Here is a 144,179-nt window from a genome sequence, read left to right as displayed (position 1 = left end):
TATGAAAATGTCTCCCAATTCTTCATAGTTGTCCTCTCTGTCTTCCTTATTTTGTGGTAGCAGGCAAGAGGGATTTATTACCATGCCCTGTTCCCTAAGCCTGAAATGTTTGAGACCCACAGTAACCAAGCATCTAGTAAAAGTTCTCCCCAAACATCCCAACCTCCTGGAACAGGAAGCAAGAAGTTCCACGATCGTTAAAAAGATAGCATTGGGAATGGCGTGGAGCGTAGGCACCACACAGAGCACAGAGCCAGGCTGTAAAGGTAAAGGGAGCCAGCCTTGATTTATTGAGCTGTAATTCCACTGAGGGTTTCTAGTGACTCCAGCTTCACACTTGTGGTTATAGTATTCCCAGAACCCCTCAGTGGAGTGATTTCCTGAAGTGCACAGCTGCCTCTTATTTATTTTATTAACTTTACATAAGAACCATGGGAGTGCAGCTTTTACACGAGTTGATGATGATCAGTCGTGTCTTTTCAGTTAGAGATAGAAGGCAGAGGGGGAAAAAAACATGTGAACAGTGAACAGTGTATAAAAACTTGCTGCTTGGGGTTATAGTTTTGCAATGAAATTTAATTGGACTCAATGTATCATAACTTATTCTATTTCAGAACATACCGAAATTAAAATCGTGGACCTCAGAGGACAGCTGTATAAAGTGCAAACACTGTATGTAAAAGATGGATCTGGCTAGGCTTCTTAGCTATAACATTCTAATTATTCAAGAAATGAAGATAAGGTAATTTGTTGTAAAATCTCCTATGGTTCCTTCTAAATTTTTCTTTCAAGCGTCCAGATGACATGAGAAAATATCCTATAGTGTAGAGCAAAAACATAACAGTAGCAGGAGGGAAGAGGCATGCTGCAAACAAAAAATTTCACATTAGAAATATATAATTATTTGCTAAATTAACAATGCTTTGTGGTTTGGGGATAAATCTGCATGCTTTAACAATTCCTCAAGAAATTCTCTTGCATAATTGTTTTGACCATTCAGTACTATTATAAAATACTTAGTGCGCAAATAAGCCAAGATTTAGTGTTAATGTCACCACAATTTCTTACTCTACTGAGCAAGGGAATGACCAGAAATTCCTCAGAAAGCCCAACATAAAGGCATTTATAGCTCTTCAATTATGTCAACATTTATTAGTTAAATAGAAATCACAAATCTTCCTTAAGGAAGTGATCCCAGATGCCTGCAATTAATATTTCTCAACCCCTCAGAAGATACTCTAACTTAATTTCTAATGTCTCTACTTTCAAGGGCTAAAAACTCACAAATTATGTCATTAGAAACAGCAATGGCTAACCAGGGTTTTGTTGTAATGTATTTTTGTTAGCTGAGACTAATTGGAACCAAGTGAGTAGAACGATACGGTAAGGGTACAGAGAGCGACCCTGGGTCTTTAAGAACTGAAATAAATGAAGGCAATCAGCAGTGTATACAGAACGTACTGCATTCAATTAATATAAATAGCATAGCAGTCAGCTGCAAAGTCCCACGGAGGATGATGGGTTCTGAGGGACAGCAGATGTCTCTAGTGCCGGGGAAATGCAAACAACATGCTAGAGCGAAGCAGATCAAATGACAGAGCAGAGAATCAGAAGTGCAGATAGGGGCGTGGGGAGTTTGCAGATTTTTCTGGTACAGTTTTATAGACCGTGGTCTGGTCTAGGTTATCAACTCGTGTGTTGGCTGGTAGGAGATGGGCAACACAGATTCTCCTTGTAGGCAATAATGGCAGCCAGATGAGATAAGCTGCACTGTGTCTTAGCCAAAACAATTATTTTGACCCAGACAGCCAAACATACAGCATAAGTTATTTCAACCATCTATTGGTTTTTATAATACATGTTGGCCTGAAATCCAACAATGCTGAGGCAGATCCCATGGTGTGTTGACACTGAGTACTTAAGGGATAAAATTTGCATCCTAAAACTTCTGTTTGCATGGTGACTTCATGAAGATGTTCTCTTAAGAGACAGTTTTAATAAAACATTCCTCTTTCCAAAGTGAAATGGCATCAAACTCATAATTTGGAGCTGTTTCAGGCACAGCAAGTCTAAGCTAGACACCCTTATTGGGAATTATAATTCTTTCTTCAACATCATTCTAATATAGAGATTCCAACCTTGTTGTCATTATTAAACATATAAGTATTAAGTTTTATAATAGCCACTGAAACAAAATGATGCAGTTTCAAAAAGCTTCATGTTTTACACACACACAAAAAATACATTGTATAGTAATAATCTTCTATTGATGTTCAGCTCTGACTTCTTGCTCTGCTATGATGAAATATCAGCCTCTCTGGGTTTTGGTTTACTCCCCTTAAGATGTGGGACTAGCTCGGATAACCTTAAGGTTTTTCCATATCTCTGAGTCTGTGTAAACTGAGAAGCAGTCAAACTGTATGAAACCACTAATAATTCAAGCAGAGTGGCCTTTTATTGTAACCCTGATACCTAAGAATATTTCTGTGGTTCAAACCATGAGTCATTACAGGAAGTCGAGGAGGATTCATTAAGCAAACCAAATGGTACACAATTATTGCAAAGAAACAAAGACAAAATACAGGCAAGAAGAAAACATAAACCATCCATAATCTTGAGGCTAAGATACTATATTCTCATTCCTAAGATTTTAGTGGACAGAAGAGAAAACATAGACGTAGAAGAGAGATGGGAAATGGTGGACAGAGACAAATGGTGTGGGTGATAAAGGTGGCACAGATGTAGATGTAGATATAGTACATGCAAGCAAAATGATGCAAAGCGATACACATTTGGCATATCATTCTCATTTTTAAACTTAATATTTTTAGATGATCATATTTTGAAAGGCATCACTATTACATAGACATACTCCATCTATGTGTGTGGATATATACTGATTTTCTAAATGTCATAAAATCCAATAGCTACTTTGTAAGTTGCTACTTATGCATGTGTGTATGTGTGTTGAGGTGGGGGGGAGCATGCAAATAGGCAGTGGGCACTCAGAGGTCAGACGACAACTTTCAAGAGTCAGTTCTCTCTTCCCATCTTCTAGAAGCAGGGTCTCTAACTGTCTCTGCCACTGGGCTGCGTACTCAGCCTGTAAGTTTCTGGGCAATTCTGGCGTCTCACCATAGAAGTGCTAGGATTATAGATACATACCCCAAAATCAACTTTCTTCCATGGGTTCTGGAGATTGGGCTCAGATTATAAGGCTTGTAGAAACACAGCAAGGGCTTTTACCCACTGAGTCATCTTAATGGCCCCTGTAACTACATTTTTACACATCTACAGTCTTTAGGTGAGATTAAGAGAACTGAAGAGTAAAACAGAAATCCTATGCAAAATTTTAAGACTTTTTTTCAGTAGGGTCTCGGTGTATAGTCCTGGCTGGCCCGGACTCACTATATAGACCATGCAGGCCTCAAGCCCAGAGATCTGCATGCCTTTGCCTTTCCAGTCCTGAAATGAAAAGTCTGCACCTCCATATCGGGCCTAATTTTAAGACTCTTAACAACCAAAGGTCAAGCATTCCTTAACGAATGTTTTCTTAAGGCCCTAAAGCATAATGAGAGTAATGTGGACCCCGGTGAGAAGAAAAGGGGGATTCGGGAAGAATCTTGCTCTGCCTTAGCCTTTACAGATGTAAAATTAGGTGTGTGTACTGAGCAGAGACACAGATGGGCTGGCCGGACTGAGAAGTGAGAAATCAAGAGCACTTGGGAAGGGTCTTGATACAGGTTAACAGCGGCTGCCCTCACCGAAATCACCGATGTACATTCTAGCTGGATGACAGGCAAGGCAAACCAAACACAGCAATGAAGACCAACCCCCAGCTTTTTAGACTTCTCCATTTCCCTCCCAAACCATAAGCACCAGTGACATCAGGAGCAAGCACTCTGCAAGGATGAAGACAGGTCTTTGGATGCATTTACGAAGGATGTCACAGTCTTGATTTTTCAGGTTCAATTCCTGCTGCATAATGCATAGCTTCTCAGCTCTGAGTTTAGTGTTTCAGTTTGGTGGTTTCTGTGACTTTGTATTTACTGGCCTTTCTATTTCTAATTGTTGGAAATCAAACATGGAGACATGTTCAGAACAGCAGGTGATTGATAATGACAACGTGGCAAGCAGGGGGTTTTAAAGTACAGGCCCTGCTCCCTCTGTGCTGTTAGCAGGTTTCTCATCCCTCCAAGCAGAAAGCATCTCATCCTCATTCTCTGACACTACCAGGTATTCTTAAGCATTACCAGGTCATTGAAGGTGGGAAATAAGAGGAATCCCTGTTGTTCTCTCTCTCTCTCTCTTTTTTTTCTGCTCTGCAAAGGTTGCCTAAGTCCTAGATCCTATTTCTTTTGAGGCAAACCCCAAACAGCTAATTCTCCCTATTAAAACATCTGAGCCTGGAGTAAAGCCCTGTCCTGTGAGTAAAGCAGCACGAACTTTGCAGTCGACAAACTGGCCAAGCAGCTGCAGGGAAACATGCCTATCATTATTCACAAGAAGATGTATGTAATTTGGAAGTATATTCATGCAGGCCACCAGATCTGTCTGGGAAAGGATTCAAGGATGCCTATTCCCTGAAATCCTAGAATAGAAGCTGTGTTTTCTAGGAGCAAGTCACTCTGTGAAGAAGATAAAAAAGGAAATAGATGGAAGGCCAGCTCACATACAGTGTACTGCTGAGAGACCGTGGACCAATCATGGCACATGCTACCCATGGCAGGGAAGGGATACCGAGGTGGACTAGCTGTGATGGGATGGGCAGATTATTTTAAGAACTTTGCTTTTCCAGCACAGAAATCACTGGCTCCAGGAGGAGAAACTGGTGACCCTGTGGCCTGGAAGCCTGTGGGAAGTCATGGTGAGCAGAGGAAATTGCAACCACCACAAAGCAGAAGCAAAATGGCAGTGCAACAGTGGGATCCCAGGCCACACCTGCAAAGGCCAGGTAGCAGATTCCTGCCCATAGTTTAACCAACTATGGAAAGATGTCCCATTAACCAGGGGTGAAAACTGCAGGTCCTCGTAATAGGGCACCAGGAGTAGACTTCAGATCTGCCCTTCATTTTTTTTTTTAATCCTCCTGAGAATGTATCGCATTAACTCTATATACAGACTTACACTGAAGTGTGGTACCCAATTAAATGAAAATAAAGAAGCTGAAATGGGCTGATAGGACCACTTCACAGAAAAGAGGCTGTTCTGGATTTCTGAGGAATCATTAAGATGTGTTCTAACTAAGAACTAATCCAGAGGTCTTTAATGTCACTTAGAATTTTTTTTGCTATAAAAACTAACAGAAATTCAGTATGCCTCAGAGAAATCTGCAGGTAGGCTCACACCAGGATGGGTAGATTTCTGACACTAGCGAAATACAAGGCTGAGCTGAGGAGATGGTCCAGTTGATCAGTTGGTGAAGTGCTAGCCTGGGTTTGATCCCCAGCATCCACGTAAGAAGAAAGCTATGGGAACTTGTGATTCTAGCACTGAAGAGATGGAAGTGAGCAAGTTAAGAGCTAGCCCTCCTAACTAATTCCAGGACAGCAAGAGACTCTGACTCCAAAGAAAAGTGGATGGCACTTAAGGAACAGGTTGTCCTCAGTTGTCCTCTACCATACGTGCATGCACACACACACACATACACACACACACACACGGACACGACACACACGAACAGACACGAATGACACATAAAAAAAAAAAAAAAAAAAAAAAAAAAAAAAAAAAAAAAAAAAAAAAAAAAAAAAAAAAAAAAAAAAAAAAAAAAAAAAAAAAAAAAAAAAAAAAAAAAAAAAACACACACACACACACACACGAACACATAAAACCCGAAGGTCCTTCCACATCTCTTCCCACTGGCCAAAAACAACTGCTGGGGTTCCAAGGGGTGTCATATCCCAGCATTCAAAGACAGAAAAGGTCAGAGTTCACTCTTCTTGCTTTTAATGACTAATGTGACCACCTCCTAAAAACTGGGTAGACCAGTTTAGAGCTACAAAAATCATGCAGTAGGTTCAATATAGGACATTTAACATGGAAGATACTAACTATAATAAAAATAGTCATAAGATATAGATAAGCTAAAGAATCCAGATGCTGTTAAAAAGTTTTGTTTTTTTTTTTCACCTAGGTACTGGACAGCAAAACTTTGTAAAGTTTAAGCTGACCTGTGCTGATTTGGAGTTTATGGGAAACACTAGCCCAACCCCTGCTGATCCAGTGCCAGGCAAAGGCCTTCAGGTGTATGGGTGGTCAGGAGACACTACTGCCAGAGCCACTCTGTGCAGTCCCACCACCACCACCACCACCACCACCACACAGGCAGCTGTGCCAGATCAGTCGGATCACCACCAGACCAAGGCTGCAGAGTCAAAGGCAGATCACATTCTGGGCTTGTGGCTCAGAACGGTTCCACCCCCTGTCCCCAAAGTCACAAAACAGATCCTCAGTTCTGGCTGCCAAGGCAAGAAGCCTCCTCCTCCTCCTCCAGCAACGACTTTCTAGTGCCCTCTGCTGAGGAACTTTAACATAGGCTACTCTGTCAAGAACTGCTTAAAGAAACCACTCACTGGGTTGATCTTAGCACCTTTAATGAGCCAACACAGATCTAGATGAATGTCTCTCATTTATCATTGGCTCAAAGTGCACGATATACACATGCTTACAACAATAACAAGTGTATCCGAGGCATACACCCAAAGGAATATGTCAGCATACTGCAGAGATGCCAGCACACCCATGATTACAGCTGCACTATTTACAATAGCCAAGGTGCAACCCAGCCTAGATTTCTATGCATCAGCAAATAATGAAACCATGGTGTATATACACAGTGGAGTATTGTCCAGCCAGAAAAAGGAATGAGGTGTCATCTGCAGGAAAATGGGTGGAAAGGGAGATCTTTGTGTTAACTGACATAAACCACTCACAAATACATTTTTCGGCCATGAAGACATATACCTACATGCCTGCCTTGGATAAACTCATCTTCATCTCCTTATCTCTGCTTTCTTCACAGGATAAATTCACATTTCACACACACACACACACACACACACACACACACACACACACACACACAAAGACACTCGAAAATAATACCTTATTCCCTATTCAAAGTGTGTTCCAACAATAATATATTTGATAATAAGGATGTTCAGGATCACAAATATTATTGTGGAAACCATGCCTGTTTAATATGAGACATTTGAAGGCATTCTTTGGTGAATAGAGTTTTCTTGCTTATATAAAAAGTTAAAGTTTATAAATTAGATATTGTGTTCTTTCCATAATTTCATTTTAAAGATACTTTAATTTCATGTAAGGTATCATTCACTTAGACAAAGTCAACCTTATGTTTTAAAAAATCCAAGTTACTTTTCCTGCTAAAGACTTATCTCCTGCCAATTTATTCAGTAGTCACCCCTAATTCATAATGCTTCTCCTGCTGGGAGTCATTCATTCCGAGGATGCCGCAAGAGTGCACCACTGAGAGTCATATTTCTAGGTAACACGTAACAAAGCTTTGGTAGCAGTCCAGTATTCTTTCTTGGAGGAGTGATGTGGAATAATATTGCTGAGGAATATTTGAAAACTGCCAACACCTTCCTGAACCATAGAGCACCTACAGTGTACAGGGCTTTTAAGGATTCTGCCCACCTTGAAGAGAGAGGGTTGCATTTGTAGTAAGATTTGATTGTGAATACTGGGCTGGCCATATGTGAGACTGCAAAGATCAATGATAAAGTTGTATTTGGATGTGAGATGTAATCCTCAGACCCCATTTAGCACAACCAAAATGTATAGGAATGAAACTCAGAGACTTTATATTGGAACAGATGTGAGATGTTCAACACACCCTAAAACTGAATCAGGCTCCGTATATCAATTACCCTGCAATGGGAGAAGGTGAGGGTTAAACTTAGGGTAGGTATAAAAAGAGAAGTTTGGTGTTTAATCCCTCTCAGCAACCACATCCTTTGTCTCAAGTGTGCACATTTTCTCTACTGTCCCTAGCCTGGAAAATGCCTCAAGTCCATTCTTTCTTTTTCCTTTCACTTAAAGACTCCACTCAATATATCCATGCTCCACCAGATGCTGAAAAGACTCTAAAATCGTGTGTGTGTGTGTGTGTGTGTGTGTGTGTGTGTGTGTGTGAGAGAGAGAGAGAGAGAGAGAGAGAGAGAGAGAGAGAGAGAGAGAGAGAGAGAGAGAGGCTAAAAACATAGGGCAGCATGGAGCCCAAGTGCTTTGAGGGGGCATTCACTGTGTTAGCTGTACAACCTTGACAATGTTATTTAATTTCATTACACTTCAATTTTCTTTCCTGGAAAATCAGATAAAATAATCGTACCAACCTGTTCTGGTTAAACTTCACAAAATGCTTGAAGCCTTTATAGTATAATGACTGGAACATAATAAGTGTACATGTCAAAATACAACAGGTTTCAATGTTGGGATAAAAAACAATATTGTTATAATGATATAAACTACTTTGAAAAACCCATGAATTTGAAGGAGCGCTGGGAGGGGTATATTGGAGGATTTGTTAGGAAGGAAAGAGAAGGGAGATATGTTTACACTCTTGAAAATAAAATTTTAAAAACTTTTAATAATTTGTGTGTAAATAATTGATGAATATAAAATCTTTACTAATTTTGACTGGTAAGTAAAACAGACAACTAAGTAATTGGAATGCTGAATTGTATATTAAGCAAATTTTATTTTGTATAGTCATGCACTGAATAGCAACATTTTCTTGACCAATATATGCAATTGGTCCTATATAATTATACTGGAGTTGCAAACTGTTGAAATGTGTGTAGACCCCTGCATCATGACACATTGCATTCCTTAAATGCTGGTGGTAATGCTGTTGTAGGTTGCATAAAAGTGTTGCGTTACAGATGTGTAAAGTACATATAAAACTTGCTGTAACTATGTTATTAATTCATGTGTCTACTGTACCATGCTTCTGTCAATATTTAAGGAAATATCCCTTTTACTTATGAACAACTTTTCTGTAAAAACACTACATCGTGTCATACCACAACTTCAAACATTTCATGTTTCCTTTTTCTCAATGGCATCATTTTTGCAATGCTGGGTTTGATCTTGTGCTATTTTGCTTGTGATAGCTGTAAGAGCAATAGGAGATACTACACATGTACACTCTATGTATGGCCTCAGTGTGTAGACATTGTGACATCTGAGTCTGTGCAACTACACTGTTATGGCTTGAATATGAAATGTCTCCCAGAGTCTCATATGCTGAAAATGGGCCTCAGCTGGTGATATTATTTGGGGAAATCTTGGGAATATCAAGAAGTAAGGCCTCTTAGCCCAACTGTCCTTAGAAGGGCTTTATCCACATGTAGCTTAGTGATAGGAACACCTTCTGAAAATTCACAATGGGCTATTTTATTACTGTGTGACCATCATATTGGTCAGGATGTAAAAATAAAAAATAAAACAAACAGCAAAAAAAAGAAGTAAGGTCTAGTGGGAGGAAGTATGTCACCGAGAGAATCACTTTAAAGAATATGCAGGATCCCAAGTCTATTCATCACACTCTCCCTCTTTCCCACCATACAATGAGGAGTCTCTGCCACACCTTGCTCACCACCAAAAGTTTCTGCTTGCCACAGCCCCAGACTCAATAGAATTGGGGATGACTGAATGAAACCTCTGAACTGTAGCATGAATCTTAAAAGTTCTTATTAATAAAATCAAACCTGAGGCGAGTTATTGGGGTCCATGCTGGTAGATCAGAGAGACAGAGCAAGCCACAGCTATCTCACCTTGCCGGATCCTCAGCTGGTCTTGTCTCCTCAGACTGGAGGCCTCTGAGTCCTCATCCGGAATGGGTCTCAGCTGAATTGTGTTGCTCCAAAGCCTGAATGCTTAACCAGCCAAAATCTTAACCAGCCAAATGCCTAACCAGCCAAAAACCTTCTAGTTTCTGGTTCTCACGCCTTATATATCTTTCTACTTTCTACCACCACTCCCTGGATTAAAGGCTGGCTTTCTGGGATTAAAGGCGTGTCACCATGCTTTGCTGTTTCCAATGTGGCCTTGAACTCACAGAGATCCAGAGGGATTTCTATCTCTGGAATGCTAGGATTAAAGGTGTGAGTGCCACCATTTTCTAGCCTTTGTATCTAGTGGCTGTCTGTTCTCTGACCCCAGATAAATTTATTAGAATACACAATATTTTGGGGGACACAATACCCCCACATCTCCTCTCTTTTTGTCTAAAATTAAAAAAGCTTATAACTAATACAAGAAAAACTATCTTCAATAAGTATATGCAATATACATTCAAGATTACATTAACAATGTCTAGTCCATTAACATCTGACAGATCCAGACAAAAAAAACTCCATTATATATATTAACAATGTCCGGTCCAGTAACATCTGATAAACTCAGACCAAAAATTTTCATTACTTATCTTATTTAAAACAAGTAGTTCCTTTTTAAAAGTAAATTCCATAATCTCCCTTTTTATCTTATCATATCCATATTCTCTCTTTTTTCTTTTCATAATACATTCAGTAGTTTACCTTTTGTCATTTTTATATCTTCCCCTTTTTCTTCAGTGTAGATTCAATGATCTACCTATTTATCCTATTATTTATCTTCTTTCTCAGAGTAGATTCAATGATCTATCTCACTGAACCATGAGCAGAGACAATTAACTTCTCCCCATAAGTTGTTTCCTTTGGTATTTGTAACAGCTATTCAAAGTAACTGATATACTCTATGATGGCCACACAGTGATAAAATGGCCCATTGTGAATTTTCAGAAGGTGTCCCTATCGCTGAGCTACATGTGGCATAGTTGTGTGCCTGGTTTTAAACATGCATATTTGACATTTCTAAGGTCAAATTGCTGAATTTTGTGAATCTTAAAAGAATAGCTACTATGCGTGAGGTTCTTCTTATCTGCTATTGTGAAAAATCCTTGACAATGAATGAGTTTGTAAAACAGCTATCTGTTCTGTTCATCATAATGTGGATCAGGAACCACAGCAGAGCACTTTGAGCTGGAGGGACTGAGGCTTCAGCAGGTTCAAGATGGCTGTGCAGCTCAAAGGAGCTGTATATTCTAACTACATCTTGACCGCTCAGCTGTATGTCTCAGTTCTTCCCCACACTGCACCTCCTGGGGCTTCAGTGCTCACAACAAACTTAATACAACCTGTCTCCTGCATGGGGGGCAGATGTTCAGGTGTACCTCTCCATATGGCTAGCCTAGAGCATGACCTTCTCCTTTCTCAGATGTTTTGCCCAAGGATTCAGACTCCAGGAGGCAATTCCAAGCAGACCAGGTGGAAGCCAAAGGACTTTGATGATTCATGCTCAGAAATGCCAAGCATCACTTCTGCCACTTTCTATTGACTGGCAAGTCACTAAGTCCATCTCAGAATCAATGGGAGGACAACATAAAGCCACATCACAATGGAAGAAGTGGAAAACAATTTGGGTCCTTTAATCTACCTCCAAAATCAGCAAGGTGACCTTAAATACCTTCCAAGCTACTGCCCTTGACAGTCAAACTTTTAAGAACGGTCTACCCGGACTTTCTCTACTTGTTCCTTAATGATATTTCACTTGATTTAGAGCTCATTAGTGCACTGAAGTTCTTCCTGCAAATAACGATGATGATGATGATGATGATGGTGGTGGTGGTGGTGGTGGTGGTGGTGGTGGTGGTGGTGGTGATAATTATTATAATAGTAATTAAATACTTACATGCTGGAAAATATAATGGGAAAGGCAGCATCTTTTTCCTCCTCCCTAAGGGTTATTTGAAGAAGTTGAATATCTCTATAAGACCCCTTTTTCTTAAGCCTTGCACCAGATTTCCTGTCTCCCCGGAAGTTTCTTCATGGTCTTCTTTATATCCTTCTTCTACCCATGTCATTCCTTTTTGCAATTATGACCATTCCCCATCTCACAACCACACCAGCTTTACTTCTGCCTTAACATGTCCACACATGCAGTATCTTCATTTCTATGGCTTCTCAGCTGGTCAAAGCCAAAAAGGTACCTGATTTCCTGAAGGGACATCCTACTTGTTCACTAATGCATATGGCCCTTCAAATCTATCCTTTAAAGTATACCCTTGTGGTTTCAATGAGAAATGTCCTACACAGGCTCATAAATTTTAACACTTGGGTCCCCAGTGGTGGTACTGTTCAGAGAGTTTATGGAACCTTCAGGAAATACAGCCTTGATGGAGGAAAAGTGTCCCTAAAGGGTGGGCTGAGAGTTTAGAGTCTCTCTCTCTCCCTCCTGTCTTCACTCCTCTCTCCCTCCCTCCCTCCTTCCTCCCTCTCCCTTCTCCCTCCTCCCCATATCTCCCATCCCACTTCTTATGTGTGAATGAAAATGTAACCAGTCAGTTTTCTATTTCTGCTGCCATTCCAAGTTATCCATGACATAAAGGACTCTATTTTTCTGGAAGCATAAACCAAAACCAACTGTTTCTTCCTTAGAGGGCTTCTGGTCATGGTATTGCAACACACTAATAAAAAAGTGGCTCTGAATAATAATTGACAATTTTAAAAGAGTAAATGCTAAGAGAGTGATTTCCCCTTGTTCTTAAAATAACATTAAGTCCTACAAAGCTGCACTCCACCGCACACCCCTCTCCCCTTCACTGTTTTACTTTAGTTTCCTCCACTTACCCTGCTTGCTCCACTTTAGAACATCCACCCTACTTAGCTCTCTGAACACAAAATCCCGAGCTGTCTCCTTACAATCCACTCTCCATCCCTTACTCAAACTCTCCTCTGAAAGGCTGACATATATATTTAAACCTAATAGTTGCTCTAATAGCTGTCATATAAAATTCTTTTTCCTCCTAAAATGTAAGACTAGTTCCAATCGTAAACATGTTTATTCATAATTTAAATGCTGTCTCCAGTGCAATGTAAGTTGGATGAGGACAAGGGCAGGGAAGGAAGGAAGGAAGGGAGGGAGGGAGGGAGGGAGGGAGGGAGGGAGGAGAGAGAAAGAGAGAGAGAAAGAAAGAAAGAAAGAAAGAAAGAAAGAAAGAAAGAAAGGAAGGAAGGAAGGAAGGAAGGAAGGAAGGAAGGAAGGAAGGAAGGAAGGAAGAAAGAAAGAAAGGAGAGGGAATTGATGCTTATATAATACTCCTTAGCAGTAATAAATTTAATATCATTAAAATTTTGTTATATAATGCAGTTATAATGTAATGAGCACTATTATTATTTAAAATAATACTAACCTAATAATCCATAATTTTCTGTCTCTTTTAGGTACTTTTGCCTTGTTGTTGCAACAACAAATTTCTTGTGAGAAAATAGAAATGGAAATTTACTGTTTCAGCCCAATAACTTCAGGTCAATTATTTAATCATTGTTAACCAGAGGCAAAAAGAGCATCATGGTTAGGGCTAAATCCAGAAAAAGATTTGTGCATTTTTTTAAATAATTCAATTTTGCATTTTCTCTCAGAATGGAGCAGCCATTAAATTTCCAAAGACATATTCATGGAATCAAATCATTATTTGTTCATTTGAATGTTTCTTATATGGAATTCCACTAAATTACAGTGGTTTTTTTTTAATATAACAAAACATAGTATTCTCCAATTCTTTTGTGACAACAAAAAGATACTATAAGAGATTTTTAATAACATTCATCAGAACATGATGCACACTGGGAAAGTGATATATAAATAAAATGTTGCTAATGAAATCTTATAAAGTGCCCAGTACTTTTATTAAAAGATGTTTTATTAAGAAATCAATGTGTTCTAGTTCACTATTTTCCTCTTAAACCGTACATCATAGCAACCCAGAATTTTATCATTCTATTTCTCACTGAAAATACCTCAGAATAAAAAATAATTTTATCTCACTACAATGTTATCCAAAATCTGTGCAATTTATCAACGTCATGAGAATAGTTGTATAAAATATTGGTAAGTTCATTGTCTTCACACTTATCAAAAGTGTTTTCCTGCTCATTTTTCAAATGATGATCTTGCATTCTGAAGGTTCATGCACAAAAGGCTCTTGAGTTCAATGCCAGTGTGAACTACATAACGAGAGGCTGTCAAAAAGCAATCAGAACAAAACTATCATAGTGAAATTTATTCTAGATCACTAAAGAGTATTAGATGCCATTATTAACTTTTATTTAATCAGGGCATTATGGTTTCACAGATAGAGTTTATATGAGTTGGGGAATGAGGAGACAGCTTACTGGATGAGGCACACGAGTTCAGATTCCCAGAACCCACAGAACTCTGGATGAGGTAGCAGACCCATGAATGAGATGTGAGGGAGGCAGAGAGAAAAACCCCCAAGGTTGGATGATGTATTCAGTGATGAATAGGAGATCCTGACTCAAACACGGGGACAAGGACCTATACCTGGGTTATCCTCTGACCTCCATCCCTGGGGTACACATGCCCACACCCATGCACAGGCACATACAAAACATACACACACACATATTTTAAAAGTTTGTGTGTTTTTATGCTGCCGTTTGTATTTTAAAATCAAATCTCAATGCCATAACAGTATGCACACAGTCTCAGTAGAAAGAGCAATTCCTTTCTGACTTTATTGCCACATGACACTGTACTCAACAGCCACACTGTCCTGTTACTGATGTTACACACTGAAGACACAAATTCTAAACCTTTAGCCCCAAAGCTCTCTGTTCCACCCCTGGAGACTGTGAATATGATACCATTGCTGCAGTGATGCTATGCCATATGGACCAGTTTACTTGATGATTGGGACATTGTCCAGGTTAAACTCGACTACCCAGAGAGTCTTGAGAGGCAGACAGTAGATGGCAGAAGATGTCTGAGCTCCGCAGCCTGAGAAAGACTCGATGACTGTTACTGCTTTGGGGGTGAAGCGCCAATGCAGAACACAGACGAGCTTCTGGCTATAACGCCAACTACTAATGACCAGAAGCAAAATGGCTGCCTCTCCATGACAAGTGTGAAGAACGACATTCTACCCAAACTGGCCGTCATTGAGAGTAGTCCAGCTGTCAATGGGAACAGTCAGCCAAGATCTTGCAACCTAGTTTTTGGAGATCCTGAGCAGACAGCCCAGCTATGCCATCCCAGACCTCTGACTTTTAGAAATATGAGACTTCTAAAAATGGATTTTAAGTGCTAATTTGTGATGATTTATGAGCCAGAAATAGAAATCTAAGACAGCAGAGAACATTCCTAGCACCCAGGAAGTTAGTGAACTGACAGATCTCTAACAAGTTACTGATGACCAGGCACTGTAAACCAAACAACTGGCCAACATGTCTGTGAACAAAACTATGGATGCTGTAATTCATCTTCTAAACTTCATTATTTCTAACAAACACTTTTACAATATGTGAAAAACTGTATCTTTTTTTTTTTAAGATTTGTGTTTTTGTTGTTGTTTGTTGCTGGTGTGTGTGTGTGTGTGTGTGTGTGTGTGTGTGTGTGTGTGTGTGTGTGTGATGTGCATGGACACCTGAGGAGGCCAGTTTTTTTGAGACAGGTTCCCAGAAGCCTAGACTGACCTCCAACTTACTGTGTACTGGAAGATGACCTTGAACTTTTGATGCTCAGAAGTGAGTGCTGGGACACAGCTTATGTAGAGTCAAGAACTAAACCCAGGTTAGAGCATCCTAGGTAAGCAATCTACCACCTGAGAGGGAGTGGGAGACATAGAAAGAGACTTTTTTTAAAAAATCATTGTTTTCTAATAAGTAAGCAATTTACTAATAGTATGTCTGAAAGTTGAAGCAATATTGATTGGAGTTCCTAGGTTTTGAAAGAGATTAATTTCCACCCCAGACTCATACTTAGAATCATCGTTAAAATCTGATAACACTGCTTGTCAGTAACAGCATACATTCTTCTTCTAAAATGCATCATTATCATCCAAATTATTATTTGTGACTGCCTACATATGCCCACCACTCATCTGCTTCAGGTTTCCCTCACTCCTCCTGGATTCCACTGTAACTCGTAAAGGCACTGATTTCTCAAAATTCCATCAACCACAAATTAACCAGGCATTTTCGCATTTCCTAGCGATTAGCCACACCTAAAGGCTTCTCTAACTTTCTTAGCACTTCTTTTAAACCTTTTGCCAGCAAACTTGTATATTTAAGAGGGATAATAAATAATTCTTGATACAAATGATTTATTCACATAATAGATAGAAATTAAAGCTAGGCCTGGTGGCCCAGTGCTGTCCTCCTAGCACCTGGCAAGCAGAGCGAGAAGATTGTAATTTTGAGGTCAGTCTTGGATACTGAGGGAGTTCCAGGCTAGCCTGAGCTACATGGAAGAGACCCTGTCTCAAAGACAGACAAGCAAGCAAATGCTTTAATATGGAAGATGAATAGAGGAATAATTATTTTACTTAAAAACTTTTGTTATCAGGTGGTGGTGGTGTATGCCTTTAATCCCAGCACTCAGAAAGCAGAGGCTGGCAGATCTCTGTGAGTTCAAAGCCAGCCTAGTCTACAGAGATAGTTACAGAACAGCCAGGGATGCACAAAGAAACCCTAACTACAAAAACAAAAACCAAAAAAAAAAATCATACAATTTATTTTCACCATGCTTTTTCACCCCCGACCCCAACTCCTCCCAGATCCCCCACACCTCTCCACCCATACAACTTTATATTCTTTCTCTCAGAGGGAGATGTTTTTCAAGAAGTTTTAAGTTAGATGGCTTAATAGAAGAAAAGGCCAATAAGCAATAATAACCAAAAATAACATAAAAATGAATATGGAAGAAATGAGTTTATTTTTACTATATTGAGGTGTTTATTTAAACACAAAAAGGAAGGACATGAAAGGCTTTGGAAGGTAACCTTATATCACAACTTCATACAGTCCTCATCTCTCCAGTACCATGGATTCCTTAACCCTTTATTGGGAAATAAATTTGGTTTTCTTTGCACCTTAAAACTTGTTTTCATTTGTATATAATATGGCTCTTCCTAACGTGGGCATAAGCCCACACTCCTCTTTATGAAACCCTCCATTATGTTTCTTTTAGTAATTCAGGGAGTAAAAACTACTTTAGGGAATATTCTTCCAAGCTTTATAGCTGGTTTACTATTATGACCAAGCAAGGAAATTTCACTTCCAAGAGTAACCACAAAGCCAGCTACTTTCCTCTGTAAGCTATTGTTCCAACATATTTCAGCCTGAAATTTTCCAGCTGTGCTGAGGGCTTCTCCCAGACACATGGAAACTATTTCTTGGGGCTTATTTTTAATTATAGCCTTTTACTCTCCTTTGGTTCTTCAGATATTTCTTCTCCCAAGGTTACGCGATGCTCTAGAGACATAACATTTGTGACACTACCACTGCATGATCGTCTACAGCGATGAACATCACAGGACCCATGGAAGCCTTACCGCAGAATGTGGGTTTGTTTTTTGTAGTTTATTCGGAAGGATGTCCACGCCGCCATCAGTGCGTGTGCTTTGAACTCATCGCATGGTATTCATCCGGCTAGATGTCTACAATACCACACAACTAGGATCCCACAAAATGTCATGCTAAGAAAGATCTACACACTTACTAGCGGAGTGGAAAGAGGCATCACACATCTTGTAGCAGGAAGCCCAACTAAAGAATATTGTGTAACTTGCCCGTCTTGAGACGTGACCTTCTAATGACCAAGGCATCTTACTGGCAAATGCTTTTGCCAGTAAACTTTCCAACAAAAGTCATGTTCATTTCTCAGAAATGGACCAAAAAATAAAGCAGAGTGCCCAGTGAGGGTAGATATAAATGCTCTAAACTGAGTTTTGAGACAGTCATGCTGGATATATTCATAATTCTGCCTCAAATTATTAGAATCTCAAAAGTCTGCGTTAGTGAAAAGCAAATTCAGAATGTGTGTATTCAAAAGGAGGTTTAAAAGACCCAAGACATAATCTATGCAACCAGTACACAGGGCCTACCACACTTCTTAGAGATGATTCTCAAGCTGACCAAGAAGAGCAGAATGGCTGTTATGCTTCAGACACCACCGGGAAGGGTCCTCACGTGACTTTTGCCTAATCTGCTTAGAGACTTTTTAGTAAAAAAGAATCCATACTCTACTATCAGCATAATTTTTCCTTTGAATTATATGGAAAAAGACGGAGGTCTGGGAAGATGGCTCAGTATGTAAAGTACTTCCATGCAAATGTGAGGACTGGCCTTCAAATCCCCAGAACCTATACAAAGCCAGGTGAAGTAGCCTGCACCTAAAATCCCAGTGCTCCTATGATGAGACGGAGGAGGGCAGAGACTGGATAATGTCCGGAATTTCAGAGGCCACCTAGCCTGGCACATGAATCTGCAAACAACAACGGGAGACCTGTCTAAGATGAGGATTGACACCTGAAAGGACCCTCTGACCACCATTGGACAGGAGCAACCACACTCACACACAAATGCACTCACACGTACACACACACAAAGGAAGAAGGGCACAGTGGAGATAGTAGATAGAAGTTAATTGACTTAAATGTTACATAAAATAGCTAACATAACTACTGTTCTATAGACATGACTCTGAGCTCAGCGGTGGGAAATGATTTTTAGGTGAGGGTTGGGTATAGCATGAACAAAGATGTTTTGCTTTATTGAGCTTGCATTTTAATTCTGGGGCTCACACATCTTTGACTAGGTCAAAAGGTCATTATAAATTTCTCACATTATTACCATAGCCTTTTGCCTTAAAAATTATTCTGACCAGAGCTACAGATCATAAACAGAGACTCTCAAGGAGTCCTTCCAGAAGAAATGGCAGACACATCACTGTGGAAGCCTCAGCAACACACTGTCTTAAACCCCTGCCTGTCCAATGACTCACAGTCTCAGGGGTGGGCCCTGGCAATCTGTTTTAACAAAGCCCCAGGCAATTCTAATGCACAGTGAAGTGTGAGGTCCAGTACAGTCCTTCTGAGTATGTGTGCCACCTGTACAACACTTTAAACTTGCTTATACTTTGCCCACACACATCTGTGTGATTATCACTTGCAAAAAAAAGCCACAAGTGACATTATTATGGAATTAGTGCACTGGTTACTCTTTGTCAACTTGACACAAACTAGAGCCACTAAGATAGAAGGAACCTCAACTGTTAGATTGCCTCCACTGACTGACTTTTAAGCATGTCTGTGAGACATTTTCTTAATTGCTTGTTAATTGGAGAGGTGCTAGCCCACTGTGGATGCAACCATTCCTGGGCAGGGTGGCCTGGACTGTATAAGAAAGGTGGTTGAGCAAGCTGATAATCCTTGTTCTTCTGTGGCCTCTACCACAGTTCCTGCCTCCAGGTTTCTCCCTTGAGTTCCTGCCCTTGCTTCCCTCAGTGATGGATTGTGACCTGGGAGTTGTAAGATGAAATAAACCCATTCCTCCTTGGGCGACTTTTGGCCAATGTTTTTCACAGCCTCAGAGAGGCAAACTAAGACAATTGGTGAATTCAGTTGTTCATCAAGGAACTTCATTTGTTTCATGTTTGCTCAACTTAAAGATTGATTGTGCTGGTCTTTCTCATCTGGGGATGATTTTATCCCCCAGAGGACATTTGAAAATGTCTAGAACATGTCTTAATTAGCACAAGTGGAAAGTCAAAAGCTAGGAAAACTTATAAACACTATACAGTGTCCAGAACTCAACCTCCTAAACACCCCCATAACAAATAATCATTCAGATTCATTCACCAAGAAATATAGAATGAAGAATTCAAAACTGCAATAAATACTTTTTAAAATAATGATTCCTGGATGGTCTAACTTCTCACTAAAACACATTGCAATCTGACTCAGTTGGGTAAACTTCCTCTGTGAAGAATAATGCAATTGATATTTAAAACTTTGTGAACTGTATGGTCTCCATATACTGGGCATGGTAGCTAAAGCCTGTAATCCCAATGCTCATGAGGCTGAGGCTGGAGGGCAGCCAGAGATTTAAGCCAACTTGGGCTACCTAGTGAGTTCCATGAAGGCCTGGGCTATGGGGGTGAAACTGTGTCTCAAATGACAAGGAAACAAAACAAATGGCCTCTGTGCCACATTCAACTCTGGACTGTTGAATCACAAGAGTAGCACAATCCATGAGTGAGCATCCATGAATTCCAATAAAATGTTATTTACAAAAATTGACCGCCAGTGGAATTTAGCTTGTGGATCACAGCTTGAATATCTCTGGAAAAGAAGTTTAAATGCTGGGTAAGCAGACTGGCAAGAAGGCTCAGTGGGTAAAGGCACTTGCAGCCACACATGGTGACCTGGGCTTGATCCCTTGGAGACACACACACACACACACACACACACACACACACACACACAGAGCTGGAGTTTTCTCCAGTTCTGCCTGGCCCATGGTCAGGCAAATCTCTCTCACCCGCCAGTCCCAGTCCCACAGCCTCTCAGACCCAGCCGAGTAAATACACAGAGACTTATATTGCTTACAAACTGTATGGCCATTATTGGTGAAATTATTAAGGCCACTCCATATAGTTAAAAGGGAGGTTTATTTTGTGGGGTAATTTACAAGTAAAGGGATAGATAGGTAGGTTGCAGGGTCTGGGAAAGGTGTGGCACAGTCCTGCGTGTTCTCTGGAGAACTCTGCTCAGTCTAACTTCAGTGTCCAGGGTCCAGGAACCAAGAGAGACAGTGCATCTGGATCTCTGGTCTTCAGGGTCCTCTCTCGGCCCTGCCTTGTAGGTGTGACAGTTACCGAAGCCTCAATGGGGGTTGGAACTTCCAGATCAAAGCTGGAATGGCTACCCACTACAGGCTGTGGCAGGCTTCTTGTTATCTAATTCTTATATCTTAAATTAACCCATTTCTATAAATCTATACCTTGCAACATGGCTCATGGCTTACCAGTATCTTACATGTTGGTACTGGCAGTGTCTCTCCGAACACAGCCTTCCTGTTCCCAGAATTCTCTTCTCTGCTTGTCCCGCCTATACTTCCTGACTGGCTACTGGCCAATCAGCATTTTATTTATACAAAGCGATATCCACAATGTGTACGGATACACACACAAAACACACACACACACACACACACACACACACACTAAATGAATGAATGTATTAATTAATTAATTAATTAATTAATGAAAATTTGAACTACTATATAAGAATATATCATTAGGAAGCTATGATGGCCAGAGGTGTCACCATGGAAGAAGCTTTTAAGCTAAGGCTTAAGTGATGTAGAAGGAGAACACAAACTCCAGTAGAGAACTTTCCCTCATTTCACTTATGACTTGATTCTTATATAGCAGCCCTGTGACACTGATAGCACAATAGCAAAATCCATTTGGAAGATAAAACTGGATTAAAGAGACTGGACAGAAATTCAAGTGCCATAAAGTTACTAGAAAACACACTTTAGGGCATGAAATTTAAGCTCACAAATACTCTGAAACCTTCAAAAGATTTTAGATAAGGAAATGTCCTATTGCATGTTATAATTCATAATCTAACAAGAAGAATTCAAAAGCAATCGTAGGATGTGGAGCATAGCAAACATTCTAGTAGTGTTCTGTCTACATGAGCAGTTTGTAGAATATATTCACTCTTAGCCTAATCCCAAAGAGACCAGGACTGATGTGTGCCTTGCCAGGTCTTTATCCAAATTCCCAATATCCAGAGGAATTGTAGACATTGAAATGTATACTTCTGAAAGTCTTGATCTCTTACTAGTATTGATCAGCAGCTAAAGCCATTTCCTGTCCAGCCTAGCAGCCATGTCCATCCCAGATTCTATAGTGGAAGGAGATAACCAATTCCCACAAGTTGCTCTCCGACTCTCACATGCCTGCTGTAGCTCAGGCATTTGTTTACGCAGGAACAGTTTTTGAAAGAAGAGCAAGAATCATCAAAGAGAATCAGCCCCTCTCTAGATAGATAGATGATAAATGGATGGATGGATGGGTGGGTAAGTGGGTGGGTGGATGGATGGATGGATGGATAAATAGATAGATAGATATTGATATAAATATATCCCTCCCTCCTACTTCTTTACTTCCCTCTCTTCGAGCATGCAGAGATAAAGGGTCAAATGAGGACACAATGTGGTGAACTATCCATCTGAAAGCTAGAATGTAAGTTTTCTCAGAGCCAGCCCTGTCAGCTCTGTGATCTTGGGATTCCAGGCTCCAGAGATGCAGAAAAGTAAGCCCATTGTTTAATACACTCCATCTGTGGGATTTTATTGTGGTATCCCAAGTAAACCAGTGCTTTGAGCATTCTATAGACTCCACTGGTGAGACTGTCCTTTCTCTTGGGGATACAGCAGTCCTAGAAAATGTCTTCATATACCCATCAGCTTTAAAGTGATTAGAAAAAAGGATCACAATTATTTCCAGTGACAACAGCCTGCCTGAAAAAGTACAGAATTTGTTAAAGGAATATAACAAAAATCCATCACTCAACAATAAGAAATTTGCAATGTTTAACATGTAATAATTAATGAACATGTCAGAAGAGAAAAATATAAATTTTAACCCCAAATCCATCAATCAATATAGAGCATTGAATGACAAAGATGGTTTAATAGACAAAGACTTTAAAAGAGCTATGAAAATATAGATGTAGAATATAAAATAAAATATAAACACAATGAGGAGATGAATATATAAAAACACAAATAAGATCTTTGGAAATAGAAAATACATTATCTGTAAACTAAAATTCACTGGGTGAGTAGACTGAAGTCTTGATAAGGAAGAATAAAAAGTAGACTGGAAGATAAAGCAACAAAACCACCAAAATAAACCACAAAGGAAACAATGATGAAAAAATACAGTCTCAGTGTCAAGCAGACTAAAGTATGTGTTATAGGTTATGTCTTGGATAAAGTAAAAGCTGAAGGTGGAGTGTGGAATGAAACTAATTATATAAATAACAGCAGACATTTTTTCCAAATTTGATTTAAAAAAAGCAATAAATTCAAGCTACTTGACAAAGGAAAGAAAGGAGGAAACAAGGAAAGGGAAGGAGGGAAGGAGGGAGGGAGGGAAAGAGGGAAGAAGGGAGGGAAGGAAGAGAAATTAAGCCCTGTTAACCTGTTTATCTTTTAAACAATCAGCAATGCACTTATTTATCTAAAGTCTTTATTTTATGTTTTAAATAAGTGTTTATGTGTGGGGTGAAGAATGTCTGTGCCACTGCCTGTGAGGCTGGAAGAAGACAGCATCAGCACCTGCTGGAGTTGGACTTGCTCATAGTTGCAATGCCTGACATAAGTGCTGGGAACTGAACTCAGGTCCTCTGCAAGAATGATACATGTTCTTAATCACTGAGCCATCTCTCCAATCACTTATTTCTACAACCGTTTTACCATCTCTTCTGAGAGGTGATTATAAATGGTCGATATGAAGGAACACCAATCTCCATTCCATATCTATCAGAACCCACTCTGCATCATTCCGTCTTTCCTCCTTAGGATGCAGGTCTGTTACTGATGAATATGAGTGTGGTTAGTTAATTTTTAAAACATAGGCAGTTTTGCTCATCTGCAGTCACACCGCCATGAAACAGTCCCTTTCCAGGCCATATTGTGGGGTGCGGAAGGTGCTGTCACTGCCAGAGCATATACAGAACAGCAGTCTACAGAGTGCAGAAAAAATTCACTAGGTTGAGAAAGCCCTAGAATACTCCACTGTGAGATATTAGGTTTGGCTTATAGAGCCTACATTGCTTCCAACTGTATATTAAATATAATATTTGTGACTTTTCCTCTTGATCTAAAGAGTATTAGATAAATATAATTCAATAGTTTAATTTCTTAACAAATAAAAGGTTACTTTCAACTATTACTTACATAAATCTATTTTTCAATAATTATGTTGTAGCCAGGTATGGTGGCACAAGCCTTAAATTCCAGCTCTCAGGAGGTAGAGGAAGGTGGATCTCTGTGAGTTTGAGATCAGTCTGGTCTACAGAGTTCCAGGACAGTCAGGACTGTTACACAAAGAAACTCTGTCTCAAAAAGACAAGTGTGTGTGTGTGTGTGTGTGTGTGTGTGTGTGTGTGTGTGTGTGTGTGTGTGTTGAGATACACAGATTTGCTTTTGTTTGTTTGTGTATGTTGGTGAGTGGCTGTAAATGCCCTGAGAGGTTGTCCAATCACCTATAGCTGAAGTTACAGATGGTTGTGAACTGCCTGATTTAGGTGCTGGCACCCAATCCCAGACCCTCCACAAGACCAGCAAGCACTCTAACTACTGAGCCACCTCTTCAGCCCTAGCTTCCTTTGATAAAATATAATGTCTTCACTAATTCTTTGAGAATTTCATACATGAAGTCAATACATTCTGAGCATATTCAACCCCCGTTTCTCCTCTTAGCTCCTCCCAGTTCTAATCCCCATCTCCCAACCCTCCTAACTTCCTGTCCTCTTTTTCTTGGAACCCTCCAAGTCCAAATTTTAGTACCCATATACTCATGGATGTGGGGCCATCCACTGAAGCATAGTCAAATCCACAAGAGTCCACAACACTGAAGCAAACTGACTCTCTCTTCCCCAGAAGCCATCAACTATTAATTGCTGCCGGCCATTGGTAGAAGCTCATGAGCCCAACCCCACTCTATGGTGGAATATTAACTGGGTCGATCTTGTGCAGATATTATGCAGGCCACCACAGCTGCCATGAGTTCATGAGTGGAGCAATCTTGTTATGTCCAGAAGATATTCTTTCACTGTGTTCCTCCCTTACAATCCAACCCTGTTGCTCAGTGGTCCCTGGGCCTTGGTGACAGGTGTCAGATAGATGCAACATCTGTGGTATCTGTTGAATGCTCCACAGACACATCGTCTCTGCAATTTAAGCAGTTGTGAGTTTCTGCATTAACCACCATACATTGCGCACGCACACACACACACACACACACACACACACACACACAAAACTTCTTTGTTGGGCTCTGAGGCTACAATAATCTATGGGTAGAGAGATACAAATTAGAAGGCAATTTGATACTACATCTATTTAGCAAAATCAAAGTAGTAAGTTCCCCCCAGGGCCTATGCACTACACAACCATGGGTTCTTGGCCAGATTTATAGTACCAGACATGTGTTTCCTCCTGTGGACTAATCAGAAAACAGTTGACTACCCCCATAACATTCATGCTTCTATTGAAGCCATGGGCATATCTGACATTATTGTAGCTCCCAAGGTTCCCTACTAGGTAAGACTGTTAGGATGTTTTCTCCCAATAACCTGCACAGCGCCTTCTGATGCTAAGACAACTAATGGGGAAGCTTCCTTGTCATCTTTCTGGACCTAGGTTAGCTCATTTGGTATAAAGCTGTCCAGTTCCATCCATTTGCCTGAAAATTCCATAATTTCATTTTTCTTTACAGATGAATAAACCACCATCGTGCATGAGTACCATGCTTTCATTATCCATTCTAGGTCATTTCCAAGTCCCAGGTGCTAGCATTCCTTCCTGTTTTTGGCTTAACCATCTTCCCTTACTACTCAGAATGTCTGAAGTGCTCTTTTCCCTGTGTGGGAAACTCTTCACCTGCCTCGCTGTCTCTCCTCCTCCTCCTTCCCATCCCATCCTCTGAATCAGCTTATACTATTTCATATCTTTGTGTAATTGTGTATTTCTGAAGTGGGCAGCACGTCTGCATGCATGTATAAGCATGATATGTGTGCAGTGCCTACAGAGGAAAGAAGGAATCAGGTCTCCTAGAGCTGGAGTTACAGATGTTGTGCGCCACCATGTGGGTTCTGGGAATCAAACCCAGGTCTTCTGCAAGAGCAGCCAGTGCTCTTAACCACTGAGCCATCTCTCCAACCCCTCATAATGTACGTTTAATGCCACACAGGCAGACACCAAGTCTGTTTGTCTCTGCATATCCAGCTGCAGGAACTGGAGCAGAGCACTAGTCCCCTCCTGTCTGTGGGGCTGGAGGCAGGATTTGTACATTTACTCATGAGTATTATTTACAAGGAGTGCCGTTTTATTCTTCAGCGAAAGCCTAGGCACTGGGCTGGTATTTTTCCTTATTTTAAATGCTACAAGGCTCTTCACAGAGTGCTATATATTGAAATTTGCTTATTTAGCATTACTTGGAATCCTAATTGCTATCCAAACAGTTAAAAAGCATTATGTTAGTTTTACAGTTAGAGGTAACATATGCAATAAAAATCTAATGACCCCCACCAAAAAGTGCTGAACTTATACCAGGAAATGGAAATACTAGTTTATGATAAGATATTATAAAATGAGAAGGAAAATGAGTGCAGGCCCAAAAAATATAAGTTCACCATGTGAACTCAGGAGTCTTTCCTTGACAATATGAATCTGTGTCACAACATCACCACCCTGTGGCCAGATTCAGAATCGATTCAGCTCTCATGTTTACACAAGTTTTTCAGGTCAGTAAGAGCAATGCTTCAAAGCATTTACTTAATTCAGAAGAGAAATAATGCAAATATTATTTTATTAGAAACCTTTAATTATCATAGCTCAATACAGCATTGGCACAGTTTGTTGTTTTCCTGTCTGATGGTTCTCAACTCTTTCATTTCACACATACCCAAAATGCTATTTTAAAAAATCACATAATTATTAACAAAAATAACAAAAAAGGGGGGCGACTGTATTATCTCTCTCTTCTACGATTCTAACTGTAATTTCTTTTATTAATCATTATCCACTTCCTTGGAAGTTTATCTTCCCTTCTATAATCTGAAATGCACACCCAAGTTGTGTTTAAATGTAAGGGAGTGTGTGTATGTGTACATGCACATGCACATGCACGTGCATCTGTTTGTGTGTGTGTGTGTGTGTGTGTGTGTGTGTGTGGCAGAGGTATGTATGCTTATGTGTGATGTTGAGGGTCAAGCCTAGGACCTTATTAAGCAAACATTCTATGGCTGTTATTACCTCAACCCCTACAAATTTTTAATAGTCACCTTGGACTGCTGGCAGTGGTCCGGAGGGTGCCTGGACTGGTCTACTCTGGTGACCGGTCTACCGCATACCCTAACTGTCATCATAGAGCCTTTGCCCAGTGACTGATGGAGGCAGATGCAGAGATCCACGGCCATGCGCCAGGCTGAGTTCTGGGATTCCAATCTATGAGAAAGAGGAGGGATTCTGCAGTCGGAGAGCATCGAGATCATGATGGGAAGAAGTGCAGAGACAACCGGCCACACTAGTGGAAGCCCATGAACTGTGGACTGGTGGCTGTGGAGTCCCCATGGGACTGGACTAGGCCCTCTGGATACGGAAGACGGTTGTTTGGCTCGAACTGTTTGGGGAGCACCCAGGCAGGGGGATCGGGATCTGTCCCTAGTCTATGGGCAGGCTTTTGGGAATCCAGTGCCTGTGGTGTGACGCCTTGCGCAGCCTTGGTACAGTGGGAAGGGGCTTGGACCTGCCCAGGCTCAGTGTGCCGGGCTCTGTCTGCTGACTCCCCATGGGAGACTCTGATTTGGGGGATGTGGGGATGTGGGGTGGTTTGGGAGGAAGGGCTGGGAAATGGGAGGAGGGAGGAAGTGGGATCTTTGGGTAGTATGTAGAGTGAGTAGAAAATTTCTTAATAAAGAAAAATAGAAAAAAATTAAAAATTATTAATATTAAAAACTCCTCAGTGAATATGTCAATTAGTTATTTTTACCATGCAAGGGAGAAAGAGCATTTTGTTAGACAAAATCTCTCGACACTGTAACTTTCTTTTTTTTTTTTTTCCCGAGACAGGGTTTCTCTGTGTAGCTTTGTGCCTTTCCTGGAACTCGCTTTGGAGACCAGGCTGGCCTTGAACTCACAGAGATTTGCCTGCCTCTGCCTCCCAAGTGCTGGGATTAAAGGCATGGGCCACCACCGCCCAGCAACACTGTAACTTTCTATGTTACATTTTGAAGCTAGCACTGTGGTGTCCCAGGCATGAGCCTCCAGGAGGGTGAGGACAGTGCAGTCCCCTGATGATTCTTCCTGTCACTTCCTAATGTAGCTTCATGTCTGTACTGACAATCCAAAAGTATGTAGAATGGATTAAATGGGTAAGTGATCAATATGTCATCTATTTACATTTATTATTCTATAACACAAAGTCATATGCTATGTGTTAATACATCATATGAAGTTTACAGTCTTTTAATTTTTTCTGGCTTTCTAATCCACAGGGTTCAAATGACATAGAATATTTTTCTCTAAAGCCTATTCAAGATTTGAGATTGTAGGGGCTGATGCAGTCTCTATTTTTATAGGGTGGTGATGTATATCTTATTGGATGGTAGTATAACCCTAATAGGGAGGTATACACACTTATATGGTGGTAGTAATATGTAAGGTTCTCGGAGGGATTCTCAAATCTGAATAAAATATAAAACTGGAAAACCAACACATTGCTTACCAGTATGGCAGATACATAATCCACACATTTAGGAGGCAGAGGCAGGACTATCTGGAATTCTAGCACAGCTTGAGCTACAGTGAGATGAGTGGGGAGGGAAAATTGGTTTTCTATTATTCTATATGTGAAAAAAGTTTTAAAGCAGTTGCTACACATGGAATTTGTGGACTTTCTTTTTACAAAAGTGCTTTAATGGGACAGCAGCTATGGGTTTTGAGAAAGAGAAATGGCACCATACAAACGTTCTTGATAAAGATCTGGGAGGAGGGGACTGGATCTGCCTGGACTGAGTCTACCAGGTTGACCTCAGTCCTCAGGGGAGGCTTTGCCCTGGAGGAGATGGGGATGGGGAGTGGGCTGGGGGAAGGGGAGGGGGCAGGAGGGGGGAGAACAAGGGAATCCATGGCTGATATGTAGAACTGAATGATATTGTAAAATAAAAAAAAAGATCTTCAGTGCACCGAACACCCAAATAATCTAGTTATCTGAGGGACAGGCTTTGTCATGTGCTTGACAGACTGGTAACTCCAGTTAGAGAGAAAGATGTAAATTAATTCCGTAAGTTCAAAGGAAGCAGCTGTCAGTAAACAGAACAGTCATTTCTACCACTAAACTCACTGGAGCAAGTCACTTTGGAAACCTTAGGGATTGTGAAGATGCTTCTGTCGATGAAGAGGAAATGAAGCTAAACTGTTCCACTATGCTTCGTTTCTTCCGTAACTATTTCTAGAAACTTTTGGTTGGCAAATACCCAGGAGGTGAGAACAACCCTCAAAGAATGGCAAATAGGAAGGGAAGTTTAAAACGATCAGCAGACTGTAACGAGATGTCACAATTAATTAAAATAGCATTTAAACATGCATTTGCTTCAAAACTAACTTATAAGCCTACATCATTATGGGTTTAACTAAAGTACTGCATGCTTGGACATTCTATTAAAACATTTTCAGTAGTCACGGTGGTCCATGAATCATCAAAGTCAGTTCTAAAGCCTCATATTGCTTCAGAGTGAGCAGTGGAGACCTACTTAGTAACTTTCTTAGAACTGGCTGTGCAACATTCTCTTTCAGCACTCCAAAAATAGCCAGTCCAGAAGACTCATTGCTCACTAATATCTTCTATACCTGTGGGGTTGTTGTTATTGTTTGTTTTGGATGCAGTCATAACTACATGGTTTTAGGCATCATCAATGGGAAGGTTCATGGATCTTGGGAGACTGGTATCTCTGTAGGAAGTCTATCAAATTCAGTGTGGCTCCAACGATACTCCTTATGTTCCTTGACAAGCATTTTGCACTGACATTGATTTCTGTTAATGCCATAGAACCTTAAACCTTGGAATTGCCTGCCCCTCTTAGGTATCTGCCCTCTACTCTGCTCAGTCACACTCTGACCCGTCTCATTCTTACCTCAACACCGTTTTTCCTGCCTAAATTTCCTTCCCCACTTCTCACTCCACTGTCCCAGTAATGGGTACTGTGGCATCATCTCTTGTCCAAAATACTGAAGTTGTTTCCTAAGAATACCTCACATATGAGAGTTGTCAGCTCTCTATCAAGACTCCACATGTTTTGTGCCATTATTATCTCTTTTTCAATGAAAAACTTTGAGAGTAAATCCATTGTAAAGATGATGTTTCATGAAGCTATTTCCTATGTGTTTATGTCTGTAAACGGTCATGCGTATGCAGGTGCACATGTATGCCCAGGTGTGTTCTTGTGTTGGGACACTAAGGTCAACATTAGGTGTCCTTACCATATTGTTTGAGAAAGGATCTCTCACTAAAAATGGGGCTTAGAATTCACCTAGACAGGTGCTGTATAGCAGTTTGCCCTAAGACTGGAACATTCCACTCTGCTTACTAAGACAGTTTGCAACTCTTTCTGTTCAAGTGTTTCTGGATGAGATTAGAAACTAAGCCAGTGGACCTCAGGTGATGGACAGCCCTCCTGAGAGCAGGTGGGCACTTTTGGAACTTCTGAGGATCTGAATAGAATGAAAGACAGAAGGAGGAGGGACCCCCTCTTGTCTACTCCTCCCCATTAGAGCTGAGGCTGCCTCACCTTATTCTGCCCTCAGGCTGAGCTACAGAACTTGCTCTCCTAGGTCTTGCAAGTGACAGACCAGGAAGATCTCTGCACAGTGGTATGATCCAATTTCTCCTAAGAAATTGTCCATCAGTTCTGTTTCTCTGGAGAACTTTGACTCAAATCATGACCACAGTCAAAGAGCAACTTCTGCTTTATTTTTTAGAGAGGCTTAATAATCAGTAAGAGCACTCCAAATTCAATGCTATATAATTACAAGATAAAATGCATTACTTATATTAAATATTTTAATTAAAAACATTTAATTGCAAAGGTAAATTTTCACTGAAATCACAAGTAGACTATAAACAAATACCTATTCATACATACAGGTAAAGTATAAGTAGCATCAGTAACCTACAAAATCTACTTATATATTATAATTATATTAGAAATACAGCTTTAAGTTCTGAAGCCAAGTCTGTATGCAATCACTATAATCACATGAAGGAATCTCTACACTACTAATCATCTCCCATTAAAAAAATGCATTAAGTATTCCTACATTACAAAGCATTGAAAGGTCTACCCCATACTGATGCAGCATAATAAAATCCATAACTGGAATAATTGGCCATATTACCAAATTATAACCTTGCCACTCAAGCACATGGTCCCTTTGTAGCTGACACTAGCCTTGAACTCCCGATCCTTCCCACTGGTGGCCCCTTTGAAGTATAGAACAGAGGATTTTCCATGAAGCACAGAAGACTTCTTGACCTGGGTGTTCTGGCTCCTTCTAACACCAACTGATTAGGAATGGTACCCAGAAAACAATGTATTTAGTAATGTGTGTGCTCCCTCTCTCTCTCTCTCTCTCTCTCTCTCTCTCTCTCTCTCTCTCTCTCTCTCTCTCCCTCCTCTCTCCTCCCTCTCTCTCTCTCTCTCTCTCTCTCCCTCCTCCCTCCTCCCTCCTCTCTCTCTCCTCTCCTCTCCTCCCCCCCTCACCTCTCAACAGATAACATTGTGAAGATATCTGAGTCATTACACAGAAAAAAGTCAGAATAGGTATTTGCCAACCATAAACTTTTATATTTCCTAAAAATTCCCTGCCTCGTGCATATCTTGTCCAGCTATAAAGTTATTCATATTTAAATTGTTAAGTGGCAAAGTTATTTTTTGATGTGCAAAATCCTGGTTTTTCTTTTTTTCAGATTTGCATAACATAAACTGGCATTCCAGAACTCCATGTCAACACCGTCTTCCTTCGTCACCAGGATGACATTAATGGGGAGGGACTGGAACAAGCCCAGGGAACAGCAATCTGCAAAGGAATAGGATGCTGCAGGAGAGGCTTGCTTGCCTGATTGCCTGAGAGTTCAGCTTGAATCCTTAACAGGAGAAAGGGCACATGGGGTGGGGAGGGGAGGGGAAGACAGGTCACATGGACAGAAAATGAATAGCAATTCAATGTCCCTTCCCCTGTGCAGCCCTGTGCAGCCCACAGGAATCCTTTGACTTCTCCTTAGTGGTGATTAAAATACCCTTTCTAAGTCACAAGATCAGCTATTAACTTTCACTGTGGGAATCTCATGGGGACTCCTCCCCAGTCGTCTTCTTGTAGCGACCCCACTACCCCCTCCCTCTTCGGCCCCAGAATGGAAGATTCATCACAGCCATAGTTAATCCTTGTCATGGACCTATCATTCAAAACTGACGGGGGTGGGGGAGTTGTGGGGGAGTGGCGAGAGGCCTTAGCAGGCCAAGACTCTGCTGCCAGAATGGAGGACGTGAGTTTGATCCCAGACACCACATAGGAAGGAGAGAACTCACTTCCTAAAGTTGTTCTCTGGAATCTACACATGCACGTGTGTACACACATGCTAATTATTAATAAAAAAAAAAAAACTATTTAATAACATAGACCATGAGGTGTCTTGTATCTTGTTTGGTGGTGCGAAGCTGGGGTTGAACCATGGGTCTACCCCAGCAAGTTCTCTGCACCTAAGGGGCAACCCCTTGAAAAAGGACTTCAGAAACCATTAGTCTCAGGAACTTTCAGGAGGATGTATTTCCCATTGGATGACCACTAGGAAGCCAATCCTATGACGTGGACATAAAGCACTCAGAGAACTATCTTGGCCACAAGATGTCAGTAAATTTCCACATTCTACTGTAAAATGTTGTGAGACGGGCCTTCCGTCCAAAAGATCCTGAAAGGCATTAGGTTCTGAGCAACGAAAGGAGAAAGATCTTTGGTTCTTCTTAATATTAAATGAAAAAAATGTGACCAGCCAAAAATGGACGCAAACACAAAGGAGATACCATCTGCAATATCATTTTGTGCTATCTGGACCTTTACAAATTTGTTTCTAGTAAAATGGAATATAGTTGACATGTTTAAATGATATTAAAATTAATAATTTAAAGTTTATACTCAAAAGTGGAGAAACCAGAATTTTTATCAAAATCCTCAGAAAACTAATAATATATCAGTATGGACAAATCCATTAATTGGAGCTAATTTACTTTAAAAAAATAAAATATATCTGCTCATTCAAAAGTGACTATGAAAACCCTATTTTTTTAAGTCAGGCTTTAAAATTTACCTTAGTATTTAGTCTTTGATTTTACTTATTGCTTAGTTAATTGATATTCACATTAAATATCCATTATATATATATATTCTGATGAGCTATTTACTGACATGAGGAACTTCTAGGTGAAATTTAAATGTTTACAAGTTAATATGGATAAAAATAACTGGAGTTTCTCCAAGTTTGAGATTTATAACATATGCTCTATCATTTCAGTTAGATCTCATTGTGTTAACAGTACTTCTTGCTTCAATTTTCAGTGTGTTTGTTTTGTTATTTTATTTTAAAGAACATTAGTATGTATCTTAGCATCTACAAAACCATTAATAACTCTGGCACCAGGAAATATAAATTAATGGTAAACATAAGTAATGTTTTGGCAATTCTCACCAGGAAAGTATTGTTTTACTTGAAACAAAATAGTGTTTGTTCTGTTTCTACGTTTTTTTTCTTTAACATTTTACTATTAAATTTCTTTTAAAGGACAAGGTTGAAATAATGTGAGTGGCTATACATTTACCACAAAAGCCTTGCTGTGAACTATTTCAGGACACTTGCTTTATGATGCGTCTCCCATAGATCATTCCCAACACCAATAATCAAGTCAATTACAGATACTGGTAGATTCCTCTGCATGAATACTTCTGCATGAAATTATCAAAATAATTTACTGTGGACAGTAGCCATATGTAGCTCTTGCCCTAAGTTCTTACAGAAGCAAAACAAATTCAACTCAACATAAGTGAATCTATGAGGAAAAAATAATTAGTCTAAACAAATCAGAGACTGCCAAATAACTACTAACTGGGGAATGGGTGATTGGAAACTGCCAACTAGCCTGTAATTAGGAAATTTACCAACCAGAAAGTCCCAACTAATTTCTCTAATGGCTTTAAAGTTCCTAATATACTTTAGCCAACCAAATACTTTTATCATATTTCATGAATACTTCCATTTTCCCTTTGCACCCCTTCAGTGGTGTTCTCATTGACTTTATAGTTTCAGCATTGCTCAAAAGGCTACGGTCTTCAGAAAGCTGGGCAAACTTCCTCTCCTTTATTATTTTTTTTTTTTAGTTAAAAAGCAATGAATTTCATTATAGCATCTTCATACATATATGCAATTTTCCTATGTTCTGATTAACCCTTCTCCAATGCCTCCCAGTCTGTTATCCACTAAGTAGTTCTGCTCTCCTGTCATTTGCAGCCCATTACTCTCTTTTATCTCCCTTGGTCTTTCCCTCAAACCTTGAGATCTCTCCCCCCATCTCATGGTCCCGTTTCTGCTTTTATGACATACACACACACACACACACACACACACACACACACACACACACACACAGTGAGAAAGGTGGAGAAAGATTAATTGTATTAATTAATGTAAATTGTGTGTATGAGAGAAAACTTGGTATTTGTCTTTCTGAACCTGGCTTATTTCACTTTATGTAATGACGTCCAGTTGCATCCATTTTTCTGCAAATGTCATTAATGGTTTTGTTTTTCTTTATGGCTGCATAAGACTCCATTGTGTATATGTAGACATGCTTTCTTTATCCATTTATCTGTTGGTCAATGTCTAAGCCTATTCCATTTCTTTGCAACTGTGAATAATGCGGAAATAAACATGGATAGGCAGTATCTCTGTGGTGTGATGACTTAGAATTTTTTGGTATTTATACCTAGGAGTAGAATAGCTTGGTCATGTAGTAGTTATATTTTTAGCATTTTGAGGAACCAACACACTGACTTCCCTAGTGGCTACTACAGTTTCCATTACCATAGTAAAGGATAAGAGTTCCTCTTTCCTAATATAGTTGTGAATGCAAAGTCTTAACTGTGGAAATGTATAAAATAAAATGAAATGTTGTCAGGATATAATTGCACTGGGTAAACATCTCCATTCCCAAAGGATAAATATGAGAATAGAAAGTAAAGATTAGACCCAAACCCAGGAGAGCAAATATTGAATCCTGTCCCATGTGCTGCCTTCAGGTCACACCAGAGTTAGAAGATTCAGAGAAACATCACCCTTTACTATAGCCACAAATAACATAAAATATCTTGGGGTAACTCTAACCAAACAAGTGAAAGACCTGTATGACAAGAACTTAAAAGTCTTTGAAGAAAGAAATTAACTAAGATGTCAGAAAATGGAAAGATTTCCCATGCTCTTGGATAGGTAGAATTAACATAGTAAAAGTGGCAATCTTACTAAAAGCAATCTACAGATTCAATGAAATCCCCATCAAAATTCCAACACAATTCTTCACAGACCTCCAAGAACAATACTCAATTTAATATGGAAAACAAAAAACCCAGGATAGCTAAAATAATCCTGTATAATAAGGGAACTTCCAGAGGCATCACTATCCCTGACTCCAAGCTCTGCTATAGAGCTATAGTAATAAAAACAGGTATTGGTATTGGCATAGAAACAGACACGTGAATCAATGGGATCGAACTGAAGACCCTAACATTAATCCACACACCTATAAACATCTGATTTTTGACCAAAAAAAAAAAGCCAAAACTGTACAATGGAAAAAAGAAAGCAACTTCAACAAATGGTGCTGACATAACTGGATGTTGACATATAGAAGAATACAAATAGATCCATATCTATTGCCAAGCACAAAACTCAAGTCCAAATGGATCAAGGACCTCAACATAAATCCAATTACACTGAGCCTGAGAGAAGAGAAAGTGGGAAGTAGCCTTCAACGCATTGACACAGTAGACCATTCCTAAATATAACATCAGTAGCACAGACACTGAGAGCAACAATAGTAAATGGGACTTCCTGAAACTGAGAAGCTTCTGTAAGGCATAGAACATGGTCCATAAGAGAAAATGGTAGCCTACAGAACAGAAAAAGATCTTCATCAACTCCACATTTGACAGAGGGCTGATCTCCAAAATATATGAAGAATTCAAGAAACTAGACATCAAAATACCAAATAATCTCATTAAAAAATGGGTACAGATCTAAACAGAGAATTCTCAACAGAAGAATCTCAAATTGCCAAAAGATATTTAAGGAATTGCTCAATATCCTTAGCCATCAGGGAACAGCAAATTAATAAGACTCTGAGATACCATCTTACACCTGTCAGAATGGTTAAGATCAAATACACTGAAGACAGCTTATGTTGGAGAAGATGTAGAGTAAAGGAACACTCCTCCACTGCTGGTGGGAGTACAAACTTGTACAACTACTCTGGAAATCAGTATGGCAGTTTCTTAAAAAATTAGGAACCAACCTACCTCAAGACCCAGCTATACCACTCTTGGGCATATATTCAAAAGATGCTCAACCACACCACAAGGACACTTGCTCAACTATGTACATAACAGCATTATCTGTAATAACCAGAACCTGGAAACAGCCTAGATGCCTCTCAACTGAAGAATGGATAAAGTAAATGTGGTACATATACACAATGGAGTACTACTCAGCAGTAAAAAAAAAAAAAAAAAAATGACATCATGAAATTTGCAGGCAAATGGGTGAAACTAGAAAAAAAAATCATCCTGAGTGAGGTAACCCAGACCCAGAAAGACAAACATGGTGTGTACTCACTCATTAGTGGATATTAGATGCAAAGCAAGAGATATCCAGACTACAATCCACAACCCCAGAGAAGCTAGGTAAAAAGGAGAACCCTAAGAGGGACATTCATGGAAGACCCCAGAAAGAGGAAATAGTCAAGATCTCCTGGGTAAACTGGGAGTGGAAGTGGAAGGGAGGGGGTAGGGGATGAGAACATGAGGGATCAAGATGGCAAGTTGGGGGAGGAATGGAGAGGGAGAGCAATAAAAGAGATATCTTGATAGAGGAAGCTATTATGGGGTTAGGGAGGAACCTGGTGCTATGGAAATTTCCAGGAATCCGTAAGTTTGACTCCCAGCTAAGACTCCTAGCAATAGTGGAGAGGGTGCCTGAACTGGCCTTCTCTTGTACTCAGATTGGTGACTGCCCTAATTGTCATCATAAAACCTACATCCAAGCCGGGCGGTGGTGGCGCACGCCTTTAATCCCAGCACTCGGGAGGCAGAGGCAGGTGGATCTCTGTGAGTTCGAGGCCAGCCTGGTCTATAGTGTGAGATCCAGGAAAGGCACAAAGATACACGGAGAAATCCTGTCTCGAAAAACCTAAAAAAACAAAAAACAAAAAAAAAAAACAAAAAACCTACATCCAATAACTAATGGAAGCAGATGCAGAGATCCACAGCAGCACTGGGCTGAGCTCCTAGACTTCAATTGAAGAGAGGGAGGAGGGATCACAGGAGCAAGTGAGGTCTGAGGAAAACTGTAGCTAGAGAGTTTTCTCTCCGGGTCCGCCAAGCCCTGGCAGTCCGACAGCCCACTTATAAAATAAACACACAGACACTTATATAATTTAAACTGTTTGGCCTAATAGCTCAGACTTCTTGTTATCTAGTTCTTATACCTTAAATTAACCCATTTCTATTAATCTATAAGTTGCCACATGGCTTGTGGCTTACTGGTATCTTTTACATGTTGCTTGTCATGGCAGCAGAGGGCAGCGTCCCTCTGCCTCAGTCTTCCACTCCCAGAATTCTCCTCTCCTTGTCCTGCCTATACTTCCTGCCTGGCTACTGACCAATCAGTGTTTTATTTATTAACCAATCAGAGCAACACATTTAACATACAGAACATCCCACAGAAAACCACCCAGACAACTGACCCAAGCTAGTATGAGCTCACAGACTCCAGAATGATAGCTAGAGAACCTGCATGTGACCCGACTAGGCACTCTGAATGTGGGTGTCAGTTGTGTGGCTTGATCTGTTTGTTGGGCCCCTGGCAATGGTACCAGAACTTATCCCAGGTCCATGAACTGGCTTTTTGGAGCCTATTCCCTATGGTAAGAAACACTGCTCAGCCTTGATGCAGGGGGGAGGGGCTTGATCCTATCTCAATTTGGTATGTCAGACTTGTCAACTTCCCAAGGGAGGCTTTATTCCCTCTGAGGAGTAAAAGGTGGGTCAGATGGGGGAGGTGGGTCGGGGGCAGGAGAATGGGAGGGAGGAGGAACTAGGGTTGGTATGCAAAATGAAAAAATAAATAAGAAAAAAGGATTCAAGCAGCATTTTGAGGGTACAACATCCTTGCTCCTGAGTCTTAATTTGTACCTGGCCTTTATGGATCAGGTAGGGCTTGAATCCAGCTATAGATTTGGAAGACAATAAAAGTGGTAGACGTAGGCCTTGAGAGAATCATAGTTTCTGTTCGGTAACTGACTCAGTGGAGGCTGCTGGCATTTCTTAGGCAACGTGGCATGAATCTCTCAGACAACAGTAGAAAGGCCTATGCACAACAAGAGGGGGAAGGGTGGTGCGCTGAGAACATGGATGCTAATGCCACGAGCAGCAGAGCAAGTACTTACACTAACATAAGAGATTTCTCAGGTGTGCTGGGGTAAGATAGTGGTGTGTAAGTTTCCTCCATACCCATGAATAACAAAAATCATGATAATAAAATATAAATTCTAAAGAGAGAAATGAGATCAATAATCAAGAAAGGAATGAATGATAGCCAAAATGCGGGGGGGGGTCGAGCAGGAAAATGACACACAGACAAGTAGGGAGTGGCCATTGGTAGGTTACCAATGTCTCAGCGGATGGCCACACAACCATGAACTTTGCTAGCTGGACACAGGGGGTTATTAATAACAATGACAAGAAAAAAGGGGACATGAAGCTGGGAGACAGATGGGGTGGGAGTTCTAGGGAGGGAGGCAGTGGTGGGTGGATACGATCCCATACATTGTAGAAATATGTGAGAACTCCATGTGGAGGGTCAAGAACTGCTCAGCCCCCAGAGCTTCCTCACTCCATGCGTGGTTTACCTAGAATTCTGAGATGTGGGCCACTTGGGTGTCCAAAGCCTCCTTTCTGTATGGAGTAGCTTACTGATGGACAGGTTCTGAAAACACTGGCACTGGCTGGCAGAGTTCTGGTTCGCTCAGTTTGCATGCTCAGCTGTAGAACTGAAGGCTGGGTTTGCTTTTCCAACTCGGATGCACTCAGAGACAGCCCTCTGCTGGATGTGCCACACCTGGGTGCACACACAGGGGTCTGTGGAACAAGTGGAAACACGCCTAGCCCTAGGTCCCAGAAGCCTGTAGAGTTGGCAGTTATTCCTGGGATGCAAAGAAGCCTCTAAGGTGAATGCAATCCTGTGTCTAACAACATACTTTAAAAAAAACAAAAACAAAATATTATTGTGTATTATGGTGTGTGTGTGTGTGTGTGTGTGTGTGTGTGTGTGTGTGTGTGTGTGTGTTTGCTCTTGGAGGCCAGAAGTGGACATTAGATTCCCTGGAAGTAGAGTTCTGGGAAGTTCTGAAGTGCCCAATGTGAATGGTGGAAACCAAACTCTGGATCTTCTCAAGAGCCTCTAGTGTTCTTAACCACTGAGCCTCCTCTCTGGTCTCTTTCTTGTTTTTTTTACTCAGTCCTACTACTACTACATGATAGGTAGTCCAATTATTAGCTAAATAGCAGACCATCAAGTTTATTTTTAAAAAAGAAAAAGGAGCACTAAAAGCTGCTGCAACACAGATAACTTCAGTCAATTGCTTTGTGAAAAAGTGATTACTGATTTGTGATAGCACACAAGAAGAGTTCTGGAAACAGGTTTTTCATTCCTGATTTGTGACAGCACACAGTCTGTCCAGCACAGCCTCTGATGTCTTTCAGCAGAGTTCTGGAAGCAGGCTTTTAAGGGAGCTCTATGTACCAATCAACCTATATAAATATTTTTGACCATAAACTTTCTCTTTTAATAACCTTGCCACCTACATACAGGAAAAGAAACAAATCTGTCCACAGATGATCTCAGATGGGTTCACAGTCTACCTTTTCGTCGGCTCCAGAAAGAAGTGCTCTTTCATAGCGGTCACAGTATTCGGATGTGGTTTGAACTAAGCCCCAACAGTTTCTGCAGTATGCAAAACACCAAGATGTTGGTGAAGAGATAAGCAGCTCTGCAGTATTGAACCATTTGTACAGTCACATGACTTCATAATCTTAAAATAACCAACTCTTTCAAGGCAATGCTTTGTTCATATGCCATTTTTGCAAGGTTCCTAATAGTACAGGAAAGTCCATCACTAAACAGAGTATCTCAAAGAAATGTTTTTAGTTTCCGCCTTGTGTGATCCCTTCCCGCTATACACAGGTAGTGTGGGAAGGGGAAGAAGTGTGACTTCCTGCCCACTGTTTCCTCCAGCATTATACCATAATTCAAGAAATCCAAATTTACTTCTACTCCCTTCAACAATGAACCACCATGCTGACCTCATATATCCAGTTAACCACTCTTAAGAAAGGGAAGTGTCGTTGGCTTTTCTCTTGTGTCTTCATTTACCTGTCACCTTCGGGGTTGCCAAAGCTTACACTGCATCATCACAGAAATGACATGGTACTAAGGATGATGGGCTCCTTTAGTCCATACCAAAGCTTATTTTCTAGCATAGTCATTTTCTGTATTTCTGGGTTTTCAGAGAAAAGCAGAACAGGAAATTAAGGCCATTTTGTTTAATATGTAATACACTATATCAAATGTTTCATATCATGGATTTTGTTTGAAAATTAAGTAACTTCAAGAACACAAGTCAGGACTGCTTTTCCACACTGCCACTCAGTTATGCTATTGTTTAAGCTTATTTTTATGTGTATGAATATTTGTCTGTATGTATGTCTGTGTACCACAGGCATGCTTTGTGCCCACAGAGGCCACCAGATCCCCTGAAATGTTAGAGTTACAGATGGTTGTGAACTGCCACATGAGTGCTGAGACTTAAACCCGAGTCCCCAGTTAAAGCAGCAGGAGCTCTGCTGTTGAACCTCATCTTCAGCCTCAGCTACTTTCTTGCTGATAAACTTTTCCAAAGGTTTCTGCTTTCCCTCATATTTGAAGTATATAAGCTTCTAGGAACTACCTTGTGGCTTACTAAAATTCTACAGTATCATCAAATACCAAACAACTAGATTAAAAAATGGGCAACAGAACTAAACAGAGAATTCTCAACAGAAGAATCTCAAACGACAGAAAGACATTTAAGGAATTGCTCAACATCCTTAGTCATCAGGGAAATGCAAATCAATAAGACTCTGAGATACCATCTTACTCCTGTCAGAATGGCTAAGATAAAAAACAGAAATGACAGCTTATGTTGGAGAGAATGTGGAGCAAGGGGAACACTCCTCCACTGTTGGAGGAAGTGCAAACTTGTACAGCCACTTTGGAAATCAGTATGGCAGTTTCGCAGAAAATTGGGAATCAATCTTCTTCAAGACCCAGCTATACCACTCTTGGGCACATACCCAAAAGATGCTCAACCATACCACAAGGACACATGCTCAACTATGTTCACAGCAGCATTATCCGTAATAACCAGAACCTGGAAACAGCCTAGATGCCCCTCAACCAAAGAATGGATAAAGAAAATGTGGTACATATACACAATGGAGTACTACTCAGCAGTTTTAAAAAAAAAAAAAAAAGAAAGAAAAAACCACAATGACATCATGAAACTTGTAGGCAAATGAATAGGACTAGAAAATATCATTCTGAGTGAGGTAATACAGACTCAGAAGGACAAACATGGTATGTACTCACTCATAAGTGGATATTAGATGCAAAGCAATGAATAAACAGTCTACAACCCACAGCTCCAGAGATGCTAGGTAACAAGGAGGACCCAAAGAGGGACGAACGGATCGCCCTGGGAAGGGGAAATAGATGAGATCTCCATTAGTAAACTGGAGATGTGGGGAGGGGTGTGGAGAGTAGGGGATGAGGGATGAGAAAGGATTGTCAAGCTGGAACAGGGATGGAGTGAGAGATCAATGAAAGAGATACCATGATAGAGGGAGACATGAGAATAGGGAGAAACTGGGTGCTAGGGAAGTTCCCAGGAATCCACAAAGATGACCCTAGCTTAGACTACTAGCAATAGTGGAGAGGGTGCCTGAACTGGCTTACCCCAGTAATCAGATTGGTGAATATCCTAACTGTCATCATAGAACTTTTATCCAGTAACTGGTGGAAGCAGATGCAGAGATCCACAGCTAAGCACCAGGCAGAGCTCCAGGAGTCCAATCGAAGAGAGAGAGAAGAGGGATTTTATGAGCAAAGGGCATCAAGATCATGATGTGGATACCTACAGAGACAACTGAATCAAACTAGTAGAAACTCATGAACTTTAGACCAACAGCTGTGGAGACTCCATGGGACTGGACTAGGCCCTCTGTATAAGCGAGATAGTTGTGTAGCTTGATCTGCTTAAGGGGTCCCCTAACAGTAGGATCAGGATCCATCCCTGGTACATGAGCTGGCTTTTTGGAGTCCACTGCCTATGGTGGGACACCTTGCACAGCCTTGATGCAGGAGGAGGGGGGAGGGGGATGTTTTTGGACCTGCCTCAACTTAATGTACCAGGCTCTGCTGACTCCCCATGGGAGGCCTTACCTTGTCAGAGGAGGGAATGGGGGGTGGTGAAGGGTTGGAGGGGAAGACTGGGGAGCAAGAGGGGGAAGACAGAAGGATCTGTGGTTGGTATGTAAAATGAATAAAGAATTTCTTAATGAAAACATTAAAAAAAAAAAAAAAAAAAAAAAAGAACTTCCCAAGCTGGGCAGTGGTGGCGCACGCCTTTAATCCTAGCACTCAGGAGGCAGAGGCAGGTGGATCTCTGTGAGTTCAAGGCCAGCCTGGTCTACACAGTGAGTTCCAGGAAAGGCTCCAACAGAGAAACCCTGTCTCAAAAAAAAAAAAAAAAAAAAAAAAAAAAAAACTTTCCACTCTAAAAAAAAATTCTATAAATGCTTCTAATTTTTGTTTCATCTACCTGGCAAGGTGAACCAAGTATTATCTAACATAGGAAATAATTACCTAATGAAATTACCTTACCAGAGAAGTCAATGTGCTTTAGAAATAATGTAGCTGAAGGACTGGGGCGAATGATGTGAAACACTGTCATCTGGGCAGGACATGGCCAATGTGCTCATGAACTCACTGCAGCTATGGCTGCCTGCACAAGGTCAAGCCAACAAGATAGTCGGCATTCCCACAAACATCCCCAACTGGACTGTGAGCTACAAAAAGGGGTGGGGGACACGGAGAGGGGAGGATATATACTGGAATTGCCTGGGGGAAGTAAGGGAGATTAGGGAGGGGAGTTGGGATGAATACAGCCAAGAATCTTTGTTTACATGTATGAAATCGCTAAAAAAGAAAAGCTTCTATTAAAGAAAACAAAATAATAGTATGAAATTTTGGTGGCATCAAATAGCCATTTGACATGCATTATACTTGTGATCAATAATAAAAGAATTTCAGGTTCAAATCCCTTCAGATGGTCATCAATGTCCTTCTTTGTGTGTTTCAGATGATTGAAAACAGGATTTCTTGCATGGCACACACACAGTTTCTCTGAATTCACACAAATCTTTCTACCATTTACAGTATGGCATTTACAGGAATGGTTACAAAATACAATCCTCCCTGTGTGAGTATGGATCTACAGCAGATGAAACTGAAAGACACTTCTGTGTGCTGCTTTTACACATCACAAGATCCCAGGTCAAACCATCAGACACAGAGAATTTCCTTGCATTTGGTTTGTCAAACCACTTTGTACGTTTCTTGATTAAAAACACAGAAATATACTATAAACATACGTAAAAGCACAACAAACAGCTTAGCAAAACACTTTAGAGTTTATGGCTAGAAAACTATATAGCCGGGCGGTGGTGGTGGCGGTGGTGGTGGTGGTGGTGGTGGTGGTGGTGGTGGTGCACGCCTTTAATCCCAGCACTCGGGAGGCAGAGGCAGGCGGATCTCTGTGAGTTCGAGGCCAGCCTGGGCTACCAAGTGAGTTCAAGGAAAGGCGCAAAGCTACACAGAGAAACCCTGTCTTAAAAAAAAAAAAAAAAAAAAAAAAAAAAAAAAACTATATATATTGTTTATAGACTTAATACATTTTTGTTAAAAGTTAAAGACTTAACACAGTTTTCCCTTTTTGGTTCTAATAAAATATAAAATTTTTCATATCATTTTTCTGGGTATTAGCTCACTGCAAATAAAAATTCAAATATTAGCTTGGGAGGCAGAGGCAGGCAGATTTTTGTGAGTTCTGGCCAGCCTGGTTTACATAAGTGAGTTCCAGGATAGCCACAGCTACACAGGAAAACCCTGTCTCAACAAAATACAGAAAAAAAATTCAAATACTAATCACACTTAAAAGTATACATGATTTTTTTAAATCTATTTTTATTTTTTACCTGTATGAGTTTTGCCTACTTGTATGTATACCATGTATATAGGCCAGAAGATGGTACTAGATCTCCTGGAACTAGTTACAGATGGTTGTGAGCTGCCATGTGGGTTTTTAAATACAGTTGGAAATTGAATATAGTTCCTCTGCAAGAGTAGGAGATGCTCTTATCCACTGAGCCATCTCCAGCCTCTTGCTCTGACAACATGATTGCCTGACTTGAAGAAAAAAGAAATGCACAATTCTGTTTGCAAGTAAGTATAATTCATGAGGAAGCAAGATGAGTATTATGTTGTATAACTTATTTTTTTAAATCTTTTTTATTTTGAGACAGAATTTCACTATGTAGTTCTGGCTGTCCTGAAACTCACTATGTAGATCAGGCTAGCCTCGAACTCACAAAGATCCATCCACCTGCCTCTATGTCCCCAGTAAAGGTGTGTGCCAGAACACCCAGTTCAGTTATTAAAATAATTGAAGTTCTAAACGATATCATTTTCATTTAAAATCTGAAAAATATTAATTATAAGCAAAATCTGTACAATACAAGTACATGAGATGGGACGCATTCTGGCATTTGTTCCTATGTACAGAACTGCCAGAGTAACAGAGCAGAGGATCACCATCCCTTCAGCAGCACTGATACAGTCCACTATGATTCAACCTGGTTCTAGGGAAGTATAAAATATAAAAATAGTTCAGGTAGTAGAGCATCAAGGAGACATCACAACAAAATACTCGATAAAATAAACTTTTAAAACTGTAAAAATTACTTTGTACAAGTAATGGGAGAACACCATAAGAAAATCGGTGAAAGCTCACATCCACCAAGTGCTCAATAAATGCTTACCAAATCAAAACGTTAGGAGCAAACACTGATGTATTCCAGAAGATCAATGTTTTCCTTTTCTCCTTTCTTCTTCTTTTTTTTTTCTTTTTTCTTCTTTTCTTTTTTTTTTTTTTTTTTTTTTTTTTTTTTTTTTTTTTTTTTTTTTTTTTTTTTTTTTTTTTTTTCTTTTTCTTTTCTCTCTTCTTCTCCTCCTCCTCCTCCTTCTTCTTCTTCTTCTTTTCTTCTTCTTCATTTTGGTTTGGTTTGGTTTTTTGAGACAGGGTTTCTCTGTGTAGTTTTGGTGCCTGTCCTGGATCTCGCTCTGTAGACCAGGCTGGCCTCAAACTCACAGAGATCCACCTGGCTCTGCCTCCCAAGTGCTGGGATTAAAGGCAGGTGCCACCGCCACCTGGCTTCTTTTCTTCTTTCTTTAAGTTTATTTATTGAAACAGTCTCCTTAAGAAGCCCTGGCTGGCCTGGAATTCACTAAAGAAATGAGGCTGGGCTGAAACTCAGAGAGATCCCAACTGCCTGTGCTGGGATTAAAGGTGTGCACCGTCACACCTGGCTGCCAAGATTTTTTTTTTTTCCTTGTGTCACGAACTTCTTTAAAAGTATAGTATATGCTGCAATAAAACTCCAAATTCCTAGTATCAAATACTTCCAGGCTTTTTCCATCTAAGAATAGAAATATAATTACTACCTAGTTTTTGTTTGAAGAATTGTGACTTTCAATGAGCATTATTTGTGAGAAAGTAAGATAATAGAAAATTTCCACACCAATAAAATTACAAATTCTTTTAAAAGTAAATCAATGTTTGAAAAACTATGCAATCACAGGAGCATGCAATTTCAAAAGCACAGGACACAGAAGCTATTCACTTAGCTTACTTTTCATGAGAAGTTACAGATTAGATCTTAAAGAACTTCAAAATAAGGGTCCAGTGAGATGGCTATGAAGCTGTAGAGACTTATTGTGCAGCCCTGATAACCTGCTTTCAAACCCTGGAAGCCAAGGCAGCAGGAGAGAACCAAGGACTCTCAATTCTCAACTCTCACAAGTTGTCCTCTGACACCACATATCCTGTGTCAGGCCTATGCATGTGCACGCGCACACAACACACACACACACACACACACAACACACACACACACACACACACCATACACTAATAATAACAAAAATACAAATAAAATATTTCAAAAAAAAGTAGTAGACTGAACACAAAAAAAAATGCAAGAATGAACACTGGTTTTATAGTTTTAAACAAAAACACAAAAAAAAAAGCCAAATACACAACCTCCATATCAATAAAATGAACTAAAAATGTGATAAATATTGGAGCTTCGATTTCCTTGTCATTTACAAAAATACCTGGTGACCTTCACTATTCTACCAATCAGAGTATTGTTACATGGCTCCAGTGGCATGTATGTGCAATGTCATCACTGGGAAGAAACAGACGGGAAGACAAGGAGTTGAGGACAACCTAGAACACGTAGAGACGTCTCAAAATGCTTAAAATATGAGATTAAATATTGAATAAATATATAGCACTGGACAACTTTGCCTTTATCCATTTAGCAAATACTGAGCACCTAATATAAATACATGTGCACACCTACACCTGGCCCTGTCATGAACACACAGGCAAAGTCTGGAAATGCCTTAGGCTCTGAATAAACCATAGTATTAAGTTGCTTACTTCTAACAAGTATCTGATGTAACAGGCACTATGATACAAGCCATGTAAAACCAGCTTCCCAAGAGGATGAAGCAAGGTGGCCACCCTCCAACCCTGTCTCAAAATAAACTTGGAAAGGGACGAAGGGACAAAGGTGTAGCTCAGTGATGATGTGTTTACCTAGTGTTCCTGAGGCCCTGGGTTCAATCACACTTCCAGTTCAAAAAACAAACAAAAACAGAAACAAAAGAAAAACAAAAACACTAAACACTAGTAATAGTCCAAGTAATAGAAACAGAATGTAAAAGAAACAACTATAATCCCAACTTAACATCCAGCAGGAAGGATACTTGGGAAACTTACAACAAAGGAATTGCTCACACTAAAGTAAAAAGATGTGCAGGGGATCTCCAGGGAAGAGAGAAAACACATCTATGCCAAGTCCTCAAAGACTAAAAAGAAGCAGCCATTCAAAACACACGACAATGTTTCAACGTACCTGAAACTCCTAGAAAACGCTTAAGAAACAGTTAACATCAAAAAACAGGGGCAGCTGGGAAGATGGTTCAGCAGGTAAAGGCACTTTCCCAAGCCTGACGACCTCTTCTTTCCCACATGGTACAAACAGAGAACATACTTCCGCAAGCTGCCTGGTTTCTCTGTGGGCCAATCATGGTGCACATACACCCACACATATACATATATAAAATACTCAAATACGATGGAAAAAATTCTTTAAAATATAAAGACATCTTCGTTTCCAAAGGATGAAGATAAACAAATGGCAATGTTCATTCTGAGTGTGATTAGTCAGAAAGAGTTAAACATTAACCTTTTATATGCAATATAAGGATTCAAGAGTTACCTTATAGCTCTTATCTTTGAATGTCTGGGTTTATATTCAGTTCTAGCCAGGTGCAGTGGTGCATACCTTTAATCCCAGTACTGAGGAGGCAGAGGCGGGCAGATCTCTGTGAGTTGAGGCTAGCCTAGTCTACACAAATTTCAGGACAGCCAAGGCCAAACTGAGACTATAACTTAAAAAATAAATGAATGAATGAATGAATGAATGAATAAATAAATAAATAAATAAATAAATAATAAATAAATAAATAAATGAAAACCTAGGTTGTAACATCAGCTATTGCTACTACAGTAATGAGGGTCAGCCAAAGTAAATGAATCAATACATTCAGTGTACACAGGAAGGTAAGCTGTCATATAATTAGTACTCTGAAGTTACCTAACGTTCATCCTGTGCAAGTAACTATGGGAAGAGGATTGACTGCAAAGTAAAAAAACAACAGCCCCAGCAACATACAACTTAGGAAGAAAAAAACAACTTAATATAAGAATAAGAATTATGTAATCATTAACAGAGCTGAAGAGAAGAGCTGGAGGAGAGTGTACAAATTTTATGAACTAAAGGCTTCAATAATTTTTCCTCAGTAAATTTTTGGGGGGCTGGGGCGTCTCACGTATCCCAGGCTGGCGTCCAACTCCTATACAGACACAGATGACCATAAGCAGTCTGAACTTAGCACTGTCTCCCGGTGCATGCACTACAGGTGTACACAGCAATACAAGGTTTACGCAGTGGTGAGGATCACTCAAGGGCTTCCTGCATATGAGGCAAGACTCATTCAACTGAGCTACACACCCAGCCCTCCTCAGTACATTGTTAGAAAAATCATCAGACAGGTGGACTTGGTAGTGGGTCATTTGTCTTTTGGTCTTTAGGCTTAATGAGTCAAATATAAGTCATTTCAACTTTGTTTAGTGTGTACAAACTGAAGATGAAAATTACCACAGAGGCTCACTGAATGACTAAAAGAACAAAAAGGAGATACAATATCAATGGAAAACTGAATTTAGAAGATATGAAATTCTAGGCCAGTAATTTCATGATGTAATATATATGGAGTTGGAGTTCTGGCCTCACAGATCACAAGAAACTCAAGATAAATACAGCAATTTTAACACATAACTGAAGTACTATTTAAAGACTACCAAAAAGATTCACTAACAAAATGAAGCTAAGACATTTAACACATTCTGATAATCTGGAAGTTTTTCTTAAAAATCTAAACTACACGCTGTCAAATTGGCTTATGTTCTATATTTATATCTAATCTATATTGCGTACATCTTCATGACTATTTAAAATTCCAATTAATTTTTTCTGTATGATTATATAAAGGGATCTATCAAAATCTTTCAACCTAAATAAATTCACTCTAAGGCAATCTAAACTTCAATGAGACTTAAAACTCAACATCTTTACCCAAACAACCTATTGATATTTTACACTTGACCCAGTAACTTATAATAGTAATTAATATATGTCAAATAAACTTGATCCAATTTTCCAACTACGCTATCTACTTCCAAGCTGAGGAGAAACAAAGGTTATAGTAAGGCTTGTAGGGGGGGTGCAGTCCCACCAATAGACTCTACAGAAAGAAATGCTAGTGGTCCTGGAAACCACCCATCAGAATTACCCAAATATATTCGCTAATAATCAACATCATCTCAGGATGAGGCTAACAGCTTGACACTCTTATTCCAAAGCATTTTACCCACGTTATAACTTGTAAACCCTTATGACCCACTTCACAGTATTTCACTAATCCTAACATCTTTTGAAAGTTTGTCAGTTAAAATATATTTTCTAGAGACTACACTTTCATTCATTAGGTTTAGTCTATTGCCTTAACGACTTAGACAATGTCTGAAATTTTAACATTGGGGGCAGTCAGGAAAATAGTATTACAGTTAAGTTTCCTAATGTGGAATATAGTATCTACAGGACTCGGGTGTTTTGGAAAGGCTAATGAGCACATCAAAATGTTGAAAGAAGCCAACTTTCCACCCTCCCCTGATGCTACAAAAGGCTGATGTCTACCCACTGCGTTAGCCACTGCTGTAGTAGAGGGTGTGCTCAGTACATTACACGCAAGAATCTGAGTTGCTAAGTTTGCTAAGTTGCTAAGTCTGAGTTTGCTAAGAACCCTTAGCACCAAAAAAAAAAAAAAAAGAAAGGAAGGAAGGAAGGAAGGAAGGAAGGAAGGAAGGAAGGAAGGAAGGAAGGAAGAGAAAGAGAGAAAGAAAGAGAGAAAGAGAGAAAGAAAGAGAGAAAAAGAAAACACTATCTGCATTTGTAAAAGACTATTAGGGTATGGTTTTCATTCATTTCTATGACCTACTACTCAGGCAAAGAGCTATTTTGTCAAAACACCCTTGATAACCACTTTGCTGTTATTTTATTTTAGTTTCTGGAGACGGGGATAGCTCTATGTAGTCCTGGCTGTCCTGGAACTCACTAAGGAGACTCGGAACTCACAGATCCGCCTACCTCTGCCTTCTAACTGCGGGGATTAAAGCATCTGGCTATAATTATGTTCTAAAGCAATCCTTTACATCTCCTTCTGGTCATTCTTATAATTTTTAGTAAGATCGGGTAATCAGCCTTCATCTGGCAGAAAAACATCACCTTCTGGGAAGAATGCGGAATATCTCCAAACCTGCTATTGTTCAGAGTGGCTTAATAAATTACACATGGCTTTTTCCTATAGTTTGGCATTTTAGTTTTTAAGACATACAAAATATCATGATACTAACAGAATATCTTAATGTAACACTGCTTAAAATTTAGTGGAAGAGTTGAACATTTTTATTTAGTTGTTTCAACAAAAAGGAGTATTTAACCAAGTACCCTGCTATTACGCTATGGCAAAACAGCCCACAGCAAACGAAGTCCAGAAGATCCCTTAACTGAAACCCCAATTGTCGTAGGGCTACTATTGCTCTGATGAAACACCATGATCACAGCAACTTGAAAAGGAAAGTGCTTATTTGGCCGACATGTCGTCACTGAAGGAAGTCAGGACAGGAACTCAAGCAGGGCAGGAGCCTGGAGGCAGAGCTGATGCAGAGGCCATGGAGGGGTGCTGCACATTGGCTTGCTCAACCTGCTTTCTTATAGAACCCAATACCACCAGCCCAGGGGCGGCTCCATCACAATGGGTTGAGCCCTTCCCCCATCAACCACTAATTAAGAAAATGCTCTACAGGCTGGCCTACAGTGGATCTCATGGAGGCATTTTCTCAACTGAGGTTCCTCCTCTCTGAAGACTCTAGCTTGTGTCAAGTCAACATAAAACTAGCCAGGACACCAATCATTCCATAGTCTACGTAGTGTTGTACTTGCCAGATTTCCCGAGTATTAGCTGGGTAAAATACAGCAAGACAGACTTGGAGGTCTTTCAGCTACCCCCTAACACACAGCCCTGGGTGATGGGCCAAAGAAGTCAATCCTTTTGGTGCCAAGCTTCTTAAATAGACTTCAGTTCTTCAAGATTTCTTTCTCTGGACAGTTTCTTCATATCAGTTCCCTATATATCTTTGTTAGACTGCCTCAGAGTTCAAGAACAGTCCACCAGCCCAAATGCAATTCTCTTAAATTTGAGTAATAAGGAGGCCCAAGTTTTTGCACATCTACATATTAAACCAAACGTGACCAAAAAAATATGGGGGGGGGACAACACCAAATTTGAAGCCTCCCCACCTAGAGTTTTGTTCATTTATCACTTCCCTACAATATGAGTATCTACTCTGCAGAGATTACCCAAAAAAAGGAGCCAATCCTCTCAATCTATTAAGACTATTTCAAAATTTTCAAGTTGACTTAAAACTATGTGTAGAAATCTGAGTCTTTCTTAAGCTTTTTATAGATTCAAAAAGTCCAATACTGAAGATAACTGAAGAAAATCTTTCCATAGTCCGACACATACACCACAAGGGTAGTTTTTAATGTTGTGCTTTACTCGGGATATCTGTATCGATTCTTCAAACCCAAGGAAGTATAAAATCAAACTGAGTTTTCAAAACCCGAGCACAGGTAGAATGGGTCAACTGTGACCTAGTTCTCTTACTTTATGAACATACAGTAACCATTTTGTAGACTGCTCTTTCTTTAAACCTAATTGTACTATACTAACAATATACATACGAGGAAAATCTGCTTTGTGGTGGTTAAATTGTCAAAGCTCTCCTTAAGAACTGTGGGCCAAATCTAAACAGTTGATTATTCTAATACACACAAAAAGAATTTCCTGTCTTTATTAACTTATGTTAGAACATACTGATTGTACTCTTCATAGAGGAATGCCACTAAAATAAAAGCAGAGGTGTGAACGCTTACCTCTTTTAATATTCATATTCAATGCCCCTAGATTATCAGAGTTAAATATAAAAATTAACAGGCATAAAATACCCTCATATTTTCCAAATAGTAATTTAAAAACAAATTCCTAACCAAATCCAAGGTCAGCAAATAGTTACCAGGTGATGAGAAATTTAAACTTTAAGCTGGCAAGTCAACTTTAGATCTCAAATCTAGTAATACAAAGGTAAAAAACCTTTATGTTAGGCTATATGTATACATATTTTCCTACCCATGTTGTAAGTTCTAAATGGGCCTTGTTATTTTGAGGAGAGTCAACCTCAGCCACAGTCAGGAGAAAGAACAGTAATTTGTTTGCTGGGAATTGTGCGTACTTTGAAAATTCCAAAGCCTGTTTTTCATCTTTAGGGTATCATAGTAAATGTTCTATAAAACTGTTGGCTGAAGTCTGAGTAGTAATAAGGTCTGTGTTGAAAACAGCATTTATTGCCCAAAATAGTTCAGAAAAGTAGCAGATTTTGAGATATTTGCTTGGACTAGAACAGATAATTTGAAAGAGAAGTTTCAAAAAGGTGAAATAAGCTTTTCTTCCCAGAATAAACTATTGGACTTTTTGCACAAGTACATTATTTGTACTTTATATAATTAATAAGACTTTGCATTTATGCTAAACATCTCTAAACTGTTACCTTTTTTTTAGACAACACTTTAGTGAGATGCATTTTTTAAGATATCCAATAAGCCATGACTACTACTAATCTTTGCCACTTAGAGGTACAGCGATTAACAGGCTATTCACTAAATAAAATGAAAATATTACCTATGGTTTCTAAGGCACACAGTTATCTACAACATCTAAAGTGGGATTTATTTGCTGGACCACAATAAGTTCTCAGAACATTTGCTGTAACTTGGGTAGAAATAGGCAAGTATTCACATTAGTCTCCAGTCCAAAAATGTATTTCAGCTAAAATATGTCAATCCTCACATCTGCAGTCACTTAAAGATGATCAGTATTGTGCTGGGAAGTTTCTGCAGCTACTTTGGGATGACAATACAGTGCTCAGGGTTTTAGAGGATTGGGCAAATTCTGTTCCCTTTTGTTCAACAATGCCTCATCTCCACTACATAAAACCTGGTCTCCAGTCCCACTACCGGGGTTATTACACAAAGTGATTACATTATAAAAGGCCTCCAGATCACTCTGTTCAAATGTAACAGCTGGTTTCAGGGATGTTCCAGGAGCAAGGGAACTTCCTCCAACAATTCTCAGGTTGATAAATTTGATTTTCCAAGTATTTTCCACAAAAGGGCTACGGATAAGTCCAAAAATTTGTTCAAATATGCCCAAGCAAGTATTTCCTCTGTGGACAGTCCCTGCAACTCCGACCATAACTAATCCATGAGGAGAAGAAGCACATTTTAGTCCTTGAGAATCGAGGTTGGGACTGAGAAAAAGAAATTCCTCTTTCACTAATGACAGTAAACGAAGGCTCACAATTTCTGCTCCTTGGTAGTCTATCACGTTTTGTTCTGAGGTGCTATAATAAAACCTAAGCTTGACATCATGCCAGAAGTGCTGTGGGCCCCATTCCTCTTGAGGTGGTCCCAGAAAAGGATTCTGAGAATTAAGAAGTTCAAAGAACCAGTGGCAGAATTCTTCTCCTAAGCGACGGAAATCAACCTTTTCAGCGTTTTGCTCTTCTTTTGCCTGCTGGTTAAAACAAAGACAGAGGAAAGTGAAGGTTCACCTCTCACAGCCAAGGTTCTAAGTGCAAATGTATTGGTCAGAGCAAAGACCAATGAACTACATCATGCACAGAACAACTTCTTCCAAAAGGAAGAGTGTTGCTGGTTGGTTTTGCTCTTTTGGGGGTCCACCACCCAGCTCCCAAATAAATATACATGGAGGCTTCTTTTTTTTCCCCCGGAGGCTATGTATCTTTTTTTAATTAAGAATTTTTTTTATTCATTTTTACATACCAACCACAGATGCCCCTCTTCCATCATCCTGCCCCTCCACCTCCCCCCCTCAACCCACCCCTTATTCCTTCCTCCAACAAGGAAAGGCCTCCCATAGGGAGTCAGTAGATCCTGGTACATTCAGTTGAGGCAGGTCCAAGTCCCTCCCCCTGCATCAAGACTATGCAAGATGTCCTATCACAGGTAATGGGCTCCAAAAAGCCAGCTCATGCACCAGGGATGGATCCTGATTCTACTGCCAGAAGGTCCCTTAGGCAGATCAAGTTACACAACTGTCTCGCTTATGCAGAGGGCCTAGTCCAGTTCCATGGAGGTTCCACAGCTGTTGGTCTAAAGTTCATGAGTTCCCACTAGTTTGGTTCAGTTGTCTCTGTGGCATATTAATTATAAATGTCCAGCCTTAGGTTGGCTTGTTTCTTGCCAGCTTTTCTGAACTTATTATCCTATCTATCTTTTGCCTGTGGGCTTTTACCTTTCTCTATTCCTGTATACCTTTCATTACTTCTTACTCTGAGGCTTGCTGTGTAGCTGGGTGCCTGGCCCCTTGCGACCTCCTCCTCTCGAACTTTCTTCTTCTTCCCCCAGATTTCCCCTTCTGTATATTCTCTCTGCCTGCCAGCCCCGTCTATCCTTTCTCCTGCCTTGATATTGGATGTTCAGTCCTTTATTAGACCATCAGGTGTTTTAGACAGGCAAGGTAACACAGCTTCACAGAGTTAAACAAATGCAACATAAACAAAAGTAACACACCTTAATAATATTCTACAACAGAAGAAAATTTTTTCAATTTAAATTTTATCTAAGTAAAATTTAACAAGCCCACTGCTGGGTTCAGTGTCACACAGCTAAGATGTCAGCTACTCAGGAGGCTGAAGGAGAAGAAGGCTGGCTTGAGCACAGGAACCCAAGACCAGCCCTAGCATTCTCTCATTCATTCATTCATCCATTCATTCATTCATTCTCTTACTCTCCCTCTCTCTTCCCCTTCCTACCCCCTCTCATTTCTTTTTTTTTTCCAATGTGTTTGGGATCAAACCAGATAGATAACCCTAGACCTTTATCTTCTTCTTCTAAGAAAGGGTCTTACTCTGTATCCAAAACTGACCTGGAGCTTGCAATCATCAAGTCTCTTATCTCCTGTATGCTGAGGTTACAGGCATCTAACATTCCACCTATTCTGATACCCTGTTCTCCTCAAAACCAATTCTAAAACAGTAATACAGGAATGTTATTTGCAATTCCGATGATTTGATCTTAGAAAAAGTAAAAAAAAAATAAAAAATGAACAAAGCCCTTTAAAATAATCAATATCAGCATGAATAGTCAATGACAATGGTTTGTGCATAATTTTCCCTTGACTGTACCCATCTTCCAAAACTTTAAAACAAGTGCTTCAAATGGATCCTTTATTGAATGTAAATGTCAAAAGGTGATTATACAAATAATTTCAATAATTAATACAACTCATGAGGAATTTGCATTTTTCTAACATCATCATAAATTCTATTGAAAAGTAAGCTCTTGTTATTCATTCTATCTGCTCTAACATAAAATGACTATTATTTTTTTAAATCAGAAAAGGTTTGTCAGAACTTTTTTAAAAAATTTCCCTCTACAAAAAAAAAAATAAAGCAAAATAAACAAAATTTAAAAAAAAATTCCCTCTACCTTCCTTAAACAGATACTTCTAAAGGTGATTGAAATGGGTAATTTTCCATGACCAGAATAAATACTATTTTTTTAATTAAAAGGGAATATTACTATAAAAACACACCCTATAAACTAGACTCCATGAACCTATGTATTTCAGAACATAGTACTTTACCAAAAATAAAATATTATGTCTTATTCTATACTACATGGAGTGCCTGCAATTTACTATATTTGGCACAGAATGTGGTATTTAAGTTTATTTTCCTGGTCTTCACAATAAGCTTGATAACATATTATTTCTATGAGCATTTCTTTTTCTCCGTTCAGTATATTAAGCAAACAAGACCTTAAAACATCCTTTTTTAGCTGCACTGTGAAAGCATAGTAACTATCCAGAGTTCAATCTATCAACTTTAAGTACTCAGTATCACACACACACACACACACACACACACACACACACACACACACACACACGAGCAGCCAGGATTAACTGAAGTGGAAATCATTTTCTTCAAGTTTTTTAAATGAGATTTTTGCCTGACTACCAAAGACAGTGGTCTTGAATAAGATAATAAATGAGATAAAGACTAGAAAAGACAAGTACTATGAACCATGCACCTCAGAGCTAGGATTATTTGCATAGTTTCAGACAGAACAAGGATTCAGAATGAAGTACAAATTTAGTGTACCTGTTCAAAGAGCTGGATGTCCTCTGTCTTTGTATCTGATTCTGCTGTCTCCTTCAATTTTGGTGACTGTTTTTCCCAATAATCTTTTGCATACTGAATAAGATTGTGCTTTTCAGTAGTTGGGGGTACAAACACCCCGTGTTTTGCCAAATACTTAAATATGACTTCTCGGTGGACTTTTTTGCGCCTCAGAAGTTCTTCTACATTTTGGCTATAAACTAATATTGCATGAATAGCATCTAGAAAAAAAATAACCATAATTAATAGACAATCACAAGGCATTTGCAAATTTGCCCAACATCAGCAAAAATTCTAGTGAAAAATATTTTAAGCTCACGATATTTGCTTTTGCATTAAGATGGCTCTGGCTTTGAAAAGCAAGAAGCTGCTCATCCATTTGTTTGCTTTTTAAATCCTTTATACTTTAAACTTCCTTTACCTTGCCAGTGGTGGTGCCGGTGTTGACGTGGTGGTAATGAGTGGTGATGCAGCCTTTAGTCCACTTGGGAGGCAGAGGCAGGCAGTTCTCTGAGTTCAAGGCCAGCCTGGTCTACAAAGCCAAGTCCAGGGCAGCCAGGGCTACACAGTGAAACCCTGTCCCCCAAAACCAAAATAAATAATGAGTTGTTTTAATAAAAAAAAATTTTACCCAGGAAAAATTTATTTCTCTGCCCCAAATATCAAAAAAAAATCTATAAACCTTGAAAAAGTGATTAAAATGACAGTATTTGAGATGTCAAGGAATGTTGTTAAACTCCTGATTCTACAGATAATCGAAGTTGGTAAGTGGCAGAATCAGGAAGTTGCTTTTAAATTAAAAAGTTGTGCTACAAACACAGACTAAAATGTATCTTTTTGATACACAACGGGTGCAAAATGGCAAATATTAACTTTTAAAAAGTGTACTCGTTACCTATGTCTTCCAAAGATCTTATTCCACGGAACACACAGTATCTGTGAGGCCCCTGTTTCAAACTTTCCTAAGGCTATCCTCTTTTTCCACCCATTTCAAGGTAGGTACTACATTCGATTGTTTGGTTTTTGGGTTTTTTGTTGTTGTTGTTGTTGTTGTTTTTAATAGGGCGTTGGTTGTCACTTCTATTCCTTTCTTTACAGCAACTTACGTATCATTACTGTATTTAGTAAGGATGTTTTGAATGGTTTATAAATTCAACGTACATATATATCCTTTGTGTCTTACATATAACCTTTTTTAATTAAAAAAAAAAAAAACAAACAAACAAAAAACTTGTGGTTTTGCCACCTCAACTTTATCTGTCCGACGAAGAGACTGAGCATTCCTTGACAGATATGGATTAAAGCCACCGGCCTTTTGTTGGACGCAGTAGGTATTTACCTAAGAGACCCACAAAAGGCGTCTGTGTTCTCCTTCCGTGGGGAAAGAAAACCGCCAGATCAGCAGCAGCTGATGCCCTCGGAGGACAGAAACTTAAAATGAAACACACACTCTGGGGCTTTCTGGAAATCATGAAAACAACAAAAACAAAAAACGGCTGACTCGTACTCGGGCCATCACGTCCACAAAGTTTTACCGGGTCGGTATCTGACACTCGCAAAATCCCGGGAGCCGCTCCGCTGCCCGACCCTGCGTGGGGGACGGCAGAGCTGGGCAGCCGCGGCGGAGCGGCCTCTCCAGAGCGGGTTCTGGCCCGGGGGAGCGGAGCAGCCTCCCCGGACCGGAGCGGACCCCGCGGACCGGAGTGAGGCGGTACCTTGGCGGTCCACAGGCTGCACCAGGCGGTTGGTGACGGTGTCGCACAGGGCCATGATCTCGTCATCGTCCAGCAGGCCGAGCAGGTGACGGCAGCCCTCCGTCTCTAAGTGGCTGAGCCCAGACATCTCGCCCCCGGGGAAGGGGGCAGAGGACGACGCCACCAATGCCGCCCTCTCGGCCCGCCGGCCGGCCGGCGCCTTAGCAACAGGCACCGGAAGTGCCTTCCCAGCCGCTCGTGCCGGAAGGAAGGGGCTCGGAGATTCCAGCCCCCTGGGCGGAAGTGCTGGCTCGAAAAGTGGGCGAGGAGACGCGCGCGGGGGGCGGGGATCCTGACTTGGGGGTCCCGGAGCCGTCTTGGGAGTTGCGTCCCACCGATGGCGCTTCAAAGAGGCGTCGTGAACATTCACCTTCCCCACGAGGGCTGGTTAGAAAGGAAACTCTAAACTCACCAGCGCTGCCTCCTTTAAGAGCGACCTGAAGGGCAGCGCGTGCACGGGCCGGCGGCGGGGGTGGGGGGGGGGTGGGGGTGGAGAGCGCAAGCGAGCTCCCGTCATCCCCCGGGGCTGGCAGGTGGAAACCCTCCTTCCCCTTCCCCCTCTGGTGGCCCGGGAGCGTTTGAATGTTTTGTCGTCTCTGGCCACACCTAAGTTAGGTGAGGTGATCCCTTGATATTCTTTAGCTATGCAAGTTAACATACACTTTTAAACACTATGCTGAGAAAATGTTTTCAAAGAACTGTAACTTACCGTGATTCCATGCTTGCCCATGGTTGTGTCCAGATCTCGACCCCCAGAGAGATCACCGAAGGCAAGCTTACCGGAATGCAAAAGCAAAGCTTTATTTGGGAGCAATTCAAGCCTAGGCAGGGACCCCCAAGCTATTCAACAGAGTGGAGGCTGGAGGACGTGCCCATCCCTCTGCATGCTTAGTTTTTTTTTTTTTTTTTTTTTTTCCGAACGTTTCTCTTGTGTAGCTTTCGCTTTCTGATCTACTGGTAGCCCAGGCTGCTCGACTCACAGAGATCCGCCTGCCTCGCCCCGAGTGCTGGAAAAGCGTGCCACCGCCCCGCACATGCTTAGTTTTTAAAGGTAAAAACCACAAGGTTATATCAGTTAGAGGTGCTAGTATGGGTACAATTCTGATTAGCTAGCTTCTGCGGACTTTCCAGAAACCTTATCTTTATCTTACACCTAAGGGGGAGTGGATGCCTGTCATTGTTCCTGTTGGCTGCCCTCAGATGGGGGCATTTCTGTGGTTAAGCAATCCCATAGAGACTAGGGTTGGGATACTCTGTACTTTGCACTAATTCCTGGAGTCCGGTCAACTGGTTCCAGTAACTCGAGGCTTATACCTAAAATACAGAACATTTAGGCCTTATTTTTTAAATGGAGGAACTTTGGTCTCACACCCACCTTGTAGATGACTTTATAATTGAGCCCAAGGATGAGTTAGTGGAACCCCAATTTGCAACTGGTTGGTCACAAGTACAACTGAAACAATCTGAGGCTTCAGATTTGCGTGGAAATGTGCAGCTGAAGGGGCTCAGTGCCACACAGTCTTGAGACTGTGCCTCTAGCTGCATGACCTGACGCCATTAGATTTGAATTAGTGGCTAGTATCTCCCACTGCAGTAATAGTTGCTTGGTTGGTGTGGGGGGAAAAATAGATACACAAACACACTCACCTTGGGTAGAAAGTAATTTGTGTTGTGGGTATAAATAGGAGAGGCTAGATTTCGGTTAGAGTTTTTCATAAATACAGATTCACTGAGATTTGGAGCAGGATAATTTATCGTTGCAGCGGCTTAGTTCTGCATTGCAAGATGCTTAACACCATCCCTACATTTCTACAAGAAGTAGTGTACCCTTCTCTGATTTGATGCAAGTGAAAATACCTCCAGACTACCAAATGTTCCCTGAGAAGGAAAATCATCCCCAAGTGAACCACTGATTCACTTTCCAAAGGGGTTTCTGAGATGATGAAGAGAGTTTTGCATTGCCCAGTACTAACTACTGTCCACATCTGTCTTGAGATCTTGCAGTATGGAAGTAAAACTGAATAATTTCAAATTTTACTTGAATTTGAGTCAAGTTTTAATATCCACATGTGGCTAGTGGCTACTAAATTGGATCATGCCGAACTAAAGATTTGTAGGCCATTCTGTAGACATGTATCTTTTATGTTTGACCTCTGACTTCAATTATTTTTTATTTTCAAAACCCATTAGTGCAGATAAGTCACAAGGGTTTCCTTATGATTGCTTCCTTAGACTCGTATTCTAGGTCTCTGCTTCAAAGCCTTTGTTCTTGCTAATTAACTTGAAATGGTCTTCTCTTCAGACATCTCAACTGCTCATTTTCCCTACTGTTTATTCAGGTCCCTACTTCAAAATATTACCAGGGAAGCCTCACTGCACTGGCCCATTCAAAGTCACCATCAAAACCCTACTTATGTTTCCTACCCATTTCATTTGTCTCCAGAGTGTTTATATAATTTAGTATACTATATTGTTCATTGCTCTCATTCCACTCCCAGCCCTTTATAAGGTGAGCTCTGTGAGGCAAGCAATTTTTGTTTTATTATGTTTACGAAGCCTGGCATATAGTAGATAAGCTATTTTTTTAAGTAACATTTGTAATAAATTGTGAAGCCTGGAGGGTTTTAAACAGAGGGATGAAATGATTGAAGTTTCAAATAGGATCACTTTGAGTAATGGTATGAAGGGTAGACTGAAGGAAGCAAAGAGGAAAGAGAAACCAATTTGGAGGCCAGTACTACTTTTTCTGTGAGGCAGAGTGGAAGATCTGATAGTCTTGGATGACTTCAGGCTTTGGTTTGGGCCACCAGAGTTGCCATTTGCTGAGAAAAGGAAAACTGGATAAAGTAGGTTTGAATGAGGGATATAATAGCTAAGAGCTCAGACTTTCTAGAACATGTGATGGTACCTAAGAAAGAATAAATCAAAGATAGAAGGTCGCTGAATTACTCATGACCAGGCAGCAGTGAAAAAAGTGCATGCAGTAGAATAGTATGAAGGCAGGTAGAGTTTTAAGGCCAGATACAGAATAGTAATGATTACAAATATGGCAAAAATATAACAAGAAGGACTTGGCATCTGGCCCTTCATTTACTAAATTCTTACAACCTTGCAGCAATAGTTGTCCCATTTTACAGAAATATAAAGTCAGTTGGCTATCCTTTTAAAAATATTTCATTAGCTCCGTGAGCATTTTGTACTTTTTGATCATTACATTAACTCCCTTCCCCATATCTTGTGTCTTCTTATATTTTAGACCTGTCAAAACCAGCTTGTGTTGCCAAGTATCCTTGGTTGTATGGCCTTCAGCTGGAGCATGGTCAACTTACCAGAGGCTAATTAAACTCTTAAAGAAAACTGACTTTCCCTTTCTAGGGGCTAAAATTGCTCCTCCTCAGCTAGATCAGGACTGTGTCCCCAGCTTTTCCTGTCCTTGTTGGATTTGGCCTGGCTTGAGCTTGCACATGTCTAGTGTCTGTTGTGATTTCATATTTGCTGTTGCCTGCTGTGTCTAGAAGACAGTTTTCTTGTCATCTACCAACTCTGTCTGTCCCTTACACTCTTTTCATCTCCTCTTCTGAAGTGATCCATGAATCTTGGTAGGCAGAATACTGAATGTGTTAGGCGTCGGGGAGGTGATGAGCATTCACAGTTTCTTATTCTCTACACCTTGGCCCGTTAGGAGTCTCTGTGGTAATAACCATCTACTACAGAGATAGAATCTTCTGATGAGGGTTGGGAGATGCATAATGATAAGTCATTATGTCCACTTAGTGGTATATTATTAATTGCTTAGATTTCCAGAATAAAACTACCATTCTAGAATTTGAGTACAGTCATACTTATCTACATACCCTTTTATCTGTTTCTAATAACTATGAACTGAATACTCTTTGTAAGAGGTGAAAGACGTATACATTGTGAGGAGACACCAGAGTATACTCAGTATATTTTTTTGAGAGGTAAATACAATTTTCTCATGGGTTAAACCATTTCAGGTATAAGTTCTTAATGTCTACTGACTATGTCATTAAGTGCCTACCAATGGGAGTGTTTGAGAAGGCTCTGAATTTAAGAGGAGATTACCGTATGGGAAATATGGTACACTGTTGTTTTTATCTAGTTTCAAACCTTAGCTTGTGTAAGAGATTTGTGATAGATGTAAAGGGCATTAGCTCACAGATAAGCTCTAGGGAAACCAGGAATCTTTAACCACACAGGCTTATCTCTTCATTGGAAGGGATGTATACCTGTTTTCCAACTGCAAGGCTGAAAGTGGATGTTAATAACCTAGTGATAACTTTGCTGTCTTAGGGCTAGGCCTGATGTGACTCTCCGAGAATGTTTATCCCAGACTCTCCCTCCTTAGACCTTTAGCTTTAGCTTTGTTTCTCAGTCAGTAGGAGCCATTCTTAGGGGAGATGTCCCATGTACTTTATAGCCTGGTAACCTTTACACTGTCTTTGTCAGAGACCACACAAGATCCTAGGACAGTAAGCTATAGAACCCATCTTCATGATAAAGGCCGCTTGTACTTTGCAGAAGAGTCTCACTGTTGCCTTGCTTTAAGTTTTGTTGTGCACATGAGATTGAGATAATTGTTACCAGGAAACTTTTTTCCCCAAAATTAAACGTAATGTGTCTAAAATAAACTGCATGGTGTCAGACTCCAGAGGTTTGAACCAGCCCAGCTAAGTCGTGCTGAACGAAGTTTCCGTCTTAAATCTTGAGGTTTGTTTCTCTGCCAGAAGTAGAGTTTGCTGAGACCCCCATGATATAAATAAAGGGTTCTTTAATCTAATATTTAACAAGCTTCCACGTGATGCCGATTGTACTGCTCCAAGGACTACACTTTTTAAGTCATTGCTAGAAGATAATGAATTGTCCACTAAGTATGTCCACCAGACTTCATCCTGTCCCTGAAATCACTGATTCTCTGATAAGCTTGTCTCTGGACTTATTTCCATTCATGTTTGTAGGTAAAGTTGCATGGCAGAATGGAAAAATTTGATCATTCAGTTAGGAAACCCTTCTGACTCTTAGGCATCTAATGAGCAGTGTTCACATTAACACTTGAGTTGTTAGAAGAATTGGAAGTGACACATGGTGGGCACATGAGAATACAGTTAATGAAAAGCCATTTTTCTTCAGTACGTGCACTCCTCAATGAGATGAACATTTTTTTTTTTTTGGATGAACATAACATTGAATAACCATTTTAAAATCTCGATACATAACCTGAACTTGTGTCCTGGTTAACCACTGATTCTTCAAATTAGTATGAATTTTATGCTGTTCGGATAGAGCATGTTTGATTTGAGCATGAACACAAGTTTCTGTGTCGGGAGCTTAGTCATACTAAGGTATAAAGAACACTTACCAGATCATTAGTCATCCTTGACAGTATTAACGTTTGAAGGACTATGTTGGCTCCTTGAGCTTGTTACACAACAGCATGGCTCCTTCTCACTTGTCCTTCTTCTTGGCACATACATTGTCTGCATACTCCCTCTGCTCTTCCAACCATACCATGATACAGTCAGGGTTGGAGTATGTTTTTTTGGCTTTTTAGCCCCCAAGTGTGGGCTGAATAAAACATATTTGTACATTACCCAGTGTTGGGTATGGTGGCAACACCAAAAAGATGGAAAAACTATGAAAGCAACTTAATTTGATTATCTTATAAGAGAACTTAGTATTATTTTCCCAAAATTCTTCCAGTTCCAGAAAAGGAAAATGGAAAGTTACCTAAGCAACAACTTATCTAAATATCATAATAGATTCATTGTTCTGAAAATAGATTACATTTAGTCTAAGATCATACATCCCTCAGTCAGAAAATTCTACATTTCAGTGCTAGAATATTCCATTAGCATTTTCATGTATCAAACTGTTGTAATATATGCAAATCACTTTAACTTATCTATTCATTCCTTTGCTTTCAAAGATTTTCTTTCTACTTATACACCATTTTTCAAATTTTTAAGTTATACCTAATAGTACAAGGTTGGGTTTGTTTGGTTTTTGTTTTTTTCTTGTTTTTTTGTTTTACTGAACAAAAAGAGGAGCCCTCATGTCCAAGACCACTTTGGGATACAAAGACTAATTTTCATGATTTTCTTTTTAAATACTGGCATTAAAACCAGGTCCTCAAGTATGCCAAACATTCTTCCACTGCTGAACCACACTCGTAATCCTTTTTAAAATAAGGATGAAAATCCTGAGCATGGCAGGAAAGATGTGTCCCAGGGAATAAGATATACCCTGACACTGAGTGACTCCCTCATTAAGTTCCAGAAAGCACTTCATCTTTGAAGACACAAATGTTAACATACTCATTTCCTGACATCTGCTGAGCTCTAATACTTCCTTTTGCCCCAAGTCTACAGTGTCATTAGTATCCTTTACCTGAAGGGACTTCAGTAACCATCATTTTGTGTGTGCATGTTTGTCTGTGTGCATGTGTGTGTGTCCACCTGGTGCCCATGGAGGCCAGAAGAGGGTTTTAAACCCCTGGGAACTAGTGTTAAGACACTTGTGAACTGCCATATAGGTGCTGTGAGCTGAACCCAGGTCCTGTGGAAGAGCAGCAAGCACTCTATAAACCTCTGAGCCACCTTCTCAGCTTCCCTCTATCAACTCTCGCCCCTGCATCGGACTTAAAAACAACAAAAGCATACTTGCATCATTTTCTATCATGTTTCAAAAAGTTTCAAAAACCTAAATGTGATAACATTAACTGAAGTATTCCAGTTTTAGGAGGCATAAAAATTTCTTATAAGCTGAATTCTTCTTGAAATCAGTATACTACATAAAACTGAACACTTGCATTATCAACAAGGACAATGTTTTATTGAACAAATCTATGTACAATACAAAAAGTTTCTTGAAATGAGACACTATTGTTGATTTATTGCAATTCAATGGCTCAGTTTTAATTTGTACTTTATAAAATGCAAAGTAAAATAATTTAATGTTCAACAAGGAAGCACAAATTTCCCTTCTTGCTGAATTTGTAATATCTTTCACATAACAATTCCAAAATGCATATGCAGCATTTGCTCATTCTGAAAAGGTGTTTGACAGTACCAAATAAATTAAAAAATAAACACTATCATCCCTTTTAAGCTTTTCATTCATACATTAAACCAAACATGAAAATACAGCTAAATGTTCAGTGTGATTTGAAAAGAATCACAAGATCAATGATATAAATTATGTATTCATTATATATTGGTGGTTTCAAAAACATGAATATGGCTAGTGCCCAAAGTACCAGTGTCCTTGTCCATGGAGACTCCCTCCTGTGCGTCTTCTGTGTCTAGCAGCAAGGATTCAGGTATGCACTTTTCCTGACCTCACTGACATAAATTTTATTTTAAAACAAAGATGTGAAACTTGGTCCATGTATCCTCCACACAAAAGTAGAAAAGAAGAAAGGAGAGGGGAAAGGATGTAAGACAAAGCTTCCTTTCCTTCTAAATCCCAAACCAGAACTGCTGCAAGTTCACACAAGAGCAAAATGTACACATTCTTTAAGAGGTAAAACTGAGAAATATATAAAGAGGTAAGAAAAATGTGGTCAAACAGAACTTTACGTGACATTTTGATTTGATTATATATGAACCAGTTTTATGTATAAGAAAAATTTTCTCCTAGCAACACAAGTCAAGAGAAACCTTTAAATTAAGCTTAAAGACAAAATAACAGGTGGAATTTGTTTAAGACATCTTCACACAAACTTCAAAATTCATGAAAATATAACACTTTGTGAACTTATATTTATAGCAGTGGTTACAACTTATAAAAAATAAATGGTAAAATGTTATTAACTGGAAAATGTACAAAGCAGAAATTATGTTTCAAAAAAAAAAACTTCATTGTGCAAATGAACCAGTTTCCAAACAGAATTTTTATTACAACATATACTTTTAAGATGAACTAAAAGTCAATTATTACATTTGTAGTGTCAGGAAATATGGAAAACATTTTGAGTTGAACTTCAAGGATTTAGAACTAACTTATGAGTTGTACTTTTCTGTTATCAGTGTGTAAATTCCACAGCCTAATGTAGGCTACATAACAAAACTAGAACAAACTGAACTCTGACTGGAATGGACTGATGACTGTCACTGCATAGTCGCAAATGCCCATGGAAAGTAAGAAAATGCAGAACTTTAAAACAATTCTCTGATAGAGATTATTAGAAAACATAATTTCTAAGTCTGGATGCCACCCTGAAAGTAATGTCACATTTTTATAACCTCATTCAAGTAGCCATAATGTTCCAAAAATTTGTAATGTGTGTGATGAGATTGCTGGAATAACTGGAACACTCAGTTGACAGTGATGTAAAATGTGTCTAAAGAATTTGCCTTTGTGTTTGTAGTCTCTTTATCTCACCTTAGAGTAATATACAATTAGGTAAAGGAGATCTGTAAGCATCTTCTTTTAATAATAGATAGTTGGGAAATATCTAGAGGATTTTTTTTAAATCTGTAAAACATTTGTTTTAATAATTCATTAAGTTAAAAATCTTCCTTAGGTCACCAAGGACAGTAATGCATTAACATATCTTATTGTGTTCCTGTTGTGCAAATTCTGGTGTAAATACTTCCTTAAATATGAAAATTATTATGCGAGCCAAATTTATCACTATTGAAAAAAGTACATAGTATGGCTTACTTTGGAATAAATTCTCCTAACTGAATAAAATGAACTCTTGATCTGATTCTTAACTGACATACTTTTAAGCCAATTATTTTCATAGGACCATACTTAGATAACTCACACTAATGTCTAAAGGACTTTACTATGAATCATCAAGCAATGTCCTAATACTATGTACAGATAGAAATATCCCAGTGTGCTTTTACCATTATTCACATTGAAGAATTTTCAATTCAGTGTTTTCCTTCAGTTGTCTAGCATGTGATGGTCTTAGATTCTTCTTGCATCCCCGCAAAGTAACTGATACTTTTCTACTTAACACTGCTGCCTTTTAAATATAACTGTCTTTACAGAAGTGGAATGCTGAACGTTCTTATCAAGAGCTTATTAGCCAAGCACTGTTTCTGTTTTGATTTTAATTTTTCAATGGTGGCATGCCATTCACTGAACTTTGACCTGTCTACTTAATTATCAGGAAAAAATGTTACAATCTTTAGTAGATAGCATGGTGGTAAATCAAGCTTCATTTCTATGTATCAGCTTCTAAATTATATCACAAACTAAAGAGCAATGAACAGTTCTATAAAATATGTTTGACCAGAAGGGAAGACATAATGAATATGCATAACAAGAAAACAATTCCCATTTTCAGAATGTTTTACATTGTTTATTGTAAACCAGCTCCCCCTCCACCTTGTATTATAATGAATCAACTTTTTCCTTTCTTTTCAGTAAGGCCATAGCTGGTTTTTATTTCTGACTAGTTATCCAGATGTGTTTTCACATAAGCAAAACTGAACATGCTGCTATTAATCACCATAAACTTTTAAAAAGTGTGGTTTCATGGATAACTGGTACTTTGGGAGTTTTATAACCCTTTTGGAGTCTTAGCTGGCACATCTCCTCTGCAAGTTCATTCCAGAAAATGTGCTTTGTCTTTTCTTTAGTAATCCGAGACCACTCTAAAATTAAGGCCATCAGGGAAATAGCAAACTGATGATGCATTTTCTTGTAGTGTTTTTTTTTTTTAAACACTACTGCATGATCAACACATCTGAGACATTATCAGGCACCTGTAAAATAAAATACGTGTTAATTCAAATTTTATAGATTATAGAAGAAAAGCAAGCCTTATATTTCTGGTTTCCATGTGTGCATGTGCTTTGTAGTGTACATGTATGTGTATGCATGCCTGTGTGTGGGCACATGTGGAGACCAGAGGCTGATGGTGGATTATCTTTCTTGATCCTTCTCCACTTTATTTGAGCAGGTTCTCTCACTGGAACCCATAGCTCACAGATATTGCCTATCTAGCTAACCAGCTTGCTTGGTGATCTTATCAGAGCCTTCTGTGTGCTGGGATTACAGGTGAGGTACTATGCCAGCCTAGCATTTACATGGGTGCTAGGGATTTGAATCTAGTCCTCACCAATGCACAGGAAGGATTTTATCTGCTGAGCCATCTCTCCAGACTCTTATGTTTTGACAGCAATTTAGTTTCACTTGTTTTATATACTACCATGCTGATAAAAATGACTGTTTCTACAAATTCTATTATGTGAAACTCAGAATGAAGACAAGCCACTGAAAAGTATAGTACATACATAGTATATACAAAGAGTATAGTACCGTAGGAAAATCAGGAGAAAAGAGTGAAAAAGAACGAGTATCAGATTCCACAAGTTCATAAGCCTATACAAACAACTTGTGAATTTGTTGTTTAATCCAAAACAAGGACATTAATCTCATAAAATCATAGTGGTTGTGGATTTAAAGGAAACGTGTGAAATAGTGCTTTATTATCTGGGCCACAGATGTTAATAGTACAAAGATATATTATGGCTATATTGATAGTATCTTTCTATAGATAGAGCTACTGAAAACACATAAGACTTACTTTCATCATCGGAATCAAATCCAAAGAGTGTCTGACATTTCTTTTGTGCAAGATGAGCCTCAAGTGCTTCTGCATTACAGTAGGTGGTCAGGCATTTGCCACATCGTAATCTTTTTACTGGTTTTTTACATATGTTATCTTGATCAGAACAGGAATCTACTCGATCAGTCAGAAATTTTCTGCGTTTTGGCATACTAAGGTATCGTTCATCAAGGTAACTGGGAGGCAAAGGTCTGACATATGGCTTTGTTAAAATTAAGCCATATGAAGTATGTTCACTTGTAAGATTTGGTTTGGATGGTGCCTGAGATACTGACAGGGCACTGTGATCTTGTGATACAACATTCGGTAAAATAGAACCATTTTCTGTCCTGTTTCTATCTGTTTTCAGATTAGGATCTGATACACCTAACAGTGTTTGCTCTATTTCACTGTGTCCATTGACTAAGTCACTGGTACTATGACTATTTTCAGGATTTGGCTCTATGGCAGGCATCTTTTGGTCTATCAAGCTTATATTTGAAACAGTATCATCAGAATGTTCATTTCCATTCTGAACTAAATTGTCTGTTTTCTTTTCCATAGTGTCTATACATGTCTTTGGTTCTGTAGAATCTTTCCTTGATTTACTAGTAGAAACTGGCTGATAAATCATTTGGTTCTCATTACTAGATGGGTCTATTTCCTGATGATTAGGAACTGCTGCACTCAGTTGTGCAGATGATTCCGGTGTTTTGCTTAAGTAATGCTGGGCCTCATGTTCATATAACAGAGGAAGATCTTCAAAAAGCTCGTGGCATTCTGGAAAACTACACTGAGCTTGAAATATCCTGTGACTTTTTGTATGCTGAGCAAGCTGGAATGGCAGCTTAAATGACTCATTGCAATTAAAATGCAAACAAAAGTACACATTTGGATAGCTGTGTCTATTAAGGTGGTCTATAAAATGTTGAGAATCTTCAAATTGCCTTTGGCAAAATTTGCATTTTCCTTTGCTCCACTTCATTACTGTTTGCCGCACATTTAAATCAGTTGGATGTACAGTCCTTGCATGCATATTTAAAAATCCAATTCTTTTAAATATCCTTACACAGCCAAGAGCAGGGCACTTGAAGTTGCCTTCTGGGTCTGTAGCATATACATCTTTTGGATGGCACACAGTTCCATTGATTTTATGAAGTACTGATGTTTCTTGATTCAGGTCATAATCATCTTCATAATCATCTTCATTTTCTTCCTCTTCATAGTCATCATCACACTGAGGTAAAGACTCTGAGATATTATTGAAAGAAGTGTCTGGTCTGCCATTTTCAATAGCATTCTCTGGTATACCAAGGGGAATTTTAATGAATTCAGCCATGTGTTCACGGATGACCTCTTTGTTTCTATCACTGGAAGTAGTCAATGTCTCTATTTCTAAACCTTTAGTATTAGAATTTCCATTTTCAAAAGAAATGGACGATTTGGAACAGTTTATTTCTTCCAGAGTGATGACTTCTGGATCATCCTGTTGTGCTGTAGCAATCTGCTGTCTCTGGATCTTCTTAACATGGTTCTTTAAATGCTTCTGCATAAGTCCTCTGTTTCTAAATTTCCTACCACAGATCACACAGGAAAAACTGCCTTTTTTCTGATGAGCCTGGGCATGCCTCACAATGTGGCCACCAAGAAATTCCTTGTTACATAACATACACCGATGCCTTGGGACACTGTGATCCACTTTGGAAGTGTTCAGAGCAGTGAGGCTTCTCTTCACATTAACATGCCCTTTGGGCTGCACTCCAGACACATCATCAAGATCAGTCTCTCCAGGGCTCTGATCTGGGACTGTGTCAAGCCCTTCATCCACACTCTGCTGGCCCACTGTCTTTTTTAGACTACCTGCAGAATTCTCCAGTGTATTTTCATTCAGAAGTCTCACTGCTGACTTATCACGCAGTAATGCCACACAGTTCTTCTTAATCATTACAAAGTTCCAAAACTCAGGATCAAAAAACAATCCCTTTTTCAAAATTGGCAGTAATTCAAAGCGAACACGATTTTGAACAGTACTTGTGCCTTCGCTATACTCTTCATCAGGACGTCTGTAAAGCTCTTCAACAGTGTGGTAGGCCTCTAAGGAACGCTCAAGAAAAAATACTGAGAGAGCACAAACCCTGACGATCTCGAGATCATTTGGCAAAAAATGTGCAATTGTCTTATAAATTAGACATTTAGTTTCAGGATCATCATGAAGATCAAGCTGGAGGGCACAACCACATATTTCAACACAAATTTGTAAGCCTTCTTCCTCAACCTGGAAAAACAAAAATAATCCCACTAAATACAACTTAAAAAATCATTCTAACTGCTGTAGCATTTTAAATACAACTCCAAAAGGGAAAACCTTATAAAGAGTGTCCTGAAGTGTGGAAGAATTGCTACTGTACATCTCTTCAATAATTATGAGGTTTTTACTCTTCTATAATACATATCATCTATTAAATGATAATAACCTGATATAGGTTTATATTTAATTTTCAAATGTGAAAAGACCAATAACCACAGTATAAAAATGTTTGCAAATTGTAGAATTGCTTTCCATTCTGGGCTCACTTGGGTGATCATTCTCATTCTCTGACAGAAAGGCTAATGCATACCATTTCGAATAGATGCCAAATAACTGTTTTTTTAAGATCTATGCAAATTTTGTCATATTAAACAGTACTTATAATACTGATATAAGATATTATTATTGTTATTATATATGCTAGGCAAGTGCTTTATACAAATATGAAAGGGGGCATCATACAAATCTAATAAAGTATAAGAACAATAAGCCTACTAGAAATTGTATGAAAACAAGTCAACTTTTACTTCTGCTCATGATAATTATATTAGCTTTTACTGCAGAATTTTTAATGATCCACTGCAGTTGATTTTATGCCTCTAATGACTGAATAATCAATACTTATTTGAATAGGACAAGAAAACAGAATGTCTTTATGTTATAAGGTATCTGTGTGTGTTGCATGTCATACTGCCTACATATGGTTATGGATTATAGGAAAAAGTAACCATTTGCAAGCCTCCTGTTCTCTTTGTCTCTTATATTATGGTAATCTCACTTAACTAAATAGAGTTTTACTATCAACTAAGATTTTCTGAGACAGTTAATGGGTGTGATCAGATCATTTGTAAATTAATGTTCAAAAACACAACTTAAAATGGTAAAAATGATAAATATGGTTAAGTCATAAGAAAAACATTTTATATTGAAGCAATTGTTCTCAAATTAAGTAACAACAGACTGGCTTTTCCCCCTCTATTTCATGTACCATGCTGAATGTTTGAAGCTGGAGAGAAAAGATTGTGAAATACAGAGAATGCAGCCTTAAAAAGCTAAAACTAAAAGGATAAATATCATATGTACCTCATCTTTAATGATTTTCATGAAAGGAAATATGACTCTCACATTAGTTGCTGTTCTTAAAAGTTGATAACATTGATCTACAAACACTTGTTTCGAAGGATTTGATTTAAGCTGTAGTTTACTCCATATGAAAATCAACTCCCTGTAAATGAGAAAAAACATATACCAAAAAAATAGTTTATTCAAGTACAGACATTAGTTACCTTTCCCCGATTCTATACTATCCTAGCTATGATATACATAAAATAATTATAAATGTGCACATCATCTGTCCTACCTTTGAGATTAATAGAAATTAAGAGAGAAAAAATAAAAAAGAAATTATAATTTTGCATTGATAGTAATGATTTAAAATGCTAAGTTGGCACACCTAAGAAATCTATAGTGATGAATCAAAGCAGTTCTAATTTTAATGTACTAATACTGATGTTATAACTTTAAAACACACACATTGACCTTTAGTATACTATTGTCAGAATGCCATCCAGAATGGAGTCAGGTGAGATGAATTCTGAGTACTTGTGAGAAAGCTCCAAGAAAATAAGACAAAAGTCTTGTGACCTCATTTTCTTCAAAAACACAGAATTATTCTTGGAATGTGTTTTCATGCCCCTCCCAGGTATAGCAGATAGGAGTGAGTTTACTTCTGATTATTCATTACAACAGGCTATTGTTATTTGTTTATACACCTCTATGGAAAAACATGTTTTTGCCATGTGTGGCTTGCCCTTATGATTGTACACTGTACTCATGTGATTCCTCTTAACCCTCAGAGTATAAATTGTCTGATGCTCTCAATAAAGTTAGTTATTGCATGAGACTTTAGTCCACCTCATTTATTGGCTTCATTCTCCCAGGTTCCAGTGCCAACTAGAGCAATAAACATACTACTTGCAAATTTAGAAACCAGTATTGTAGAGTATTTCATTCTGTTAAGATACTAAAAGTAATTTTAAAATTTTAGCACTGTTATAGTACTGATTTTAAAACTGTATCCTTTATATCATCTTTAATCATGTGCTTTTCTGGTAACATGCAATATTTTTGAACAGACAAACTATAGATAGATCGAGACATAGCTAGCTTGCGCTTTCTGAGCCACTTGGTAGCCCAGCTGGCCTCGAACTCACAGAGATCCCTGCTCTGCTCCAATGCTATTAAAGGCGTCGCCACCCCCCTGATAGATTCTTTTCTAATCCATGGTCAAGGACGAACAAGAACAAATAAAGGCAGTGGGTTTTGAGGTAAAGGCAGAGCATAAGGATATAACTCAAAATTAGCATACTTTAAAATCTGCCCTAACGTTATGCAAAGCATTGTCATTTGGAACTAATAAAAATAGTTGGTAGAAAGTTTTCCCTTTTTCCAAAGTTATTTACTCTGTCTTGTGAGCCCAACACATCAACACATGCAAGCAGATTTGGGCTCACTGGGCACTGGGCTCCTTTCTGCATAAGAGGGCGTGACCTTGTAAGTAACACCAGGTAAATATAATTCCACTAGAAAGAAATGTAACAAATCTGGTATCAAAAAGTGCTTTGGGCCAGGACAGAGTAACAAACATTCTTCAGTTAAAAATTCATTACTCCATTATTCTGTACTATGAAAATTTTTTAAATGATTATCACTGCTCTAGTAAGGAAGAAACAATGTGTTTGCTACTCACAGTGATTTTGATTTTAAATCTCCTTAAGCACTGCCTTCCTGGGATGCTGGATGGGCTTGTTTATGTATTTTATGAATCATATTTCTCAGGACTAATGCACACAAATCTCCTCAGTAACACAATGCATGATGGAGACAGTAACTGACACTTAAAAACTAAAAAAGTCAATGTTCACAATAAAGATTCAATATCTCTTTTTTTTTTTTTTAAGATTTATTTATTATGTATACAGTGTTCTGCCTGCAGGCCAGAAGAGGGCGCCAGATCTCATTACAGATGGTTGGGAGCCACCATGTGGTTGCTGGGAATTGAACTCAGTGCTCTTATCCACTGAGCCATCTCTCCAGCCCAAGATTCAATATCTTTAAAGACATCCCTAGAGAACTGCCTGGTAATGTACTAAAGTTTAATAAGTCACTAGCTTCCTACATATATTCAATGTAACCTTCAGGATACCAAGAAATAACATTTGTTCAATAAATTTTTGTTAGCTGATAATCTGGGGTATTTTATTTTATTTTTGGTCTGTTACCATTGTTTCACAGATGCCTATCAACTATTCTATAACTAAGCTATTGTCCCAATCCAGATAATCTGGTAACTGCTATATTCCTAAATGCTGAAGCTTCTTGAGGAATTTAGTAAGATAAGTGCACACATGAAATGATATTAAAGATGATGGTAAACATTTTAAATAAGGAGTGTTTTTGTAAAAGGGAGATGGATAAAGAAAGTAAGTAGATCAATCTGAATTATATTTAGGAGCATATATGGCCTAACTGCAACAGATTTATAAGACAAAATGATAGCTGGAAACCATAAGATGAATAATTCATTTAGTATTTTACAAATGAACATATATATATATATATATATATATATATATATATATATATATATATATATATATCTCCAACATATTCCAAAATAATATGCACATTCTTCGCACACAAAAGTTTTATTTTGTTTTTTAATTCTTAGATGGTAAAAGCTTAATTTCCCTTTTGTCTGTGTTAAATTAGGGATGGGGGGTTGGACTTGGTAAGCAAAATATATCCCTGTACTCCCCACCCCCCAAAAAATGTGGCTGGAGAGATGGTCTGGTGGTTAAGAACTTGGAGTGCTGTTGTCGAAGACTCTAAGTCAGTTCCTAGCGCCCATGTTTGATGGCTCACAAACACCAGTCAACTCTAGCTCCAGACGTTCTGATGCCTTCTTCTGGTCTCCAAGGGTATCTGCACTCATATACACATACTCATATACATAGACACTAATAAAAATTAATAAATCTAAACCTTTTTAAGTAGTTGAACACTTTCACACAACTGTAAGGAAAATATAAAGTCCAAATCCACTTCTGTTCATCAGAACAGAATCAATCCTCCTTTTGTTCATCATTTCTCCATTCCTACTTATGATCAGAAACACTTACCATATATAGTACATGTCCCCATTCTGGAGCTGTGGAATAAGAAAGGATTCACAGAGTTGTAAGGCTAGCAAAGTCTTGCCTTCCTTTTCAGTGTTACAGATGATATCAATTCCACTCTTGCAGTCAGTTTTCAACAAATGCTATAAGAAGAAAGGAAGAATCAGTTCTGTCATCAACAATGTATAAAAATCTAGTTGTAGTTACTGTCTAAAATACTTGCAAGTACTGGTAGATTTCTAGTTTCTTTTACAATTACACACTATATTGAAATACTTTCATGGTCTCATAGTTTTAGAGTATAACATATGCATTTCACAAGTACTTGTAAGGTCATCAATGCTTATGGGTAAGTAAGGTTCAGATTAGGAAAGAATTCCTTCTTTTATTGTGAAAAGCAAACATAAGCATTTAGCTTCTTAGCACTTTAAGAGGAAAATCATGTTTCTCAGTTTTTATTTGATGTCTGAATCATACCACAAATTTAGTAAATATATTGTATTAATTCAATCACTTGTTAATATCAGATCCTGACTAGTTCACATGAACTTAAAGAATGGTCCTAAGAGAACACATTCAGATAATGTGATCTCTAAATCTTGGGTATTACTGCAAAAGAAATTCCCTAACAGTGGGCTTCTGTTTTAATTTTAGTAAGGTTAAAGTGGTAAGAGGAAAAAAATCGTCTCAGATGATACCTCCCGGAATAGCTGATCCTCTACGGGTGACATAAACAGACAGGTGAAGAGTGCTTGATGGAAGTACAAGTCTTTACCGATTTCTGGGTGATTTATACAAGATTTAATAAGAGCCATTGCTTCAGGTATGCGCTCACAGGCAATTAGGTATCTGGCACGTAGTTCAAAGAACAGTGGATTTTCAGAACTTAAGTATTTGTTCACTATATTAAAAAAAGAAAACATATTATTACTCTCAAAAAATATTCAAACTTTGCTTGAAACTTTACAACTAAAACATCCTATCTAATTAGATTTAAGTAACGTGCTCCATAATGAAATTTTTATTTTTGCATAGGCAGTTAATACGGCTAATAAAATGAAAATAAAACACCAAAACAGTGCTCAAGAAATACTAGTTGATTCTTCTTAGTCTAAAAAAGGGGTTAAAAACAGATTTAAAATTTTAGAAAAGGGAAAAAAAAAATCAAATGTTCTTTAGTTCATCAATGCATTAGAATGTTTTAAGTAGCAAGTGTAAAATGCTCCTCTAGTCTAAGATTACACACTTTTGCTTCTTGTAGTCCCACATTCTCATTATTATAAAATACTGAATGCTAAATTAGTACATTAAAACCACATTAAATCAGATTAACTGTAGAGAAGTGTAAGCTAAGTTAATGAAAAAGCTGAACCATGAATAAATAAACATTAAATAAAATTAATGCAAAGTTGTGCCAAAGAGGTCTATTACTGTGTTCATGTATCACCAAGGATAATTACTAATTTATGCTTACTTTCATTTTCATAATATACAAACACACTTAACTCTGTAAGTTTACTTAAGCATAGCAACAACCTTATGACAGGTGCTATGCTATTCAATTTAGAGATTAAATGACTTTTCCAATGACAAAGAAATCAGTGGCAGAGACTAAAGTGGAACCTATAGTTTACGATTTTTAAATCCAAACATTTTGCAATTATTTAAGTTTCATCAAAAGCTACTAAAGTGCTGATGGACTATATTTTATTTTGACTTAAACATTTTACTTATACTTCTGTTTAAAATGTATAAGTAATGACCTTGATATCCTCCCAATGCTAATTCCCTGCCAGGTTCCACCCTCCTGAATGCTTATGGGAAGTTCCTTGTCTGTGTATCCTGAATAATGGGTGTTAACAGCTTAGATGCAAGATTGTAAAACATCAGTAGCGAACTTCTACCCTCCGGGGGTCCTCCCATTGTGCTGTAAGCCTGTATTTAAGACCTCCTACCTCCTTCAAGAAATGACATTCGACATTTAAAATTTAAATATTTAAAATTGAATGAATACTGCGAATGTAATCTATGAATACCACAAATGTGATTTATATCATGAGTGTAAGTAATGAATATCATGAGTGTAATTTAAAAAATAAATAAAAATTTAAAAAAATGTATAAGTAAACGCTGACTTGGAGTTAATGCAAAATAAATTTCAGTCTGAACTTTACCATAATGACTACTACCAAAAGAGTCATCGATATTAAAGAGGCTCTAGAGAAAGAACCTCTGCCCAAAGACGGAATGCTAGTTAGTTAGAAAAGGCATGTTCATTATTTTAATGTGATGCCCACCTGAAGAGCCCTCAGCCTTCACACCAGCTAACAACAGGCCTGGCTCTTACTCAGTGAAGCCTAAAAGCTCCCTTAAAAGCCTAATAAATTTTCTTCTCTTCTGCACTCTTAAAAAATTATATATATATATATTATATATATAATATATATATATATATATATAAAAAAACTGTTAATGGTGTGTGTGTGTGTGAGAGAGAGAGAGAGAGAGACAAAGAGAAAGACACAGAGAGAGACAGAGAGTGAGAAAGAAAGAGACAGAGAGAGAGAACGTGTGCGTGCACGTGTGTATTGTACTCAGGTTAACAAGCTTGTCAATGTGGACTGTACTCGGGTTAATGAGCATGTGTGGTAAGTGCCGTTCCCTTCTGAACCATCCAGCTAGCGCCTGCCTTCTCCATGTATGGCTTTCTTGATGCTACCCTCTATCTCCTCTGGCCACATTTCCTAGTTTCCTTTCATCATGCCCTTATCTTTCCTATATTTTACTCTTCATAACTTTCCTCAATAAGCAAGTGTTTCGCCTCAATTCCAACTGTCTCCCTCTTGATCTTCTCTAAGTGCTTTCCAAGATCAAAACATCAAGCAGCAGCTTCCCATGTTTCCCTTTCTCCACACTCAGTATTAAGCCCAGCATCATAGTCCCTTCTCCACACACTCCACCTCTTAATCTGGTGCAAATGGGAATATCCTAACATGTTCAACACATGCTAGTGTAAACTGTTCCCAAGTTGGAAGGGCTTGTCTGTTCTCTTGCACTTTCTTAGAACTGCACTTTATAAACTCTCTCCACGATTTCAAAATATTTTTTTACATTTTTATGCTTATTCACTAATGGTTAAGCTTACATCCTAAATGTTGGTGATCTAACATATCCTAGAACTCAGAACATTTTAATGCTATGGGAAACTAAAGAATTAGTAGGGAGGAGTAGAGAAGAGAGCCTCTGGCTTCAGTAAGAAATTTTGACTCCTAAGAGTCTACTGTGGATCTGTATGAAAGGAGCTGATATCAAAGAAGGATGTAAGTAATGAGGGGATGAGACAAATTTTTATTAGTTTAGGAAATACTATTTCTATCCTATTTGAAATTTAACTGATTCATTCATCATGTGATAATTCAACCAACATGTGTCCGTATTAAGCAATTACTGTGCACTGGGCATTGAACTAACTATAGATATAGATACAGTGGTATATTAAAATAGTAACAGGGATAATAAATTCAGAGTTCCAAGCTTCACAAGAGAACTCCTATGCAATGGATATTCTACATGTTCTTTTTATGAAAGGAAGTTTGGGGTTTGGGCTTTAAAAACAAAACAAAAAAACAAAACAAACAAAAAAAGCATTCCTACTTAAACCGATTTCTAAAATGCAACCGAAGGGATAAAACAAATTCCCTGTAACATCCAGTAAATACGTCAGCAGCCATGGTCCCATTACTAGGAAGAACTGTAACAATGCTGGCGTCAAGAAGCGTTGGGCCAAGTCAGAAAAGCAATGGCTGGGGTTTTGATTCTCCTGAAGTACCTATCTCCTGAGATGCCGGTTGGGCTTTAAGAACAGCTTGCAACACTGGATCTTCCCATGGGCCACCATCTCTAATGATTCGAGTCACCAGTTCCAGATTCACATTTCCATATCTGCGGAGGTGATTCTGGCATTCCTACGAGAGAAAAATCATTTCGGCTTTGTGAATTTAAAGGGGTTAAAAACTACTTGATCATCATTGTCCATAAAGTGACTGATGGCCATGTGATAGCTACTAAATTATAAGAGAAAAGGGTACCATTGCAACCTAAGTAGGGTAACAAAACCCCATTAATAACAAATAGGCTTAATGCCAAAGGTTACACAGATATACATGATCAGACTGAGAAAAGTCCCATTAAAACAGGGATAAAATGTAACCAAAGGGTGAAACTTACAGGTGAATCACTTGTAGGGAAAGAGCCAGGTTGCAAAAAGCTGGAAATTAAATGCTCTGTTAAATTTATATATGGATTCAAAAATTTCCTCTTAACAATGGCAGGCAAGAGCCTAAGGGGAGGAGCTGCTCAGAATGTACACTCTATGCACAGGAGACACAGGTCCCTTGCTTTGTCCTGAACTTATGCCAAATCTAAGGTGCAGGAACAGGTTTCAAAACAGAAAACTCCACTTCCCTTTATTTGGAAATAAATTTGTGATTAGCAGAAGAAGAAAAAACAACTGAGGAAAGAATTAAACCTATGATAGGAGCAGTTTACATCAAGTTTAGATAAAGATAATAGAGTAGTAATTAATAAGAACTCTCCATCCCCTGTATTTTTTAGGTATATACAGTGCTTTTCAATATCTTTCATTACATTGTGAAATCTGTTAAGGAAATTAAGTTGGTTCACTTAATCCTATTGACTGCGTTTGAGGGACTAGCTTTAAATATGGACCATTTGTTTACTTATACTGTTCACTCTGGATCATTATGCACTAAGAGTTTGAAACGTTGTTCGGTACACTTAGTAATAGATTTTTGAAACATGAACTAAGACTGAGTAAATTTATTTTTAAAAAGTAAGTTGAGCTTGAGCACTTAAGGAAAAGGACAATAATGAAGCTGACAGTATCTGAATATAGTTGAATATGATCTGCATAGCAATTAAAGCACAATTGCCAGAGTTCTTCTGTACCTACAAAATGCCTCAGGCAGATACTTTAGCATCTTATAAATTTTGCTTCATTGTTTTTTAAATTGTGTTAAAACTTTTGCTTATTAGATGAATCATCAACTAATAAATTCAAGGTGGCTGTTACTTTACTTGTATTAAGCTATCATGTTTTATATCATTTGAGCATTACATTTTAGGCTAAACATTTCTATGTACTATTTTCACTTACTAGTTAAGGGAAAAGGGGGTTTTCTTTATTTTATTAAAGAACAAGATGGGAGAAATTGAAAAAAAAAGTTTCAAATGCAGTATCCCTTTTCCCTGGGTTGGTCTCAGGTTGCTGAGCTCAATCTGTCCTCCCACATCAGGCTTCCAGGCAGCAGGAACTAGAGGAGTGCACCACACTCAAGAGCTCAAAGTTTTTTGGGTTTTGGTTGTTTTTTGTTTTTTTCTTTTTTAATAACAAAAAAATAATATCAAGTAGGTCAAAGGATCATTAAGTTCAAACATTAGGAAATAAGTTAACTCCTAAATGTTATTCAAGGGTGTCCCCAAATTAAAATAAGCAAGTAAAAAAAAAAATCCTGGAGTGGGCAAATTAGTTAAGCTCCTGTGCTCTAGCAGTTCATTGGCCTACTAAAAGAACCTATTTCATAAGATTGTTGTGAGGGGTAAATAACAATACACAGTACTAAAAGGGTCTTGGGATATTACCTCACATATAGTAAGCAATCAATAAATGGTAGCTTTCATTTCTTACAGTAGTTTAACATTTTGAAAAAAAGTGTGTGTGCATGTGTCAAATAATATATTTTAGGATACCTACTTGCCTGAGCATCAAAAACAATGTGCATTTTCTCATCAGTATGCTAAAACATTTATTATTAAGCAGTATGTGGGAAGAAAAAGTATGTGTAACGGCACATGAATTACCAGCCAATTGTCAGTTATGCTAAGGTATTTAGAACTGGGCGTCTGTTAGTGTACACTGTCAGTTTCCAAAGAAACAAGTGGAGGTTTAGTTTAAACCCTATGTTAAAAAAAAAAAAAGTTCCAAAGCCCTCTATTTAGACCACTGAAAGTTCCTCAGAGAAAGCCATAACAATCTTTTTATTTTTTGCAGTTACTACCCCCAAGAAAATTTAAGAGTAAGATAGGTAGGTAGCTGTAGCTGTGCGTGCGTGCGTGCATGCGTGCATGTAAGAGATGAGATATTACTGTTTTCCAGACTGCTCCCAGACTCCTATGCCAAACAATCCTAGCTCAGCTTCCGCCCTGACTAGGATGACAATACACACTCTGCATCTCATAAGATACATTTTCAACTCTACCCTCCTCATTTCATGTGTAGTCCATCAATGTGATTTTCCTGGTATGTTTATGTGTGTGCTTGTTGTGTAGTGTGTTACATTTTAGACAGCATTCCTATGATAAATAATATGACAGGTAATAAAAATGAAACATTACAGTGTGGTCTATTTTTTAAAAGACATAGTGAAAGAGAATAAATAAATAAGAAAGTAGTTCCCTTCTTTAACTAGTACTAATGGCTTTTGCATGGTATTTAATCCAACACCTCCAAAGTTAGTAAGAAAGCACATACAGCACCATAGAATTGTTTTCTCTCCTAGAGCACGGGGGATATGTTTAGAATGTTTCTGAAACAATACATAGGTGTACACAAACACACTCCTCTACCTTAACTATTTCCTGTTGTACTTAGTGCAGTGGGCTGATCACAATTCCTTCAGATATTTCCTGTCAATCTGGTGCCTTTGCCAGGGATATGAAGAAAACACAACTCTGTACTCACTTTTCTTTCAGAATCGATTGGAAAATGGGACTGATGTTCTGAAGGAAGGTTTTATTCCATACTACAGTGGATGCCATTTTAAATTCTACATGTGTCATAAAACAGTTTTTCAGTGTCTAGATCTTTTTAGAAACTGGTTTGACCCCTTGATCAACTTGTCATAATTAGAAATTGAAGGCCCAACCCGCATCCTTTTCTTCAACAAATTCCAATTCACCTTGTACTTTACCTGTGCCTTTTTCTCATGTCACTCTTCTCCAAATTCCACAAGGCTATCTGAAAACTATCCTAATAAGTCAAATAATTGACTATTGTATTGTCTGTGTATATTTCCACTTCTTAAGAAGTGTTTGCTATCTACTTCAATCCATAATAAGATGTAACTACTGTAAATCTATACTAATCCACTCTTAATTATATATTAAGAAGAAGGTCTTGAGTGTTAGTACCTTACTTTCCTTAGGTAATTAGGAGTTTATTCAGGTCTGGAGCCATAACTCAGGGGGTCACAGCACTTGCTATGTATAAACAAGAGGACCTGGGTTTAATTCCCAAGCACTGCCATTAAAAAAAAAAAATCAGACATGCCTGTGACAACATTGTTGAGGGCAAAGGCAGACAGCTTCAGGAAACTCACTGGCCAGGCATCCAACTTCAGGTTTAAAGAGTGACCCTGTCTCAAAAAATCAGGCAGAGAGTGATAAAGGACACGCAATATCCTCTCTGTCCTGTGCATGTGAGCACATGAGTATAAACACCAATGCACTCATTTGTGCATATACCACACAACATGCTTGCACAAACACACGTAAGCTTTTGTTGTTGTTGTTTTTAAAGTTTTTTTTTTTTAATAGTCAGGAAAGGTATGCCAAAGAAGATCCTTTTTTTTTTTTCTTTTAAAAATTTTCTTTTATTTCAGATGTTTTGCCTGCATTTATGTTTCTACACCATGTGTGTAAAGTACAGTGCCCATGGAAGCCAGTAGATGGCAGATTCCCTGGCACTGGAGTTACAGATGTTTATGAGCTGTCATGTGGGTACTAGGAATCAAACCTGGGTCTTCTGGAAGAGCAACATATTCTCTTAACAGCTGAGCTATCTCTCCAGATCCAGAGGTATATTCTTAGTGTTAATTTTTTGATCAAAATAGATTTCACAGGCATTTGTGTAGATGAAGGCATCATGGGCATTTTGCTTACTTATAATATCATGTATCAAATTCTTTGTAAGTAAGTTACCATATCAAATGGAAGCAAAAATGTAAATGGTCTTCAGTATGGTTATTTACAAAATACACAGATCAGTAAAATCAAGATTGGGTATGTTTGCCCAGCATGCCCAAGGCATTAGGTTTGATCCTTAGCATCACATAAAACCGCTGCACTGAGAATGCAACAGGAAGATCAGAAGCTCAACGTCATTTCAGGCTACATAGAGAGCTGGAGGCTAGGCTAGCATACAAAACCGTCTTCAAAAAAAAAAAAAAAAATCAAACAAAAATCTTTACAGTACTATGAAATGAAAAAAAGGTTTTAAAGATCATTTACCTATCACTGATTTTTATATTACAATTTCATTGCTATCACATGGCAAAAAATGTAATATTAATGGTTGTTATATATTTTTAAAATAAATTGTTTCTCTTTTCCATGATGAGTTCGAAAGTAACTAAAATATTCTATGTTTTCTAATATAAAGGAACATTCATAATAATAAAAACATTACTGTTTTAGAAAAAATACTTTTAATGGAGAAAATTTTCAGTGAATGTATATTTTTCATTCTATGGTTGTTATTATTATTGGCATGCTATCTTTAAATTTTTAAGGCAGAATTTGGTATTGAAAAGCCTTTCACTTGAAGTTTTTTAATGAGTTTTTGACCCATTTGTCAGGCCCTGAGCATCAGCTACAGAAAAGGAAGGTAGTGGAATGGTTCGGCTATAACAGAAACTAGGGCCAGGAAAATGGCTTGATCCATTAGAGAGAGTGCTTACCATGATGAGGAACTGAGTTTGGATCCCTGAAAAAGTCAGATGTTTGATTGCACTTCCTGACCTACACCCTGTTCTTCACCCTTACATATCACAGTCCCTTGGGAAGGACAGCAGAGTCAGGGCCCAGAGGCAGACCTGCTCTAAGACAAAGAAGTCAAAAGAGATAGGGAGATGGCCTGAGGAGTCCATCATCATGAGACAAGAGAATCCCTAAAGCTTATTAGGCAGCCAACCTAGTCAAATTAATGAGCTTAGGGCTCAGTGAGAGCTACTACTTCAAGGACTAAGAGTGACTGAATACAACACCACCAGAAGTTGACCTCGAGCCTCCACGTGCACCTTCACACATATGCACACACTCCCTCTAACAAGCACATAACATACACACAACATACTACAGACATACACAGCACATCATTGCACACAAAGGACTGGGGATGGGGGGTGGATAATAGAAACTCAGAGGTCAACAGATTTCAACAAAACCTTTCTATAATAATTGGTATAAGGAATTTTAAACTGGGCATCATTATTACACAACATATTGTAAATAAATAATGAACTAACATAACTAGCAGACAATGTGCTAATCTTATTGTTCTAACCCATAACACAAGACCTGAAGATTTAAGATATGTATGTAAGACTTACTTGAACACAGGAGCCCACCCAAAGAAATACATGCAAAATCCAGTTTAGTAGAACAAGCACTTGCAGTCTGGAGAAGAAAGAGGTCCTATTGCTCTCTATGCTGCCTGCCACCAGCAGGGCAACTTACTAAATCTTAGATTTTGTCTGAATGGATAAATGAATGACTCTCTTTGCTTCACTATGTTAAAATAGGACTGGCCTTAATATTCTCTACTATTCTGCATGCCTAATTTTCTGTGATATATGTTATCTGAGAAAATATGGACTGCCTCAAGCATTAATATATTGCGAATTTTAATTCTGTAATTACAGTCTGCTTTCAGTGAACAATGAATATCTCAACCCTAATATGTTCTTAGAACTACTTACAAAATGCTAATCTTATCATTTTTTTGGTCATTTACATGCCTGCTCTTGACAACAGCAGACATCAAGGTGGTTAGAATATAATATCTTTGCTTACTAACAAACTGGATACTATATGGAAAAAGTATTACTGCACAATATTTAATATCCTCTCGAGATAACTGCTATTCCATGGCCCAGATTCTGCTCTTTCAGAAGACATATAATACATTGGTGGTGACAGTTCAATCTTTTAAACACTTGAATCTAGCTTTTGGGCTAACAGTCTCTTACTTAAAATTATGCTTCAGCCAGGGGTAGTGGCACACACCTTTTGTCCCAGCACTTGGGAGGCAGAGACAGATGGATTTTTGTGAGTTCAAGGCCAGTCTAGGCATAGTGACTTCCTGGACAGACCTTATCTGGGAGGAAAAACAGCTTAAAAATAACTCTGCCTTTTATACCTCCCTAAGTTATTTAAATTCAACAGATATGATATTTTTCAAACATAAGATTATTTTTAAACACCAAAAGCAAGCATTTCTCAGGGAACGATATATAAGAATTACAAAGCAGTTAGCTATTTGAAGTAGATAAATGCCAATGAAAAGTTACTAAAGCTTTATCTCATCCAATAAAACTAAGAACATAGTCTTCAGAAAATAGTTTAAGAATCTAAACTTAATTCTAACATCAATTATTTTCATTTCCAATGTTACATGTATGGTACACTTGGCAAATGTTTCTTTCATAGATGATACTATCTTTTCCTCTGTTTCTCACAATTAAACATTTTTTTAAATTTTTATTTATTTTCATTTTATGGCATTGGTGTTTTGTGTGCATGTATGTCTGTGTGAGGGTTTTAGATCCCCTGGAACTGGAGTTATAGACAGTTGTGAATCTCCATGTAGGTGCTAGAAATTGAATCCAGGTCCTCTGCGAGAGCAGCCAGTGCTTTTAACCACTGAGCCATCTCTCTAGTCACCAATTTTACTTTCCATTTTTATATACACTGTCAAAAGTAGGCTTCTTCAGTAAATATTTGAGATTTTCATCCCACAGATTATTTTTTGATCCAGCCCCTTTTGACTGTAACACCACACACACATCTAACTTTCCCTTAAGGGTTGTTTTGGGGTGTGAGGGTTGATTGTGGCAGATTTTCAATAACTGATTATATTCTGCTCACAAGAGAAAAATACAAGATACATTTCTTCACAGATACTTACATACATTTTAAGTAAAAAACAACCTTAGTTGGAGTTGGGAAATAGGCATGTAGACAAAAACACCCAGATACATAAAACAAAACTTTATATATATGTATATATGTGCATATAAAAAAGGAATAAAAAAATCTTTCAATGTCTCCCACCACTAAGATGTTTTCCAGCATCAGCGCACAGCCATACTCGCCGAGCCCATCATTTAACACTGCCTGTCCTTTCTCCGGCACCTCTGTGCCAGCATTCTCCAGCTCCTATCTGGTTTAACTCTAGTGTAGCTGCTGCTTTCCAAAATACTCACTTTAAAAGTTCTGACTTATTATCTTTCTGCCACGACTAAAGAGTTCAGTATTCTGCTTACTGCTGTTTTTCATGGAGCTCAGTGCTGAGCACAGTGTGTGGACTCAATAAACATCGCTAAGCAGAGAAGTTCAAGAGTACATTACCAAAAACAGGTGTCAAACACAAAGTGAAATGGAAAATTACTAAGTGTTAAAAAACTTGAATATATAATGTGAATAGATTATGAATGTCATGAAAACAGTTTTGCTTTGGTTTTTGTTATTTCCTATTTGTGTATTTGTGAGACAGGATTTCACTATGTACCTCTGGCTGATCTGGAAATCACTATGAAGACAAAACTGCTCTTGAATTCACAGAGAGCTGCCAGTTTCTGCCTACCAAGTGCTGATATTAGGAAAACAGGTATTTTGATCTATTTTGTTGCATTAAGAATAGGCACAGTAGAATGCTGAATATAATTTTCATAATACAGCTAAACTCCTTAATGGTCGTAAGCCTTCAATACTATGGTAAAATTATTTATGACAGGCCACAGATCAGCCCCTGAAGGTGCTTCAAGTATGCCATGTTTTATTCCAACCCCAAAGAAGTGCTGATGAATAGTGAAAACACATGGATGAGCAGAGTACTGTGTGTTTGTGGTGTGGTTTGAAAAAGGAGTGGTGACCTCAGAGTAAGATCACACCCAGCTAAGTTTCCAACTTGTGAAAAGGAATTAAAGAAAAGCTTAGAGCTGGTGTGGTGGTGAACATCTTTAATCTCAGCACTTGGAATACAGAGGCTGGTAAATCTCTGAGCCAGCCTGGTCTAAAGAGCAAGTTCCAGAACAGCCAAGCTTAGGCAGTGAAGGAATTCATCAAAAACAGAAAGCTGGTGAAAATGTAATTTGAAACATCTCTGAGTTCTAGGCCAGCCTGATCTACAGAGCAAGTTTTAGGACAGCCAAGTTTAAGCAGTGAAAGGAACTATCAAAAACAGAAAGCTGGTGAAGAACTAATTGAACAAAGGGGCCATTTTCCAGCCCTAGGAAGCAGCAGAATTTGGCAGCTTCGGCCACATGGTACTGGTTTCAAGGATAAAAGAAAGGTGTTGTGGAACCTTCCTCAGTGATTAAGGAAAGCTGCTGAGACCAGGCATGTGTCAGGAAGCTTAGAGAGGCCATTTCGTCAAGCTGTGAAGGTGAAGCCTGGATTGCCTGGGAGACCCCAAGATGTTAAGAGATGCCAGAGCCATGGAATACCTGTCCAGGAAAGCTGCTCACAGGGAGTGAAACCAGCCCAAGAGAAAGAAGTGTGTTACAGTCAACAATGCTGAAAGGAGTTGAAGATCTGAAAAGCCTTTTGACATCAGACATGGACATGCAGAGTTTGAAGTTTATCCAGCTGGTTTTCTGTCTTGCTTGTCTGGTATTTCCTCAATATGTTTCCTTCCCTATGTTTTAGAATGGTAATGTATATCCTGTGCCACCATATGTTGAAAATATGTGATCTGCTTTTTGATTTTGATTTTATAGGTAATTACAATTAAAAGATTGCATGAATCTCAGAAGAAACTTTGAACCTTGGATTTTTAAATAAGCTTGGTATTATTATAGAATATGAGGACTTTTGAAGTTGGACTGAACGCATTTTTGCATTATGATATGGCTAAAAGCCTTTGGGGCCAGGGAGTGGAATGTGGCAATTTGAAACAAAATGGTCCCCAAGTAGAGTGGCACTATTAGGAGGTGTGGCCTTATTGGAGGAAGTGTGTCACTATGGAGGCAGCTTGGGGGTCTCCTATATGCTCAAGATACTACTCATTGTATCAGTCTATTTCCTGTTGCCTGCATATCAACATGTAGCAGCTCCTTCTCCAGCACCATGTCTGCCTACATGCCACCGTGCTTCCCACCAAGATGATAATGGACTAAACCCCTGAAACTGTTAGCCCCCACCTCAATTAAACATTTTCTTTATAAGAGTTACCATGGTCATGGGGTCTCTTCACAGCAACCCTAACTAAGACTATTGTTTCCTAAATATATGGCTAAAAGAACCAAAATATTTTAGATGTATAGAAGAGGTCTTGAAATCTTTTAGCAGACTATGTTTGTGCACTGGATGTATATATTCATGTGTGTGAGTTCATACAGGTGCACATGGAAGTGTGTTCATGAGTGTGGAGGCAAGAGATTGATGGTGGATGTCGTCCTCAATTGTTCTCCACCTTATTTTTGAGAGTCTTTCAACTGAACCTGGAGCTTCTCAGTTCAGCTAGACTGGGTAGCCAGTGAGCTACTAGTCTCTGCACTGCAATTTCGGAAGGATAACAACTATGTCTAACACTTTTTCTACAAGAATCTGTGTACATGTGTGAACACCTGCATGTCAAACCACACGTGTGACATTTAGACAACAACCCCTTGGGAATTGAACTCAAGTCATTCAGTTTGGCCACAATCACCTTTAGCCCTAAGTCATCTATCCAGCCCCTACACTAACTATTTTTTTTTGGATGTTGGAAGCCAAACTCAGATCCTGATGTTTTTGAGGGCAGGTATTTTACCAACTGAGCCATTTCACTTCACTGGTCATTCTTGTCTAGATTTGTTTCTTTTCTTCCCCTACATTAGAGGCCAAAACAAACAACCCACAAAGGTTACTATGAGATGGGAAAATCAGCTAGGCAAAGAAAAAAAGCAAGCTAGGGCAAGCAGTTTGCTTCTGTAATCATCAAGACTGCTTCTTCCCCAGGGGAAAGTTCTAGCGGGGGGAGTCACTCTATTCCCACATATGCTTAGGTTCTTTAAGCATGGTAGCCATGCTGGCCTACCTAATGTAGAATTAGTGTCCTGGATATAAGCTGCTTAGGAATACAGTTAAAATTGATTTATGATCTTTCTTCATCTGCCAGTATAGGGAAATCTTTAAAACTGTCACTGTAGTGGCCATAACAACTTTTAAGCAAAAATTTAATATGGCAAAGTATTTTTAGAGAATCAAACTGATGAATGTGTGTGTAAAAATGTAAAATAGTGAATTGTTTTACCTGGAATGAGCCAAGAATATCCTTTAAGGGTTCTTCATAAAACTCATCTCTTCCAAAGAACAGGAGCAACTCAAAGAAACTCCTGAAAAAGAAAATGTCATTTTCATTGCTTTGTGATTTGTTCTACCAAGTTGTACCATCTATCTAGTATAAGTATTTTACTTATAAATACTTGGTTTTAAAAAGCTCATTAAAGGACTAGGAATTTAGCTCAATTGTCAAAGTACTTTGTTAGCATACATAAAGCCCCTCCTACTTCAGTCCCTAGGACAACACAGAAGAGGTGTATTGGTACGTGTTTCTAATCCCAGCACTTGGCAAGCGAAACCAAGATCAGAAGTTCACGGTCATCCTCAGTCACATAAGTTTGAAGCCAGCCTGAATACATGAAACACTGCCCTCCTCCCACCCACCCACCCACCCACCCCCAACCAAAAAACACCCAGTGGGAGAAAGAAGGGTGAACAAGGGAGTGTACTGATGGGATGAATACAGGCAAAGTTTATTATATCTGTGTATAAAAAAAAATCTTATAATAAAACCCATTATTTTGTACAATGAATATACTCTAATAATGAAAAAAAGAGAGAAAAAAATAATGAAGTTGCCACATCAGTTGGTTCTCCTTTTCACAAAGACTTCTTTGGAATGTAATTCAGACAGCATCACCACGCTACAATGAAGTAGAACTTCACAAAATTGGAAAGAGCTAAGGATGTAGCTCAGTGGTAGAGTCCTTGCCTATCATGAGCAACACCCTAGGTTCAATCCCTAGCACCAGGGAAGAGAAAATCTGTGATCTTAGTAAAAATTGGAATGAAACTTTCAAACCTCTTTATAAACTGAGTTTGGTAGTATATTAGTCTTTTCTTGACCTTTTAGCAATATTTAATCTACTCTTCACCAAGAGTAAATTCTATCTCAAAAACCACTTTTCTTTTTGCACTAGAGACTCAGTCTCCCTGTGCCCAAAGGTTAACCTCAAACTTCTGGATTCAAGAAACCTACCCATGTCAACTTATCAAATAGCTCTCATAGGTGCCTATCCAGGGCCATCTAAAAGCACTATACTTATTCATAAGAAGTAACACTTTCTATTTTAAAATTGATTATAGCAATTCATTCATATCTTCAGGTTTCATGTGTAATCCTAATTTGATTTTTCTACTACATCTGCAGCTAATTCTTCTACTGGAGTCTTGAACCTTTCAAAAGTTATCCATGAAGGTTAGAATCAACTTTCCCATACATATTCACACTCTCTCTCTCTCTCTCTCTCTCTCTCTCTCTCTCTCTCTCTCTCTCACACACACACACACACACACACACACACACACACACACACAACCTCCTATGAACTACAAGTGTTTATTTCATTGCAACCTAGAATGATGAACCATTTCCAGAAGGTTTAAAATATAATTTGCTCAGATCCATCAGGGGATCACTACCTAAGACAAGTATCACCTTACAAAATAAAATTCTCGAATAAGACGACATGAAAGTTGAAGTTACTGCTCATTAAAAAGTAGATATATAAGCATTAAAATAACATTAATCTCATTGTAAACCTTCTTCTGAGCAAACAGGTCCATTGACTGCAAATAGTATACTTGGAAAGGAATCTTTCTCATTAAGCAGTAGGTCTTCAAACTGAACTAAAATATTCATCAAACCATGCTGTAAACAGACGTGCCATCATTCAGGCATTGTTCTACTAGTAGAGCTTGGTAGATATTTGGTAGAATCCTTAAAGACCCTAGATTTTTCAGAAATGATAGACAAGCTTCAACACAGAGTCACCAGCCACATTAGTTATTAGTAAGAGTCAGCTTGGCTTGGTACAAACTTCTTTAGCCGTTTGAACCTCACAGTTGGGCTTCTTTAAACTTTTTTCCTTGTTGTTTGTAGTGGTATTTGCTCCACCCATGACTGTGGGCTATAAGGCCAAAGGAGGTGGTGCTTCCTGCCGTTGTATGTTGTACGAGACCTCTTGTAAGGAGTTGGAGAAGGGTCAGGTGACTCACAAGGCATTGGTTCTTGTATCCACTGCCAGAAGCACACGGCAGGAAGCACCACCTCCTTTGCACCCCCCCATACCCCAAGGTCATGGGCAGAGCAAATACCACTACAGTTGTTCCTTTTCACCAAAAAATGTTTACATGATCCTGCATGTAGAGGTATACAAATCACTTATTGATAACAATCAGAAAAAATTTACTGTAAAATAATTCTTCATTATACATTTAATTTTACCACTTACTAAAGATGAAAGCAAATTTCCATACATGTTCTTTACTGTTACATAGAAAATTAAATATTGGTTGAATATTTTATAATGTAGGACATAGAATATGTTGTGTTCTTCAGAGTTGACTGATATTTTGGTTTTATAATCATCAATGTTGAGAATGCTCCTTAATAAAAATACATAGTACAAAATGACAGAAGTATGTTTGGGGCCTTTCAGAAATTGCCTTCAATCCTGTCCTAATCCCAAACCCAAATTCATTTATCATTTCTTTGTAAGATTCATACCACCTCCCAAATAGCAACTATTACAGTCAAAAATTCTAATGCAATACAATACAATACAAAGACATACTAATTTGATACTTATGTGCTGAGGAAGGGTGGGAAACTATTTAAAGTCTTGTTGTCTAGAATTCTACCATTATGTTTCTCTAAGTAGAAAATTTTGTACATATAGTAAAAATGCTTCAATTTATAACATAGTATTTTTTATTCTGAGCCAAGGTGTTTGAGGCCGCATTTGCTGGTACTGCATAGAGTGATAGCACAGTCAGTAAGTACAACATATGCATGATGTGTGCTCAGAACCGAGGCTGAAGTGAAGCTGTATGATGTAACACAGGTGAACAGTACCAGAAACACCTTGAATTCATCACACACTGAACTTGAATTAAGTTTTCATCATTTCATGTTTACAAACTTTAATGTCTTCAACTTTTTCACAACCCTCCCATTAAGTGACCAACCCTGTATGGTCACAACATAGTTTCAGAAACTATCCCCTAGACAGCATTATCTTCTAATGGATGGCTATTCCATCTACACTGAAAATCTGTATAGCTTAACTACTACACTAAACAGCATGGCTTCATGTAAAAAATCTTCCAATAGATGGGCAACATGCTTGAACAGGCTACAGATTTCAGCACAGAAATGGGCAATATACTATTCAAAGTTAGATGCCAGAAACTAAAACCACAGTGTCATTCTCAATGGTTAGTGTTTTTGATGAGTTCATTAGTATACTTGATACAGCTGGGGAATGAAAAAGGAGCTGGAAATGTAGTTTAAGCAAAGCCCTGGATTTTTATCGTGTTTTAAGTGCAAAATGCACAAAACATGAAATAAATGCCAAAATTACAGATATAAAAATGCCAGTCATACTAGTGCCAATGAAACACTCAATTTCTAACTACGAACAAGATAATACATACAGGTTTGTTTAATATTGTCTTTAGGAACAACAAATACTGAAAAGAAAATATTCTAGTGCGCTAGTAAATAAAGAACAATGTGCCAGGCAGTGGTGGTGCAGGCCTTTAATCCCAGCACTCAGGAGGCGGAGGCAGGTGGATCTCCGTGAGTTAAAAGCCAGCCTGGGCTACAGAGTGAGTTCCAGGAAAGGCTCCAAAGCTACACAGAGAAACTCTGTCTTGAAAAAAATAAAAAGTAATGCAAAGGGCTGGAGGTAATAGCTCAGTGTTTGAGCACTTGTCTGGAAAATACAAGGCCCTGAGTTTAATCCCCAGTACTAGTGGCAATGGGGGTGGAGGGGAGCTGAGTTTAGTAAGGAAATAGAATTAAAGCCAACAATTGCCTCCAAAACCAACAAACATTTTTTTTTGTCTTCAGGAGGAGAAAAAATAGGAAAGTAGAAATCTACACGATGTATAGTTCTCTCTAAAATATAATTATGGAACAGAATACATGCAAAATTGGAAACAGTACTAAATAAGAGTTGATCAATATAATTAAAAGTTAAGACACAGTTAAGTGTGCTATTGTTGTAGAAAAGGGGTTCAGATTAGAACCTTTCCCTCTTCTTTCATGGGGCCTGCAAGATGGCTCAGTGCATAAAGGACTTACCATCGAGCCTGATGACCTGAGTTCAATCCCCAGGACCCACACCATAGGAGAGAACACACTACCTCAGGTGTCCTCTGACCTCCACACAAGTTACACACACACACACACACTGTAATTTAAAAAGAAGACAAATGTACCATCATAATTATTCTTTCTTCCTTTGATTTACAAATTGATTGATACTTATATCTACTTTATAGTATAAGTGAATCAAATAAAACTTGGTTGCAATACAATAGAAAATCAAGGTTGAAATATAGTGCAATAAAGTAAGATAATCAAAAAGTATTGGTGATCTACCATTACACATGTGGTAAAGCCCCAAAATGTCTAATTGTTCTGAAAAAGAAGCTAATCATACATACTACAACTTGAAATACTAAGATATACATGGGTATATGCTTTTTTTTTTTGCCACTGTACATATTAATGCTACTAGTTTAACCATTCCACTCCTCTGGTAATATCTGTGGACCTGATGTCTATCAGGCAAATACTTAACGTCCTATTTGCTCATCTCAGTCTGGTATGCTAAAAATCCATGAACATTCTTTCCTTGGTGAAAAAAAAAATGCTGGGAAAGCAACATTAATATCTGAATTTTATATAAAAGTGGTAGCCATCTGTTCTCAGTTTCATATGCCATTGTGTTTTATCTATGAAAGTTAGAAATTACAGCTATACTCATAGATCAGTGCCTTGTCCAGTCATCATCAAAGAGGCTTCCTGCAAGAGCAGATGGGAATGGGTGCAGAGATCCAGAGCCACATAGTATGCAGAGAGAATCTAAAGTGGAGGTCTCCATAGGTCCCTCCCCTCGGAGATTAGGGAGTCACACAGAAGAGGGGGAGTAAAGACTATAAGAGTCAGAGGGGATAGATAGCACCAGGAGAACATGGCTCCCAGAGACTGAAGCAGCAAGCACAGGGCCTTCACGGGTCTGCATCAAGTCCTCTGCATATATGTTATGGGTGTTGGCTTGGTGTTTCTGTAGGACTCCTAACAGTGAGCAGGTAGATCTCTGACTCCCTTGCCTGCTCTTGAGACTCTTTTCCTCCTACTGGGTTGCCTTGACCAGTCTCAATATGAGGGCTTTCACCTTATTTTATTGTATCTTGTTTTGTCCTGTTTGGCCATTGTGGCTAGGAGGCCTGCTCTTTCCTGAAGGGAAATGGAGGGGGAATAGATCTAAGGTAGAGGGGAAGTGGAGAGGGACTAGGAGGAGTGGAGGGAGGGGAAACTGTGGTTGGGATGTACTATATGAGAGAAGAATCTATTTTCAATAAAAGGGAGGGAGGGAGGGGGGGAAAGGAAAAAAGAAATTGTTTAATCAATTTACAAGAGAAGAGAAAAAGACTAGATAGTCATAACTAGCTACCTGAAATTTGCAAGTCTCTAAACTTCTTGATCCTCAGATTCTTTATCTACCAAGAATGAATTTTTGCAGTATACTTTAATTTAAAATATATAATATAAAACTTTCATGTCTTTATAAAATACAGCTTACAAAGGAAGTAAAGCCAGACATATTGTAGCTGCTGATTTAAAGTAAGTTTCTATATTGTAGCTGCTGATTTAAAGTAAGTTTCTACATGGCTCTTCATTTCCAAAACATTTGAAAAATACTCCTGTAAATAAAGACAGAATTCATTTTCATTCTCTGCAAAGATCCCCTTAAGGCTATAATTCAACTGTCCAGCCTAGAGATGGCCTGTCTTCCTATAGGCATAATCATGTTAATAGAGAATTTATAAAGATGGGCATATATAAATTACAGTAGCTTTCATATTTATATCTAGCATATATATGCATATAGTTACATGCATATAAAGCAGAATCTTAAACACATAGCTCATATATATATATATATAAAATATATGTGTGTGTCTTTTCAACTGAATAAAAGTTATACATACATGATATAAACTATGAAACAGAAGACTTCAAACAGAAACTAAGTATAATGAATTCTGTGAATATTCTGGCTTCCTGTATAGGTACTCTATGTGGCTATGGGAGCCTCTTCTGCTGCTCCATCTAGCTATTCCTCACGTTCTTTCAGAAGTCAGTAAGTGTTAACTCAACCAGAAGATTTCCCATAGCATCCAAGACCAGGTAAAACTTTTGCTATGCCCCTTCATTATATACTGCAATAATCTCAAAATTAAAATTACATAAGAGTATAACTGATGATTTAGTATCTCTAAACTCTCTGCAAGATTTTTGAGAATAAGACTTATTTGTTTCCAACTTTGGCCTAAGAAAAAAACACAGAGCTTTACAGGAAATAAAGAATAGTTGTGGACTTCTATACTTTTCTGGTTATTTTAGAAAAATAAAATATCATCATCACAAACTTATTACTATTTTAATGGAACAATCGTTTTGCTGTTTCTCTATTTTTCTTCTAGTATGGAAAATACAGCTCTCTTTTCTATTACAGTAAATTCCAATAATAAACTTTTCCTTTTAAAACACAGCACTACTTAATAAGCAGTTCAAATAACTAATTCTTTCACCCAGCATTCTCTATCTTACATAACATTTGATTCTTGTTTTTTGAGAGAGGGTTTTATGTAACCTATGCTGGCCTCAAACTCCCTATATGGGCAGCGATGACCTTCAACTTCTGATTCTCCTGCCTCTACAAGATACATGCTGGGATTGCAGACTAGTGTAATCACACCCAGTGCACATAGTTTAAGATTTGATTCTTAAACTATTGTATTTTATCTGAGCAGCAGTAAATATGCTATCAAACAATAAAATAAAAATCACTATATAACATTTTAAATAATGGGAAAGGGGGGCTCTTACTAAATAGGGAGTGAAATAAATACAGGAGGGAAGATATAATAACAGTAGGGATTCTTAAAAAATCATACCATTAACTATCTATCTAAGAAAAACTATAATATACTTTAAGTCTGTGTATAAATGTACATAGTTTAAATGAAATTTTCTCATCTGGGCTGACAATGCTTCCTCCAAGAGCCCAAGACCACCTAATAAAAAACCTCAATACCAAGAAATGAGAATCCAAAACTATTCTAGTTAGGAAAGCTCAAAGTGATGACTGACTCCTTTTCTATATATGGGTATGAGTTGTTGGTCAGGGTTGTCCAAGATACTCCCCAAACATTAGAGACTATTGCTATTGTCCTTGGTCACCTCAGAAGTAGAAGTTTCTATTTCTGAAAACCACCATGCACTTCAGACACATGGCCCAAAGGCTCCCTGAGCTTGAAAGGATTTGAGTGTTTCTTCCCTGAGGATCAGCTTTCATAGTAACAGAAGGTGCCATGTAAGCTTCCAAAGGAGGGAAATCAACCAACAGTCCTAACCCTACTCTGATGCCTATGAACCACATCAACAACCAGCACAGCACGATAATCCTAAGGGTGCAGCAGCAACACACATACCTTGGTGGTAACTAATAGCTCTCTAATTGGCCTCATGACCAACTCAACAAGACGGAAATCATGCTTAGTAATGAATACCTAGTCAACAACTCAGGGTAAGTGAAATCATGGATCTTGAAGGAGAATGTTCAACTACCACTCTACTAAAGCAGCTAATTCCTAGCATAAAGTCAAGGGTATAATTTTAACTCAATGTTACCTACAAGCATTTTTTAAAACCAGGAGTTTCCTAACCTCTTTTTGGAAGGTTTTAAGGTCCCTCTCTGCTTACTACCATGGCCTCAATTACCATACTCCGAGACTTACCGTTAGAATTTTCCAAGGCCACCTGTAGAATTAAAACCCAATGCAGTGACCAGAAGAATGTGTGTACCACAAATCCACTTCACCCCAATAAAAGTAAAATCATTCTTAAATGTTGAAAATTAAAACAAAATAACTGAAGTGAAAAATGGTAATTTCTTTTTGAGGTAAGACATTAGGAAAGGTTCCTTCCTCAGAAGAAACACCAAAAGCCAATATACCAAAGCTTTTAAAAAACTGAGTTGATAATCAGTAAAGATTACTTACACAGCAAGACTGCTCAAAACATACTGTACGTGCTCACATTCGTCTGGGAAGGACGCGCTGGCTGAGGTGAAACAGCAAAGTGCAGTCTGAAGAACCTGAAGCTGTGGCAAAGGGACCTGCCATCGTCCAGCATAATCTTCAACCACCTTATAGAGAATTTAAAAGCACATTACTATGGAGAATGGTGCCAACTTGAAGTTTTCCAATGCAGACTAAACGTAAAGGATATGAGAAAACATTAGCTCTATGTGAACACACATGCCTGAGAAGGAAGGAAAAGCATCCTATACAGTTTAGCTCATGGTATATATCTGAAAATAAAATCAACTGTCTTTGACAGTGGAAAAGAAATGCATTAAATGAATATATTCATCGACTTAACAAATGATAATAAATTTGCACAAGAAAAAAGGAAATTAAATAAAATCATATTATAAAAATGTATTCCACTCAAAAGGAAAGAAAAGACATCAAAACTAGTTTCTAACAGAAATCAAATAGCTACACATAAAAGTTTGAAACAAACTCCAGATTTAGCACTACCATTATCAAATATACTTCTTAAAGCATTTCAAACTAAAAAACAAATTTCACATGAAAATATTCAACTAAAATCTAATATATGAAATAAAAGGACTTTGGTAAATAAATAATGAAATATTAAAATATTGATTAGATATTAGGCCTGTTTCACAGGAGAGGCTTTATACCTGGTACAGTAAACCTGGTCAAAAGCCCATGACTGGGAAGAACATAGGCCTTAGGGGGGGAAACCTACTGCTTTTTTTTTGGGGGGGGGAGCTGGTTTCTAAATACTTGTGTGTATACCCACAAAACAGAAGCACAAAAGTAGTTGAACTGTATCAGGCTCCCCAGTCCACAGTGCAGGATGGTGGAAGCAGAGGGGGAAGAAAGATGTGAGAGCCAATGGATGGGAAGGAGAGCAGAAATGATGCCGTCTGGAGATGACATGGATGTTACACACAGCAGCTATGGTTGCCTACACAAGACCTATCCATGAGCCAGCATGGGTAGGAGAGGGGCTCCCAAGGTCCCTAGTGAAGACTTGTCAGCAGCTGATGGCTGCTGAGGGATGGAGAGTCGCCCTCCTTTGAGTACTTGGCTACTGGGAGGTTGTCCATGCCCCAGTTATAGTCCCACATCATGCATAGAGGTAACACTAATTGGACTCAGAGAGTTATTAATAATACTTTTTAAAGGATGACATAAAAGTGAGAGGGAGACTAGGTCGTATGCACTTGAGGGAGTTATAAATGGAGAGTGGTGGATGTGTTATAATCACATTGTATAAATATATGAACTCAAAAAACAAAAAAAAAACTTTTTTGAAAAAGTAAAGACAAAGTTGTGTGGTGATGGTATATACCTTTAATCCCAGCACCTGGGAGGCAGAAGCAGGCAGATCTCTATGAGTTCAAAGCCAGCCTGGTCTACAGAGTGAGTTCCAGTACAGTCAGGGCTACACAGAGAAACTCTGTCTCAAAAAAAAAAAAAAAAAAAAAGGAGGAGGAGGAGGAAGGAAGGAAAACAAAAGACTACACCACATTATCTCCACACTAACAAGCAACCTTGGTTTGAGGTAACTGCCATTAAAACACTGTAAATAACTCTTTGAACTAAGATATTTGCAACATTTAAAATTAGATTTGATTTCATATTTTAAATATTCTGTTAAACTTCATTCTGCTAGTTTACACAAATAATATGCGGCAGTTTCCAGTTAGCTTTTTTATTTTTTATTTTATTTTTTATTTTTTTAAATCTCTATTTTTATTTTATGGGTATTTTGCCAGTATGTATGTCTGTCCACAGAGGCCAGAGGCACTGGACCCCTTGGAACTGGAGTTACGGAGGGTTGTGAGCCACAGTGTGGTGCTGGGACTTGAACCTGGGTCCTCTGTAAGAACAGCCGGTGCTCTTAACAGCTGAGCCGTCTCATTAGCTCTAGCTTTTTTATTTTTAAAAGGTAACTTTATCCAGATGCAATCAATTTTTTCTTACATTCCCACAATAGAAAAAATATTTTTGTTTTTTATCTATACTTTGTATAAAGTAAGGACCAACTTTCTTCTTTTTCGCTTCTGTAGCCAACACTTTCTATGTACTCAGGAAAGAGCTAGAAAGCCTATACTGAAAGCTACATACTAGAAAGCTAATGAAAAAGAGAAGGGTAAACACCAAAACAGCACTCAGAATTCTCATACTCTACTTTTGTAGTATTTCCAAACTCTGGATAGTATGACTCTTTTTCACTACATTCTTGTCTATAAAATATGAACTTAGTCCTTCTCAAAATATACCATAGTGAAGACAAATTCCAACTCCTCCCAAAAAAGTCACTTAGTCCACGGGGTGATGTCTGCAATGATTAGTGAGATTCTACCAGCTATAGGCTGTTGTTGGGTGTTTTTGTTCTTTTGAGGGGGGCCTGCCACCTAGCTCCCAAATAAATCACACACAAAGCCTTATTCTTAATTATGAATGCCCAGCCTTTTCTTGGCTTGTTTCTTGCCAGCTTTTCTTATCTCAAACTATCTCGTCTACCTTTTGTGTCTGGGCTTTTCCCTTTTCTTACTTCTGTAGATCTTACTTTCACTCTAACTCCACAGATGGCTGGGTGGCTGGTCCCTGATGTCCTCCTCTCTTGTGTTTTCTTGCTCTTTCTCTTCTCCCAAATTTCTCCTTCTATTTATTATCTCTGTCTGCCAGCCCCGCCTATCCTTTCTCCTGCCTCACTAATGACCTTTCAGCTCTTTATTAGACCATCAGGTGTTTAGACTCAGAATTCTCATAGGTATTAGACAGGCAAAGTAACACAGCTTCACAGAGTTAAACAAATGCAATATAAAAGAATGCAACAGATCTCTGCATCATTAAGACAAATGTTCCAAAGCTAATTATAGGACAGAAATCTCAAAACTGAATCAGAGTGGAAATCCAATTATGATAAAGTAGTCTTTTAAAAACTGATAGAAAACTGATAATAAAAGAATATAGAAAACCTCACCTTGAACACTGAGAAATCTATAAAAGTAACATAAAACTTGTATAGCTCTGACAGGCAGCAAAAAAGAGAGATTCTATTAAATCACCTGAAGCATTTCAAGCACATTTTGAGTTAATTAATACCAATGGCAATTATATAATCAGCATAGTGTCACAAAGGAAAGGCCTAGGGAGAAGAAAAGCAACAATGAAGAGAAAGTAGGAGATCTGCTTTAGCCAATAAGATTTTCATAATTGAAGAAGGTAAGAGTGAGTCAATTTTGTTTGATACTGAAGATGTCTTGATTCAAACTCCTTGACATTTTAGTCTCTTGGCATCATAGATGTATGAGACAGTGGGAGGAGTAAAATGCAAAGAGAAAGGAAAAGAAAGAAGGGAGGCAGGCAGGCAGGCAGGGAGGGAGGCAGGCAAACAGGCAGGAAGGCAGGGAGGCAGGGAGGGAGGCAGGGAGGCAGGGAGGCAGGGAGGCAGGCAGGCAGGGAGGCAAGGAGGGAGGCTGGCAGGCAGGGAGGCAGGCAGGCAGGGAGGGAGGCAGGCAGGCAGGGAGGCAGGGAGGCAGGCAGGCAGGCAGGCAGGGAGGCAGGGAGGCAGGGAGGCAGGCAGGCAGGGAGGGAGGCAGGGAGGCTGGCCAATTCACAAGCAGTCTAAAAAGTAAAAACAAAACTCAGTGACGTTTACTGAAGTGAAGCATCCTATACCTACTACCATTCACAGAAACAAAGGGGATGTTTATCCTGCCAATAAAGTTAAATTATGTAGGACTTAGAACAATTAAAAGAAAAGTAGACAAAAGATTGAAAGGAATATATAGAATAGACAAGGTCAGTATACTGTTCTTGCAAGAACCCAAGTTCAGTTCCTAGAACCCACATTGGGTAGCTCACAACCTGTAGCTCCAGCTCCAGAAGATCCTACAGCCTCCTCTGACTTCTGTGGGCACTTGCACTCACACGCACATATCCACAAACTGAAACACAATTAGAAATAAAACAATGGGGGCGGGGGTTCTTAAAAAAGAGGCACTCCTTCATTGGATTAAAAAAAATATTTCAAAAACATCTAAAAGAACTTCATGTTTTGGTTATTATGTAAGTGATGTGAACATGGAGCAGAAGACTGCTTTCATGATTTAGCTCAGTAAGTTTGAAAATGTCAGGATGCAGCGACAACCCAGGTAACCAAGTGCTAAAAGTGTCTTAGCACCAGGCTGAAAACAGACACGAGACCGGACACTGGGCGACTGGAGGACAAGAGCTGCACCTGGGGTTCTTCAGACAGTACATGCTGTGCTCCACGCACATGCCACACCTACTCTAGCAAAAAGTACCAGGACCCCACCGAAAAACTATGATTAAAGTCCTTAGTATGCCCTACTGCTAATGTAGGAACCACCAATTAAGACCTCGTACCTGTGGTTGTAAAGCACTGAGTTCGTAAAAGTTGTAAAGGAAAAATTCAAACTACTTTCAGGAATGTAAAAATGTTTGGGATAAGGAATCTCTGCTCAAAAGGAATATATACATACATATATATATATATATATATATATGTATGTATGTGTGTATACACACATACATACATACAGTGGCATAAACCACTTGGTGAAGCTTTCAAGTAAAATTTAAATGCAAATAGAGGAGAGAGGGCTCAGTTAGGAAAAGGCCTGCCACCCAGGCATGAGGACCTGAGTTCAGATCCCTAAACTCACATGCAAACTGGGCACAGCAGCATGAGTCTGTAGCCTTGCTGAGTGATAAATTCGTGTCCAGTGCTCTCTACTAGCTCTCTCAGCCAGCCTGAGTTCCAGCTTGAGTAAGACCCTGTTTTAAATTATGATGGAGCTGGGCATAATAGTGCACACCTTTAGTCCCAACACTCAGGAGGCTGACAGTCTGATTTCAGTGAGTTCTGAGGCCAATCTGGTCTACAGAGTTCTAATACAGCCAGAGCTACATAGAGAGACCCTGCATTTTAAAAGAAAAGAAAATTTGCCAGGCAGTGGTGGCACACGACTTTAATCTCAGCACTCGAGAGGCAGAGACAAGCGGATCTCTTTAAGTTCGAGACCAGCCTGGTCTACAGAGCAAGTTCCAGGACAGGCTCCAAAGCTACAAAGAAACCCTGTCTGGGGGGCGGGGGTGGGGGGGAATTAAGGTGGAGCAACATTAAGACACCTGAAGTTGGCCTCTGCCCCCGACATGTATGTGCACATACATGCAAGTAAATAAACATGGTTTCAAATAGTTAATAATAATGACCGCTAAAGCTGGAAACAAACACTTCATATAGTTTTTGATCTGTTTTGATTTGGATATAAAGTATCTCCCAAAGCCTCATGTGTTGAAATTACAAGAGTCTTGACCTAATAAATGCATTAATCCACTAAGTTTCATAATTTGATGGCATTATTGAAGGTTATTAAATTTTTCAGAGGTGGGGCCTAGGTGAAGAAAATAGGTCATTGGAGGCATGTTGTTAATGGTTGTATCTTGTCATTGGCTCCTCCCACCTGCTCAGCTTCCTGGCTACCATGAATTGAGCAGCTCTGTTCCACCAATCGTCATCTCAGGCCCTAAGTAATATGGCCAGACAACCACGGTCTGAAATCTCTAGTAACAGAGACAATTCAATCAATCAAACAGATATGTTAATCAGTAGATTAAATTTGATACATTTAATCAGCTAAACCAAAGCTATTCAACCCCAAATTAAAACCTGAAAGGAAGTTTAAACTTAATAAATGATCATAGTGGACAGTGTTGCTTGGTGATAGAACAAAAACTCTGCAAATGCAGGGCCTGGGATTGACTGGCCCTTAGTCCCACAAGGGGGCAGCCAAAGGAAAATGGAAGCAATTTGACTGAGTCTATGGTAACTCCTACAGAGCCTGAGCACTAGTGAAGGAAAGAAAACAAGTTCTGCATTTCAACAGACACATCAGCTACTTTAAACTTCATTGTTCTTACACCAGGAAGAACATGCTCAAATTAATAAATATGTTACCGTAGCTACATGATACACTATCACTAGATGTAAAACAATTTCTGTTCTTTCTTAAAAGAATTTACTAATAGTTGAAACAGGAATATACTAACTCTCTGAGCCAGCAAATCATCTGACTCATTTGATTTCTTACTTGTTTCTTCTACTGTTTATTAACAGCATATCTCCAGGTATTCAGATTAGAACCGGGTGGAATTTCAAGAAATTCTTTTGGGCATCTTCTCCTCATTCACAAAATGCTAACATTTCTAGTAACTGTCCTCTCACTCCCTTCACTCTCACTAATCTGTCAGGCCTTCAATCATTTATTTTCTAGCTTCTCAACAACGGTATCCTTTTTTGGGTAGGCTTTCATACTTTACCTTCTCTAATATGTCTTAAAACATTTAAGGTTCCCAAAAAGACGGCTTTGCTTTAATCTCTGTGCATACTGTTCCATAAAATTCAAACTCCTAAGCCAAGTTCTAGATGAATTCATCTTTCCAGTCTGATGCTGTAAATCTCAGAGTCCATTGAGGATAGACTCCTCCCTCAAAGTAAGCTTTGCATTGTACTTCCTGTTTCCCTGGTAACTCTAAAAAGGTAAACATACCAGCTTTGCCACTCTTTGGGCCTCCTGGTCAAAAGAATAAAATAACTCTGGCCCTGGGTGGAGACCATGACATTCTGATCTGTTCTAAAGATTAGAACATTATATAGCATTGTCTCTTTTAAGAGGCAATCCAGCTAAGCCTGTCAATCACCTGGCCAGGAGTCCATGCTACAGGAAATTTGATTTACGTGAAAAAAAATGCTAAGAGGAGGAGAGGAAAAAGCATACCTATTCCCGTTCCTTCTGTCTCTTCTTTCAGACAGTGATCATCCCTAGACGTGTTAACCCTAACTCTCTGGGCTTTTTCCCTGTCTCGGAAGTTTCTCCCTGTCTGCCAGGCAGCTGCTTACCAACCTTCACTGCTGAACATGCCAGCTTTCAGACTCTTTAACTCAAGCAGCATGGATTTCTTCTTCCTCCTCTCCACCTCCCTCTTTCCAAAACTGCTGAGATTTACAGCTTGTCTGTGTTGTTTTTTTTTTTCCCTCTAAATTGCTGATTAAATTGTTCTTAGGCTTTCCATTCCTTAACTGAAAGACCCAGTTCACACTAGTATCAACGTAAGAATATGGACATCTTATCATGAAAAGCATGTGTACCTAGACTCTGGTTCCAGTTTCAATGTACATTCAATGGAATGTAAAGTAATGAATGCATATCTATTCTTTTTATAAACACAGGATAGCACACATGAAACTAAAGTAATAATTTTTTAAGCATTGCTTTTCATATTCTCATAATTGTTGTCTACTTAATCTTTAGACCTTGTTCCTATCTTGATTACAAGTTATACACATTGATTTATTTAATTTGAACAACATTTGAGAAAAAAATTATCCAGCATTAATTTACCCACCTATAACCACTAACACCTTGCTATGCTTCTGTATTTGCCTATGTGTCTGAAGACTAGGTGCTTACTCAGGCATGGTGGAGAACACCTTAATCCCAGCACTCAAAGAGTAGAGGCAGGCAGATCGCTGTGAATTTGAGGCCAGCCTGGTCTATGAAGTAAGTTCCAGGATAGCCAGGGCTACATAATAAAGAAGTAAAGAAATCCTGTCTCAAAAAAAAAAAGAAGGAAAGAAGAAAAGAAAAAAAAGAAGAAGGGAGGGAAGGGAGGAGGGAGGGAGGGAGGAGGGAGGGAGGAGGAAGGAAGGAAGGAAGGAAGGAAGGAAGGAAGGAAGGAAGGAAGGAAGGAAGGAAGGAAGGAAGGAAACGTGCTTTACCTCTCTGAACCTCAGCTGCAAAAAATAAACATAAAAATAGTGCTTAACAGGGGTGGTGGTGGTGGTGGTGGTGGTGGTGGTGGTGGTGGTGGTGGTGGTGGTGGTGGTTGTGGTGCACACCTTTAATCCCAGCACTCAGGAAGCAGAGGCAGGTGATCTCTCAGTTCCAGGCCAGCCTGTTCTACAGAGTAAGTTCCAAAACAACCATGGCTACACAGAGAAAACTTTTCTTAAAAAAACCAAAAAATAAATACATAAATGAATGATGAATAAATAAGTAAATAAAGACAGTGCTTAATGTTGTTGCAAATAATAAATAAGAACCTAAGACACGGTGACCCTTTTTTTCTTAAAAGACCAGCAGGTGGCTTAAGGGCTGCATACATCCTCTACCCTAGCTGCTCCGTCACCAGCCGGCCTGAATACAACGGCAGAAAAGAGATGAACCCAGGAGCAACTGCCCCAATGCTGACTTGCAAACAGACAAGCAGTGTTGCTGTGCCATGCCATGGGCAGCAGAGGTTCACCACTCTGCATGTTTGGATTACTGTTGGGGTTTGTTTGGAAGGCAAGAATCTGACTTGCAAACTTCAACGTAGCTCATAAAGAAAATAGAATTCTAACATTCCCATTTCAGAAGGCTCGAGACTTCAAGACATCCTCTTTCTAGTGAAATATGTCATCTCAATATTCTTTAAAATACTTCCTTTGCCCTTAAATTCCAGATGTAAGTACAAAAGGGATGAGCTGATTTATAGTCAAACTGTGTATTCCCACTACAAATGAACTGTTTTGATTTTTTTGAGTTATTGTATTTTCTAGATTGCTACATATTAATTAAAACATCAGTTTTCTGGATAAAAATGTTTTAGGTCATGAGAGTTGAAAGAAAGTTAAAATGCACAAATTATTTTGCAAGTGTCTTAATTATGGTCCAAAAGATTATGGTGATTTTTGATCCTTCAGAGGACAATGAGAAACAATTTTACCACCATTATATACATAAAATATGTACAAATTGCCACCTTTAATTCCAGCACTCGGGAGGCAGAGGCAGGTGGATCTCTGTGAGTTCTAGGCCAGCCTGGGCTACAGAGTGGGTTCCAGGACAGGCTCCAAAGCTACACAGAGAAATCCTGTCCCAGAAAACCAAAAAAAAAAAAAAAGTACAAATTTTACAAATTTACAAGTAACATCTATAATCTAGAAGATCGTAGGTAATGGTTCTTAAAGGGTGCTAAACTGAAAGACAATATTGATATGGATATATAGGATATGGAGATGATAAGATAAAAGGGTAGATTAATGAACCTACTTTTAAAGAACAACTTGTTTAAAATGTTTTACATTGGTATAGATTTTAGTTTATGTTTAAAATGTTTTACATTGGTATAAATTTTGGTTTGTTGATACAAACTTGAGGTTAATTTTGTTATACTGTATATATATATATTTCTATTCTTGTTTGAGATATTATGTTTATGTAACTCATTTAAAATTGTAATGGATAATTAAAAATAGATTAATAATTAGTCATCTATGATAATCATATTTGTAGCCATGTTAGTTAAGTCTTCTAGGTATACATAGATATATTTCAGATAGATAGGTAATCTTCAAACACTTCATAGACCTAGAGAATATGGCATTTAAATAACTTAGAATTCTGTTGACGTGAGACACAATTGCTCCTGGCTGCACCAATTGATCCCGAGAGAATGTTGGGCTTCTAAGACATTTCCATTTGGAAGTTTGTCTTTTGGCACAAAATGGCCTACTGGGCAAAGAACTGCCCTTGCCTTGATGGCTGACAGTACAAATGCAATGCTGTCCTTTCTGGACAAGTGGGACACAAGGAAAGCGACCACTGTACTCTGCCAAGACAGGGTAAGATGGTCTCTTAAAATTCCTGCTTCTAAAAATGGTCTGTCAGATACTCTAGGCCTGTAGCCAATTTGAATGCACCAACAATGCTGAGAAACATCAGGTGACTGTCCAGGCTGCCAGCTGTCTTGGTCTACTCTTGCAAGATTCCCGAAGTTGCTTGCATCCGTCTACCATTTCTCAGGTACCATTATGTTCCTTCTCAGGTCTTTGATGTGGTTGAAGGCTAGATAGTCGTAATTTCCTCAGTTATGATAAAAGATAAGTTAGCTATAAAACCTTAAACTCACAAATATAAGATAGATAGGACATCTTCTTTAATATTGTAACTATAATTCTTGCTCGGTAATTGTTTTGTTATATGTAATTTTACCATGTTAAAGTTAAAACCTTCCTTTTTAAAAAAAGAAGAAAGGGGAAGTGCTGTGGATATCACTCTATGTAAATAAAACACTGATGGCCAATGACCAGGCAGGAGGTAGGTGGGACAAGGAGAGAGGAGAATTCTGGGAAGCGGAAGGCTGGGGGAGAGACACTGCAGCCACCACCAGGAGAGGAGCATGTAGAGACGCCGGTAAGCCACCAGCCACGTGGCAAGCTATAGATTTATAGAAATGGGTTAATTTAAGATAAAAGAGCAGTTAGCAAGAAGCCTGCCACAGCCATACAGTTTATAAGTGATATAAGCGTCTGAGTGATTATTTTATAAGTGGATTGTGGGACTGCGGGGCTTGGGGAACCTGGAGAGAAGCCCTCCAGCTACACAATATAGGAAGAAAAACGTATATCCACTTTATTTAGAGTTGGTAGGGACTTCTAAGGTATTCTAAGTAGCATGGACAGATAAAACTTTCATCATTTATTAACATTTAAAATCTTCCATATTTTCCTCTTTTAAAAAGATAATAGACATAAATAATTTCTACTGGTCTGAAATTATCACAACGTTTACACTGAGACTAGCTGCTGCCATAATAAGCTACGGCTTTTGAGATACATGGGTCTTCACGTAGGTTTATAGGGGACATGGAATAAGAGTTAAGAATTATTTTTTGTAAGAAATTTCAAAAAGCTTATGTTTTGGGTTTTGGGTTTTTGGGGGTTTTCTGTTTTATTTTGCTTTGTTTCTTTTTCCTCCCTTTTCCCTTTTTTCTCTTCCACATGGTAGTGACTGGAATGAAAATGTTTCCCACAGGTTCCTCAGTTGGTGGTGTTGTCTGGGGAGGTTAGCCAGTATGGCCTTGCTGAAGGAAAAATGTCGCTGGGGAAGGCTCTGAGAGTTAAAAGCCTGTGCCCCTTCCAACTGGCTTGTTTTCTGCTCCTGCTTGGATCTGAAGTAATGGTCTCTCAGGTGTCTGCTCCTGTCCCCTTGCCTGCTGTTTGCTGCCATGCCTCCCAGACATGATGGAGTCTTGTCCCTCTGCAACTGTAAGCCCAAAGAAACTCTTTCTTCCATGAACTGCTTTGGGTCCTGGTGTTTTATCACAGCAACAGGTAAGTAATACACACGTTGGTGAACAGCTGTCGTTTTGTTGTCTTGTGTTATTTATAAAACTGGTGTCCATGACACTACTACTCAATAATGAATTTTAAACGGTATAACATATGTCAAGGGCTGGAGAGATGGCTCAGAGGTTAAGAGCACTGACTGCTCTTCCAGAGGTCCTGAGTTCAATTCCCGGCACCCACATGTGGGTTCACAGCCATCTATAATGAGATCTGGTGCCCTCTTCTGGCATGCAAAGTTACATGGTGGCAGAATGTTGTATACATAATAAATAAATAAATCTTAAAAAGAAAACAAAACATATGTCAAACACTTGTCTCATATAGAATACAGTTTATATGTCTACCATAGTAGCTAAAATGTACAGGCTGGTTTTGAGTAGTAAGTCCAGCCAGGCTATATATAGTCTGATTATCACATACTAGCAACATAACTTGGCTAAATCATCTGCTCTCTCAATCTTATGATAAATGAAAATAATGGCACATACCATGAAAGGCAGCAATTACATGCATTACAGTAGGCAAAGCAATTACCAAATCTCTGATGCATGGATAACACTGAAAATAGGAGTAATATGTATACATATATAGAGTTCAATCTTAAAAAAATGTTCTGGATATTTAAAACTGCTTTAGTTTGAATATCTCTTCTAAAATTTGTGTTCTGGAAACTTAATTTACTTTCTCATGGTGTTTGCAATTGGGCAATCATGATAGCATTAGTGGTTTTACATTCCTGCCCCCCAAAAAGAAAAGGAAACCCTAGTATACATGCTTCCTTGCTCTTGACACACAATGTTTTCCACCGAGTTTTGATTCAGTAAGAAGGCCCTAACCATATGCCGCAGGTTCTAGTCTTGTAATGGCTAACTTCCAGAACTGAAAGAAATCTTCTGTCTTTATAAATTACCTAAGTCTGTGGTATTCTATTTTAGCAACAGAAAATATACTAAGACAATATTAAGTTTTTGTTATCATAAGTATTTTTTTAAAATCATTGTCCATGACAGTCAACACAGTAACATTAAATAGAATTTAGAACATTTAAACCTTATAGTAGTGAAAATACCCTGGAAATGTCAACTTTAGTAGGAGAAATATTTATTAACAAACAGAGTACATATGTATTGGGATAATGTTGATCAGCAATTTTCTCATAATTGAAAGATTCCTTCCTAGACTCAGGAAGTAAACAACCCTCCTAAATTCAGCAAAGCTGAAGCTTACAAGACTCCCAAATTTATACAGTTCACAACTTCTGCAAGAGGAGACTCTCCTAATGACTGAGCTATCTGCAAGTTATGCAGGGGTCTCCAAGGATGCAGCCTTCATGAATCATCACCATAGGGGCTGGGGGCTCAGGAATGAGTCATCCATGCTCCTGCACAAAACCCCTTATCCATACTCTCCTAAATAACCTTAATAAACTCTTTAGTTTGGCAAGTTTGACTTTGGTAGAATCATTACTTTAGTCTGTCACTGGTTCCCTATCTGGAGTGAACAGACACTTTTTCATGGCTCTTCAGGAAAAGTTAACACAACAGATAATGTAGATAGACTGCCACAGATTTCCACAGTCGACAGAGCAATGCTCTGCACCTAAACACAAATCACTACCGACCTCAGCACTTCTGTATTATTCTTTCACTTCTCTATGTTGTTTTGTCCTACATGAAGCCAGAAAACAAGTCTGTCCACCTCTTTTCTTAAAGTTAATTAAGTGATCAATTATACAGTATGTCCCCCATTCCTGCATCTGGAAGTTATGGCCTCCTTGCCTTTACTAGGACAGATGAGCACTGATAGTGTAAGGTATAAACTAGTGCCACTCTATATCCAGTATCAATAAACTCAAATGATCCTCTGTCTATCAATTCAAACTACCTTCTCAAGCAGCTGCCATTTTAGACGTCTGTTCTCTATCTCCAGGCACCCCAACTCTCAACAAATCAAGTTTTCTGCTATTGGTAACCTCCCTATCTTCCTGAAATTTAGCTAGCTGTTTGCCTTCTGTTCCCTGGTTTTCTCCAATAATTAACTCTCCTCAGACTTCATTTACAGAATAGTCTTCCCATGGACCATTTGATTGTGGAGTTCCTCCAAGAGCTTCAGTTCTGATTCCTCATCTTATGAACCTAGTTGTTATTTTCTCCCTATGTGAAAATGACTGGTATCATATCATATTATATCTGGTATCAAATACCATCCACATAGCTACAAAAAAATAGACTTCCCTTGTTAAGTTGTGATTTCTGGATGCCCAGCTATCTTTGAACTCAACTTAAAAGGGGCAATATACTGTAAATTTCATGCTTAAACCAAAGAACTTCAGCAGAGCTCAACTTGTATAAGAATCCAAAAACAGTCATGTCTACGAGCTCCATGTATATAACTGTACACCTTCTTCTCAAGGAGCCTCTACAAACATGTATCAACACTGACATCAATAGTTTGTCTAGTACATAGATGGGGAGAGTTTTCCATTCTTTTCTGATTCACTGCTGGTTTGAAGTTGATCACATAGAGCATTAATGTATTCAACTTTAGAATCTTACACATCACATTCTACAAATCCATCTTTTTCTCATATTTGTGTTGGTACTACTTCCTGCTTGACCATCTCCTGAGTCCCTTACCATTACATACTAATATGCACCTAAAATGGCATTCAATCAACTAGATTATATTGACTACTAATTTACTACATACTAATTTCTTGTTTTTCTTCTGCAGTGCTGGGAATTTGTCAGCTTAGCTCTCTCCAGCTAAGCTCTATCTCCAGCCTTTTCTTCGTTCTCACTTTTTGTTTTCAGACAAGGTCTCACTAAGTTGCCCAGGCTAGCTTTTCAACTCCTTCTGTAGTGCACGTAGGTCTCGAACTGGCAAGCCATCTACTTTAGCAGCTAGTGCCTGTATCACCAGACCCAGCTACACAAATTTGATTGAATATGTGTGTGTGTGTTCTTAATGGTTAGGGTATAATTTGGCACATTTAGCAAGAAAAAAAATAGGCCAAAAACAAGAGTACAATAACCTTTTTTTGACAAGACTACAAAAATTATTTAAAAAATAAAGCAATAAACTTCCTTAAAAGTATTTCCTTCTAGGATATTATTTACAAAATTAAAATTGGGGATCAAACCAAGAGATTGATCAAACAAATATTCTAGACAAACGATGTGTCACACAGCCGCAACCCCAGCCTGAGATAGCTTTTCAAAGTAAGGTAACTAGGGATTTGGAAGACAATGGTAAACATGTGAAAGTCTTTGGGTCTTTGGGTCAATAAATTACTTGCGTTTAGGATTTCACTGGTAAATGTAAGAAATAGCCTTTACTATATTCACTTAAGCAAATTATCATTTCCCTATACCCACCCCAAAGTAGAGGTATTTCAGTCATCCTTGGGAATAAGAGAAAAATTTCATTATGCGAAATGACTGCACTTAAAAAATTATCTAAGCAAGAAAATAAAATAAATTTTATCCTGTAATTTCCCTTCATTAGAAAAAGTAGGTTTTTTTTTAAGAGCTGTGCATGGTGATGCACACCTTTAATCCCAGCATTTGGGAGGCAGCAAAGGCAGGTGGATCTCTGAGTTCATGACCAACCTGGTCTCAGAGTGAGTTCCAGGACAGCTAGAGCTACACTGAGAAAGACAGAGAGAGAGAGAGAGAGAGAGAGAGAGAGAGAGGGAGGGAGGGAGGAGGGAGGAAGGAGGGAGGGAGGGAGGGAGGGAGGAAGGAAGAAAGGAAGGAAGGAAGGAAGGAAGGAGAAAAATATGAAGTAGGTTTTAATAAAGAAAATAAACAGATAAAAGGAATAATATAATTCAGCCATAAACATATCACCAAGAGATTCCACACTTGTCTACATTTGAGGGTTCAAAGTGAAACGCTATACACTGAAAAAAAAAGTATACAACTTCCTTCAGCTTATGAATAAGGTGTATGGGAAGCAAATGAATTTAGGGTTTCGATCTAGGTCTCATCTGCAATGTATCATATGGGTATATGCAAATACTCTAAAATCTGGGGAGTAACCACCATATTGGACTGAGGGGGATAGTGTGAGTCTAGCTCTAGAACTTAGGAGGGAGAGGGAGGCAGATCTCTGATTTCAAAACACAACCTGTTCTACATAGTTTCTGGCCAACCAAAGCTACATGAGACCCTGTCTCAAACAAAAGTAAATAAATAAAAATAAAATCCTAAATGAAAAACACTTCTATCTGGTCTTAAGCATCTTGGATAAGAGTTAGTCAGCCTGCTAAAACAGTTATGCATGTGGATAAATGTTCTTTACAAACATGCCTTGGGGGAGGGGACATAGATTCCCATGCCATTTGTCACTGAAGTTGTTCTCAGTAATTTGCTATTATTATATTATTAGGAACACTTAGACTTCACTGTGAAAGTCAACCTAAAAAGTATTAAAGAACAACATGAGACTAATTGATTTTGTTTTGTGCTCCCTAGTTATTAATAAATAAATTGCCTTTCATGAACTTCACCTTTTATGAACATGAACACTGAAAATGTCTCTAATACTCAATTCCTGAAAACCATTGTTTAAAGACCACTTTTTAAAGAAGACTAGAAGGAACATATATATATGCATCATATAAAGTGATGCAGTAATTGATTTGTAGCTCTGAACACTCATAATACAATAGACCATGGAGACTACTTGGCAAAGGGAGTAAATCAGTGCAAGTTACTGTCCATACTTGCCTTCATCTTTTATATTTATTCTTTTGTTTTTATTGTTTGTTTTTGTTGAGACAGGGTTTCTCTATGTAGCCCTGGTTATTCTGTAACTCACTCTGTAAACCAGGCTGGCCTCGAACTCACAGATCTGACTACTTCTGCCTCCCAAGTGCTGGGATTAAAGGTGGGAACCACCACACATGGATAAATACAACATTGTATTTATTCTTTACTGAGCTAATTTTCAACAATTATTTAGATGTGGCAGAATAAACACACATTTACTTCTGTTCTCATTTGAAAACTCAACTGGTTAAAATGCTTTTGTTGTAAAAGACCTAAACACACAAAGATGTCAAAACGTAGAATTCATGACTACATTTTGGGAGCTAGAAAGTAGCTGGATGAAGCTGTTCCTAGCTTGAGACCTAGGAAGATAAAATATAAACCATCAGTGGAGGAAGTTCAGGAACAATCCTGGGGGGAGGGGGGCAGGGCTTGTTGAGATTATAGGAATGTAAGGAACTATATACTTGTAAAAGTGCAAGTAAAAAGAGTAAAAAAAAAAAAAAATCACAAAAATGGGATAAAAATTTCCCCCAGGTCTCCTTCCCCATAATGGAACCTAACCCTTAGTTGTTTCTGTGGAGAGAACTGTAAGAAAGGGACTCAAAATAAACAGAAAAAAGGTCTCCATAAGGGACATGTGAAGAAAATGAGTAGACACAAGAGTTCAAGCTGGATGTACTTACTCAGTAACAGAAGGGCAAGGAGGTCCCTACTTTCTCCCTCACCTAGGCCACCTGATCACACCGAAAATTAAGGGGGAGGGGGAATCATAAGTAGGTAAGTGGTGTGTGTGTGTGTGTGTGTGTGTGTGTGTGTGTGTGTGTGTGTGTGTGTAAGTTGCAAGTGACTGTCTCTGAAAAGAAAGAGAGAAAAATGTTTTTTTTTAAGTTATGCTCCCCCCTGCAAAGAAGTTGGTTGACCCTAATTCAATACCCAAACTTGTTTCCTTACTTACTTACTAAATAGAATCAAAAGCACCAATTAATCATTTTTAATAAGTTCTAACATTCTTTGTGGATGGGGGATGCCTAAACAAGCTGGAAGAAGCCTGTGAAGAGGATTTAAGGCAAGATATTTTTCTTTTTCTTTTCTTTTTTTTTTTTTTTTTTTTTTTTGGTTTTTCCAGACAAGGTTTCTGTGTAGCTTTATGCCTTTCCTGGAACTCACTCTGTAGACCAGGCTGGCCTCGAACTCACAGAGATCGGCCTGGCTCTGCCTCCCAAGTGCTGGGATTAAAGGCGTGGGCCACCGCTGCCCAGCAAGATATTTTTCAGCTACCCCACAGAAATACCCTGGTCTTGTCACAAAAAAGTCAGCTGTGATAGCTGGAATCCCAGCACATATCTTGGCTTATCGGATAAACCAGGAAGAGAAGGGTGGCTAAGAAATAGCAACTGTGCAATCATAGTGAGACTACAGTGCCATCCCTGCACTATCTAGTCAAGACTTTTTACATGAGCAGTAAATATCTACAATTGTTTCAGCCACTTCAATCAGGTCTGAACTTGCGGCAAAAAGGAATTCCTCATATTTAGGCCTTATATATGACTTTTTAAAATATGTTCATTGATTAAAGATAAATTAAAAGGTAATGCCAATTAATAGCAAGAATTAATAATAATAATAGTGAATTATACACCCTCAGAAATCTTTCATAAAAGTGTAAATATTGTGTAAATTTTGCACCAAGTCCAACATATTAAGGCTGTTTTCTAAGACAATTTGAATTTCTTTGAAAAGACATTAAATATGGATTTTGTAAAAAAATGGAATAATGAGGCAAACCCCTTTTCTATTAAGACCCATCTCTTAAATGTCTTGCATAGAGCACAATTGCTGTTAAACTTACTGAAGAATTATTAGTACCTTTTGCTCAGAACAACCCAAATAGAAAACCAGCTTGTTTCAGAGTCAAACTTAAAGGTATAGCAGGCTTTCTCACCTAGGTACCACCTGCATGTTAGACCAGGTTTACTGTTGGGCACTGGAGGCTGGGCAGCATTTCTAGCCCCCACCCACTAGTTGCCTGTCAGGACAATCCATTCCGAGACTGCCAAATGCCCCTTGCAGGAAACAAAGTCCCGAAAACCCACCAGAAAGAAAATGTAACTGCTTTGCAAATCACTGTGCCTTATTCATCAGGAGCGTCTAGCTATGACAATATTTACAAACACTAAAATTTAAAGATGGTAACATTTTAAAAATATTCTCTGAAGTTCATTATGAAATAAAAGCTATCAACTCCAAAGATAGGATTATCTCTAATGCCCCTCTTAAACTGGCAGGGGATTTTGCATCACAGAAATATTAATAGCTTCTGTCTCTTTACTCCTACCCATGTGCTAGGTAGGAACATGAGAGCTTTGTGTTCATTATGTCCATTCCCTCATTTTATATGCTGTTGTCTTCCTTGGGTGCTGTTAAGCCCACGGTAGTACAAAGTAATTTTATAGTCTACCATACCTCTCAGATCCAGCTATGTGTCTCATTATAATCATTCTGCTACTCAAACTAAGAATGAAGTATTTTAACTTGTTTACCTGACAATATATGACCAAAGTCAAATTATTGTAGGTTTTAGGAACTGAGTGAATGTTTCCTATACTTAACAAGTCAAGAGAGATAAAATGATGTTTTTTGAAATGAGTTTTACTACTATGGTATAATAAAGCATCCCTTTTAAACTTTATGTGGTTTTTGTTTTTCTTTTGGTTTAGTTTGGTTGGTTGGTTGGTTTTTTGAGACAGTCTGTCTACATAGTCCTGGCTGTCCTGGAACTCACTATGTAGCCCAGGCTGGCCTCTAACTCACAGAGCTCCAACTGCCTCTGCCTCCTGAGTGCAGGAATTAAAGGCGTGTGCCACTTCAGCACACCTGGCTCTTTGAAACTTTGTATCTGTGCTTCCTTGAGTCCTTTCAGGATTTTTTCCCCCTGCCGGTAACTAACTTTTCACCACTCAATCCCATCCACACCACACAATTCAAAGTATGTGTTTGATGATTTGCCTTGCAGTAGATATTGAAGTCGGCATTCAAATCCTAGCTTGCCCTTCCTTTGGAATGTAAGAAAAGTGAACTTGTTTAGGCTTCAAATTCTGCTTTGTAACTCGATATCTGAAGGTGAAGAGTTACTAGGCTCTTAGTAAAAGTTGCCTTCCCTTCCCACTCCTATCAAAGCAAATAAGTATGGGTTAGGTACCCATTCTACTGGAGCATTACTTGCGCAGATAACTTAACATAGGCCAAGGGAGGAGGTAATTAGTGGCAATTAGTCCAGGGAGTCTTTTGTTTTACTTTCCCTTAAAAGAATTGTTCCATTCCTTTCTCCCATAACCCTAGCAGCTACTGCCAAGAAATTTTGATTCATATTTCCCTCGAAAAAGTAGATAAGTAGCCGGGCGTTGGTGGCGCATGCCTTTAATCCCAGCACTCGGGAGGCAGAGGCAGGCGGATCTCTGTGAGTTCGAGGCCAGCCTGGGCTACCAAGTGAGCTCCAGGAAAGGCGCAAAGCTACACAGTGAAACCCTGTCTCGAAAAACCAAAAAAAAAAAAAAAAAAAAAGTAGATAAGTTGTAGATTTTCTTCTCAATATCACTAAGCTGTATACATAATTCATATATTTAGCTTACTGTCAGACAGTAGATAAGAGTAAATTATCTATTTTAAGAATTATTCATGATTAGGTAATTTGCTAATAAATGAAAGTTATTTATTATCACTATTAGTAAATAATAGAACCTTAATTGTTTAAAAGAATTGATCTTTGAGAATGCAGTTATATAGGCCACTGTTTTCCTTACTGGAAAATCAAACAATAAATATACCCCTATTTTATTAAGTAATAGATAAAATGTCATTCATTAAGTGATTCTTTCATTCCATTTAAAATATGTAAAAATAATATATATAAATATAAAGCTCACTTGGAAAATAAAACCAGAACAGGAATTCAAAAACAGCTCTATTAGTAATCTCTAAAATAGGTAATGAATTTTCATAAAAAAAAATTGGTAATCTGAAGGTATGTCAATATAACACTCATAATTTAGTTGTATAAAAGTTCACTACATTTTTCCTGTTCAGTTTTAGTCTTGGTTACTCATAAGTTAGAATCTCAAAAAACAGTCAACTTCATCTGTTCTTAAAACATTTGAAAGTCAACGATCAGAATCTGACTTTGTTTTGTTTATTGACACAGGGTCTCACAATGTAGCCCAGGTGCTACACTTGTGCTCCTGGTGTCCTCCCTCAGCTGTAGTCACACTTCTTCATAAGCTAAATTTGCTCATTTGTTCTTAAAAAATTAACTTCAAGAAGAAATTTAAGGGTAGGTAAAAGTTCTCCAAAAAATGCTCTGGCACTCAAAATTTTCAGCAATGCAGAGTCATTGAGCAAGTAAACTAACACTACCAAGCTGCGGGTAGAACTGGTAGATCTAGCCTTGGTTTCAATGCCCAGTGTGTATACACACACACACACACACACACACACACACACACACACACACACACTAGGGGTGAGGGTGGGGAGCAGAAACAGAGAGAAAGAGAAAAGTTGTTCTTTTAAAAAGTAAAAAAGGAAAGGTGTGATACCATTTGTCTCCGAATATATTTAAATATCAAATGCATGCTAATTTGCCTGTTTGAAGTTCCTAAGTACACAGTCTACAAACATAACGGTTGCTGAACATTAAACACGTAGTTAGGAGACAAATGCTCTAAAAATCAAGACAGTGAACTTCAGTGACATCAACTGTCAAGATGAAAACACTTTTTCAAGAAAGTCACTAAATAGAGAAAAAAAATGTTAAAGACACACTGTGCACACCCAGACTGTTTCGACCTTCAAACCAATTTACCTGTGACATTGGCAAAAACTTGCCAAAAGAAAATTTAAATTCAACCATTAGTAACTTATCCAAAAATATCAACTTTATCCTTTTTTCCTCCCTTAAATGCTTGGCAGGACATAAAATGAAATGTCAACCAATTTAATGCCCACTCATTGTTCGCTTTATTTCGCACCTGTGACCTGAGTGAAATTAACGGCTAGCTGATGGAAACCATTCATGTATTTACCCAGCTAGCAACTATCCCAATTGGCAAAAGAGGAAACTAAGGCACAGAGGTTAAGTAACTTGTACAGGTAAACCGTTAAGAAATAGTAGCGCAGGGACGTGAACAATAAGAAACATTTTTTAAAGGTAGTATGAAAAAAGTATCTTTTTTCTTAAGAAGCAAGAGTTGGGAATGCAAAAAAAAAAAAAAAAGACGTGTATTACAAATGAATGCGGATGAGAATGCAGATTTTACAAACTATTCCTAAACATGTAGGTTGTCCCTATATTTGCTCACAACTCAATACAAAACTACACTCAATCCTAAAAGCAGTCCGCAGACTAAATAATTTACTGTCACTTTCCCGATACCGAGTGTAACAGACTAACCAAAAAACGTGTAACTTGAAGGATGGGGGAGGGGCGGTGTAACCAGGGCAATAGTTTCAGGAAAACGACTTTCTCTGTGTGCAGTTAATTAGGAAACTGTGTTTGTCAGACAAGGGGGGTCAAAAAAAGGGGAAAGATGACAATCACCCCACCAACGTCCCACACCCCAAACACCCCTCCCCACACACACACACACACACACACGCCCGGGGAAGGGGGAAAAGTAGCTAACGGTGGGTCGGTGCCCGAGCCAACCGAAGAACCAACCGGCCCAGAGGGACCCAGTGAGGGAATGACAGGAGACCCTAGCAGAGGGGGAGGGGTGGGGATGACAGGAGGGCAGGCAAGTGGGGTGATAGCAGGCGTGGGGTCTCCCAAAACGAGAGTGCCGGGGGACGGGGCGTGGGGGGCGGGGGGAGGTCTTAAGAGAAAGGCAGGGGAGCTCGGCAGAAGTGAGAGGAACCAACCCGGCAGGCAACGTAGAAAGGCGGGACCCTCGGGCACGAAGGGGGGTCTGCGTGAGGAGGCAGGGACATGTCAGGACGCGGTTCTTCCCAGCTGACCGTCCTGCTCCCGGCCCCCCACCACCACCCCACCCCGACAAACTCACTTTCTCCTCACCCCAAAGTCCGCAAGTCGTCACTCCCCCCCCCCTCCCCAACCTGCTCCCCGTCCCCCCTCGCCGAGCCGGAGAGGTTCAGAGAGAGAGAGAGAGAGAGAGGACCCGGGGGGCTTCCCCCGCCCGGACTCCGCTCCCCGTCCGGCTGGGAGGATCGGTCCCGGACACACAGCCCCGATCCGTGGGCCACAAGGCCAGGAGCCGCGCGGAGGCCCAGGAGCCGGGTGACAAGTCCGGGGCGGCCGACGGGCGCCTCACCTGACAGAAGCGTCGGCAGTAATCCCGGCTGCTGATCCCGACGCCGCCGCCGCAGCCGCTCACGCCGGCGGCCCCTCTGCCGTCGCCCGCAGCTCGGAGCCCCACCGGGCCCGGGGGGGACTCCACAATGGCCACGAGCTCTTCTCCGAGGCGTTCGGCCTCTTGATCGCTCTCTTCCTCCGCCATGAGGCTCTCGCCGCCCAGCGCGTACCCAGCCCCTGCGCTGCCGCCGCCGCTGCCGCCGCCGCCGCCGCCGCCGCTGCCTGGGTTAACCTCCTCCTCCTTCTCCTCCTCCTCCTCCTCTAGTTCCCTCCTCCTTTCCCTCCGCCCCAGCCGGACAGGGGCCACTCGGCTGGGCTCTACTTCCGGCTCCGCCCACCCACGCCCCCAGTTTTCACTGGAGGAAGGGCACCGCCAATCATAAGCACGCCCGCCCTCCATGCCCATTGGCTCGGCCGTCCGTCCGTCGGGCAGCCCCGCCGTCTGTTGGCCGAGGCCGCTCGGCGGTTGCTGAGGACCGCCTACGAGCTCTGCCATAGGGCGCGCCCGAGGACGGGGCGCGGCGGGGGACACGGCGGCCGCGGCGGGGTGCGCTCGGGCGGCGGCGGCGGCGGCGGCAGCGGCGGCGGCGGCGGCGGCAGCAGCAGCAGCAGCAGCGGCGGCCGCAGCGGGACCTCCTTCATCCCGTTGCTCTGCCTTCCCTCCCTCCTCCTCCTCCTCCTGTCGTTCCCCGCCGAGGGCTCGTGCGCTTCCCCTAACGGCGGCCCGATCCTACGGTCCCGAAGAGCTGGGAAGACGGAAGGTGGGCTTGGCCGTTGGTGCGGGGCGGCGGGCCGGGGCCTTGGGGCCCCCGGGAGAGGGAGCCGGGGGGCGGGGCCGGCGGCCGGAGGAGGAGGAGGAGGAGAGGACGGGCGACCTGACAGCGACGGCCTCGGCCCCCTCCCCAGGGACAGCCACCGAGTCGGCGGCCGACTTGCCGGGCCCTCGCAGGGCAGCGGGGACGCGGCCCCGGGCGCCCCGCAGGCGGGGTCTCGGCGCTGGGGCGCCACCCCGGCCGGCGCGGCGGGAGGAGGGCTGTCTAGACGGTCGGGCGGCCGGCGCCCGCCTTCCCCGCCCCCACCGGAGCCTCGGGCCTGTGGAGCTCGCGCGCGCGCGCTCGGGCCGCGGGAGACACCCGCCCCGGGGGCCACACGGCCCGGAGCTGCCTGGAGGTCTGGGCCGGACCCCCACCCACCCTCCGCCTCCGCCCCCGTCCCCGGATCGGGCACGGGAGGGCTGCAGCAGCCGGGTCGTGCGTGCCCTAGACGCTCGGCGGCGGCGGCGGGCCCGCGGCCGACCTTTCCCGCCCCTCCACCATCTTCCTTTTCTGTTTGTTTTCGTGTTTTTACAGTAAAGGCATGACTGCCCGGCGCCGCAGGGAAAATAGGGTGCAAGCCCAGAAACTCTTTCCCCACCACCACCTGTTGAAAAACTGATTCGAAGGCGTCTCCGGGTCTGAACGAACGGAAAGTTGCCAGGATTGGATGCGGCTCTCGTTTTGCACCGGAAAACCCTCACTGCTTAATATCAAGGAACAAGAGAGAAAAAAAAAAAACTGGAAATTAAGCCGGTAAACATTTCGACTTGAAAACTTCTTAGTTTTGCTTTAGTAAATTGGCTGCTTCGCTTTTGTTAGCTAGTTCTTGACGCTTAACCTCTTTACTTCCTCATTTGTTTAAAATGTTTCTGACTTTTGAAAATACTTGTAACTGAGATCGTCACCCCTCTACGGGGTGGATATTTGCATCGGCAATATCCGGAACAAACTTTTCAAGTTAAAAGATCAGAAAAGTTCAGACCTCACATTAGTACAAGAATTACAGATTCATTATTTCTAAGATTGCAGTCCAAGTACTTAAATATACTTCCACAGCGGAAAAAAAATCTAAGGGGAACCCAAAACAAGAATTAAGGATTTTTCATAACTGTCTTATAGCTGTTCGTTGTTACTAGAATAGGTTGGTTTGGTAGGTATAGAATGAATACATGTAGAAATTGCAAATATTTGCACTGATACTCACTGAGTATTTTAGGCAGAATTCATTGACGTGTCTGTCTTTTCTGTCATGGAAAATCTCTACCCCAACACAGTATCTGACAAGACTTGTGTCAAAGATGCAATGGGGCAGAAATCCACAAAAATTAAGCATATTAAATTCTAGACTTTTGTGCCTTACAGAATTTTTTTTTTTCCAAGACAGAGTTTCTTTGTCTAGTGTTGGTGCTTGTCCTGGACCTCGCTCTGTAGACCAGGCTGGCCTCGAACTCACAGAGCTTCTCCTGACTCTGCCTCCTGAGTGCTGGGATTAAAAGCGTGGGCCACAACCTCCTGGCTCAGAATTTTCATGACTTGCTAAGTCCTCTAATTTGGATCCATAGATTTTTGCTAACATACTGACAAAAATTGAAAGAATGTTGATGTTGCCCAGCAAGTAAACTAATACAGTGGGATACTCCATGATTTGTAATTATACTTATAAAAACTAATTCATCCCGGGTAGTGGTGGCGACGGCAGCGGCGGCGGCGCATGCCTTTAATCCAAGCACTCAGGAGGCAGAGGCAGGCGGATCTTTGTGAGTTCAAGGCCAGCCTGGGCTACAGAGTGAGTTCCAAGAAAGGTGCAAAGCTACACAGAGAAACCCTGTCTCGAAAAACAAAATAAATAAAATAAACACTAATTCTTTAGAACATATTTGGAAATATTTCTCCAATACGTTTATTACAGAAAATTATTCCATTTGAATTTTACCATTCATTTTAGTATCCTTAAATTTTGATTATTATAAGAAGTTAGCTCAGAGGCATGGTCCCAGGGGTGTAAAACTTAATAATCATTTGTTACCAAAGTGTATTCATTGTCTTGGGTTTTCAATACTTGTAATTGTATTAAGCTGATAGTCCGGTGATTGTGTGAAGAGGTTTGTGGGACTGGTGAGATGACCCAGAGAATAAAGATGCTTCCTGCCAAGTCTGACAACCATGAGTTCAATCCCTGCAACCACTTGGTGGAAAGGGAGATCCAGCTCCCTCCACTTGTCCTCTGAACTCCACACATGTGCTGGTACAGAGGCTCACACGCACACATTCATACATACATATATGTAACTGTAAGAAGTAAAAAGCAGCCAACTATGGTGGCACATACCTGTAATCCCAACTACTCAGGACACTGGCAGGAGGATTTCACATTGAAAACCAGGCTGGACAACAGGTTTTTTTTGGTTTTTAAAGTTTGTGATTTGGCTAAAGTAAGTTAGTAAGCTGCTTCTAAATTATCTATTTGGATAAATGGTTACTCGGGGATTTTTGTTCATTTGGTTTTGGCTTTTTTGTGTGTGTGTTTGTTTTATTTTGGTTTGGGTTTTTTTTGCATTGCTGGGGTCAAACCCAGGACTTAGCTCACATGAGGCAATTGCTCTGCTACTGAATTGTACACCCAGCCATTCATTTACTCTTTCAAACATCAAGTTTGATCGATTCTCTGTCACATATTGGTCACTGTGTTAAGAGAAATAAAAATTATTCTTCAATGGAAATGAAACCCAGTGTTAAAGAACATAATGCCTTCTCTTGATTATCTCCCTTTAAAAGAACTTAGAGATACATACACATGTATTAAAAATAACTTATTTTTTCCAGGCATGGTGTCATACACTTAAAATCTCAAGCACTCAGGAGGAGGCAAAGATGGGTCGATCTCTATGTCTACAGAGTGAGGCCCTGTCCTTTTTTTTGAAAAAGGGTTTCTCTTTGTAGCCTTGGCTGTCCTGGAACTCTGTATCTATAGACTAGGCTGGGCTGGGACTAAAAAAAGTGTGCACCACCACCACCACCACCACCACCAGGCAATGAGACCCTTCCTTAAATACTTACTTTCAACTATACATAAGCCTCAAGTTTTAATGTCATTGTACATAGTTACACTTGTTTATGTTCTTTGTTTTTCTCTTAAAAACAAGTTTTGCTGTCATGTTTGTGCACAGCTGAGTTCTCAAAATCAGTTTCCCACAAGAAACACTTTACCTTGAACATATCTGACTTGGGCTATTAATTAGTGCTATTAATACTCTGAATGGTCGGGGCGGCGGTAGCACACGCCTTTAAACCCACCACTCAGGATTCAGAGCCAAGTGGATCTCTGTGAGTTCGAGGCCAGCCTGGTCTACAGAGCGAGTTCCAGGAAAGGCACAAAGCTACACAGAGAAACCCTGTCTTGAAAAAAAAACTCTGTTTACTGTGATTGGGATTTCCTAAAAGATAGAAATATCTAGAATAATTTGAGTTATTCATAAATCTAATTTATTTGTTTTAGAAGTGAAGGTATTGGGAAGTTGGCTTAGGTGTACTGCTTCCTGTGCAAGTATGTGGACCTGAGTTCAGATCCCCAGCATCCATGTAGAAGCTGATCTCAGCAGAGTCTGTAATCCCAGTTCTGGGTGCAGTTAGAGAAGCTACTCAAAAAAACTAAGGTGTACACATGGGCATATACCATATACACACAAATATCAAGGAATGGACATTTGTTGTTTGCTGCTAATTTAGTTTAGTTTTGCTTTCCTTGAGTATTTCAGATAAGATTTAAAAGACATACAACCTACCAAATTGAATTAAGCATTTGGGGGATATTGAAGATCATTGAATTAAGTTTGGGGGTTGCGGGGGAGGAGGAGGGATTGGTATTCCTTTAAATCTTTACTCTTCAAAAAACACAACTCGACCCTTTATTGTTAAACACTTGTATAGAATGAACTATTTTCATAATACTTACATCTTTCTCTTGTCATAGAAGAACCTTACTCAGTCAAAATGGAACGGTTTGTAGTAACAGCCCCACCTGCCCGAAATCGTTCTAAGACTGCTTTGTATGTGACCCCTCTGGATCGAGTCACTGAATTTGGAGGTGAGCTTCATGAAGATGGAGGGAAACTCTTCTGCACTTCTTGCAATGTGGTTCTGAATCATGTTCGCAAGTCTGCCATCAGTGACCACCTCAAGTCAAAGACTCACACCAAGAGGAAGGCAGAATTTGAAGAGCAAAATGTGAGAAAGAAGCAGAGGCCCCTCACTGCATCTCTCCAGTGCAACAGTACTGCGCAGACAGAGAAAGTCAGTGTCATCCAGGACTTTGTGAAGATGTGCCTGGAAGCCAACATCCCCCTGGAGAAGGCTGATCATCCAGCAGTCCGAGCGTTCCTGTCTCGACATGTGAAGAACGGAGGATCCATACCTAAGTCAGACCAGCTGAGGAGAGCCTATCTGCCTGATGGATATGAGAATGAAAATCAGCTCCTCAACTCACAAGATTGTTGACAAGGCAGTTCTGACCATTGTGATCAAGATAAATAATGTGGAGTATTAAAGTTAATGTGTTGATTGTGTGGTTCATTTTTATATTTATTTCATTAAAATCATGTGATACAGAATAGTTTTGCAATGTGTATATAGTTGCAGGCAAAAGAAAAAAAAAACCTCACTGCAAAACGTATTGCTAATTTTAGTCACCGATGGTATAAAGCAAAACTTAGCTCTAGAGTGAGTGTATTAGGATATCTGAAACGTGGTGGTTATCTTTAATTAAACCCGATGGCTTTTCTCCTCAAATGTTTGTGCATGGAGGACCTGCCCTGCGCTGTAGCCATGCTGCCATATACAATTATTTCTTGTGAGGTTACTGAATTCTTTGGATTGAGAATGAGCCTAGAAAGTTGAAGCTGCTGCCAGGCTATACCCCTCACAGGAACTTGAAGAAGGTTGAGTTCTTTTCAAAATAGAAGGTGGGAAATGTTCTTAGAGCTTGAGATCTCTAGGAGAAATGACTGTTCAAACTGCGTTTTATTTGTATGTGAAATGATTGCCTAACCTTTACTTCCTCACGGTCTTCTTTGCCTTTTTAAAGACTTGTACTTTAGTAGCAGCTTCAAGTGACCAAAAGACTAAAATCTCTTAATGTCTTTGCCAAAAGCCATGGGGGATTTTGCAGTGATGAGATTTTCGTCTCGAACTATGAACACAAATTTTTGAACCATAGTTTTCATGTTAAATACCATCTTGGATTTGCAAACTTTTTATGTCTTGGTATTAAAAGACTACAGGACTTTTTTTTTTTTTTTTCTCATTTAAATACACTGTGGTTCAGTTTCCTCTTTTGACAGGGAATTAGTTCCTTTTTGGCTGACAGCAAATAAGAAAATTGCTTTCTATACATTAATTTTTCCATAAGAGTTTATTTAGGTAAATAGACTAGAAATGAGTTTTAGTTTGACTTTTACTGCTTTGCCTCTGGTGATACAGGTTTTAAAACTTGGATGCTAAACAGTTGTCTAAAAAAATGAGGCAAGAATTTTATAGTAGAGATAAGCAGGATGCTGTTTAGCTGTTTGAGTCAGAAAAAATCAGTTCTGTTAAAGGTCAACCATGCTTAGGTTCTCTGAACCTCACTGTTCTTCAAGCATATTAGAAGGAAGTTAGCTCAGATAAGTCCTCTTCATCAGATCCAAATTATATTTTTTAAAAGTTTAGTAACAGAAGACTTAGTTAGAGCTTTAATATAAAAATAAAAAATCAAATAGTTGAAAACATTGAAGTTATATTTCTACTGTAAATCAGTGGCAAGATGCCCTGTGTGACTTGGAGTTACCTTTCAGGTCATTGTGCCGCAAATTTCCATTAAACAAAAAGCCAAAGTTAGTAAAAAGTAATATAATTTGTGGGGTTGGTTTTTTTGTTTTGTTTTGTTTTTTTGGGTTTTTTTTTTTTTGTTTTGGTTTTTTTTTTTTTTTTTTTTTTTTTTTTTTTTTTTTTTTTTTTTTTTTTTTTTTTTTTTTTTTTTAGACAAGGTCTTTTTACATAGACCTGGCTGTCCAGAAACTCACTATGCAGACCAGGCTAACCTTGAACTCACAGAGATCCACCTGCACCTGCCTCTTTCCCTGCTGAGTGTTGGGATTAAAGGCGTGCACCACCACACCCAGCAATAATTTGTGTTTTTACGAACAGCTTGTCTTAGGGTCCTTTGTAGATTTAACATTCCCAATTCAGGTTGTCAAAGTGACCACTTGCTTCTATTTTAAAAGCCTGCTATGGAAGAGAAAAAAAAAATCAGTTCTCAAAATTTGTAGTTTCCATTTTCTCATGTTTGGTTATATTCATGTAGAACATAAATGTCTAGACTAGTTGTTTACTAACTGCAGTTGGTAAAGCACACAGATCAGCAAAGTGTAAACAGTGTATTGCTTCCTCAAAGACTTGTCAGGCAACCATTTTTAAATTGTCTAAGATGGTAGGAAATCTAAGCAACTAAAGAAATAATTGAGTTTTATACCACTATTTTCCGAATAAAAACAATCATTCTAATTTTTCAGGATTCCATGTGATTTGGACTATTCCCTATTGTCTGGGACTATGCACTATCAGTAAACATAGCAGAACAGCGCCTAGTAATCTAGTAACATGTTTGATGTTGCACTAGGAAAACAATTCACCTTTGCCTTTCTTGCAGTTATAATGACTTCACAGTCACTGAGTTCCTGTAGAACTGCTTTTCCAGGCTTGCAACTATTACATTTTTGCATCTCTAGGGGCATAGTTCATTCTGTTAGGGTTGGATCATGTCCTTAGAATGAGTTTTCCATTCTCTTGGGGGAAAGTTAGTATTAATGTTTCTTCACTGATTATGAAAGTTTGTTTCTTGGAACTGGTTAAATTTGTCTCATAAATAATACAAGTGGTTATATAGTAGCCTGCTCAAACTGGTAAAGATTTGCAAAACTATGATTGGCATGTTAGATAACATGAGACCAAGGCATGTGCTACTTGGGAGGCGAAGTGAACGTGTGTACAGAAGCTTTCAATCTTATATAGTGGTAGTATGATGCTATATTGGACCAATAGCAGCTTTTTTTCTAAGTTGGATGCATTATTAAAAGCTTTGTAATGTTTCATTTATAAACTGCCTTCAACACATGCTTACCTGTTAATGTTTTCTCAGAATATCGTAGTATGTCTTCCAGAACCTCACTATATCCTGACAGTAAATAGTCCTAGCTTCTTGAATTTTCTGTTGGTTTCTTTTTCATTATCTGTGGCATATAGCAAGCCTGAAACATATTGTAATCATTTTTTACAGAGTGAGAAATTAGATTGTGTATGACAGACAGCCTATATAGTTATTTTATCCATTATCTTTGATTAAGGCTTTCTAATATTATTTAGTAAATGCTACTTCCAGTTAATGCCTGTGGCCCTACTGAATTTTAAGGGACCAGAAAACTTTTACAAGTTTTACATCTTACTGCTTAAACAGTTGTGTGTCTGCTTGGGAATGTTCTGAAGGTGAACATACAATTGGCAAGATTTCCAAGCTAAAACTTTGGCCTGAAAGAATTTGTACATGAATGTTAGCAAATATATAAAAGCAAATTAAATTTAAGGTGACCTAAAACAAAGGCTAGAAACAAGTTTTTGTTTGGTTCTTAGTCTTTGTAAGGGCTTTCTGTGTTTGACTTACCTCAACTGCCACTTAATGAGGACAGATCACCTTAAAATAATTGATGAACATGGAAAGTTAGTCCTATAGTTTCCATAATAGATTGTTTTGGCTTTTGGTCGGCACTGATGAAAATGTGAAGTGGCTATCCTAAACCTTGGATGATCTCAACCCATACTCACAGATCACTGAGGTAACTTACAGTCCTTACCTAGTGCTATTCTACTTGTATCCAGAATACTGTATTAAAATTTTACTATGTTAATTTTCGTCTTCCTGTGCTTATTTTTTACTTTTGCTCATGCACGTATTTTAGTATAAATGTGTTGCTTTTTAAAAGTTTGTGACATTTAGAAATAAATTTCAAAAGTTTCTAAAGTTTTTGAAAGCATATTTTGTTTTGTGAGCCAATGACAAACGTTTCATAATTTCAAGGTTTTGCCTACTGAATTTTGATTTTCCTACCAATCTTTTCTCCTGTTTGTGGTGTTAGCCTTGTTGCCCTGTGTGAAAGCATGTTGTTTTAGGCCAGAGTGACATCATAGCTTCAAATTGCCCTGTTCTCCCAGAATACTATAGGCCATGTTTAAGTTCAGTCAACATCTTAATGGGAACATTTTACGAGTATTATGAAGGGCCTGGGTCATGGCTCTTGTTAAGAGGACTTACACTCTTGTACAGAGTTCCCAGCACTCATACTGATTGGCTTACAACATTCTGTAACTCCAGCTGCAGGGGACCTGACACATTCTTTCAGCTTCCTCGGGCACCTGCATGCAAGTACGTGTAAACTCGTACAGACACACACATAAAGATATATCTTTAGAAATGTCATGAATGTTAGCCACCGGCAGGACTGGTCAATTAAAAAATAATATATGAAAAGGGCCTTGTTTGCATCTTCTATATGTTTTGAAACTCATGAACTAAGACAATAAAGTTATTTTAAATCAATTTTATATGGTTTGTCAGAGCTGTCCTTGCCTCCACTCACATCTGTGACCAAAAAAAACAAACAAACAAAACGAATGAATTACGGTGTTTAGAGGTTTTTTTGTTTTTGCTTTTTTTTTTTTTCTGAAGTCAAGCTGGTAGAAAAGATCTTTAGAAAGCACCCCATACTATTCAGTTTTATGTTAGCAAACTGTCTTCAGGTTTTCTAAAGCTCAGTTTACTAAGAGTAAACCCAACTAGTATGCAATGAGTCTCTTCAATGTTCCTGACATAATATATGGTGACATCAGAGAGATGTCTGCCCTCAGGACTCGAGGACAGTGGCCTGCTGCAAAAGGACAGGCCTTTGTTTCCAGGCAACTATAAACATTTCTCATGAGAATTGCTACCAGCCAATTTCTTGTCTGGATCCTCAAATACCTGCAGACATGTATGTCTTAGAAATCTGGTATTCCTCTGGGCGGTGGTGGTGCACACTTTTAATCCCTGCATTCAGCAGGCAGAGGCAGGCAGATCTCTGAATTCAAGCCTGATCTACAGAGCGAGTCTCAGAACAGCCAGGGCAACTTAGAGAAACCCTGTATTGAAAAAACACAAAAAAGAAAAAGAAAAATCTGGTTTTGTATATAATTTATAGAATACCAATTTCAGATTTAAAAAAAAAAAATCAAGTAATGGTATTTGCCAATTGAAATCCTGCAAAGAACCCACCACAAGAATTTTATTGAGTTGTGCACAAAATACCAAATACTTAATTCATTGTTCAGTATGAAGATAGTCATAAGTGTACATAAGCAAGATAGTCATAAGTGTACATAAACACATTCTCAATGATTATCATAACCCAAACCTCTGGGTTCGTATGTATATCATAATAAACGCTCCAAAGTTTTTTGTTCAAGCATGAAAGCATTCTATCTTGCATTTTTTCACCTTTTAACCATGCTATTTAATACCTATTCAGTAAAATAATGATGGGTGCTGAGAGATGGCACAGTGGTTAAAAAACAGTTGCTGCTCTTGCAGAAGACCAGAGTTCAATACCCAGCACCCTAATTAAGTGTCTCAGATCATTCTGTAACGCCAGTTCCCGGAATCCATTGCACTCTTTTGACTACCACAGGCTCTGTATGCACAGGGTGTTGTTGGGAGTTTTTTGGCTCCTTTTGGGGAGCCCACCACCCAGCTCCCAAATAAATCACACATGGAGGCTTATTCTTATTTATGAATGCCTGGCCTTAGCTTGGCTTAGTTTCTAGACAGCTTTCCTTAATTTATCCCATCTACCTTTTACCTCTGGGCTTTTCTCGTTTTAGTACTTCTGTAAATCTTACTCTTACTCCATGACTTGCTGTGTAGCTGGGTGGCTGACCCCTGATGTCCTCCCGTAGCCATAAGTTTTTCCGGTCCCACCAGGCCCCACAATCCTGTTTCTCCAGTCCTGCCCAGCCCCATGGTCCCACAGCTACTTACAAAATAGTCACACAGAGGCTTAATATTAATTGCAAATTATATGGCCTATGGGTCAGGTTTCTTGCTAGCTAACTCTTATAACTTAACTCAGCCCATTTCTATTAATCTGTATGTTGTCACATGGCTGTGGCATTGCCAGTCTGCTGGCATCTTATTGCTTCTTCGGCAGTGGGCTGGCATCTCCTCAACTCCACCCTTCTTCCTGTCTTCAGTTTGAATGTACTGCCTAACTTTATCCTGCCCTGCCATAGGCCAATGCAGCTTTATTTATCAACCAATCAGAGCAACACATATCACAGCATCCTCCACCTTCTCTGGCTCCTAGATCTTCCTTTCTTCCCTAGCTAGTTATTTCTCTTTCCTCTCTTCTCTCCCTCTATATATTCTCTCTGCCTGCCAACCCCGCCTATCCTTTCTCTTGCCTTGCTTTTGGCCAATTCTTTATTAGACTATCAGGTGTTTTACACAGGCACAGTAACACAGCTTCATAGAGTTAAACAAATGCAACATAAACAAAAGTAACACACCTTAAAATAATATCCCCCAACAACAGGGTGCACAAACAGGAAAGCTGTCACATGCATGAGAATAAAATATAAAAAATAAAGTCTGATAATTTTATATATTCCCTTTTATCTAGTAAATTTCCCCTTTGAATACAAATAGCAAGTGTAAATTATATGTAAAAGGAGATGTAGGGATTTGGGGCGGGGGGGGGGGTTATGAAACAGAGTATGCTGCCTAGTCTTATGTCAACTTGACACATAAACTGGAGTTATCTGAAAGGAGAGAACCTCAATTGAGAAAATGCCTCCATAAGATCTTGCTGTAGGGCATCTTCTCAATGAGTAATCAATGGGTGAGGGCCCAGCCCATTTTGGGTGGTGCCATCCCTGGGCTCCTGAGTTTGGTTTCTATAAGAGAGCAGACTGAGCAAGCCAGGGGAAGCAATCCAGTAAGCAGCACCCTCCATGGTCTCTCTATCAGCTCCTGCCCCCCCCCCCCCCCGATCCTGCCCTGTTTGAGTTCTTGTTCTGACTTCCTTCAATGATAAATAGTACTGTGGAAGTGTAAGCCAAATATATCCTTTCTTCCCCAACTTACTTTTCGTCATGGCGTTTTGTCACAGCAATAGAAACCCTAACAAGACACAGAATCTCGCCACCTAGCCCCATCTGTCCTGGAACTCACTAGGTAGTGCAGACCAGTCTAGCCTCAAACTCACAGAGCTCCATTTACCCCTGCCTCTCAAGTGCTGGGAGTAAGGCCATGCTGCCACCATTTCTGTCTGGCTCATTTTAATGCAATGAAAACCAATAGTAAGTACTCTAAAAGTTCAGCAGTAGAGTGATGGGTAAAATGTATGGCATAGATGTATTGTAAACTACTGAAGTTATCTAAACATTTGGACCAGATTTGTCTATGCTAATTGCTAAGTTTAAAATATATAGTATTTTCTCACCTTTGAAAAGAACAACACTACCTAAGTGTAATATGTTTGTATGAGATGGACAGATACTCATCAGATATAAAAATAACAGGAAATGTAGACATTGGATATGGCAAGGGGAGAATATTTACTTTTTTTAATACACTCCTTTATGATTGACTCATTTACAATAGCATATGTTATCATTACCATACACATAAAATATGAAGTAACTCATTAAAACCAGCTTACATGAAAGTCATATCTAAATGCAAAGAATAACAAGTTGAATAATTCATCCTCCTTATTATGGAAATATTAAACATTGTAAATATTTAATTCTTTAACTTCCATTACAGAATGTTAATTGATAAAATATTTGTAAATCTATAAAATTTAGTTACACATTTGTAAAGTTAAGTCTTTTTTTACTCAAGTTATTTTTATAGGTAAAGGGGAGTGAAGTTCAAATCTGTGGTATCTATGTCTTTACATTATGATTTTATTCATAACCAAGAACTTCCAATTTGTTACAGTACTTGTATACATTAGTCCATTATAATTCATGATGCTTCTTACCAACAAATATCGAACTACTGCCAAAGCCCTGGAACATATTTAAAAATCCACCAATTAACAGAAATAAGACATAATATCATTGGATAATTCTTTAGAACTCATGACGACAACTTCTATATACTATTTTAATTTTCCACTTTAGAAAAATACTACAAGATCAGGATTAAAAATGCACATTTGGTATTTAAAGGTTGCTAGCTCAGAACTTAAATCTTTTGAATGTTCTTTTCCTTCTTAGAAATTGCTTAGTATATCCTGGCTTGCTGACGTCATACTTTTTTTGTACAAAGCTGAAGACTTAAAGTGCAATCCTTCCCTCTACTGCTGGCTCTTTTGTGAATGTGTGCCTACCTGATTCCTTCTCTGTTAAGGCCTCTGTCAATTCCTGATGTTGCTGCTTTGCATAACAAAATATTATCAGTTCACTGTGAGACCCCACACATTGATCATGTCCAGAAGCTTGTCATTATCAGTACACATTTTTAAATACACCCAGAATATAGAGCAAAATTGTCCAATTCAGTCATCATATACTAACAGAACATGACAGCTAGTGTCTTGACTAACTTGCCTATAAATATGACTTCAGATTCTACATTTCCATACAAGTGAGAATGGCAATAAAACTCTCTACATTACTCTAAGGCTTTTAGCATGAAACTCATTAGATGAGTATTAATGTGTCTGTCATATTGGCTTTTTGTGTTAGCAAGTATTAGTGAAGTTAATACTGTAAGTATCTGATCAACTTAATTGCTGTCTCCATAAGCCCGTGTAGAGTATCAATCATCATGCTACATTTAAGAAATAACATTTCTAGATGTGTTTTAAAATTATATCCAGAATAATAGTGTGGTGATATTGTGTTCCCCAATATAGTGTGAACACTAATAAACTTATTTTGGGTCAGGGAATAGAACAGCCACTAGATATAGAGGCCAGAAAATAGTGGCACACACACCTTTAATCCTAGCATTCCAGAGGCAGAGATCCGTCTGGATCTCTGTGAGTTCAAAGCCACACTGGAAACAGGCAGACATGGTGACACACGCCTTTAATCCCAGGAAGTGATGGCAGGAAGTAGAAAGGTATATAAGGCATGAGGACCAGAAACTAGAGATGTTAAGCTTTTAGGCTTTTTGTGTGTGTGTGTGTGTGTGTGTGTGTGTGTGTGTGTGTGTGTGTGGTTTTTCGAGACAGGGTTTCTCTGTGTAGCTTTGGAACCTGTCCTGAAACTCACTCTGTAGCCCAGGCTGGCCTCGAACTCACAGAGACCTGCCTGGCTCTGCCTCCTGAGTGCTTGGATTAAAGGCATGAGCCACCACCGCCTGGCTGCTTTTAAGCTTTTGAGCAGCAGTTCAGCTGAGATCCATTCGGATGAGGACTCAGAGGCTTCCAGTCTGAGGAAACAGGATCAGCTGAGAAGTTGGCAAGGTAAGGTTAGCTGTGGCTGGTTCTGCTTCTCTGATCTTTCAGTGTTCACCCCAAGACCTGGCTCCGGGTTTTTATTAATAAGACCTTTTAAGATTCATGTTACATAATAGGGTTTAATTTTTTTTTGCTTCTGATTCTTTTAAAGTTTGTTTTTGTGAGGACAACAGGTGCACATGACTTATGACATCGGATAATGCAAAGAGGCCATGTCAGTGGTCTCTGTTTACCCTCTCATTTTCCTTATTCTCCTAGGTGCCACTATAATCTCCCCTTTTGAAAGTCCTTCAGATGTTTAGTCTGATCATCACTTTCCTTTTCTGGAAAAACATTTGTGCTATTATGAATTTTAGTCATGAACCTTCAAAAAACGAGTTTACCTTTTGTCATATGATCATCCCACAATTTCCTTCACCACAGGATTTGTTGTATGGTTAAAACCAATAGGTAAGGTTTCCATCACTATGACCATGTAAATGACTGTCCACTGTTGAACAATGGGTATTAATCTCTTCATATAATTTTCAACATTTCTTTAAAGTAATTTGTAAAAAAGGATAACTTCCTTTAATTTGCTTTTTCATTTATTCCAAAAGATATAGCCAACATCCATAAAGGATCCTCCAAATGCTTGTATATGCCAAATCAACTATCAGTTGCACCTCTTCCTGACCATGGCCCTTTCCAGCTTCCTTTCTCTTCAGTTAGAGTCTGAATGTTTTCCCTTCAGGTCTAATACAGTCATGATTCTAGAATATCTCCTCCATTCATGTGGAGCTTTTCTGGCTAGAGCCTTCCTTAACTGGGTCCCATAGCCTATGCTTTGCTTAATCAATTCTTTGGCTTTCCCAGGTCAAAAGTTTCCTAGGAGGGCTGGGAGAATGGTTCAGTTAGTAAAGTGACTGACTGTGAGCACAAGGACCACCAGGCATGACACGGGACACTGAAGTTTGTCTTCCTGCCTCCACACATGATGAATCACACACACTTGCAAGTGCACCTTCATATACACGAGCACACACGTGCACTAACAAACATGTTTTGTCACTGGGAAAGAATGCAACGAAGGTACAGTTCTTCACACCTTGCAGAACTAAAGATAACTTTATTATTCCTTCACAATTGATTGAAAGTTTGACTAAATAGCTTGAAAGTAATTTCCTTTAGTTATTTTTAAAATACTCTATAAACAGAAATAACAACACTGTTTGCTCCTTCCATGTCCCATGTGTTAGAATAGAAAGTTTGGTGCTTTTCTCTGTCTTCTTCAACATGGATTTATATCATCTTTTTATACATTATATTATAAATAGTTACTGCTGCAAAACAGGAATTCAAAGACAACTCAACTTAGAGAGACAAGTTTTGATTACAGTAAGAATAAAGAAGACAGAGAAAGGAGAGCTCCATAGAGATGAATATGTGTAATTATCTTATATTGTGGTATTGATAATCTAGTTGCTATGTGTAGTGTTTTTTTTTTGGTTTTTTGAGACAGGGTTTCTCTGTGTAGTTTTGGTGCCTGTCCTGAATCTTGCTCTGTAGACCAAGCTGGCCTCGAACTCACAGAGATCCTCCTGCCTCTGCCTCCCAAGTGCTGGGATTAAAGGCATGTGCCACCACTGCCCAACTCTATGTGTAGTTTTATTCTTTTGATATCTAAGACATTGTCTTAGTTCTATTGCTATGAAGAGACACCATGATCAGGGTAACTCTTATAAAGGAAAGCATTTAATTGGGGTTGCTTGATTACAGTTCAGAGGTTCAGCCCATTATCATCATGGTAGGACATGATGGAGTACAGGAAGACATGGTGCTGTAACTGTAGCTGAGAGTCCTGCATCTTGCAGGCAACAGGAAGTGACTGTGACACTGAGCGAAGCAAGCAAAAGAGACCTCAAAGCCTGCCCCCAACAGAGACACACTTCCTCCAACAAGGCCACGCCTATTTCAATAAGGCCACACCTCCCAATAGTGCCACTCCCTATGAGCTTATGGGTGCCAATTACATTCAAACTACCACAGACATCTTTGCTGTTTTAGAATATTTACTTTTAATAACATCCTATTTTAAGTTTATCATTGCAGTATCTTATATTCCTGCGGCTATTAAAGTTTTTAAAAATCTAAAGAAGTTTAGGTCATCCTCAGCTACATAAAGTGGACTTGGGGTTAGCCTTGGATACATGAGGCCCTGTCTCAAAAAACATTATAAAAACAAAGTAATCTCTGCACTCGGAGGCAGAGCCAGGCGGATCTTTGTGAGTGCAAGGCCAGCCTTGTCTACAGAGCAAGATCCCAGGAAAAGCGCAAAGCTACACAGAGAAACCCTGTCTCGAAAAACCAAAAAAAAAAAAAAAAAGAAAAAGAAGGAAGGAAGGAAGGAAGAAGGAAGGAAGGAAGGAAGGAAGAAAGAAAGAAAGAAAGAAAGAAAGAAAGAAAGAAAGAAAGAAAGAAAGAAAGAAAGAAAGAAAGAAAGGAAGGAAGAGGGTGTTTTTAGGGAGTAGGAGGGATGGTGCAGTGGTTAAAAGCACTGGCTCCTCTTCCAGAAGACCTGGGTTCAATTCCCAGCACCCACATGGCAGCTGACAACTATCTGTAATTCCAGTTCCAGGGAATCTGATACCCTTACACAGATATGTATACAAGCAAAATGCTGATGCACATGAAATAAATAAATAAATAATTCTTAAATAAATAAATAAAATACAAAATAAATAAATACAAAATAAATAAAATAAAGGCATTCAGCCAGGCGGTGGTGGCATATGCCTTTAATCCCAGCATTCAGGAGGCAGACGCTGGTGGAGCTCTGTGAATTCAGGGCCAGCCTACTCTACAGAGGAGTTCCAGGACAGCCAGGGTTGTTACACAGAGAAACCCTGTCTCAAAAACCCAAATAAATAAATAAAAAGTATTCTTCTCCCTTATATTGTCTCTTTTCCACCAGGCTTCTTTGTTTCTAACTCTGTATTTCAATGATTGAACTGTTCCTCGATGACTGGAGATATTTAAGTTTCTAGAGGTCATTGACTATTTGTTCCTACATAAGAACTAAACTGCTGGGGCTGGAGAGGTGGCTTAGCAGTTAAGAGCACTGGCTGTTCTTCCAGAGGTCCGGAGTTTAATTCCTAGCACCCACATGGCAGCTCACAACTGTCTTTAACTTCAGTTACAGGGGATCCCATACTCTCACACAGACATACATGCAGGCAAAACACCAATGCACATGTAATAAATAAAATATGAAAAAAAGTCTAAAGTCATCCTTAGGAACATAGAAAACAAACCACAATCTTTACAGAATGCCAAAGTCAGTCTTAAAAACAACTTTCCTAAAGGAGAGCAGGAGTTGAGTTAGGTGTTCACGTGCTGAAATCTTAGCATCCAGTTCTGCAAGATATGAACTTATGTTTAAACAGGCTTGTTAGTGATGGCATAGGATAAGCCATACTAGTGTAGAATAGGCCCTTGATTAATGTAGATGGCACCAATGCAAGCCCAAAGAATAGCAAGACAGAGGCTGAAATGATCCAACCCAAAGCCTCAAACCACCTAAAGCTAGAGACAGGCATGAAACATAACCTGCTACAGAGACCTCTGAGGGAATCCACCTTGCTCCATCTGTGGTCTTCAACCCTGCACTATTGTGAGGCAATGTATTTCAGCTGTGGAAGACACTCAGGTTGTCCTGGGTGTTCCATTGTTAATGGAAGCAGAGAGAAATCAACTTATAAGAAGGAAAGGCTGCTGGGCCTTCAATCCCAGCACTCAGGAGGCAGAGGCAGGCAGATATCTCAGTTCGAAGCCATCCTGGTCTATAGAGAGAGTTCCAGGACAGCCAGTGCTGCACAGAGAAACCCTGTCTTGAAGAGCAAAAATAAAAACAAAAAATAAATGAATAGAGAAGGGAAAGTTTATTTGGGCCCAGAAGTTTCAGTCCTAGGCGACTAGGCTTTTTGCTTTTGGCCAGTGGAAAGGCAAGATGGCACAATAGCGCAACATGTGGAAAGGATGCTGTGCACTTACTTCATAGTGGTTCAGAACCAGAGAGAGCGTGTGGGTGGGGAATGGAATGAGGGGCCCCAAATCCTACTATCCCTTTCAAGGGCATGCCCTTAGTAGCCTACCTTTTTCCTGCTAAGCCCCTCCCACTTAAAGACTTCACCAACTCTGAATTGTGCTACAGACTAAAGAAACATCTTCCAATATATGGATCCTTGGAGCATATCCAGGATTCATACTATCATAAATTCCAACTACAACCACAAGCACAGTTACAGAAAAAAAGACTGCAAGTGTGACATTATCTTTATTTTGTTGCAAATAGGATTTTGTGTCAGATATTCATAAAAACTTGAGTTAGTATATAGACATGTATATGGGAAGCAATTTCATTTCTAGTGAGATGCAAATATGTGTCAGCTTGATAGTGTACAATGTAAGTATTATTAATTTTACATAACTACCTAAGTCACAGGATATGAAGAAGATGAAAAACCTCATGGGTTGCTAACCTCAGTTCTAGGAAACAGGTGAATATGTTTTCATGCAGCACTACATCTTTGATACTGCCTTTAGTTAGAGATTAACTATAGATTAAGTAGATACTTATGGGTATCAAGTTACAGGTAGACTTGTGACGGTTTTATGAGTGGACTGACTTGGCCAAGAGGTACATGGAAATTTGTTATTATTCTGGTGGTGACTGTGAGGGTGCTTTTGAAGGAAATTCATACTTGAATTGTGGACTGAAGAAAGATTATTCTCCCAAATGTGAATGGGCCGTGACAAAAGCCCATTCATTCAAGTGTGGCCTTCCTTCTTCTGGAAGAAGGGGAGAGCTGGGAGGCATAACTTAGACCTTTGTCCTTCATCTCCTTATAACTCAAGTGTCACTTCACTGGCTATGGTCTTCTGGCAAGTGAGATTGATAGGAAAAGGATTCACATAGTTGCAACAAACCCCAGGAAATCTAGCTATAGCCATTTCCCAGCAATCCTGTAGCAAGAACCATAACGTGGGTAGCTAAAAACACCACCAGTGTATTCTCCCACAATTCTGGAAATTGCAAACTTAAAGTCAAGGTGTTGGCAGGTGGCTGATTGCTGATAAGGCACTTGCCTGTGAAACATGAGCCCTTAGCGGGGAGGAGATCTGGAGACTTACCAGGACTCTACTCTTGAAATCTGAAAGAGGGACTCCTTCCTGCCCCTTGCTAGCTTCAGTGGTTTGTCAGCAATCTTTGACCCTCCTTGACTGACAACTGTGGCCTCCATTCTCTACCTCTGGTGTTCTTTGGAATTCTTTCTTTGTGTCTGTATTTAAACTTCCCTATGCTTGTAAGAACACCATTCATGCTGAACTAGGAACATTTTAATGCCTTTTAATTTAATTAAGTCTGTAATTTGTTCTAGGGATGCTTCTTAGGTGGTGATGAATTATCTCCTGATCAACTCCATTATGAGTGGAAAACATCTATCACAAATTTTAAAAATGCGTCTGATATACTTAACGATTGAACCCCACAGTTGTGCAGCACAGTGTGCTCCTAATATCAGTTGTTCATCTTCATGCTCACGTAGCTCACTGTTAACTATGTATTCCTGCCCACTGCTACACAGCATAACAAGAAAACATATTACAAAGTCCAGGAAATGCTCAAAATTTGAAGGTTTTTAAAAAAATTATTGAATATGTATTCTTTTTCACCACCATAAAGTGAAAGTGAAAAGCTGCCATACCACAAGTCGAACTACTAAAAGTGTGAGATCATCTGTGTTTCAAAACAAAGTCCTATTCCCTGGTTCCAGAATACCTTCTTGGGGGGCACAATTCAATCCATCATATCAGTTTATGCTGTGGATATTGCTCTGTATAAATAAAACACTGATTGGCCAGTAGCCAGGCAGGAAGTATAGGCAGGACTAGCAGAGAGGAAAATGGAGAAAACAGGAAGGCAGAGAGGAAGAGATGGCAGCTGCTGCTAGGACAAGGAAGATGTAAGGTACCAGTAAGCCACGAGCCACGTGGCAAAGTATAGATTAATAAAAATGGGCTGAATATAAGAATAAGAGCTAGACAATGATAGGCCTGAGCTAATGGCCAAGCAGTTTAAATAATATAAGCGTCTGTATGTTTATTTTATAAGTGAGCTAAGGGACTGCTGGGGCTTGGTGGGACCCAGAGAGAAAACTCTCAAGCTACAAGTTTAACTCACCAACTAATAAAAAAATTTAAAAAACGTCTGCCATAGGTGCAGCAAGATGACAAAGGAGCTAGTGGAGTCCCACAAGCTGAAGCTTGCTGAACTTAAACAGGAATGACTTGCAGGTGTTTTGTAGACAGATGGATTAAAGCCAGATCTTATCAACAAGCTCTGGGGGTATCTTGAAGAACATGCTGAAAACTAAGCAAATCAAGAAGATCTAGTTAGACTCCATCCCACGAGCCAGCTTCCAAATAACCCCACAGAGAGGTCTTATTAATTATAAAAGCTCAGCCAATAGCTTAAGCTTGTTACTAACTAGATCTTACAACTTAAATTAACCCATTTTTATCAATCTACATGTTGCTACATGACTCATGGCATTTATCTGTTCTCTTGTATGTCTTGCTCCCTGTCCGTCTGGCTGGCAACTCCTTTCTTCTCCCCAGAGTTCTCTCTCTCTCTGACTCTCACCTATACCTCCTCCTGCCTAGCTATTGGCTATTTAGCTCTTTATTAAAGCAATGAGAGCAACACATCTTCGCAGTGTACAAAAAGATTACACCATAACAAGATGTACTGAGAGATGAAACAGGGAGAACGTGCTCTGTAGACCAGGCTGGCCTCGAACTCACAAAGATCTGCCTGCCTCTCGAGTGCTGGGATTAAAGGCGTGAGCCACCACTACCTGGCTGACCACTGCACTCTTAAACTCACAAGATCTGTAGAGGATCTGGCTTGTTAATACCCTATCATGGTGGGAAGAGGAACTCATGGGACTCCACCCCTCCCTGAGGATTTATGTGTAGCTAGCGTTTGCTCGGGAAGTTAGGTACATTTTCATCAATAATGAGTGTAGCCACTGGTAGGGTGCCATGCACCTGTAAGCAACCAATACCCGTGTTCCTATGAGCAATTCTAATTTCTTTCTCTCTCTCTCTCTCTCTCTCTCTCTCTCTCTCTCTCTCTCTCTCTCTCTCTCTCTCTCTCTCTCTCTCTCTCTCTCTCTCTCTCTCTCTCCTTTGCCACCATTACAACTTGCTTGCCTATGGCCTTCACCAGCCCAAATCCCTGCCTAAGTGCTCAGCTTTTGGGCACAAACTCAGCTTGTGGCTGACACATCATTACCCCTCTCCTACAAGCTATAAAGTCTCCCAGCTTTAGTTCGAAGGTGCAGCTCTTCAGGCCTTGGTCTCTGGGATTTTGCGCAAATAATCCTGTTGTTACACTTTTCCAATTCTGCTTGATCTGTCCTACTTTGTCTTTGTCGGAGGAGAAATTTATTATGGGAGGGTGGGGGGCAGAAAACCTATTACTAGGTACTGAATTGACTTTAAAAATAATAATCTGGCCGGCCGGTGGTGGCGCACGCCTTTAATCCAGCACTCGAGCAGAGCAGGTGATCTCTGTGAGTTCGAGCCAGCTGCTACAAGTGAGTCAGAAAGCACAAAGCACACAGAGAAACCCTGTCTCGAAAAACAAAAAAAAAAAAATAATAATAATAATAATAATAATCTCCAGGCAGTGGTGGCCCACGTCTTTAATCTCAGCACTCAGGAGGCAGAGCCAGGCAGATCTCTGTGAGTTCGACGCCAACCTGGTCTACAGAGCGAGATCCAAGACAGGCACCAAAACTACACAGAGAAACCCTGTCTCGAAAATTTTAAAAAAAATTAATAATTATTATTTTTGTAAGGTTAATAAATATACACATAAAATGCATGTGCCATACACTGAGCTGGCAATAACTGTGATACTTGGACGAGAAGATTTGTCCCTTAGAATAAGTTTCTTCCGGTGAAGTCTCCATCTACTTTTCTTGCTATTCATACCACGTTACTGAGTGCCTGTCCCATTTCAGCTAGGCACTGAGAAACACTGGCTAAGTGGCAGCTTCTGTCCTGTGGGCCTCAGAGTCCTCAAATCAGATATATCAAAACCATAGGGTTCCACAACCAAGGCTCTGAGGCATCGCACGCATACACACCATGTGACACACAGACAGAATAAGTCTAGGAAAGTTACTATACGCACTTTCAGTGGGCGAGTCCATCCACAGCCAGAACAAACCATGTCTGAGTTTCCCCCAGAGAGATGCAGATAACAGGAACAGCATTGTTAATTACAGCATTGTTAATCACAGCTTGGTCACAAGCTCAAGTGAAGTAAATTCGAGTTAGCGCCAGCCTTTGCTAGCTGGGTCTGTTACAAAGGGGCTTGGTATGAGATGCTAGCTCTTTGTTAAGGATACATGAAAGGTAAAACTGTGCATCCGGTGCCAGCCACCAGAGACATTGCCAAACCAAACCATTAACACAGAGAGACTGAAAGTGAAACTAGTTTGAGAGAACTCCGCCCTCTCCTTGCACATTTCCATCAGCTTTGCAGTCTGCAGTTTTACTGCCCTAAGAGTCAAGTCAGTTGGTCTCCACCCTCAAGGACGCACTTCACCTCCGGACAAACCCTGCATTGGAAACTACTAACTGACTGAGATGTGAAACATTCCAAGGAAAAGAAAGCACACAGGAAACCAAGCTCTCCACCCAACGTGCTCTATCTCCCAGCTCCGCCTCCCTCTTTCTGAGCCGTGTTGCTACTGTTCCACACAAAAAAAAGTTGATGAAGGATTTCAAAAAGTAATACTTTGTGATCAAGCATGCTGGCCTTCCATTCATGCAAATGTATGAACTAAGTAACAGCTACATTCCCAGTGCATGAAATTACCTGAGATACATTAGTAACACAAATGATTTGTTTAGCAAATTATTTTTCAAGTATTTTTTACTAGCACATATTAATTTAATATATTATATATTATAATAGGTCTCATTGTGACCATTGTGACATTTACATATGTGGATATATTACATATTATATTATATTGTTATATTAATTAAATTATTTATATAATAATTATAGGATGGGCATTGGTGGTACACGGCTTTAATCCCAGCACTTGGGAGGCAGAAGCAGGTGGATCTCTGTGAGTTTGAGGCCACCCTGGCCTGCAGAGTGAGTTCCAGGACACCAGGACTGTTATACAGAGAAACCTTATCTCAAAAACCCAAATATATGTATAATTATATTCAAATTAAATTGCATGTAAATGCATATTAATATATCAATGCCATATTTAATCTCTCCATCCTCCTTTACTCTGATCCTCTTTGTTCTCTCAACCAGTCCCCCTTCTACTTGTCTTTTTTATATGTGACCCAATGAATTTCATTAGTGTTTACATGTGGGAGACATGAAGGTCTTCATGCTCACAGATAAGCACTAGGGAACCAGAAATGTTAAACACACAGGGTTGTTCCTTCAAAGTAAGGACATATAACCTGTTATCTACCCAGAAGGCTAGGAGCAGACCAGGTTAATGTCTGGATGACCTTTTTGTGCTATCTGTGTGGCAAGACCATATACCAAATCCTGCCCCAGGCCCTTATCTGTGAGCTTGTCAGTCTCTAGAGCCTACCTTTATGAAAGGTGTCACATGTAGTTAATCTATAGAATCCATCTTTATGGAAGCTGTCACTTGTCCTTTATAAAGAGTTTCAATGTAGTCATGCTTTAAACTTTATTGTGCACATGAGATTGA

At 39.3% G+C, this 144,179-nt stretch overlaps 3 protein-coding genes across 4 annotated transcripts; 1 reads left to right on the top strand and 2 right to left on the bottom strand.

Annotated features, from left to right (window-relative positions):
• Positions 1-52,044: 52,044 nt before the first annotated feature.
• C12H3orf38 (chromosome 12 C3orf38 homolog) lies at positions 52,045-58,532 on the bottom strand. Of its 2 annotated transcripts, none has more exons than XM_028892670.2 (3): positions 58,099-58,532; positions 56,366-56,604; positions 52,045-53,748 (listed from the first exon to the last, which is right to left on the bottom strand). In XM_028892670.2, exons 1-3 carry the CDS (start codon positions 58,223-58,225, stop codon positions 53,101-53,103), a joined length of 1,014 nt encoding a protein of 337 aa, XP_028748503.1. In that variant the 5' UTR covers positions 58,226-58,532; the 3' UTR covers positions 52,045-53,100. The 2 variants fall into 2 exon arrangements, with proteins under 2 accessions (XP_028748503.1, XP_028748502.1); XM_028892669.2 differs by having other exon boundaries at positions 52,045-53,751; positions 58,099-58,528.
• Positions 58,533-64,967: 6,435 nt separating this feature from the next.
• Znf654 (zinc finger protein 654) lies at positions 64,968-120,550 on the bottom strand. The gene is made up of 9 exons (XM_028892666.2): positions 119,983-120,550; positions 97,637-97,782; positions 89,526-89,607; positions 79,041-79,176; positions 75,910-76,112; positions 75,215-75,354; positions 72,117-72,258; positions 68,705-71,000; positions 64,968-67,880 (listed from the first exon to the last, which is right to left on the bottom strand). Exons 1-9 carry the CDS (start codon positions 120,517-120,519, stop codon positions 67,873-67,875), a joined length of 3,690 nt encoding a protein of 1,229 aa, XP_028748499.2. The 5' UTR covers positions 120,520-120,550; the 3' UTR covers positions 64,968-67,872.
• Positions 120,551-120,571: 21 nt separating this feature from the next.
• Cggbp1 (CGG triplet repeat binding protein 1) lies at positions 120,572-125,402 on the top strand. The gene is made up of 3 exons (XM_028892676.2): positions 120,572-120,784; positions 121,373-121,591; positions 124,809-125,402. The coding sequence occupies exon 3, from the start codon at positions 124,829-124,831 to the stop codon at positions 125,330-125,332; it is 504 nt and encodes a 167-aa protein (XP_028748509.1). The 5' UTR covers positions 120,572-120,784; positions 121,373-121,591; positions 124,809-124,828; the 3' UTR covers positions 125,333-125,402.
• Positions 125,403-144,179: the final 18,777 nt, after the last annotated feature.

Source organism: Peromyscus leucopus, chromosome 12, assembly GCF_004664715.2.
Source record: "Peromyscus leucopus breed LL Stock chromosome 12, UCI_PerLeu_2.1, whole genome shotgun sequence".
Lineage (NCBI taxonomy): Eukaryota > Metazoa > Chordata > Mammalia > Rodentia > Cricetidae > Peromyscus > Peromyscus leucopus.
The sequence above is the reverse complement of the archived record's forward strand: the minus strand, read 5'-3'. Positions and strand labels throughout refer to the sequence as shown.

Excerpts from the sequence above, each read along its gene's own strand:
- C12H3orf38 (XM_028892669.2), bottom strand. The coding sequence starts at position 58,225 with ATGTCTGGGCTCAGCCACTTAGAGACGGAGGGCTGCCGTCACCTGCTC. Across the intron at positions 56,605-58,098 it reads GCAGCCTGTGGACCGCCAAG|ATGCTATTCATGCAATATTA; the intron begins GTACCGCCTCAC and ends TTTTTTTTCTAG. Across the intron at positions 53,752-56,365 it reads ACATCCAGCTCTTTGAACAG|CAGGCAAAAGAAGAGCAAAA; the intron begins GTACACTAAATT and ends TGTTTTAACCAG.
- Znf654 (XM_028892666.2), bottom strand. The coding sequence starts at position 120,519 with ATGGCAGAGCTCGTAGGCGGTCCTCAGCAACCGCCGAGCGGCCTCGGC. Across the intron at positions 89,608-97,636 it reads GTTTTGAGCAGTCTTGCTGT|GAGTTTCTTTGAGTTGCTCC; the intron begins GTAAGTAATCTT and ends TTTCTTTTTCAG. Across the intron at positions 75,355-75,909 it reads AGGATCAGCTATTCCGGGAG|CATTTGTTGAAAACTGACTG; the intron begins GTATCATCTGAG and ends TTCTTCTTATAG.
- Cggbp1 (XM_028892676.2), top strand. The coding sequence starts at position 124,829 with ATGGAACGGTTTGTAGTAACAGCCCCACCTGCCCGAAATCGTTCTAAG.